Source organism: Eucalyptus grandis, chromosome 10 (genome assembly GCF_016545825.1).
Source record: "Eucalyptus grandis isolate ANBG69807.140 chromosome 10, ASM1654582v1, whole genome shotgun sequence".
Lineage (NCBI taxonomy): Eukaryota > Viridiplantae > Streptophyta > Magnoliopsida > Myrtales > Myrtaceae > Eucalyptus > Eucalyptus grandis.
Window position 1 is genome coordinate 25,220,002 of NC_052621.1, and position 144,179 is coordinate 25,364,180.

Genomic DNA, 144,179 nt, shown 5'->3' on the forward strand with positions numbered 1-144,179 from the left:
TTTGGACTTTTGCCTGGCCATATTTGGGGAGGGGCGCGACTCGCCTAGGGTCGGCGAGGTTCAGTTGGCCCTCACTTGTGGTTGGCAAAATTTAAAGGTTTTAAACTAAATTAGCAAAAGGGTAATATGTTTATGACTTTTTGGACAATATTCCCTACATGTTTGTTAATGAAGATTTCGGTACATAAAGGTAATCAACAATACCTAGATTTTTCCCCATAATGCCTAAAATAGGTGTAATGCCAACATGTAAATCTAGGTCTTAGCAACACAAATTTTGAATGAAGCAAAAAAGTTGGCACACCAAATAAACAATCATAAAGACGACCTGTATGACAATAGCAATTCCAACCTTTTTATACGCCGCATTCATTTTACCATGTGAGGTTAATACCAATATTGGTACTGACTAAGTCATTGCCATGAAAATTATAGCAACCCGGATGATTAATATTGTAAGTTTTGTAAATAGCAGCTGTGTTAACGACATGCCACTAATGAGAAGTAAAATTGCAGTAAATAACGATAGGAAACAAGTGGTATTGTATGACAAAAAAAATGTATGCTCATCATGATACTTGTAAACCATTATGGCGATGCCCGCGTTGTAATGTTTTTCGGCTACAAAATCCTCCTGCCATATGCCTCCAAGAGGACTCATCACCGCTTGAAAGGCCATGGTGGCAAGTAAGATTGCAACAACTATCACAAACTACATACCTTTCTGCCAATCTATGTTTTCTTGCCTCTTATTTGGTTGTGCTCCATGCGGACATATTCCCTCTCGGAGGTGGCCACATCCTCCATAAATAAAAATTACCTTTTCGTGAACTTCTAAAGAGGAATAACATTGCTTTATCATTTCACAAAAAAAGGTAACTTTTATTCGTGGAGAACATGACCACCTGTAGAGGGAATACTGTTCATGTGTCAAACAACCAAATGAGAGGCAAGAAAACAGTTGTCCATACAAAGGTATGTAGTCTTTAATGGTCATCGCAATATTACTTACCACCATAGCCTTTCAAGGAGCAATGTGTCCTCCAGGAAGAGTTTGGCAGGCGGACCTTGTGGCCAAAAAACATTACACAGCGCATATTGCCATAATGGCTACCAACCATCATGATGAGCATACATTTTTTGTGTCATGCAATACTATTTGTTTCCTATCGTCATTTACGACAATTCTACTTCTCATTAGCGGCATGTCATTAACGTAGCTGATATGTACAAAACTTGCATATTAATCATCTTGCTATAATTTTCGTGGCAGTGACTTATACAATACTAATATTGGTATTGACCTCGCATGGTAAAATGAATGTGACGTAGGAAAAAACTAGAACTATAGTTATGATATGAGTGGTCTTTATGATTATTCTTTTGGTTTGCCAACTTTTCTGCTTCATTTGGAAATTGTGTCGTTAAGACAAACATGTGGATGTTGGCATCACACCTATTTCTAACACATCCCCCTTTGCAATTCGCAGTCACAATGTAGAATGTCCGATGGATAGATACTACACACATCCGATGCATGACTTCTTTATATGGCGTTGAATGTTATGTTGATCTATTTCACGATATTACTAGTTTTCTCCATCTTCCTTTGCCTACTTATTAGGTCTGAATACCCCATATTGAAAGTCATTGGGCTGATTGTGTCCAATCTCATAGTCAATACATCCACCAAGGCCAATTGGAAAGCTGCCCTCTTGGTGGAAAAACTAGAGACTTACGAGAGCAACACTTAGCATTGGCATCAACAGAGCCATTCGTGCTATGGGCTGCTCGGAGGATTATGATAAAGGCAAATATGATGGAGAGGCCTGAGGAGGCAGTGTTTTAGGACATGGATTAAGAGTGGAGGTTTGTGAGGATGGTGGCTATCGAATTGGGTATGAGGATGCAAAGCATGTACGTGCTTAGGTCATGGTAAAAGAAGTACTATGGCCTCATTAAAGACATTACGACAACTTGAGGGTTGCTTTTGCGAAATTTAAAGAGGAGGAAAGCTTAGTCATCGGCGATAATCTTTCATCCAATAATTTTTCGTTGTGCTTCTATATCGACGTTGATTGGATCCATCCACAACCCCTACTCTTAGTTGTTGCTATTGATGTCAAGGTTTATGAGATCGCCGAGTACTATTTTTGCCCATAGAGATCCTTTTCTTTTCCATCTATATTTAGTGTTTATGATAGTTTTTTCACTTCTACATTATTGTTAAACGATTGTGTGGCATTTATAAAATGCAGTGAATATTCTAAGACAAAGTCCAATGTTATATGAAACTGTTATTTATGGAAGATGAGTATATGTTGCGTGAAGTGCATTATGCTTACTAAATAGAACATTTGTCTGATGTATATCAATGAATTAAGATTTGAAAAATTATTTAAATTGCTAGTATTTTGCTCAATATATAACTTAATTAATTTTTTAAAATTAAATTTAGTACTTGTGAATCTCAATAGATGAGATAGCTTGCAAGTTACAACCCGGCCCCATTTTGATATATTTAGTACTTGCGAGTTTCTTATATCATTCAAAAATCATGGATCACTAAATTATATGTAAAATAAAAGAATATTATGGCCAATAAGAGTTCAAGGCGGGCTCGTGAATGTTACTATCAATAGCAGCTCCTAAGCTGGGTCTGTGGATGGATTCAGTCAAAATTGTTATAAGAGCACGACGGAAGATTATAGCCAACGACTAAATTATCGCTAGAAATTAAAGCTTCACTCCCCCGTAACTTTGCAAAAACAACCTTCATGTCGTCACAATGAGCTTCAATGCCATCATAGCTCTTCTTTCACAGCCCAAACACGTATGTGCCTCGCATCCACAGACCCACCCTGACAACCACTATCCCCACTCATAATCCACCTCCGACACCACTACCTCCTTAGGCCTCTCTATTGTCATCTTCGCCTTTATCAAGGCCTGTTGGCCAACCGTAGCATGATTGGCTCTAATGCCAAGGATTGCACTGGATCTCGATGATATAAGATGAAACACTCGACTGCACGGAAGTACAGGTTTTCGTAAATCTTTGATTTCGCCACCAAGAGGGCGGCATTTCAATTAGTCCTGATGGATGCAATGACTATATTATTGAACAGAGTCAGCCCCACGACTTTCAATATCGGGTAATTAGGTCCATTAGGGAGGTAGAGGAAGATGGCAAAAACGAGTAACACTATGAACTAGATTAATATGACAATCAATGTGCAACAAAGAATGCATGCGTTGGATGCGTCTGGCATCATTTGTTGGACATTTTGCATCACGGCCACAGGTTGGAAGGGAGGCGTGGGTGGGCATAGTAACAATAGAACTTGAACTGTTCATTTTATTTTTCTTATGACTAGCACCTAGATACTTACTTCTTGTAGAAAGTAATTACTTTTGCGTGAGTGCAACATTTAAAGAAATAAACCCAACGACATTATTCAGAAAAATAAAGTTGTAGGATAATTCACTGCAAATTTTAGATGGTGAAATATTGGTTCTAAATAAAATAAAATAAAATTCAAGAGTCCATAACTAGAGAAAACTAAATATCCAATATGTAAATTATATACATATTTATATTAGACTTTTTTCAAAGTTTTTATTTTATTTTATTTTATTAGCAAGGTACACGGGAAACCCAAGTGTAATTGTCGTGACACTTTTTCCGTCGGGGAAAAGGATAGGTTCAAAGGTGATGTCGAGTTAGGACCAACAATCCCTATTCAACGCAAGTTCTCCCAAACTCTTGAGATATTCAATTTCCATTAACCCAAAGAGAATTTTATATTAGGAGTTGAGATCAACTAGAAACCAAGATAGGTATTGGAGTATACATCACTTTCTATATAACCATAATCTAAAGTCATACATACATACAGACACACAGACACACAGACACACAGACACACACACACACACACACACACACACACACACACACACACACACATATATATAAAAGAATCACAATCAATTCACTCAAAGATAGTAGTGAAAGGATAACTAACGAATTAAGTGCAAAGACTCGATAAGAATCGAGCAAAGAATTTAACATAGCCCTATTGTTATCATTATTATCAAGATGGTAACCCTCATGAGCTTAGTTCAAATTGAGTTCAATTTCTTTTCTAAAAAATTGACCTTCTAAAATTAAACTAGATCAAATGTGTCCACTAAAACCCTAAACCATGTGTACACTAACTAAATGAAATTAAGCTAATTTTAATACTAAAATCTAACTACCTCATCAATGCCTATTTTTTTCTAACTGTTTTCTTATTTTCTTTATTTTATAATTTATTCATTATTTATTTCTGTATATGGGCCACGGATACAAATTTGGGCTCTTATATCAAGCCCCCTCAATCTATTTAACCCATTTCCCCAAAATTCAAATTCAGCCCAAATATATTTTAATGAAGTTAAGCCCAAACTTTCCGACACTGTTCAAGCCCAAAATTCATTATTGAACCTTAATTGAGCTTATCTTGAAGGACGACTGCTCTAAGAACGCACTCTAATTCAGTTTTCCTCTTATTCTCCCCTTGTTTTTATTTAGGGTTTTATCATGCAGTTGTTATTATTATTATTTATTGTTTGTGTATCATTACAGAGAAACCTTGATGACTCACTTTTCAATCTCAGACAATTAAAATTTCAACAACAATTCATATCATATTGGAAATCGCACAATTTATCATTGGCCACTGCCAATCTCTGGAATATGATTATCAACCACCTCAATGTGTTGCCAGACACATACCCGCTTAAAAGAGATCGGAGCACAGAAATCGGACCGTAATGATCAAATCGTTTGCTCGGCACGCCCACCGCAGAACCACGACAGCAGGCAAACCGTCCGGAAATAAAAGAAAAGAATATGTCAGTTGCAGTTAACAGATAAAATCTCAGAAAATCGTATATGATGATTCATGAAGCAACCGATGACATACAAAACAACATCGGGCTGTCTTCGGATCGAACTAAAAATAGGCGTCATCTCGCTTATATTTCTCTGCGACATCTCCTCAGACGTAATCAATATCGAGCGAGGGTTCTGGATGGAACGTTATAGTAATGTTTGGATCTGACACCATCGCATCAACACGGATTTCAGGTCAAACCATGAACAAAAGATTCAATATCAATCAGATTTCCTGCGAACATTACCATGACGTTATTTTTTTATACTGTTTCAGATCAAAGATTGAACCGAGATGAGGAGTACTTGGATCTCACCTGCTCTTTTGCTCGCATCTTCATCTTCTTCGGACGCCAGCGAGAGAGCGAGAGGAAGCGAGAGTTAGCCACACAGAGAGAGAGAGAGAGAGAGAGAGAGAGAGCTCTTCCGTTTTTGAGGGGGCTTCAAGGACTCTGGTCATTTGAACTTTGATAAGATGGATTTCTCTGTTGAGATTTCGTGGGTTTGAATGGGCCAAAGAAGAGAAAATCTCGGATATGGCAGCGCTAACCGTCGCCGGCTGAAGACAAATCGGACTGACTTAACAACTCTATTTCTTCTTCTTCTTACTTCTTTTATTTATTTATTTTATTTTTTTATGAATGTTTAACTGATCGACACAAATTTATGTGCCAATGATAACTTATTGTGTAATAGTGTTGAGGCTAACATTGTGCAATTTTGGTGTAAGTTACAGGACTAGGAAACACTTGAGATGAGGGAGGAGTCTTTAATCTTTGAACTCGAAACTTTGAGGCTGATTCAGGTTTTTATTTTTATTTTTTATCCAAGACCTTGTACTTTAGTAAGTATCAAATACATTTCATAGTTGACTTAATAAGCGTCGGTTCAATTTGTGTAATTGACTAATCGTCGAAAAATAAACTAATGAACCAAAACTCATCAACTTAACATTATTTTTATCTTAAAAATATCCCCAATTCAAAAATACGTGGTTTTTTTTAGAAACCTTAGTTTCACTTTGGTTGTTTGCTAAATAAATTTTCTTTAAAGTATAAAAGCTAATTTTTTTTTTTTTTTTTGGGTTGAAAAGTACAAAAGCTAATTCAAAATTAGGAAATAAAACTAAGTGAAGGATAAGCATGTGCGTTTCGAATTAAAGTTTTCAGTCTTTTAATGTAGTGTCTAAAATTTAGTGAATATTAAGTGAAGCTTATTCAAGGAATAAATTAAGTTATCCTTGAAATTAACTTAATCTAATTTTGAGTTGAATTGAAAAATAATGCATTGATCACATTATTAACCGGAAGTTATATTTCAAAATCTGAGTATCATTCAAGTATTAGTATATATTTCTTGTTTTGACTTCATCACGAACTACATACATAAACCTATATATTTAAAGTTACTTTATTTTTAGAGAATAAAAACCCAAATTATACTCATCATAACATATTTACCGTAATTTTTTTTTTGTGTGGTACAATAAATCCTAAACTTATACCTATGGGATACATTTACCCCTCATCAAGATTTCGCAAGTAAACACCACTAAAATCCGCGTTGACATTGCACTCATGTGGCTTCACGACGTCTTTTTGGGTGAAAAATCAAATATGTCCTAAGGGCACAAGTTTGGAGTTTTTGATGTTACAAAATAAGTTTGGGGTAGATGTACTACATTGGGCATAGTCTGAGGTGTTTTCTGTTTTTTTTTTTTTCTCCTTATTTTTATATGATTTTTACAAATTTAAATCAATGAGATGAATTCAAAGATATAAGTGTTTTGGGAGGATTATAGAAATTTATTTCAAAATTTTTTATCCTGATCTTTATCAATATTATTGATCAAATCTTCACCAAAAAATATATATTATTGATCAGATACACTTAAAGATGATTTTCTTTATTTATTTTCAGATTTAAATTTAAATCTAAAAAGTGATAGATGTGTAAGCATGACAAGTCACTAAACTAATCATACTTGGTTGAATTTAGGCTACGTGCACATGACGAGCAAAGGAGCAGTTATGGCTTTATTGACTCTTAAATTTTACTCGACAAATTAAGCAATAAATTATTGTAAAAAGTTAAAAAAGAAAAAGTAAATAGTGCTAAAAAGAAATCAAAAAAGAATAATGAACAATAAATAAATAAAGATATGTAACGAATAACGAATAACAAATAACAAAAGGTCAATTCAATTTTGGTCCAATTCGCACAGTCGACATCTGCGTGCTTGAGGATATGATTTTCTATGCACAAAAACATAAGAATTGAGCAAAAATCCTCTCTCTGGTTCCCTCTCCTTTGCCGATCACCCCCGGCCACCACCTCCGACAGCCACAACCTTATCATCGGTCGTCGCTCACACAACGGAGAGAGACCCATTGAGACATTCCAGAGAGTATTTTTGAGTGACATCACCAAAATTTCTTTCAGAAGATTGACATCTAAAGAGTTCTTTCTCGTTTTGATTCATCTTCGTGCCCAAGGTGACTCAGCCATCATCGGACTGCTACTCTGGAGAAGCACCTGTTCTTCACTATTGACGAAGTCTCACAGGTTACGGTTGCTAATTCGTTCACCATTCGCGACCTGTGATCACATCTTAGCCATTGCGGATCAAATGGCTGAAAATCGTGAAATACTCAACTTGATTTTCAAAGTCTTTCACCACCGATTGTTGCCACCGACGTGTTTGGGACCTCCTCTTGTCAGTTCAACAGTCAATCGAGCTTGGCCGGGCGAGATCTGAATCCTAAGCACAAGGTTTGGAGTCCGAGTCTTACCCCAAAGATCCCAAGTTAGACTCGACGGATCTCGATTGTGACCTCGAAGTCTTGGTTCGAGCACTAGAGTGCTAGGTCCGCCCAGCAAAGTTCTAAGCTAGGTTCTAGGGCCCGTTCGTGCTCCGGACAATGACGATAATCATGTCGGTGGGGAGGTCAAGTTGGGATTTTAACTATTGAGAATTTCAATCCTTAAGATGCATAAATCCTATATGGTAATTTACGTCTTGTTATATTTTTTGTAGATTCAGAAATGAAAAAAAAATTTCCGGTCCATCTTTTTACTTTCAAAAGATATCAAAAAGAAAAAAAAATGGAGAAACATTTTTCGATAACCGGATTATATGAGACAAATAAAGTAAAATGACGTTTTTTAAAATATCATGTCACTACTACGGTGCTCAAAGCACTCGAGTCATCTCCTATACTTTGTCTGTAATTTTTCCATGATCAGCGCTTCTTGTTTTCTTCTTTCGTTTTGCCGCCACATCCAGTACGTTTCCGTGCCACCAAAGTTTTCTTTCTTCTCAAGCGTCAGTCATTCGATCCATGAAGCAACCCTTCAGATCTAAAGAGCCACTATCCTTGTCCCCCTAAAAAAAAAGGAGGAACGTGCCCCTTGCTTTGGCTTTTCAATTCAGAAAGGATAAGAATAAAGTATATCACGTTGTGTCTCTCCTGAATAAAGAAGTCTAAGTGAGCATTTGAAACACGCGTTGAGAATCTCATGAGTCATGAGTCATATGTCATCGATGACTACATGGCACTTTCCCAGAAGCTCCATCCAAAATATAGCTCAACCTATATAAAGCTCTCTCTCTCTCATGGTCTTTTCAATTTCACTGCTTCAGAAACCAAATCATCCCTTCAATCTTCCACATTCAGTGATCTCAAAGCTGCAAATTCTAGCCCAAAGCGAAAATGCTTCAGGAAATCTTCGGTCCCTTTGAGACCGATCCATGCGATTCTTTGAAATCCATCTGTCAGCATCTTCTTGAAGAAGATGATGATGATGATGCCGTCAACGCAGCATTTTCTACACAAACTCCAGCAAACATTTGCAGGAGGTGTTCAAGCTTCAGCAATCTTTTACTGTTGGAGAGTTGGAGCGAGCTGCCCCTAAAAGTCGATGACTCGGAGGACATGGTGGTGTACAGCGCTTTACGCGATGCGCTCAATTCCGGGTGGACAGTGCCTCTGGCTTCGAGCCAAGAACTGGATTTCGAAGTGACGACCATTGATTATAACAGCGTAGGTCTGGCGACAGAGGAGAAACAAGAGACAGTGGAGCGTGAGGTACAAGTGCCGGTCAAGAAGACGCATTATAGAGGAGTGAGGAGGCGGCCGTGGGGAGAATACGCAGCAGAAATGAGGGACCCCAAGAAAAACGGAGCAAGGATTTGGCTTGGCACTTATGAGACGCCCGAGGACGCGGCATTGGCCTATGACCAGGCAGCTTTTAAGATGAGGGGGTGCAAGGCCAAGCTCAACTTCCCACACCTCATCGGCTCCACTGACTACGAGCCCATCAGGGTCAGCCTGAAACGTCGGTCTGCCGAGCCTAGCTCGCCGTCCACGTCTAGTGGTGAAAGCTTTCTGACAGGGACGAAGATGAGAAAGAGAGAGGTTAATGTAGATGCTAAGGTGGATTTTCAAAGTCCAATCCCCTTTCACATTCTTGATGTGGGCTTGTTGTGTGTGGATGAACAATTTTTGTTTTGATTGTGGAAACTACAGTTTAGTGTTTTTATCCCATTCCATTAGGGTTTGTACACAGGAAAAGAGTAGGAAAAGGTTCTTTGCTATAGATTAATCGACAATTACCCTTTTTTTATTGGAGAAGTTCCAAACCCGGCTGTGGTTTAAGCCAAAATGATGTCATTTTAGACATTAATCCTCATTCAAGTTAAAATTAACAAACATTCGAGAGAAAAAGTAATAAAAATCCTATTAATATTTTCCCTTGATTAAATTGGATGGGTTAATAGAGATTTTTTTTACAAAAAAAATAGAGATTTACTCGTATCAACTGTAAGTTTTTAAAACTGAAAAAGAAAAAAAAACTGTAAGTTTACCCACCCCGTAGTGGGCGAGTTAGTTAGAGTACACACTTGCCACACGAAAGGCCAGGGTTCGATTCCCCTACTCGTCACGTTGCGCAACTTAAGTGGGGTGCCATGGGTGGTAGAACCCTGCGCTAATACTTCCACGGGTTTACGTCGCCGACTGCAGGTTGTACGGTGGTTCTGGATTGTGAAAAAAAAAAAAAATGTAAGTTTTAAAATTGAATTTGCACATTTCGAATGTTTAATAACTCAACCATATTTTTGATAATTTTTAAAATTTTTGGTACACTTATCCTTATATTTTTCAATAACCTTTGGACAGCCACTAACCCTTACTGAAACTTAATAGCACTTAAAAATAAATAAAAAAATCTGTACATGTGAAGACAGACTAATACGGCTCTACAGTTTTCTTTTTATCAAATGCGCATGTAATTGGACCTGTACGGCACGATACATCAGATCTAAAAATGTTACTTTATATACAAAAGCATGCGCACATTATTGTCCTTCCCCAATAAAATAAAAAGGAGCGCGCCCCATGCTTTGGTTTTTTAATTTAAAATGGATAATAAAAAATACTAATTCATGTCTTTCGCGATTAAAAAAGTCTTATTGAACATTTCAAACATGCCCATTTCCAGAAACTTGATCTAATATAAATGGGAGCTAAGAATTAATCATTTATGTTGAAATCACCACTAGCCAAGCAGTCGAGCTCAACCTACCTATAGCTCCCACTTTGCTGGTCTTTTCAACTCTTCACTTTTCCAAAACCAAAACATCCCTTCAATCTTCCAAAATCAGTGACCACAAAGCTACAAATTTTAGCCAAAACGAGAATGCTTCAAGAGGGATTAATCAATCTGATGTTTTGAAATCCATTTGTGAGTATCTTCTTGAAGATGATGATGATGATAGTGTCAATGCAACATCTTTTGCAGCAACTCCTACAGACGCGTACACACAAGGAGTTTGAGCTTCGACAATCTATTATTAATGGATAGTTGGAACGAATTACCCCTAAAAGTTGACGACTCAGAGGACATGATGGTGTACGGAGCTTTGTGCAATGTGCTTAATTCCAGGTGGACAATGCCTTTGGCTTGAAATCAAGAACTTGTTTTGGAAGTGACGACCATTGACTATAACAGCATTGGTCGGGCTTCAAACCAAGAACTTGATTTCAAAGTGATGATCATTCATTATAACAGCATTGGTCTAGCAACAGAGAAGAAACCACAGATGGTGGAGCATGAGGTACAAGCACTAGTTGAGAGAACCCGTTACAAGGGAGTGATGAGACGATCATGGGGAAGTTACGCGATGGAGATAAGGGACCGCAAGAAGAACGGGGTTAGGATTTGGCTTGGGACTTACTAGACGCCTGAGGATGCAGCATTGGCCTATAATCGGGCTGCTTTTAAGATGAGGGGGTCCAAGGCCAAAGCTCAACATCCCTCACCTCGTTGGCTTAGCCAAGTACAAGCCTATCAAGGTCAACTGGATGTTTGGTCCACCGAGCCTATCTCACCATCCACGTCCAGCAGTGATGAAGAGGAGAAAGAGAGGTGAATTTGGAAGTCCAATGCCCTTTCCCACATTGGATATGGTCTTGTTGAGTGTGGATGAACAATTTTTATCTTAATTGTGCAAATTGCAAAGACATTTAAAAGTCGATCCGCAATTCATCTTGCAAAAAGTAACAATTTGGTATTTTTATTCCATTTCCATAGAGTTTGTCAGAAAAAACCAAAGGCCTATTCGATCACTAACTCCATCGTAAAAAGACCCTTGTTTCCTACACATGAAGAGAGTGAAAAAAAAAAAGACCTTCACGTCGTATAAACCTCACTAATTACTGGCATGTACTTAACATGATGGATATTCTCACAGTGTTACCGGTTTTCTATACATTTGATGGACGTTGACGGATGCAATGATTGTGAGATTGAACATAGTTAGCCTTACGACTTTTAATATCGGGTAATTAGGCCAAATGAGGAGGTAAAGGAAAATGGAGAAAACCGGTAACACTCTGAAATAGATTAACATGACAATCAACGTCCATCAAAGAATACATGTGTCGAATGCGCCCAGCATCAATTTGTCGGACATTTTGCATTGTGGTTGTACGATGGAAGGGGGGCGTGAGACTCAGGCAGGGGGGCATAGTGAGCAAAGTCAGATGCGTGACACTCGGCCGATGTCCCTTCGGCAGAGGGTGTGAAGCAGGGTAGCCCACGATTGCTGTTTTCGGGTCGGAATGCGAAGGAAGAGATGCCATGGAAAAGACGAAGACGGCTTTCTATGGTTTTGGATGAAAGTGAGAAATGACTTTAACCATATGAGAAACCATTGCCAAAATTTGCAAATCAAATGTATAGAAAATGGACTTTGCTTGTGTAACAACACTGTTACTTTCAAGTAGTTCTTGGTTCTTTTGCACACCCCTATACATAATCTAAAAATTAAATATCCAATATGTAAATTAAATACATATTTATATTGGACTTTTTCAAAGTTTTTTTATTAGCTAAGATACACAAGAAACCCATAATATATAAATATAAATATATATATATATATATATATATATATATGTATGAATATATGTATGTATGTATGTGTGTGTGTGTGTAGGCAAATAAGAGTGAAATGAGAGAATGAGGTGTTAGCTATTAGAAGAGCTCTCATTTAGACGCAATTGTAGAGCTCCCTAGACAAGAAAGATTTGTGTAATTGTCGCGACACCTTTTTCCATCGATGAAAAGGACACGTTTAGAGGTAATGATAAGTTAGGATCAACGATCCCTATTCGGTGAGAGTTCTCTCAAATCTTTACCTCACACGATATTGGGATGTTCAATTTTGATTAATCGAATGAGAATTTTATATTAGAAAGTGGGATCGACTTGAAACCAAGTGAAGTATTAGAATATACATCACTTTCTACATAACCAGAAATCTAGAGTCTAAAACTTGATTATACTAGTTATCTAACTAGTACTATTCCAATATGTAAACTTTGATAATTTGTTAACTAAGTATCACATGCAGTTTTCTTATTCAATCATGACTCTTAAGTTTATGTTCTATAAGGCCTTGTTTGTTTGTGTTCTTTTTTTGTGTTCATGAACACAATTTCTATTTTTTGTTCCGAGGAACAAAAAAAGAAACGTATTTGTTTACATTTTTGTTTTAAATATTTTTTTTTATTCCTAGGAACAAATTTGGAACAGAAACAAAACAAAAAAAAAAACTTATTTCTTGTTCTCGGAACATTTCCGAGAAACGATTTTTCTCTCTCTTATTTTTGAATTCTCTTTATTTTCTTCTTCTTTTTTCTTTGGCCGGTCGTCGGCCTCGGCCATGGCCGGCGACCTTGCTGGAGCATCGTCAACCCTCGGCGAGGCCGAGCTCGCCCAGCCACAACGAGCCTTGGCCTTGCCAAGGTCAACAAGCCACGCCATGGCCGGGCGAGGCTGCCGGCCCTCATCGGCCGTTCGCCAGCCATGGCCGAGGTCGCGACCAGCCAAAAGGAAGAAAAATAAAAAATAAAAAAGGAAAAATAAAATAAAAATATTAAAAAATATAAAGAAACAAAAAAAATTATACAAGTTTTTTTTTTTTTTTTTGTCAATCCTACTCTATTTCTACTCTACACTCACTCTCAGACTTTTGCCCTGCCTCTTGCAGGGCGTGGGAGTCGAAACCCACTCCTAAAACTTACGCGTCCCCACCCCATCCCTCATGAGAATGTGGGAATTTGAACCCCTCACCTCCCCCTTTCATGTTGGAAGGGTGGCCACTGAAATTATACAAGTTTACCAAACATGTTTTTGTTCTTTTTCTATTCTAGGAACAAGTTTACGGACACCTTCTTTTGTTCAAAATTGTTCCCCGATTAGAAATAATTTTTTATATTTCTATTCTCTGAAACAATTTTTGAACAATCTTTACCAAAAAAAAAAATTGAACAGAAACATTACCAAACGCACCTAAGTGTCCATGCAATGTTTTTCTATTTATTGTGGTCCTAAAATGTAATATAACCATTCAATTAAAATATGAAAATCACAATTTTTTTTTTGATCGAAAATATAATATGCATTCGATTAAGGAGTCTTACAAGACAACGATGGATAATATTCGGAACATAAGATTTCCCGTAGAGGTAAAGGGGGGTTCTCCAACCAATTTAGAGGAAGCTTCTTGACTCTGTGATTCCGTGCCAACCAATCGGCTACTCTATTTGCGTCGCGAGGACAATATTCCACCGTAATGTTTTTGCATATGGATAGTTCTTCTCTGCACCGTTTGACTATTTATTTTAAGTTCCATGGGGCTCAGCCCGGCCCATCACGCTGTCCACGATCGGGGAGCTGTCACTTTCGCACTTCCATTGAACTACTTTACTTTCAGTTCTCTCCACGTGCCACATCTGCATCTCTTTTAAGTAAAAATCCCGTGCAAGACAGACTCGGCCTCCGCTTGTGGTGCCGAAGAAGCCCTAGATTCGGCGGCGAAGCCCTCAACGACTTGCCCTGCTGCATCGCGTACAATTCCGGCGATAGAACAAGTAAACGCACCTAGAACCCATGACGCATCAACGTTCATCTTGATCTCCCATCTGTTCGGTGGCTTCCAGCGAACCGGTAAGTTTCGATTTAGGGATTCTGCTTTCGGTTTCATCGTCCATCTGCTGAAAGTGATGCTTTGGTTTTGTGCTAGCTCCAGTAGATCCACTGGTTTTGGGGGCTGTGCTCTGAAAATCCAATCGTTCGAGCCTTCCGGATCCGCCATAGAACCAAGCCGATGAACTCCCGTGCAGGTACGTCCCTTCGTGAGTCAAATACCTCCATCAACCACTGATCAAAGCGCTTTATTTGTCGTGTGATATTTGCGCCCTGTAATCGGTGGTCCTCCCATATTTTTTTAGTCCATTTGCATAATAGAAACAGATGCTCTGTGGTTTCGGTTTTCGAGGAACACAGTGGGCATAACGGGTCGGTTGTGATTGTTCTTTTGTAGAGATTTTCTCTGGTGGGTATAGCATTCTGACAGAGACTCCAGAGAAAGGTTCTAATTTTCGGGGGTGCTGAGAGACTCCAGATCTGAGTCCATAGGGATCTTGGTGGCTTGAAAGAACATGACGCCCTGTTTTGGTTAGCGCTTATAGTTGATGGGTAAGCGCTGTTGTATCCACTCGTTACTGAATACTTCCCTGCTCTGTTTCCTGTCCAGACTAATGTGTCTGGTTTAGGGTCTTGACTCAAAAGGATTGCTAAGATCTCATTAGCGATGTTTGCATCAAAGAGCTGTTGAATTTTTTTCTGATCCCAAACTTGAGGGTTTGCTGTAATCAACCCTGAGACCATAGTAGGTTCTTGGTGATTTGCTTGTCCCCCAATAACTCCCTGTGCTAACCATTTGTCTTCCCTTATTTTAATAGATTTTCCATCCCCCACTGACCATTTTATATTTACTTCTATTGTGTCTCGTCCAAGCAGCAAACTTTGCCAGCCCCATGATGATCGTTGGCCCTTACGTGCTGTCCAGAGATCGCCATGTGGGAAATAGACGCCTTTCAGTACTTTTCTCCACAGGGCAGTTGGAGAATTGGATAATCTCCAAGCTTGTTTACCAAGCATTGCACGATTAAAGATAAGCAAATCTTTAAACCCCATCCCTCCTTCATCCTTTCAGGTTTTCAAAACTTCCCAATTTTTCCAATGCGTCCCTCGCTGAGCATCTCCTTTTTGCCACCAAAATGATGCTATGCATCTTTCTATTGCACGACAGATGGACACGGGTAACTTGAAGATGGACATTGCATAAGTTGGTATGGCCTGCACCACACTTTTGATCAAAACCTCCTTCCCCGCTTTGGTAAGTAGTTTTTCTTTCCAACCCCCCAGCTTTGAATTTACTCTGGCTAATATCCATGCGAACAGTTCTTTCTTTGATTGTCCCCATTCCGTAGGTATTCCTAAATATTTGCCCGTCTTTTCAAAAACAGGAACTCTCAGGGCTTGGGCCATGTTTCTTCTTAATGGTAAGGGACAATTGTTGCTAAAATATACCCCTGACTTGTTTAAATTGACAGCTTGTCCGGATGCATAGCAGTACTGGTTAAGTGTAAGTGACAAATTCTGACATTCCACTAAAGTTCCATCCAGAAAAAAGATAACATCGTCGGCAAAAAGTAAGTGAGATAGCTTAGGACAAAACCTGTTCAGCTGTATGCCTTTGATGCTGCCTTCTGCAATTGCTTTTTTCATCAGCCATGTTAATACATTTGAGATTAAGATGAATAAATATGGTGAAAGGGGGTCGCCTTGCCTGAGTCCTCTCGAGGGGTTGAAAAAAGGGGTGGGTTCTCCATTAATCTTCACACTGAATGTCACTGTTGATTTGCATTGCATGATAAGGGACACCCACTTGGCACAGAAACCCATTTTCAGCATACAATCCCGTACAAAATCCCATTCAATTCTGTCATATGCTTTATGCATGTCGAGTTTTAATAATGCCTGACATTTTTTCTTTCTCTTTATAATGCGTAGCTGATGCAACACTTCCTGCACTATAAAGATGTTGTCCTGTATCTGTCTGCCTTGAACAAATGCACTTTGCTCCGGTTCTATAATATCTGGCAGCCACTTCTTTAATCGGTTTGCTAATATCTTTGAGATAATTTTATAACTGAAATTGCATAAACTGATGGGTCTGAATTGTCCAATTGTCTCAGGATTTTTTACTTTGGGAATCAAGGAAATATGCGTTTGATTAATGAGAGGATCCAGAGTACCTGTGTTGAAAAAGTTTTGCACTAACTGGAACAGGTCAGGCTTTAGCATTTCCCATGATTTTTGATAGAAAAGCCCGTTGAAACCGTCAGGGCCAGGAGCTTTTAAAGCTCCTAATTGAAAGACTGCTGCATGTACTTCCTCCAACGTGGGATTAGCCACCAGATCTGCATTGATGTTCTCATCGACAGGGGATAGGCATTGGTTAAGGACAGGCTGGTAGTTTCTCGGCTCTTCTGTTTTATATAAATTTTTGTAAAATGATTGAATATGATTTTTGAGTGCGACAGAATCCCGACACCAACTGTTGTCTTCCATTTGCAGCATTGTTATGTTGTTTCTCTGCCTCCTCTGTATAGTTGTTGCATGAAAGAAGCGGGTATTTTTATCACCCCATTGCAGCCAATTTATACGTGACCTCATACCCCAAAATTGCTCTTCCTGTTTCCTCAGTGTGTCTATCTGGTGTATAATGCTTTGAATCTCCTTCCTGCTTGTAGACTGATCTGGTTGATTGGTTAGCTCTGTTAAAGTCTGAGTGAGCTTTTTTATCCTCCCATATGCATTGGCAAACTTCTCTTTGCTCCACTTTATCAATCCTGTTGAAGTCGCCTTTAGTTTCTCTGAGAAATTGGCTTGTTGAGAAGCTGTTTGGCTCCAGGTTTGATGAATAAATTCATGATACTCTACGTGTTCTGTCCAGAAAGCCTCCATCCTGAAATCTCTTTTCCTTTTCTTTTTTCCAGGGTATAGCCGAAGGACAAGGGGGCTGTGATTCGAGCCGATGGCTGGAAGAGCTTGGATTTCTGCTTCATGAAAGGTGATTCTCCATTCCAAAGAATATAAAGCCCTATCTAGTCGTTTTTTAACCAGATTCTCCCCTTCCCTGTTATTTGCCCATGTATAAGCACACCCATGACTATCAATTTCCATTAAAGATAACTCATTTAGCATATTTCTGAAGGCTGCTATTCTATTATTATCAGCTTCTCTCTTCCCCACCTTCTCCCATACATATAATATCTCATTAAAATCTCCCATGCATATCCAAGGAACAGAACTGCAAGGTTTAAGAGTCTTTAATTTTTGCCATAATGTCAGCCTCTCTTCAAAGTTTGTAGAGGCATGAACAAATGTTATCTGCATGATAGACCCTTTTCGGATCGGTGCATTCCACATTGATAAACCGCTTGGAACCTGTCTTTCACCTGCAATTTTACTCCCTCATTCCACATTAAAGCTAATCCCCTGCTATGCCTGTCGGATTCTCTAGGAATAAATGCTGGAATTGTAGTTTTTTGCACACACTTTCCACCATCGTTGCTTTGTTTTTTGTTTCCATAAGAAAAACTAGACTGGGCCTTTCAAGAGCGATTAAAGCTCGTAGTTCCTGGATTGTCAGGGGGTTGCCCAGCCCCTGACAATTCCAACTAATAATTTTCATGTTGTTGTTGGTGGCTTATTAGGGCTAGCCACCAAAGCCCATTCTGTTCCATCTTTAATCACCTTAACATGAGTCTCTAGAAGGTCCGTATCATCTATGAGCAGAGGAATTGGCTCAAGGACGCACTTCTGCTTCTTTGCTTTCTGCACCTTCATATTCTTTTTACTGCTTTTTCCAACTTTCAGGGAAGTCTGTTTGGGAGATTCAGGGCATATTATCTGTTTGCCATGATCTTTGTTTTCCTTCTTACTTGCTGCAATTTCTTCCATTGGCTCGTTCATTAAAACTTTCTGGTCTCTTTTTTGCTGCAGTCTGCAGTTCGCATATCGGGGCTTGCTCTCCAACTATGATTTCCTTTCCACTAGCTGTGGAAGATGAGATAGGTATAGTCTCTTCCACTATGAGTTCTTCTATTTTGCCATAAAAAGCTTCCCAATAAGGGCTGTGCTCGCTTGCTTCTGCTTTCAACCAGGGTCCATATGCGCCTATTTTGTTGACTGCCCATGGTGATTGCTCATAAGGAATTTCTGCACAGTCTGAGGCATAGTGACCAATTCTTCCACAGGAGTAGCAATAATGAGGTAAGCGCTCATATTTGAATTCCACCCATAGCCATTTATTACCGATATCCAAGATAGCCCCTGATTTCAAAGTGGATTATTCAGATCGATTTCCACTCTTACTCTTCCTCCTTTTTGCTGAAAATTCCCTGTTGATTCTAGTTGGATTTCCAAAACATGACCTAGTTTTCTTCCCAGATCTTGGAACACTGTATCTACCCTCCAACCAGGGGGAATACCTCCTATTCGCACCCAAAATGCTGATCTGGAAAAATCATAACAATGTTCTGGAATTTCAGGCTCGCACTGTTTTAGGACCAGCAAATTGCTGGCATAAGACCAAGGTGCAGTCTTCATAACTCTCTCTTTTTCCTCCTCCGATTGAAAGACAAAAGAAAAAAAGCCCTGGTTCTTTTTGTACACACGTGACAGCTTCAGTTTTCCATGCTTTCTTCATTGTAGAGATAAATGCTGGATAATTCACATTGGGCTTAGAGTATAATTTACCCAAAAGAGTACGTTTGCATTCATCCCTTTTTTGTGGAGATACCTTAGAACTTACTTCAACCACATCATCCTCGGACCATAGATGTCCAAGACTTTTACATAATGCTGCCACTCGCAGCTCATTTTCTTCCTTACTATCCATGCACTCTCTCGTAGGTATGGAGGTTTTCAAAAAGAACTTCAGAGATGCATGCCTAAGATGAGGGAGGGCTTGAAGGGAGCTCGATATAAGACAACTCAGTGAACATATTCAGAGAGATAGAGGTAATAGCAGATTTCTCATTTACAAGAACTACAAGACACATATCGGTGGTTCGCTTCTTTCGCAACTGCTGTTTGTTTAACCCCATTTCTAATAATAGCAGATTTCCACTACAAAATGAGACGCCCATGGAACCTTTTGGAGGATCGGGTAGGCGCAACTAAAAGTTCTCCCATACCCATAAAGCCAAAGTCACAATCCACAGCGACATCAAGTCGATACCCGAAGCGGAGCCAATAAACAAGACAAAACACCTAAACCGCTTGGATTCCACTCAAGATCTGCTAACATCCATAAGCCCAAGCAAGCGTTCTGGAAAAGGAAGTCGAAATCTGACCTTTCTCTGGCGTCATTTGCGAGATCTCCAAGTGTCGAAGCAGCCTTAACTCACCAGTGAAGCTTTTGTTCTATTAGGCAAGCGAGACAACGCAAAGCCCTGTATAACCAAGATCGGAGGAAACATTTTTTGGATTTTTCTATTTTTGGTTTCATAGTGTAAAGCAAGAGAGAAAGGAAAAGGGGTTGCAGAAGAACAAAGGGGATCTAGGGTTTGTAAAGGGGGGCGCTACCAAGGAGGTAGAGAGGAACTCGCATTAGCGAGAGAAAAACCGGCGACTTACTTGACATCACAATTAGAAAAATATAAAAGAATCACAATCGATTCACTCAAAGATAGTAGTGAAAGGATAATTAACGAATGGAGTACAATTAAAAAACCCAATAAGAATCGGGCAAAGAATAGGATAGTAACCCTCATGAGCTTAATTCAAATTGAGTTCAATTTCTTTTCTAAAAAATCGACCTTCTAAAACAAAACTAAATTAAATGTGTCCACTAAAACCCTATATCACGTGTACACTAACTAAATGAAACTAAGCTAATTTTAATACTAAAATCTAACTGCCTAATCAATGCCTATTTTTCTAACAGTTTTCTAATTTTATTTATTTTATTACTTGTTATTTATTTCTAGATATGGCCACGCGTACAAATTTGGGCTCTTGTATCAAGTCCCCCCAATCTATTTAACCCAATTCACTAAAATTCAAATTCAGCCCAAATATATTTGAATGACGTTAAGCCCAAACTTTCCAACCCTGTTCAAGCCCAAAATTCAGTGTTGAACCTTCGTTAAACCAATCTTGAAGGACGACTGCTCCACGAACCCACTCAAATTCTAGTTTCCAATATAAGACCCATCCTCTTATTCTCCCCCCCTTTTTTTTAAATTATTTATTGTTTTATCATTTTACCATTACTACTATTATTATTATTTATTGTCTCTTCTCATCAACTTTGTATCATTACCTATAAACTTTCAAAACTCATTCTTCAATCTTAGACAATCAAAGTTTCAATAATAATTTATATCATATTGAAAATCGCACAATTCATCATTGGCCATGGCCAATCTCTAGAATATGACTATCAACCACCCCCATGTGTTGCTAGATCATCACCGGACTCATTGGTCACCATCATCATCCGCCCATCTCGATTTCCTAGTAACTCAACGATATCTCATTCATAGAATTTGAAATGTACAGCTTGTGTATATAGAGACACACCAGTGCAAATAAGATTGGAGCTCAGCAATAGGACCGTAATTGTCGAATCTTTTCCTCACCGGCGCCCACCGCGAAACCACCGCTGCCGACAAACAAAATTCGGAAATAAAATAAAGGAAAATGCTTGTGTGACCGCCCACGGCAGAATGACGGTGGAACGGTCAAAGGCTAGCCACATATCTTTTTGGAGGAAACCCGCAGACTTCCTCAACCGGTTTAATAGTTGATTTCATATTTCCTTCTTTTTCATTTTCTTGACTTCTATGTTCCCTATTGGAACCTGAAATTTTAGAGACAAAATTAAAAGGCCACACTGAATCATTTTCTTGAAGATTATCACTTTAATTTGTTTCTTTAAATAAGAATTTTTTTTTTTTTCTTCTTATGACTTTTTAAGGGTAAGAACAGTATGATTGCTAAATTTTCGTACGATGCTCACTTGAGTACTAAGTTTTTTTTTTATTCTCTCACTCGAGTGCCACATTGAGGTAAAATTGATTATTTAAGTGCCAATTTCAAAAATCATCATATGTGAAATTTTTAATTTTAGATTTTTGAATTTTTAATTTTACTTCTATTTTTATTTTATTATTCTTTAGGGCCAATGATGGTCACCTGGCAGGCCGCAAAACCCTCATCCTCGGCTACGAAGGCCCTCGCGGCCTAGCCTATAGCCTGTGAGGTCGTGATGCCTTTGCCAGCTTTGGGTGGCATCGCCAATGGTCAGAGAGGCTGTGATGTCCTCACCCAAGGCCTTTGTGGCGAGGGCAAGGCAACCCTCACCCATATGGCTGTGAAGGCCCTTGCAGCCTTGCCTAGGTTCGTTGTGACTAATGAGAGTCGTCGGTGACCCTTGCTAACCCTAAAAAAAGAGCATAAAAATAAAAAAATTCAAAAAAATAATAATAAAATTAAAAATTGGCCATGTCGGTGTAGGTGAAATCATGTGGAACAAATAGTGTCCACGTCAGATTTTCTAACGAGATAAATCGGAATTGATACTCAAGTGATCAAGTTTTCAAATTTGTAGCATTCAAGTGAACTAAAAAATGTTTTAGCACTCCTATTATTCTTATCTCGGCTTTTTCATATGGCGAATGCATTTTTTACTCTACTTTTTTTTTCGAATTCTCTACTAGCTCATTCTTCTTATTTTGATTTTTCTTTGCTTCATTTGTTTTATGCATAATTGATATCAATTGTCTAAATTTTAGGTTATGGGAGAGTCCTTTAAGAGCAATTTGGTTTGAGCGAAAGGAATGATGAGCTATTTCATTGTCCAATGATTTTGTTATTAGTTGCAAAGCTAATGTTTCAAGTGCTTTTTAATCTGTTAATTTCAATAGATTTTTGTAATGACATTAACAATTATTTTAGTAAACTAAATATTTTTTATTTGTAATTATTTATATTTCATTATTTATTTATTTTTTTCTTTCCTCATATTTAAGAAAATTGATTTCGTGGGCCTTCTTTTGATGTTATCTCTAAATTTGAGCTTGTTGCTAGTATTTATTGATTTGTACTTTGGTATTTAAGGAACCATGGAAGTCAAAAAAAGAAAAAAGAAAGAAAGAAAAAGAAGGAAACATGGGATCACAAATTAAAACTGGTTATCGGTTTCCTTCAAAAGGATTAGTGGCTAGCCTTTGACCGTTCCACTGTTATTCTGCATTGGACGGTCATGCTAGCCAACCCTTAAGAAAGAATATGTCACTTGCAGTAACAGATAAAATCTCGGAAAATGATATTTGATGACTCATGAAGGAAGCAACCAATGACATACAAAAGGACACCGGGCTGTCTTCGGATCGAACAAAAAATAGGCGTCATCTCACCTATATTTCTCTGCGACATCTCGTCAGACGTGAGCAATATTGAGCGAGGGTTCTGTTTGCAACGTTAGAGTAATGTTTGGATCTGACACCATCTCATCGATGGGGAATTCAGGCAAAACCATGAACAAAAGCTTCAATATCAGTCAGATTTCCTGCGAACATTACGATGACGTTATTTATTTTATATTATTTAGATCAAAGATGAACCGAGATGACAAGTGTTTGGATCGCACCTGTTCTTTTGCTCGCATCTCCATCTTCTTCGGACGCCAGAGAGAGAGAGAGAGAGAGATGAGCTCTTCCGTTTTTGGGGAGGCTTCAAGTACTATGGTCATTTGAACTTGGATAAGATAGGTTTCTCTGTTGAGATTTCGTGGGTTTGAATGGGTCAAAGAAGAGAGAATCTCGGATATGGATGCGCCAACCGTCACGGGCTGAAGACTAATTGGACCGAACTAACGCTCCCCGCCCCCTTCTTTTTAATGTATGCTCTATTAATCTACAAAAATTCAGATGTTAATAGTAATTTTTTTTTTTTGGTCGAAAGATGTTAATAGTAATTTGTTGAGCACTAATGTTGAGGATAAATGCTGTGGGTTTAGGTGTAAGTTATAGGGCTGTGAAATACTTGATTGTGAGTGACCGTAACTCTGAGATTCTCCAATTTATCAATGGATTTTTTGTTGGTTTTCCCGTTGATGAAATCTTTTTGTTGATTTTCCCGTGAATTAGGTTTTGATGTTCGGCTTGAGACACATGTAAATTTCTTGTGTCCTTTTCATTATTCCTCATTTTCTTTTTATGTCAATTTCTATAGCTTCTGATTTAATTGCAGAGTTGCAATCACTGTGCCGCCAAATCACAACGCAAAGAAATAAGCAGCGATGTTGCCGGAGAGTTTAGAAAGAAAGAAAGAATAATTGTGTTGTTTCTTGATGATGCGTGGAAGCATTTTAGACTCCAGGATGTGGGAATTCGTGACGGAGCTGGACTCAAAGGTGGTCCTAACAACTCGTTTCTCTAAAGAATGCTCTCCAATGGATTGTGAAGAGATTAAAATCCAACCTTTAGATAATGAAAGAAGCGCGGAAATTACTCGTCGAGGAACTTGGGCCTAAACCGCTAGCCAATACACGAGCTGAAAAAGGTTGCACGAAAATCGCGAATAGATGTGGAGGTTCGCCACTGTAATTGACACAATGGAAAGGAGCATGAGGGGGAGAGAATGTTTTTGTGTGGCAAGACACATTGAATAAATTGGAGAGATTCCATAAAAAAAAAAAAAAAAATACAAAAGAGATGGGAGATAAAGTCTTGCTGGAATTAACACTCAACCTCGTCAAACCCTTAAGTTAAACACTGCTTATTAGTTTGTGTTCTAGTTCGAGGAGGTGGATGGATCCACCCAATGCAATTGGCAGATTAGTTTTTTTTTTTTTGATCAGCAAAACATCATCGCTTGATTTACTATTTAATGCTAGGGAAAATTACACTCAGAGCGTCAGTGCAAATAAGATCAAATAATGCAATTGGCAGATTAGTTTACTGATGAGGGATTGCTTGATGAATTGGATATAAGGGAGGAACAATGCTACGGGGTCTTGCCATAGCGCACATGCTTTTGAGATGCTATCTTGTTGGAAGTTGACTATATTTTATTACGTCAGGATGCGTGATTTGATTAGATAGATGAGATTACAAATCATGAGTACTGCATATATTGTAAAAACAGGGCTAGGTTTTGCAAAGGATTTACAAAAATAAAATAAAAATCATTAAGTACTCTTAGGAAAAATGAAGTAATCTCGGTTGGACTTTTCTAGGTAGAACTCTTTTTGTCTTTTCATTTAGATACTAGAAAACTTTAGACGGGCTTTTTGAACGATAAACCCTATTTAAATGCACAATGGCAAGAGCCTTTAGACTCGGACCGGTGCTTAGATTTAGAACAATGCCTAGATTTGGGATACCAAGGGTTGGGCCTAGGACTGAAGGTTGGATCTAGAGGCCCTAACCCTGGACCTTGGAAGTTTACTCAAGGATTTATGAGGGTTTGAAACGACCCAACACCTAGATCCAAGGCTTGAGATTACGACTTGAACATGGCACCTAAGTAGACCTTGATGCCAAAGTTGTAACCTCAGAGACTAGATGGACAACAGTGACCCCTTACAAAATCCACGTTTCGGGGGCTAGAATTCGATTCATAATCCTCATTGTCTCAAGTCGGTGTCAAAGTCTAGACCCACCGGAGGGTTATTGTTGCGACCTAATTTTCGGGTGAACCACTTAAGGTTTAGACTAATGGACTATAAGTTTTAGATTTAGCTCGGCTCTCATATAAACTAGAAACTTTGGGTACATGGATTTGGTTACACTAGTTATCTCTAATTTTCTTTCGATACTATTCTTTTTATTTTAAAAAATATTTTGCAGGCAGTTTGGATTTATTTTAATTTAAATCACGGGTGCTCAATCATCATTAAACATTCAATGAATCAAACGAATTGCATCAAAAGAATTAAATACACAAAGTAAACAATTTTTTTGTTTTTCTTTTATCTCGAAATTAAAACATGCATTTTAACTACATGACCTAATTTTACTAACAAGCAAATTCTAATTAAATGAACCTATTATGCGAACTATTTGACCACGCCTAACATTTTTGTACTTTTTTATTTGAAATTCGAAATTAATAAAAACCCTAATTAAACTATTTTAAATGAATGATTTTTAAATATGTTTTAGGGATTAATTTGACTTATACCCTATCCTATCTTAGAAAAATATTTTTTAGAAGAATGGGATTATTAAAATGTGCAAAGATTATCTAATATATATATATATATATATATATATATATATATATCAATCCTAATTTATTCTAGAAATTATCTAAAAGTGCAATCCTAAAAAATGAAATCTAATTTATTAAATCAACACACTCCAATGCAAAATTTGATTTTTGATTTTTATTTTTTAGTGTTTTTCAAAACAAACAATTATCAAGTAAATATTATATCTAAACTAATCAAGATATTCAACAAATAAAGGATTAAAATAATCAAAAAAATAATTTGTTGTCTCACGGATTAAATTAATGATTAATTTAACCCTAAACATCATAACATATAAGAAAGTTCAAAATAATTAGAAATTTGATCTGAAATTTTATGGACCAAATTAATAACTATAATGATTCAAGAATCGGAATACTATTAAAATGCCCAAAAGATTAATATAATTAAAAAATGATCAACGTCTTACGGATCAAATTAATAATTACAATAATTTTAGGCAAAACCCTATGGATAATGCTTACAATATTCATAAAATGAACATTGAGATCCAATGTTCCAATTCGAACAATAATAACTAAACTTGATAAAAAAATAATAATAAAAGAAAAAAATAAACTACCTTAACTTTTCTTTTTCCTAAAAAAAAAAGGCGCGGGATTTGTGAACGTCGGCGGTTACAATGCCGCAAAGCTCGGGGACCCACAACTCGGTTGCTCGGCAGTGGCTCAAAGTCAGGTCGCTGTGATGGTGGGTCGCCAAAGCTCCGGTGAGGACCGGCGGCGGGCAACTGGCGGCGAGCGGACCAGCGGGCAAATGGGCGGAGCAGCTTGGGTTGCAGCGCTCGGAGGGAAGCCCGAGCGGCGTGCAGGGATCGGCGGAGACAGGGCGACTTCGGATGGCTGTAGGGCGACAGTGGTGTCGAGTAGAGGCAGCGGCAGCAGCGGGCCGGCACCGAGCAGTAGCGAGTAGCAGGTGAGACCTGGCCCGATGCGGCGGCGCAGGAGCAGCGTCGGTCAGCACGAGAGACAGCAGGCGAAGGCGGAGCGGAGACCGGCGGGTCAGCTGACGTTGGGCAGATGTGGGAGCAGATGCAGATTCGCGGGCTTCACGGACGGCGACCAGCGGGGCAGAGCTTTGGACAGCTACAGGGCGGCGGTCGCGGGTCAGCAGCAGCTTCTGGCGTTACCGAGCAGTGCGTGCACAGTGGCGCGAGTGCGACGGCGCGGGCACGACGGTCGGCGCAGGTGTGCTTGCGAACGGAGGCCGGCGGTGGCGTCGACAGCTACGGAGGCGAGTGGCGCGGCGAAGAGGCAGGCGTGGTCGTCAGGCGTTGAGCGCGGTCGCTGGACGCCGGGCACGACGGTGCTCGCGAGGACGTGCAGCGGCGGAGGCTCGGTACCGGCGAGGGAAGTGCGAACGGGGACCTGTCCTCCTTCTTCTTCTCCTGTTTTTGTTTTTGTTTTTCCCTTTTCTCTCTTTCCCGTTACTCTCACGTCTTCTCCCTCTGTCAATCTCTGCTGACTTCTTTTATCTGCTGCTGCTTTTCTTTCTTTGCAGCTTGTCAGAGAGGAAGAGACAAGACTTCTCTTGGACGAGAAGAGGGGAGGGGGTTTCCTTTTTCCTTTTTTTCTTTTTCACGAAATTCTTCCTCTTTTCACTTTGTCCCTCGCAGATTTTCTTTTGCCAATTCTCCTCACGTTTTTTTTGCTCTGAATTTCTTTTTTGTTCTCCTCTCAAATTTTTCTCCCGAAACTTTTTTGGCTTTTCCCCCCGAAGATCGAACGGAAGAGCCCCTTTTTATACGCAACGAAATTGAGCTCCTATATGGAAGAAGCAAAATTTTCAGCTTCTTTCCGATTGCATCTCGTACGGCTAAAACGTAATCTTCATGATTTTATTTCATTTTTTTTCCTTTGTTCATGCCCATCAACGATTGAAAGATCTAATGTTTATTTTATTATGTCAAAAATGCATATTACGCGAAAGATTAACACCAAATATATATCCCGTCTGAAATATTCAATCGAAACCTTCTAATTTTCAGCGAAATATACCTCTTGGTATATATCGTTTGAATACATAAAAGATTTATTGAATATATCAAATCGTTATTTCTTATCATGACAAGATGTGCCTAAAATTATATGCATAGCATATAATTTTATTTTTTTGTGTTAAAATTAATGCCTAATTTTTATGTAACAAATTAATGACTCGGGTCGTCAAAATTTAGATGTACATAACTGTCCCACTTTGAATGTGAGCTCGGGTTGTTTTCAAAGACAAATTGAGAGCTAAATTTTAATTATGCACATGCATTAAATGATTTTTGTTGGAAAATGAATTACTTTTTTTTTAAAGACAATTTATGTGATGCATGGGAATGCTAATATAAATGGTAAAGGGAGCTACCTGTAATAACTTACATTTGAAGAGAATAGAGTAATTCAAGATAGTTTGTGTTACATGTTTAGATTTCGTACATTTCTATGTTTGTCCATAATAGTAACGAGGTTTTGTAAGGAGATTGCTTTCCTATGACTCGTACCTCTCTACAGTTGTCCAGTATGGTAGTTTTTGGTTGTCTAGGACCCGAACCTTTCTTTGGTCGCCTTGACGAAAAAATTGGTTTATTAGAATCTGTATCTTTCTACGATGGCCTGAATGGGAAATAGTTGTTATCTAGGACCCGTACCATTCTACAATCGCCTAAACGAGAACTCACTTTCTAGAACTTGTACCTTTCTACGATCGCCTCAATGGGAAATAGATGTTATCTAGAACTCGTAACATTCTACGATTGCCTAAACATGGATTCACTTTTCAGGACTCGTACATTTCTACGGTCGCCTAAATAGGAAACGGCTTTTCCAGGACCTATACATTTCTATGGTCGCTTGTTAGCGCCATAAACATTGTTTAGAACCCATACCTTTCTACGGTCGCCTAAACGGGAAATCACTTTTCAGGACTTGCACTAAACTACGGTCGCTTGAACGGGGAGATTACTTTTCCAAGACCCTTACCTTTCTACAATCGCCTATTAGAGCAACAAATATTGTTTAGGACCCATACTTTTCTACAGTCGCCTAAACAGGAAACAACTATTGTTTAGAACCCGTACCATTCTACAGTCACCTAAACGGGAAATCACTTTTCAAGGATCCGTACTTTTATATGATCGCCTGAATAAGAAGCAGCTTTTCCAAGACCCATACTTTTCTACGGTCGCCTGTTAGAGCTACAAATATAATGTCTAGAACCCGTACATTTCTATGGTCGCCTAAATGGGAAAACACTTGCTAAGACCCGTACCTTTTTACGGTCGCCTGAATGGGAAACATATATTGTCTAGAACTCGTACCATTTTACAGTCGCTTAAACAGCATATCATTTTTCCAGGATCCTGTACCTTTCTACAGTCGCCTGAATGAGATGTCAAAATTTTGGAATCCGAAATACCTAGATCAAGACTAAGATATAACAAGAAAGATCGAAAATCATTCACATTCAGAGTGAAATGTTTAGATAGAAATATTTTGTGACATTCAGATTCAAACTAAGATGTCAACAATTGATTGAAAGATTTTGGTGAAATCTATAAACTCTCAATTTCTGAAAAGGAACTCAGGTTATAGAAGCATGCCGAGTCGATGAAAAGAACTCTAGGCTACGGAAGCATACTAGGTCGATGAAAAGGACTTTGGGCTACAAAAGCACGTTAGGTCAATATAAAAGACACAGGGCTATGGAAGCATGTTAGGTCAATGAAAAGGACTCTAGGCTACAAAGGCACACCGGGTCAATATAAAGGACACTGGGCTACGGAAGCACACCAGATCGATGAAAGGGACTTTAGGCTACGAAAGCACGCGAGGTCAATATAAAGGACACTGAGTTACAAAAGCACGTCGAGTTGATGAAAAGGACTCTGGGCTACGAAAGCACGTCAAGTTAATATAAAGGACACTGGGCTACGGAAGCATGTCGGGTCGATGAAAAGGACTCTAAGTTATAAAAGCGCGCCAGGTCAATATAAAGGACACCAGGCTACGGAAGCATGCTGGGTCGATGAAAAGGATTTTGGGCTGTGAAAGCACGTTAGGTCAATATAAAGGACACCGAGCTATTAAAGCACGCCGAGTCGATGAAATGGACGCTGGGCCACAAAAGCACGCCAGGCCAATATAAAGGGATAGCTTGACCAAGTCAAGTGTCAATAATACCCGCGCAATGACAAGTATTTAGAATAAGGGTAGAGATATACTTACTTGGTGATATCTGTGATTCTTGAGGATATGTCTTCTGGAACTTAAATATCCTGTGGAGGCCTCTCACCTCTTGATAGAAATAAATTTTGGAACATCAAAAAAACACCTTAAATGTTCATGATGGATTCTCATCTCCTAATATCATGAGGCATTCTGAAAGGAACTTGAATGTTAGGAGCTCTTGGGTCTTTGAGAAAACATTACCTATTAGACATGATTTAGAGCAAAAATGCATTTACCAAAAAAATAAACAATTAAGGCTATTCTGGAATGCACACTTCAAAATCCACTAAAATTTATCAATTCAATCGGAGTTCATACATAATGACCTTTGCATCACCCAAATTTCCACTAGAGAGAATCATCGTTCAAGACAATTTTCACTCATGACATGGATTTCCTAAGAATACCAAATGAGAGACTTTTAGCTAGAAAGGATTTTCACTCTCTCATTCAAAAGGGCTATTTTAGAAGAATTATTCCATCTCATTATGTCGACAAGGGTCCGAGTATTCTCGCAAGAGGTACGACCTTACCAATCTAAGGGATCTTTAACAGGGACCGTAATGTGGGCTTGGTCAGTAGCTTAACAAATGGACTCTTTGAGTCAAGGCTATTGAAAGAACAACTCTGTAGTCATTTCCGGGTTTACAAGTCCAGAACCTTGTAAAATGAGAAAGAAATAATCTTTCCCGCACTTCTTCAAGCGATGCTTAAAACATGTGAATCCCTATGTTAATTTGAGTGCCCTAATTAGAAAAGACTTTGCAAGGGACGTAACATAGGCTGGGTTCTTGGGTTGAGAAACAAAAAGATCATTAGGCTCAAAATATGTGTAAATGGTGAAAGTTGATGATCATCTTGGCATTGCCACCAATTTTCTCTTTATTAAGGATTGTCATTAGGAATGCACTATAAATCTTGACTCTTTGAGTATTGCTCCATTAGGATACAATTTTTGCAACTGATAGTCATTTATTTGACATTCCTATGGGCATCAGCCTTGCTTGTACTAGGCGCACTGCTTTTTTCATGCCCTTTAGTTCTATTGAATGACCATATGGTGTTTTTTAACATTTGAACTTTTGGGTGGTCTTCGTCTTCTGTCAGTACTCTAGACCATATTGTTTGAATAATTACTAAATTTGATAACATGTGAGAGTTGACTAGTGTACTAATTTTGGATTTTACTCTCATTTTGTCACAGTTGTGTACTAATTTTTTGGTTTTTTAATGGTATTAATCTAATTTAAAGGAGAGTGGCGAGCAAAGTCGCGACTCTTGCTTGGCAAGGTGTGCGACTCACCCAAGTCTGGCGAGGGTTAGCTGGCTATTGCTTGTGTCGAAATGTGCCAAACTAGTATGTCTATAAAAAATTTATCAAAAAATTTATCAAAAATTAATTTTTTGACCATAAAAAATCCAAATTATTGCATCTTTGATGAATTTATCCCAAACTAATACATTTATGATAAATTTACCATCTTTTAGTTTTCGTTAAATTTTACTATCAAATTGATAAATTTGATGACACGTGAGAATTGATTGGTGATCCAATTGTGGATTTTACTCTTTTTTGTCATAGTTATACTAGTTTTGTGTTTTCTGGTGGCATAAATCTAATTTAAGTGAGGATATATTTGTCACAAATATATCGGTTTTGGTTTTGGTGGTCAAAAATTAGTTTTGGGGTAAATATGTCACAATTGTATCATTCTGAAGTTTTTTTTTTATAGTTATTTGTGGTAAATTATCAATGGTGTACCAATTTGGATTTTCTGTAGTTAAAATTAGTTTGAGGTACATTTACCATAGTTATATCAATTTTGGGATTTTCATAATATTGAACTTTTTTCTTTTTGGAATTTTTGGAGAGAGGGTGTGCGATTTCTTGCTTAGCAAGGGACAGGCTTGCCTAGGGCCAACAAGGGTTAGCCATCTCTCACCTATGTCAAAAGCCCAAAACTAGTATGCTTACAACAAATTTTCTATAAATTAATTTTTTTGATAACAAATTTGATTAATTTATCCTAAATAGATACACTTGTGACAAATTTACCTTCTATTAATTTTTGTTAAGTTTACCATCAAATTGTTGAGTTTATTGATACGTGAGAGTTGCCTAGTGTACAAATTTGGGAATGTATTCTCTCTTTATCATAGCTTTACTAATTTTATGATTTTTTGTAGTATTAATCCAATTTAAAATATGATAAAATTGTTACATATGTATCAATTTTGATTTTGACAGTAAAAAATTTAGTTTGTGGTAAATTTGTTATAAGTGTAGCAGTTGGGAGTTTTTATGGTTATTTAGGGTAAATCTATCAATAGTATACCAATTTAGAGTTTTTTATGGTTAAAAAATGAATTTGGGTAAATTTGATACATATATATTACTTTGGGGTTTTTCATAGTATTAACCTTTTTTTTTTTTTTTTTTTTTTTGGATTTTGGAGAGAGGGCAAGCGAAATAGCAACTCTTGCCTAGCAAGGGGTGCGACCCACCTAGGGTCGGCAAGGGTCAACTAGCCCTCGCCTGTGTCAAAAAGCTCTAAACTAGTACATTTGTAATAAATTTAAGATAAACTAATTTTGACAAAAAAAAAAAAACCCCTTGTTACATCATTGATAAATTTGGTGTATTTGTAATAAATTTATCCTCTATTAGTTTTTATTAAATTTTATTGTCAAATTGTTGAGTTTGATGACATGTAAGATTTGACTAGTGTACCAATTCGAGATTTTACTCTTCTTTTGTTGTAGTTGTGTTAGTTTTTTTATTTTTTTATATTAATCTAATTTAAAGGATGGTATATTTGTCACTAATATACCAATTTTGATTTTGGTAGTCAAAAAGTTACTTTGGAGTAAATTTGTTATAACTGTACTAGTTTATAGTTTTTTTTTTATAGTCATTTAGGTTAAATTTATCAAAGACGTATTAGTTTAGGATTTTTTGTGGTTAAAAAATTAATTTAGGGTAAATTTGTCAAAATGTATTAGTTTTGGGTTTTTTGTGATATTAATATTTTTTCTTTGGGTTTTTGGACTTTTGCCTGGCCATATTTGGAGAGGGGTGGGACTCGCCTAGGGTTGGCAAAGTTCAATTGGCCCTCACTTGTGGCTGGCAAAATTGAAAGGTTTTGAACTAAATTAACAAAATGGCAATTGGTTTATGACTTTTTGGACAATTTTCCCTACATGTTTGTCGATAAAGATTTCAGTACATAAAAATCATCAGCAATACCTGGATTTATCCTCGTAATGCCTAAAATAGGTGTAATGCCAACATGTAATTTTGGTCTTAGGAACACAATTTTTGAATGAAGCAAAAAGTTAGCACACCAAAAAAATCACAAAGACGACCCGTATGACAAATGCAATTCTAGCCTTTTCATATGTTGAATTCATTTTACCATGCGGGGTTAATACCAATATTGGTACTGCGTAAGTCGCTGCGGAGAAAATTATGGCTACCCATATGATTAATATTGCAAGTTTTGTACATATCAACTGCCTTAACGACATGCCGCTAATGAGAAGTAAAATTGCAGTAAATAACGATAGGATACAAATGGTATTGTATGACACAAAAGATGTATGCTCATCATGATACTTGTAAACCATTATGGCGATGCCCGCGTTGTAATGTTTTTCAGCTACGGAATCCCCCTGCCATACGCCTCCAAGAGGACTCATCGCCGCTTGAAAAGCCATGGTGGCAAGTAAGATTGCGACCACCATCACATACGACATACCTTTTTGCCAATCTATGTTTTCTTGCCTCTTATTTGGTTGTGCTACACGCGGACAATATTCCCTCTCGGAGGTAGCCATATCCTCCGTAAATAAAAATTACCATTTTGTGAACTTCTAAAGAGGAATAACCTTTCTTCACCATTTCACAAAAAAAAAAGTAACTTTTATTTGTAGAGAACATGGCCACCTCTAGAGGTCAAACAACCAAATGAGAGGCAAGAAAACAATTGTCCATAAAAAGGTACGTAGTCTTTGATGGTCGTCGCAATTTTACTAGACACCATAGCCTTTCAAGGAGCAGTGTGTCATCCAAGAAGAATTTGGTAAGCGGACCTCGTGGCCGAAAAGCATTACACAACGCATATTGCCATAATGGCTAACAAGCATCATGATAAGCATATATTTTTTTTGTCATGCAATACTATTTGTTTCCTATCGTCATTTACGACAATTCTGCTTCTCATTAGCGGCGTGTCGTGATGTGTACAAAACTTGCATATTAATTGGGTTAATATAATTTTCGCGGCAGTGACTTACATAGTACTTATATTGGTATTAACCCCGCATGGTAAAATGAATGTGACATATGAAAAAACTAGAATTGTAGTTTGCCTTGCCTTTATGATTATTCTTTTGGTTTGCCAACTTTTCAGCTTCATTTGAAAATTGTCGTTAAGACCAACATGTGGATGTTGGCATGACACCTATTTCTAACATGCCCCCTTTGCAATTCGCAGTCACAATGTAGAATGTCCAATGGATAGATACTACACACATTCAATGCATGACTTCTTTATATTGCGTTGACTGTTGTGTGTTGATATGTTTCACGATATTACTAGTTTTCGCCATCTTACTTTGCCTACTTATTAGGTTTGAATACCCCATATTGAAAATCGTCACGTTGATTGTGTCAAATCTCACAATCAATACATCCACCAAGGCCGATTGGAAAGCTGCCCTCTTGGTGGAAAAACTAGAGACCTACGAGAGCAACGCTTGGCATTGGCATCAACGGAGCCATTCGTGCTATGGGTTGCTGGTAGGATTATGATAAAGGCGAATATGATGGAGAGGCCTGAGGAGGCAGTGTTTTAGGACATGGATTAAGAGTGGAGGTTTGTGAGGATATTGGCTATCGAATTGGGTATGAGGATGCAAAGCATGTACGTGCTTGGGTCGTGGTGGAAGAAGTACTACGGCCTCATTAAAGCACACTATGACAACTTGAGGTATCCTTTTCTTTTCCATCTATAATTTAGTGTTTATGATTTTTTTTTTCACTTCTACATTATTGTTAAATGATTGTGTGGCATTTATAAAATGCAGTGAATATTCTAAGACAAAGTCCAATGTTATATGAAATTGTTATTTATGAAAGATGAGTGTACATTGCGTGAAGTGCATTACTCTTACTAAATAGAAGGTTTGTCTAATGTATATCGATGAATTAAGATTTGAAATATTATTTAAATCGCTAGTATTTTGCCCGATATATAACTTAATTAATTTTTTAAAATAAAATTTAGTACTTGTGAATCTCAACAGATGAGATAGCTTGCAAGTTACAACCCAGCCCCATTTTGATATATATTCAGTACTTGCGAATTTCTTATATCATTCAAAAATCACGGATCACTAAATTATATGGAAAATAAAAGAACATTATGGCCAATAAGAGTTCAAGGCGGGCTCGTGAATGTTACTATCAATAGCAGCTCCTAAGCTGGTTCTGTGGATGGATTTAGTCAAAATTGTTATAAGAGCACGACGGAAGATTATAGCCAACGACTAAATTATCGTTGGAAACTAAAGCTTCACTCCCCCGTAACTTTGCAAAAACAACTTTCATGTCATCACAATGAGCTTCAATGCCATCATAGCCCTTCTTTCACAGCCCAAACACGTATGTGCCTCGCATCCTCAGACCCACCCTAACAACCACTATCCCTATGGACCTCCACTCATAATCCACCTCCGACACCACTGCCTCCTTAGGCCTTTCTATTGTCATCTTCGCCTTTATCAAGGCCTGTTGGCCAACTGTAGCACGATTGGCTCTAATGCCAATGATTGCACTAGATCCCGATGATATAAGATGAAACACTCGACTGCACGGAGGTACATATTTTCGTAAATCTTTGATTCGCCACCAAGAGGGCGGCATTGCAATTAGTCCTAATGGATGCAATGACTGTAATATTGAACATAGTCAGCCCCACGACTTTCAATATGGGGTAATTAGGTCCATTAGGGAGGTAGAGGAAGATGGCAAACCGCAGGTTGGGAGGGAGGCGTGCGACTAAGACGGTTGGGCACAATGAGGAAAGTCAGATGCATGACACCCGGTCGATGTCCTTTCGAAGGAGAATGCGGAGTGAGGTAACTCATGACTACTGTTTTCCGGTCGGAATGCGGAGGAAGAGATGCAATGGAAAAGAGGAATAAGGCTTTCTAGGATTTGGATGAAAGTGAGAAATGACTTAAACCGTATAAGAAACCGTATAAGAAATGACTTTATTATTCAGAAAAATAAAGTTATAGGGTAATTAACTGCAAATTTTAGATGGTGAAATATAAGTTCTAAATAAAATAAATAAAATTTAAGAGTCCATAACTAGAGAAAGTTACATATCCAATATGTAAATTATCTACATATATATATATATATATCTATTAGACTTTATTTTCAAAGTTTTTTTTATATTAGGTAAGGTATACTAGAAACCCAAGTGTATTTGACACAACACCTTCTCCACTGAGGAAAGGGATAGATTTAGAGGTAATGTCAAGTTAGGACCAACAATCCTTGTTCAGTGCAAGTTCTCCCAAAGTCTTACCTCGCACAATGTTGAGATATTAAATTTTGATTTACCCAACTAAAATTTTATATTAGGAGGTTGAGATAAACTAGAAACCAAGTTAGATATTGGAGTACACATCACTTTCTACATAACTAGAAATCTAGAGTCTTAGACTTGATTTCACTTCTTTACTAACTAGTGCCATTCCAAAACTTGATTATTTGTTAACTAAGTATCACATGCAGTTTTTTTTTTTTGTTCAATCATTACTCTTAAAGTTTATGTCCAATAAGTGTCCTATGTAATGTTTTTATATTTATTATGGTCCTAAAATGTAATCTAACCATTCAATTAAAACAGGAAAATCACAATAAAAAAATAATATACAAGAATTACAATCGATTCACTCAAAGATAGTAGTGAAAGGATAGCCACCGAATGAAGTGCAATAAAAAAAAGCCCGACAAGAAATGGGCAAAGAATTTAACAGTCTTGTTATCATGAGCTTAGTTCGAATTGATTTCAATTTCTTTTCTAAAGGATTGACCTTCTAAAACTAAACTATATCAAATGTGTCTACTAAAACCCTGAACCATGTGTACACTAACTAAATGAAACTTCTAATTTTCTTTATTAATTTCTTTATTTTATTTTATTTTATTATTTATGATTTATTTCTAGATATGGGCCACGGATACAAGTTAGGGCTCTCATATCTAGCCCCCTCAATCTAATTAACCCATTTCCCTAAAATTCAAATTCAGCCCAAATATATTTTAATGAAGTTAAGCCCAAACTTTCCGACACTGTTCAAGCCCAAAATTCATTATTGAACCTTAATCGAGCCTATCTTATAAACCAATCCTCTTATTCTGCCCTTTTCTTATTTATGGTTTTATCATGCAGTTGTTGTTATTATTATTATTCGTCGTTTGCATATCATTACCGAGAAACCTTGATGACTCATTTTTCAATCTTAAACAATTAAAATTTCAACAATAATTCATATCAAATTGGAAATCACACAATTTATCATCGGCCACTGCCAATCTCTGGAACATGATTATCAACCACCTCAATGTGTTGCTAGATAATCGCCGCACTCGTTGGTCACCATCATCCACCCATCTCGATTTTCTATTAACTCAATGATATCTCATCCATAGAACTCGAAATGTACAGCTAATGTATATAGAGACATACCCGCGCAAACGAAATCGGAGCACAGAAATCGGACCGTGATGATCGAATCATTTCCTCCGGACGCCCACCGCAGAACCACGACAGCAGGCAAACCATCCGGAAATAAAAGAATATGTCAGTTGCAGTTAACAGATAAAATCTCAGAAAATCGTATTTGATGACTCATGAAGCAACCGATGACATACAAAACAACATCAGGCTGTCTTCGGATCGAACGAAAAATAGGCGTCATCTCGCTTGAGGGCTCTGGATGGAACGTTATGGTAATGTCTGGATCTGACACCATCGCATCAACGCGGATTTCAGGTCAAACCATGAACAAAAGATTCAACATCAGTCAGATTTCCTGCGAACATTACCATGACGTTATTTTTTTATATTGTTTCAGATCAAAGATTGAACCGAGATGAGGAGTACTTGGATCTCACCTGCTCTTTTGCTCGCATCTTCATCTTCTTCGGACGCCAGGGAGAGCGAGAGAAAGCGAGAGTTAGCCACAGAGAGAGAGAGAGAGAGAGAGAGAGAGAGAGAGAGAGAGAGATGAGATCTTCCGTTTTTGAGGGGGCTTCAAGGACTCTGGTCATTTGAACTCTGATAAGATGGATTTCTCTGTTGAGATTTTGTGGGTTTGAATGGGTCAAAGAAGCGAGAATCTCGGATATGGCAGCGCTAACCGTCGCCGGTTGAAGACTAATCGGACTGACTCAACAACTCTATTTCTTCTTCTTCTTACTTTTTAAAATTTTTTTTTTTTTTAATGAATGCTTAACTGATCGACACAAATTTAGATGCCAATGATAATTTATTGTATAATAGTGTTGAGGCTAAACATTGTGCAATTCGGGTATAAGTTACAGGACTAGGAAACACTTGAGATGAGGGAGGAGTCTTTAATCTTTGAACTCGAAACTTTTAGGCTGATTCAGGATTTTTTTTATCCCAGACCTTGTACTTAAGTAAGTATCAAATACATTTCATAGTTGACTTAATAAGTGTCGGTTCAATTTGTGTAATTGACTAATCGTCGAAAAATAAACTAATGAACCAAAACTCATCAACTTAACATTATTTTTATCTTAAAAATATCCCCAATTCAAAAATACGTGGTCTTTTAGAAACCTTAGTTTCACTTTGGTTGTTTGCTAAATAAATTTTCTTTAAAGTACAAAAGCTAATTCAAAATTAGGAAATAAAACTAAGTGAAGGATAAGCATGTGTGTTTCGAATTAAAGTTTTCATTCTTTTATTGTAGCGTCTAAAATTTAGTGAATATTAAGTGAAGCTTATTCAAGGCATAAATTAAGTTCTCCTTGAAATTATCTTGATCTAATTTTGAATTGAATTGAAAAATAATGCATTAATCACATTAGTAACCAGAAGTTATATTTCAAAATCTGGGTATCATTCATGTATTAATATATATTTCTTGTATTGACTTCATCACAAACTACACGGATAAACCAATATATTTAAAGTTACTTTATTTTTAGAGAATAAAACCCCAAATTAGACTCATTATAACATATTTACCGTAATTTTTTTTATGTGATACAATAAATCCTAAACTTATACCTATGGGATACATTTACCCCTCGCCAAGATTTCACCAATGAACACCACTAAAATCCACGTTGACATTGCACTCCTATGGCTTCACGATGTCTTTTTGGCTGAAAAATCAAATATGTACTAAGGGCACAAATGTGGAGTTTTTGATGTTACAAAATAAATTTGGGGGTAGATGTGCTACATTGGGCATAGTCCGAGGTGTTTTCTGTTTTTTTTTTTCTTATTTTTATATGGTTTTTACAAATTTAAAATCAATGAGATTAATTCAAAGATATAAGTGTTTTGGAAGGATTATAGAAATTTATTTCAAAATATTTTATCCAGATCTTTATCAATATTATTGATCAAATACATTTAAAGATGATTTTCTTTATTTATTTTCAGATTTAAATTTAAATCTAAAAAGTGATAGATGTGTAAGCATGACAAGTCACTAAACTAATCATACTTGGTTGAATTTAGGCTACATGCACATGACGAGCAAAGGAGCAGTTATGGCTTTGTTGACTCTTAAATTTTACTCGACAAATTAAGCAATAAATTATTGTAAAAAGTTAGAAAAGAAGAAGTAAATAGTGCTAAAAAGAACTCAAAAATAATAAATAATAAATAAATAAAGATATATAACGAATAACAAATAACAAAATGCCAATTCATTTTGGTCCAACTCGCGTAGTCGACATCCGCATGCTTGAGGATATGATTTTCTATGCACAAAAAACATAAGAATTGAGCAAAAATCCACTTTCTAATTCCCTCTCCTTTGCCGATCAGCCCCGGCCACCACCTCCGACAGCCACAACCTTATCATTGGTCGTTGCTCGCACAATGGAGAGAGACCCGTTGAGACATTCTAGAGAGTATTTTTTGAGTGACATCACCAAAAAATTCTTTCAGGGGATTGACATCCAAAAGAGTTCTTTCTTGTTTCTGATTCATCTTCGTGCCCAAGGTGACTCAGCCATCATCGGACTGCTGCTCCAGAGAAGCACCTCTTCTTCTCTGTCTTCTTTGTCAAGAATATCCGAAGAGCTTGGATTCGTGTCCAAAGCCTTTGTTTGGGCGCCAATCACTGTTGACGAAGTCTCACAGGTTACGGTTGCTAATTCGTTCACCATTCGCGACCTGTGATCGCATCTTAGCCATTGCGGATCAAATGGCTGATAATCGTGAAATGCTCAACTTGATTTTCAAAGTCTTTCACTGCCGATTGTTGCCACCGACGTCTTTGGGACCTCCTCTTGTCAGTTCAACAGTCAATCGAGCTTGGCCGGGCGAAGTCCGAATCATAAGCATAAGGTTTGGAGTCCAAGTCTTACCCCCAAAGATCCCAAGTTAGACTCCACGGATCTCGATTGTGAACTCGAAGTGTTGGTTCGAGCACTATAGTGCTAGGTCCGCCCAGCAAAGTCCTAAGCTAGGTTCTAGGGCCCTATGTTGATGCTCCGGACAATGACGATAATCATGTTGGTGGGGAGGTCAAGTTGGCATTTTAAATATTGAAATTAAGAGACATAAATCCTTTTTGGTAATTTATGTCTTGTTTTATTTTTTTTTGTTGATTCAGAAAGGAAAAAAATTTCCGGTCCATCTTTTACTTTCAAAAGATATCAAAAAGAAAAAAAAATGGAGAAACATTTTTCGATAATCGGAATATATGAGACAAACAAAGAAAAATGGCGTTCCTTAAAATATCATGTCACTACTACAATGTTCAAAGAACTCGAGTCATCTCCTATACTTCGTCTGTAATTTTTCCATGATCAGTGCTTCTCGTTTTCTTCTTTCGTTTTTCCGCCACATCCTGTACGTTTCCGTGCCACCAAGTTTTCTTTCTTCTCAAGCGTCAGTCATTGGATCCATGAAGCAACCCTTCAGATCTAAAGAGCCACTATCCTTGCCCCCTAAAAAAAGGAGGAACGTGCCCCTTGCTTTGGCTTTTCAATTCAGAAAGGATAAGAATAAAGTATATCACGTTGTGTCTCTCCTGAATAAAGAAGTCTAAGTGAGCATTTGAAACACGTGTTGAGAATCTCATGAGTCATCAGTCATATGTCATCGATGACTACATGGCACTTTCCCAGAAGCTCCATCCAAAATGTAGCTCAACCTATATAAAGCTCTCTCTCTCATGGTCTTTTCAATTTCACTCCTTCAGAAACCAAATCATCCCTTCAATCTTCCACATTCAGTGATCTCAAAGCTGCAAATTCTAGCCCAAAGCGAAAATGCTTCAGGAAATCTTCGGTCCCTTTGAGACCGATCCATGCGATGCTTTGAAATCCATCTGTCAACATCTTTTGAAGAAGATGATGATGATGATGATGCCGTCAACGCAGCATTTTCTACACAAACTCCAGCAAACATTTGCAGGAGGTGTTCAAGCTTCAGCAATCTTTTACTGTTGGAGAGTTGGAGCGAGCTGCCCCTAAAAGTCGATGACTCGGAGGACATGGTGGTGTACAGCGCTTTACGCGATGCGCTCAATTTCGGGTGGACAGTGCCTCTGGCTTCGAGCCAAGAACTGGATTTCGAAGTGACGACCATTGATTATAACAGCGTAGGTCTGGCGACAGAGGAGAAACAAGAGACAGTGGAGCGTGAGGTACAAGTGCCGGTCAAGAAGACGCATTATAGAGGAGTGAGGACGCGGCCGTGGGGAGAATACGCAGCAGAAATGAGGGACCCCAAGAAAACGGAGCAAGGATTTGGCTTGGCACTTATGAGACGCCCGAGGACGCGGCATTGGCCTATGACCAGGCAGCTTTTAAGATGAGGGGTGCAAGGCCAAGCTCAACTTCCCACACCTCATCGGCTCCACTGACTACGAGCCCATCAGGGTCAGCCTGAAACGTCGGTCTGCCGAGCCTAGCTCGCCGTCCACGTCTAGTGGTGAAAGCTTTCTGACAGGGACGAAGATGAGAAAGAGAGAGGTTAATGTAGATGCTAAGGTGGATTTTCAAAGTCCAATCCCCTTTCACATTCTTGATGTGGGCTTGTTGTGTGTGGATGAACAATTTTTGTTTTGATTGTGGAAACTACAGTTTAGTGTTTTTATCCCATTCCATTAGGGTTTGTACACAGGAAAAGAGTAGGAAAAGGTTCTTTGCTATAGATTAATCGACAATTACCCTTTTTTTATTGGAGAAGTTCCAAACCCGGCTGTGGTTTAAGCCAAAATGATGTCATTTTAGACATTAATCCTCATTCAAGTTAAAATTAACAAACATTCGAGAGAAAAAGTAATAAAAATCCCTATTAATATTTTCCCTTGATTAAATTGGATGGGTTAATAGAGATTTTTTTACAAAAAATAGAGATTTACTCGTATCAACTGTAAGTTTTTAAAACTGAAAAAGAAAAAAAAACTGTAAGTTTACCCACCCCGTAGTGGGCGAGTTAGTTAGAGTACACACTTGCCACACGAAAGGCCAGGGTTCGATTCCCCTACTCGTCACGTTGCGCAACTTAAGTGGGGTGCCATGGGTGGTAGAACCCTGCGCTAATACTTCCACGGGTTTACGTCGCCAACTGCGGACGGTGGTTCTGGATTGTCAAAAAAAAAATGTAAGTTTTAAAATTGAATTTGCACATTTCGAATGTTTAATAACTCAACCATATTTTTGATAATTTTTAAAATTTTTGGTACACTTATCCTTATATTTTTCAATAACCTTTGGACAGCCCCTAACCCTTACTGAAACTTAATAGCACTTAAAAAAAAAAAAAAAATCTGTACATGTGAAGACAGACTAATACGGCTCTACAGTTTTCTTTTTATCAAATGCGCATGTAATTGGACCTGTACGGCACGATACATCAGATCTAAAAATGTTACTTTATATACAAAAGCATGCGCACATTATTGTCCTTCCCCAATAAAATAAAAAGGAGCGCGCCCCATGCTTTGGTTTTTTAATTTAAAATGGATAATAAAAAATATTAATTCATGTCTTTCGCGATTAAAAAAGTCTTATTGAACATTTCAAACATGCCCATTTCCAGAAACTTGATCTAATATAAATGGGAGCTAAGAATTAAATCATTTATGTTGAAATCACCACTAGCCAAGCAGTCGAGCTCAACCTACCTATAGCTCCCACTTTGCTGGTCTTTTCAACTCTTCACTTTTCCAAAACCAAAACATCCCTTCAATCTTCCAAAATCAGTGACCACAAAGCTACAAATTTTAGCCAAAACGAGAATGCTTCAAGAGGGACTAATCAATCCGATGTTTTGAAATCCATTTGTGAGTATCTTCTTGAAGATGATGATGATGATAGTGTCAATGCAACATCTTTTGCAGCAACTCCTACAGACGCGTACACACAAGGAGTTTGAGCTTCGACAATCTATTATTAATGGATAGTTGGAACGAATTACCCCTAAAAGTTGACGACTCAGAGGACATGATGGTGTACGGAGCTTTGTGCAACGTGCTTAATTCCAGGTGGACAATGCCTTTGGCTTGAAATCAAGAACTTGTTTTGGAAGTGACGACCGTTGACTATAACAGCATTGGTCGGGCTTCAAACCAAGAACTTGATTTCAAAGTGGTGATCATTCATTATAACAGCATTGGTCTAGCAACAGAGAAGAAACCACAGATGGTGGAGCATGAGGTACAAGCACTAGTTGAGAGAACCCGTTACAAGGGAGTGATGAGACGATCATGGGGAAGTTACGCGATGGAGATAAGGGACCGCAAGAAGAACGGGGTTAGGATTTGGCTTGGGACTTACTAGACGCCTGAGGATGCAGCATTGGCCTATAGTCGGGCTGCTTTTAAGATGAGGGGGTCCAAGGCCAAAGCTCAACGTCCCTCGCCTCGTTGGCTTAGCCAAGTACAAGCCTATCAAGGTCAGTTGGATGTTTGGTCCACCGAGCCTAGCTCACCATCCACGTCCGGCAGTGATGAAGAGGAGAAAGAGAGGTGAATTTGGAAGTCCAATGCCCTTTCCCACATTGGATATGGTCTTGTTGAGTGTGGATGAACAATTTTTATCTTAATTGTGCAAATTGCAAAGACATTTAAAAGTCAATCTGCAATTCATCTCGCAAAAAGTAACAATTTGGTATTTTTATTCCATTTCCATAGAGTTTGTCAGAAAAAACCAAAGGCCTATTCGATCACTAACTCCATCGTAAAAAGACCCTTGTTTCCTACACATGAAGAGAGTGAAAAAAAAAAGAAGACCTTCACGTCGTATAAACCTCACTAATTACCGGCATGTACTTAACATGACGGATATCCTCACAGTGTTACCGGTTTTCTATACATTTGATGGACGTTGACGGATGCAATGATTGTGAGATTGAACATAGTTAGCCTTACGACTTTTAATATCGGGTAATTAGGCCAAATGAGGAGGTAAAGGAAAATGGAGAAAACCGGTAACACTCTAAAATAGATTAACATGACAATCAACGTCCATCAAAGAATACATGTGTCGAATGCGCCCAGCATCAATTTGTCGGACATTTTGCATTGTGGTTGTACGATGGAAGGGGGGCGTGAGACTCGGGCAGGGGGCATAGTGAGCAAAGTCAGATGCGTGACACTCGGCCGATGTCCCTTCGGCAGAGGGTGTGAAGTAGGGTAGCCCACGATTGCTGTTTTCGGGTCGGAATGCGAAGGAAGAGATGCCATGGAAAAGACGAAGAGGGCTTTCTATGGTTTTGGATGAAAGTGAGAAATGACTTTAACCATATGAGAAACCATTGCCAAAATTTGCAAATCAAATGTATAGAAAATGGACTTTGCTTGTGTAACAACACTGTTAGATCTCGACAATCATGGGTAATATTTTTTATTTTCTTTTGTTCTTTTTGTTCCTTCTGCCTCCCCCACTTGCAATGATCGATAAGGGTTGCCCTCCTTGGCCTTAGGTGAAGTTGCCCTCCTTGGGATCTTGTCCAAGGGTAGTAAGGTTGCCCTTTGTTAGATCTCGACAAGGTCAAACCTCGCTCGTAGGTAGTGAGGCCGACCCATGCCAGCCTCTATTGAGGGCAATCGTCGCTTGAAGTCAGCAAGGTCACCTCTTCTAGATCCCAATAAGGTCGAGCCTTGCCCTTGCTAGCCTCTGGTGAGGGCAAGCATCGTCGAGGCAAACAAAGGTCACCCTCGCCAAAATTCAGCGAGGGTGGGTGACCTTGCTGGTCATCATCGAGGCCCAGCAAATAGTGAAGAAAGAATGAAAGAAAAAAGAAAGAAAATAAGATAAATATATAAAAAAAAAGTCAGAAAAAAATTACAACAAATTGTCAATGTTAAGGTTGACTATTCACGTAAGCAATTTCCGTCTAAAATTGATTAAATTGATTATTTTGACAAACTGTCAAAAATTTTAGAACTCAATTAATCAAATTAAAAGATTTATAATTGAATTGGTACGAATATAAAAATTGAAGGTTTTTTTGGTTATTTTTTCAAGTTAAGTCTGTCGGCCCACTTCAACGACCTATAAAGAAAAGAGATGACACATGGAGCCTACAACTGATTTTTGAGCTCAAGGCCCTCGCATCCAAACTTGACAACCTCACCTTGGGGCCGCGTTCCCCTTCAACCCGCCGACCGGACACGGCGATGAACTCGAGCGCAGACGTAATCGAACGTTCAGCAGATGGAAGATGTGTGTGGAGTTCGCGTGCAGAGTCGGTCCAAGCCCGTACTTATCGGCGTTTCCGCCATACCCGTCGGCACAGAAAGCTTAGTCAACCCAAAACAGAATGTCCACGAGGCAAAAAGTCAAACAGTTCCGAAGCATCGAACATGATTACGAAAGAGCGACAAATTGCATTCCCATTCAACGAATTTCCTCGATTTGACTATAATAGAGTTCATAAATTTTTAGTTTTTAAGAAAAGGGAACGAGCACACGATTTAATTTGTTGAAACCGACCATATGTTATTCAATTCATTAATCCATGTTATTATGCATTAATCATTTATTTTGTGTAAATTGCGTGTAATTTTACATTTTTCTTGTAGATGCGAGATATGCGGAAGAGAGAAATGCAGAATTTCAGTATATTTCAATGTTGAGCTACCTAGGCTTTATTAGTTGATTATCTGAGATAACATATCATCATTGAAGGATGTGCACAATCCAATGAAGATGTATGGGCAATTTTGGGAGATATGAAAAATTAAAAGAATTATTCTAGTTACCTCCAAGAGGAGAATACCTTATAGAAATATCTCTGACATGATGTATAAAAAATTTCAATATGAGTTTGCATAAAAGATCTGAAAAATGCTCGAGTGGATTGCCGGCTTGATGTGGTGAAGAGTGAATCAGTTGAGTTAACATGGTTGCTTGTGTGTCGAATGTAGCTGTTGTGCAATCTAGCTGCCAAGACACCGTTGATCTGGCTCATCACGAGCCATGAGTTTGTTAGTGTTTGTTCATAGATAAAAACATGGTTAGTGTGACTAGCATTGTTATGAAACAAGCTCGATGGGCGCTTCCTTAGATAATAGTGTTTCGTAGATTATGCGACAACGGAACGGGGTGACGTTGGTTAGCAATGTTGAGAATTGACATTGAGAGAGGTTATTGAAAAAGAAGATGACGTGAATTATGAGAATTGCACCACACCCACGTGCACCTAAGGATTGAATGACATTGATGCCAAAATAAGAGATATGCAAAAGTGAGAATTGCGGTACTTTTGTATATTTCAATGTGAACAATGAAGTACGTTAATAAGCTTTATTACATGATTATTTAAGGTATCATATCAATTAAGGATATGCACAATCAAAGATAGAACTTTTGAGAAATACGGTGAGTTTAGATAAATATTCTAATTATCTTTAATGAAGAAAAATATTCTTGAGAAATATCTCCGACATTAGTGACTTTACTCCTTTCTTGAAGCGAAAAGCAAACTCATCTCCGATATCCACGTAAGTAAATTTGCCCAGCAGATGGAAGTTGTGTGGAGTGCGCGTGCAGAGTGGGTCCGCGCCCATACTTTCCGGCGTTTTCGCCATACCCGCCGGCGCATGAAGCTTAGTCAAACCAAAACAAAATGTCTAGGAGGCAAAAAGTCAAATAGTTCCGACATCGACATGGTTGAGAAAGCGACAATTTGCTTTCCCATTGAACGATTTGACCATGACCTTGTGACATCCTTAGGTCCCATTACTTTTCTCAAATCCAAAATAGAGTACGTAAATTTTTGGTTTTCAAGAAAAGGGAATGAGCACACTACATGGTTATTTTGAGAATTGTTGAAATTGACCGTATGTTGTTCAATTCGTTAATCCATGTTATTATGTCTTAATCATTTATTTTGCCTGAATTACCTATAATTTTACCTTTTTTCTTCAATAGACGTGAGGTTTGTGGAAGAGAGAAATGTGGAATTTCTATTTATTTCAATATTGAACGATGAAGAGTTTGATTATCTTTAGGTAACATATTGGTTAATGATATAGATGATAAAGAGAGAGATACGCACAATTTTAAGAATTACGGAGAATCCAAATAATGTTTCAATTATCTCTCAATAGAGAGAAATATCCTAGAGAAATATCTCTATTATTAATTATTTTACTCATTTCTCAAAGTGAAAAGCAAGCTCTATCTCCAATATCCACGTTAGTAAATTGGCCCTTTAATCTAGAGCACACGCAGACAAAATGGTCAAACCTCTTGCCTCATCCATTGACCGTGCCAATGTATTCACTCCTCGTGATACTCATTCAATTATTTTATCCACGATTACACGTGCTAATTTACGTTTTAGATATATATTTCTCATTCGCATTTAAAGACACAATATATGAAAAATAGATATATTCGTCATTCCCCCATGAATTCTTTGTTTGTTTCTCTCTTTTGTTGGTGCCACGTTCCACATTTTGTCTCCCCACCGACCGAAATTGCCCTTTTTTTTTAAATTCATACGCGACTGGATTTATACGGCACCCTATCGAGAGATGAGAATCTTGCTGATGTATATTATTGCTATAATATAGTCATTGCCACTATAATAATAAACAAAGAAACGTGCATCGAGACAAGGCAAAAGCACATTATTCCATGAAGACTGTCGGTTAAATAAATGTGAATTCAAACATTTAAAACGTGTAGAATATCACCGTCAATGCATGGGCACCTTCTCAGCAAATGCAACATGGGAGCTAATAATGTGAAAAATAGATTGGATGATTGAAAATAATGGTTGTTTAAGCTAGCTCAACCTATATATATATGAATCTTCCACTATGGCCATCCTCTCAACTAATCCGCTCTAGCCCTTCAATCATCAACGATACAAACTGTACACAAGTGAATAGCTGCTCGATCGCCATCAGAAAATGCTTCCAGAATTCATGAGTCCCTTTGAGACCCATCAATGCGATCTTTTGAAATCGATTTGTGATCATCTTTTTCACGATGATGATGATATTGTTGAGAATGATGCAGTATTTGCGCCGAGGAGTTCGAGCTTCAGCGATCTTTTGCTGATGGAAAGTTGGAGCGAACTACCTCTGAGAGTCGACGACTCGGAGGATATGTTGGTGTACGGTGCTTTGAGCGATGCACTCAGTTCTGGGTGGGTGATGCCTTCGGCTTCGAGTCAAGAACTTGATTTCGAAACGAGGACTGTTGATAACGACGGCATTGGTCTGGAGGTGCAGACGAGAGCGGAGATGGTGAAGCGCGAGATGAAAGCGCCAGCCAGGATGACGCATTACAGAGGAGTGAGGAGGCGGCCATGGGGAAAATATGCAGCAGAGATAAGAGACCCCAAGAAGAACGGCGCGAGGATTTGGCTCGGGACTTACGAGATGCCCGAGGACGCGGCATTGGCCTATGACCGGGCCGCTTTCAAGATGAGAGGGTCGCAGGCCAAGCTCAACTTCCCTCACCTCATCGGCTCAGTCGAGTACGAGCCTGTGAGGGTCAGCTCCAAGCGTCGGTCCGCCGAGCCTAGCTCGCCGTCCAGCGATGACGGGTCGACTGGGACGAAGAGGCGAAAGAGAGAGGTCGATTCAGATGCTGAGGTGGAGTTTGGAACTCCAATCCCTTATCCCATTCTGGATCTGGGCTTGTTAGGTGTGGACGAACGATTTTTATTTTGACTGTACATACTGTCAAGACATTATTTTCTTCATCAGTGGGAGAAAGATATCCTGAACTTGAAGCCATAAAAGATAGCCATGACATAACAATCTCGAACACTAGTTTTCGGCACCATCGTTTCGCTGATTAATCTCTCCCGGCCGCCGTCTGTTTCTTCCCTTTCCTTGGTGATTTCGCTTACGCTGTCTCGTCATGCTTGAATAGACCGTGTGAACCAGTCATCCGACTCTGTGGGTCCGTAATATACGCTTTGGCTTTGTCTTTCCCGGATTGAATTTGCATGCTGGGTGCTTATAACGACCGGTATCCCTCCATCGATCATCATCGTGTAGATTACTGTCGGTGAACTCATTGATTCGGCAAACTTGAACTGTGTACTTCTTGCTGCTCCACTTCACCATCAGCGTCAGCTCTTCCTCCGTTGCCGGCGACGCCACAGCTCCTGACGAAGAAGAAGGTGACGCCATTCTCTCTCTATCTCTCCTTGGAGGAGGATGGTCAGGCATTCGTCGAGATGTCAAGACGGATTTGGGTCGGACGCACACGTTCAAAGGCCACAAGAGTCGATCCATCCAATAAACCGATCCAACACAATCCGAGATAGATTAAGAAACCTTAAAAATTCATATTTGGTTTGGCTCAATCCCAAGAATCCAATTAATCTAATTGTCTGAACATCTGAACGGTGTGTACAATATTATTTAGCTTCAGAACTAATGGATGAACGAAAGCACATGTGGAATTGTGCCGCTGACCTCTACATCGGCTCGGTCGAGTATGAGCCCGTGAGGGTCAACCCCAAGCGTCGGTTCACCGAGCCTAGCTCGCCGTCCAGCGATGACGGGTTGACTGGGACGAAGAGGAGAAAGAGAGAGGTCGATTCAGATGCTGAGGTGTAGTTTGGAACTTCAATCCCTTTTCTCATTCTGGATCTGGGCTTGTTAGGTGTAGACGAGCAATTTTTATTTTGATTGTACACACTGTCTAGACATTGTCTTCATCAATGAAAAGTCAATCGGGCGATTCTTACGTTGTGCAAAGACTGCTAATTTGGTTTTTCCTATTCCCATTTCCTTAAGAGTTTTGTCAGAAAAACCAAAACCGTTTCCCATTATAGATCTACCAATATACTAGTGAGTAACAAAGGCAAAGAATTCTTAGCGTAAGTGTTGCCGCCTAAATTTCCCTTTTTTAATTAAAAGGATTTTTATTTTATTTTATTTTTCCTTTTTCGGATAAATAGATAATAAAAAGAAAAAAACAGCAAGAAAAGCGAAAAAAGAGAAAACAGAAAAGAAGCAAAGAAGCAGCCCCCGCATGGGCCTTCGGCCCATCATCGCCTCAAGCCCGGCCCCTCCGCGTCATCTTCTTCCTCACGCCACTAAAGAGCACGCGCGGGCAGCGCGACGCCGGAGAAGCATGAGCGGACGACGGTCGCGTGCGGAGAAGAGGGGCAGGTGGCGTCGACGGGACGTGATCGGAGGAAGCGATGATGGCGGATGGGACGGCGGTCCAACCGGCGGGTCGAAGCCTCGCCGACCGGCCGCTCCCGCGCCTATAAATAGAGGGGAGCCACCGTCGACGAAGGGGGGTGGAGACAGAGGAGACACGAGGGAGGAGAGAGAGAGAGAGAGGCCAGCCGAGGCTTGGGGTCCCGAGAGACTTCGGGAGCTCGAGTTCGGGCTGGCCGTGGTGTGGTGAGCTCGGAGGGGTCCTCGAGAGACTTCGGGAGCTCGAAGGGCGAGCCCGAGGGAGAGAGAGAGAGCGTTCCGGCCAAATTTGACCGGGACTAGGTCTCGCCGTCGCCGTCGCTGTTCGCCGTAGCCTTCGCCGTCACAGATCAAGCTCACCAGCTTCGCCGTTGCTTGCCGTGGCCCCTGCCGTTCATCGCAACCCTTGCTGTCGCCGTCATCGCCCGCGATAAAAAAGGTAACGAAAGCCCGTCGCCGTCGTCCCTGCCGTTCATCACAACCCCATTCCGTCACGTCGCCGCCATAGTCGCTGTCGTCCTTGCTGCCGCTGCCGTAGCCATTGTCGCCTCCGCACCTAGGCATTCCGTCCCGGCGCTGGATTTGCAAACCCTAGGGTTTGCGATTTTCTAGGTCGCGAAGCTTGATCCGGACCGGAAAATCGGGTAGGGTTCGCATTCGCGGGCGGCGGGGTCGGGTCTTTGGGCGGAGCCGGTCGGGTAGGTTTTCGCCGAGGAGGGAGTCGGGCCGGGTCGTCGGGCCGGGCCGGGCGTCCCCAAACACCCGGCCACGGCGTCATTTTTAATTTTAATTTTTTTATAAAAAGGCGAAAAATCCGTGTCGGGCCCGCGTTTGGAGTCGCCGGCTCGGTCGGACCCAACCTGCGGATCCGACCCAGTCGGTTTTATTTTGTTTTATTATTTTTATATAAAATAATATTCCAATAAATAATTAATAAATAATTTATTTTCAAAAAATCCAAAATGTTTTAATTTCTAGAAAATCGAAAAATATTTAAAAATGATGAAAATGTTTTATTTTCTAAAAAATCGAGAAAAAATCAAAAATAATTTATTTTCCAAAAATATTTTGAAAAATATTAAAAATATTTTATTTTCAAAAAAAAAAAAAAAATAAAAATATTCCATATTTTCCAAAAATGCCAAAATCCAAAAAAAAGCCAAAAATTCATGAAAAAGCAAAAAAATTCAGAAAAAGCCAAAAAGACTTGTATTTTCCCAAAAATACCAAAAAAATCTGAAAAATCCATTTTATGTCCAAAATTAGAAAAAGACTCAAAAATGTTTTTCCTCCCGAAAATGCATGGAAAATCCCTCGAACATCCAAAAGCCTTAGGGTTTAAACAAGATTAGGTACCGAAAGGGCATTAGTGATTAACTAGTGTAATCAAGTCCCGATCCTAATTTCTCAAGTTCTGCGCAGAGTGAGTATTTCTCCCGATACTCGCTTGGGTTTCTAATCAACCCACCCCAAATCATTAGTGGCGACTCCATTTTAAAAATTGATTTACAAGGTTAAAAACTTGAACCATTAAGTCGTGAATTGGTGGACTTGGGAGAGTGGCTTAATAAATTCAGCCGAGCCATTAGCCTTCTTAGGCGCTCCTACCCGACTGCGGACGCCGAAAAAAAGAGGTCGCGACAGCTTGGCGACTCCGCTGGAGATTTTGAGGACTTAGGCCATTTTATCTTTGTTTAAATGCTTTGCGACTTGGGTTTTTTTCTTTTGTGCTGTGATAATAGCTTAGAGTTTTTATTCTGTTAAAATAAAATGTTTTGTGATTATAAACTGTTGTGCATCCTTAAATGTTTTAGCACTAGACATGGCACACACAACCCGGCCGCCGGACCTGGGCCACCATAGGATTTCTAGGATGGTGTTAAGAAAGATACGACCTCGAACGCAAGACTGTGATGTAGAGGTTGCTTTTCTTTTCCCCGAATTTCTTAGCCGAGGTTAGGAGGGTATGCTGCTAACGCGAGATTGCGACGGGTGGATATCCTTTTAATCTCAACAATCCTTCTCAGTTAGAAATCGAGTCGCACATCTCACTCGCATGTCTTTGTGCTTGCCATTTTTCTTTAAAAATCAAAAGTAATTTCTTTACTTTCACTTAGTCTTTTTATTTGGCCCATGGCAATTTAGGATAAGCTTTTCAAGTCCCAGTTTATATGCGATGGGGAAAAACGATATCCAGTTCATTCCTACTCCCAAGGCAGAGCTCTTCATATGGTGGGGTCAATTAGATCAATTTGCCCAAGAGCGTGTGAAAGCCAAAGTCGGTCATCTCCTATCGTTGATCCAAATCACTATTCGTCCTGAAGTCATACAAGCCATGGCACATTTCTGGTGCCCAAAGACGGTTACTTTTATATTCGGTAGGTTTGAGCTAACCCCAACCCTAGAAGAATACAAAGATCATCACTGGAATGCCTCTTGAGAAAAGCTTGTCGGGCCATCGATGTGCATCATCCCGATACGTGGGTTAGCGTGGCTTTTAAGAATCAAGTCCATACTATGATACAAATTCTTGAAGATAACCATAAAACCCGCCCACCGGAATTTATGAATGCATGTTTTCAAAATCAGCCTATGACCTAGAAAAGTGAGATTTTCCTCTTGGCCTTTTTCGGGCTCATCATCTTCCCCCATCAAAGAAATGCCATAACTCCCAAGATAGCATGGATAGTTGATCAGATCTTAAAAGGGGGGAATTATGTCAACATGATCTTAATTGAAACATTCTTGTTCTTTAATCGTTTTAAAGACAACTCAGAGAAAATCATGCGAGCCTCTCCTGAAATTTTACAAGTCTGGTTTTTTTCTCACCTAAGCGAATTTCGAGACTTCATGCGATCATCTGAAACGAGTGCTTTTGAAAATCCATTACAAAAAATTATGGTTTTAGGACCGTATATTCCCAATCAAAGCTGTTTAAATTGGGTAAACTTCCTAAGAGACCCAACTCCTGAGGCATTCCAATGGTGTGCTGGTTGGTTCCATGAAAAGAGAGCTCGCTTCGCTTATAAGCGTGATCTCCCAATTCTGTTGCTTGGCCTCACCGGCGCCATTCTCTATCACCCTTATCGGGTGGCACGACAATATGGAGCCCTTCAGGAGATCCCATCGTCTTCCATCAGGAAGGTCTCTTTAGTTCTTTTTTATACAAGCCGTGACTACGCATTCGAAGTTTCTACCACTTAGGAAACCTGGGACAAGTGCCATCGCAAAAAGATCGTGGTACCTGAAGGGCTTGAGGGAGAAGAAAAAGCCCACCACACCTCCATGTCCTACATCCACAACCATCGTATTCCGACAAAATGGAAGCCATCAGTCCCTCACTCAATCAGAGAGAGCAGCCCGCACGAGCAAGCAGAGCTCATGGAGAGGGATTTGGGAATGGACTGGATGCACACCTCAGAACCGACCCAAGAAAGCAAGCATCTGCGCAAGCGCAAGACTCCCCGTCGCATATAAATTTGCAATCATGTGCCCCTTAGTGTTAATAGTGTGAAAGTTTTGTCCCATTGTTTAGAGACTTTTGTTTAATATCTAGTATTTCATCTCGTCATTTCAATTTCAAGTCAGGAGTTTGCAGTTTATAAATCCTCTTTTGATAAATAAAAAAGCAGTTAGATCATTGCTATGGGTCAATCTTTGTTTACTTTTGTGCTCATTCATTGTTTTCGCAACGAACAGGTAATTATGAATTGACGACCACCAATCACTCGTGAATGGCCTCATGCAATAGGACCCGATCAGAATGATGTACAAAATCGCCTTATTAACATTGAAGACGGCGTAGGACAGATGTCCATTGTCCTTCAACAACTCTTGAGACAAATGGAATCCACTCAAGTCAAAGCCAACTTTGTAGTTGCCTTAAGCACCGTCATGACACCCGCAAATTTGCCGAAAAATAGCCGTACTATAGACAGGTTTGAAAGGATCATGAAAAAGTTAAGCCGCTGAGTTGCAGGAGTGTAATCCCATGGACCTGTCCAATTACGCCGGCATTGAGATCCTTGAAAAACTCAAAGCACCTGAATGCGAAAGATATGCCGATACCTTCCGCCCAGAGACCTACTTGCAGGCCTACTTGGTCCGAAGGATGATTCAATCGTACCAATCGAGCTTGACTGGCCTTGCCTTGCGATGGTACATTATCAGGAAGATTAGTCCCCTTAAAACCTGGAGGGAACTAATTCATGTTTTTCACCAAGAGTATAATCTTGACATCACCCTGCCCTACGAAGAGCCGATGATCGCGGAGCACGAGGAACCGTTAGTCGCTGAGATAGGAGAAGAGCATGTCAATGAAGCCTTGCATGATAAATGGGCAGCTGAACAACACCTTGTTACTGGAAAATTTCCCACTAGGAAAGGTAAGGAGCCTTTGTACGAGATCAAAGACACAGAGCATGTTCAAGACCGGGGCACGACTGGACAACTCCCCAAGCTTACTCCAAGAGCTAGGGTCCAAAGAATACCAACCCCTATCAACCCGAAAGTGAATCGCACGCTGAAACTCTAATGTCTCTCACTTCCTTAGAATCAAGCCGGCAAAACGAAGGGCCTTACTCAAAAGGTCCTGGACCAAGCCAAGAAAAGAAAGCCTAAGGCAGATCAATGCAAAGATTCGCCGACGAGCCACCGCACCAAAGCTTCGAGCATTCCCTAGAGTACAACCCTGAAGACTTCCCGGCCCTAGAATACAATCCAAAGGACTTCCAGTGTTATTTTGACAATGAAACTGACGATTCATCGTATAACTGTTTCATACTCTCATCCGGGGATGAAGGTTCGTCAGAAGAGGAAGCGTACGTCTTTATCCGCTACGATCCTAATGAAGTACTAAGCTTGTCCTCTGACCATGAGGATAGCTTCAATACTTCATCCTCATTCGAAAATTTTGACCAAGAAGAAAGCAATGGGGTAATCTCGGTAGAATCCAACTTTCCGAAACAGAAAACTCACCACTACAATGAATATGCAAAGTGGGAAAACCAAAGGGGTCTAACCAAGATACATCAAGCCCGTCCTGCGCTCATAGGATCACGACCCCTAGAGAAATGTGGATACCTAATCTCCACAAGTATAATGACACGACTTGCCCCGTGGCCCACTTACAGTACCTCCATGCTGAAATGAGTCGGTACTATGACCCGGTGTCATTCACAACTCAGGCCTTCCAAGAAAGTCTTACGGGACCTGCATTACAATGGTTCATCAAAGGTATCTACCTCATGAGAGATTGGAATGAGCTGTCTTCTTCGCATTCCCGCTTCAAAGATCAAAGCGATTGGAACCGAACCGCTTTGCAGAGCTTGGTTCACTTTAGAAGAAGACCAATGGAGGATTTTCGAACATATGCGAGGAGGTGGGAGGCTTTTATGATGCAAACTTACCCTCAACTGGCCGAAGAAGAAATGATAAAGCTATTCATAGGGACTTTACCTCACGAGCATCGTTGTTGGTTGCGTGGGTTGTACTTCCATAGCTTCAATGAAGTGGTCCTCTCATGCGAATACTTCGAGTCTACTGGAGGTCTCAGAAGATCATTCCCACCCCCTTTGACTTAGTGTGACAGGGGGCATTTGAAGCTGGCACATCATGTGAACTCGCCGAATTCAAAGACACTATTCTAGCAAGGCAGTGGGGCAAATAGAAAAGACCATCCCACTTCAAAGAAGGTAAGTTTTATTCTCTGAATATAATTTTGGAAATAATGTCCTCTCTCTTCTATTTACAGGAAACGAAAGATAGGACGTAATAGGTACAGGCATACGATTGAAATCAAGCCGTCCCCAGAGCTTTGTGCACTCCACCTTGCTCTTGCCCAACTCTTTCTCAAGCCGAGCAATATCTTTCCAACAACGTGCCCGAGCAACTAGTTGTTGTGGTTTCATCAATGGGATTTCCAGCTTTAACAAGCCAAGAAGTGCATAAAAGGAATTTCTTCTCTTCCTTTGAATTGACCATTGTCACGGGGAGGAAATCTAGACAGTGAGATGCAGGTCTCTAGCCCCTTATTTCAAATGATGACTAAGGGCTTAGAAACCTCACTTCGTGCTCCAGACGCATGCTCTCCCAAGAAGTAATTGTCATAAGAGAATTGAGATTTTGATTGTTCATCTCGCATTCCATAGAAGCTTGAGATACATGACTTTGCCCAATGGCCATATAGTCAAAGACAAAAGAAAAATTCCACGTAAGGAAAGCATTGAAGATAAATCGACAACCATCAATCATGCATACATGGCCATGAGTGAGGAAGGCCAATCGAAAGAAATGTCAAACGTGCCAAGACGAAAAGGCTGTCATCGACATTCAAATATCCTTAGAGTCAGCAAATACAAACTTTGGAGAAGAGTAATTTGGTATCGTTTCCAATACTCCCCGCTCTTTGAATTCGCTTTTTGACGTATTTTCCCTATTGACAGAAACATTGGGAATCAAAACCAAACTTGATGGTCAATATTGGCCAAGTGAGGTTCATGAGAATGACCCGTATCGAATTCACCCGACTTCGTGTAAAGAAGGACGTGTCATCCAGAGCTAATTCGAGAGAATAATTGACTTAACAAAGCAAGGGACATAGGACTTCGTGTCCCCATCTCACTTCAAAGTTCACCCAATCATCCGCAAACTAATGAAGGGTAAAGTTGTATCGCTTCCAGTTATTCAACTCTTGAAAGAGTTCATGACTAACACATTCCCTCTTGTTTGTTGCAGGATCACATGACTGTCAAAAGCAAGGATAACGAATCAATGAGAAGCATGTATTGTTTGTTATGATATTGCTAGTATAAACACCTAGAGGGGGGTGAATAGGCGCACAAACAATTTGTCGATATACGGAAGCAATTCTTAACAAATTGAAATACGATCAAGGTAGGAAGAGAGAAATTGGAACACAGATTTATAGTGGTTCGGCTTTTCCAAGCCTACGTCCACTCTTCCGCACCGACAGCCCACCACGGCTGGATTTCAATATGATCAAAAGAGTAGTTACAGACACAGCTTTGCCTTGATTCCACAAAGTGTAGATGTACTTGCCACACCTCCTCAAGGTCTCTCACAAATATAGACTCTCTTTTGTATACAAGTATTCGCTCAAAGGATTTATCTAAACAAATAGAGCTTCAAACTTTGGAATTTTTCTATCGCGCACTTCCTCGAACAACTAAGGACGTCTTCCTTATATACTCCTTTATGCCATCATACCCGTTGGCACTTACCAAAGGAATTCCTCCAATCTACCCGTTGGACGGAATCATTAGGAAGATCATTCGAGCTATTAAAGGAACGTGTTGATAGCCCATCAATCATGTTCGCCCATACAATCAGGATCTCGGTTTCCATAAGTAGAACCTTCCAATAATATTTAGACAATCATCGAATCTTCAGTCATTGAATCAATCTTGATCAATCAAAGGATTCTCGATACGTCTTCTCCGGCCATGAGATCTTCTCCAGATGATAAGGTTAAATCTGAACAAAACATTCAGTTCGGGATAACCTTTCTTCAACGGATCGCTTGACTCAATGAGGATAGACTTTGAGTCTTGAGTCTCGGCTGTCCGGAAGTCTTCGACTTTAACCAACGAGTCCGCCGACCTTCGGACTAGGGATCGATGGAAACGTTTTGTCAACTTCAAAACTCTTCACGAGGATTTCTCCAACATGTTACAGGATCACCCGACTGTCAAAAACAAAGATAACAAATCAATGAGAGGCATGACAAACTCTCCCAAGCAAAATGACGTCTCAAGTAGCGCCAAAGCAAATGACAGAGATCCTTCAGGCCTCAATTCACCTTTAATTTTGGCCTTGTTGATTGATCCATTTTCATCTTTTCTTCGCGGGGCAAAAACGAGATGCCCGATCAAATCCCCAACCCCGATCGATCCTTCATGTGTCATATCCCTAATCAATAGGGACAACCATTGACATCCATTTGCGAATAACCCTTTTGATGTTCAAAATTTAACATATTTGGAAACACCATTATGTTAACTCCTAAAGTTGTCAACAAGGTCTTTTTGAGCAAAAACCATTCATTTGTTTTGAGAGTACAAACTCTCTCATGTTTAAAATGTTGCATGCCTTTTCCAAATGGATTTTTGCATGATGATTTTGTTTGTCTAGATCATTGATTCTGTTGAGGATAATTAGAATAGGCAGCTAAGTGAAGAATACAATATTGATTGAGCATGCTGGATGAGATGCGTCAGAATGATGACAGGCAAGCTATATCCTACACACAGTCCCCCATCTATACACTTGTGAGATGAGTGCGTAAGATTCCATGACTACGGGGTAAAGAGTTCTCTCGCGAATGGTACGATAACCAAAATAATGAGAGGCATTTCATTGCTCACCCCATTAAGCCCATACACCGGGTGAAGCTTCTCTCCTATCCCCGTCAAAGAACCACCCCACACTGGGGCAAGTCGAAAACAAGTCAGCATCACAAGGTGAGAAAGGGGATAGAAATTTTCTTGCTTGCACTTGCATCAATCTTCGAGTGTCTTTATTGCATATGAACACTCTCGTTAATTTAAGTGCCCTAGAGTCATGAAGAGCAATTCTTTCTTTACGCACTTGTATTCATTGTACAATCCAAGTGAGTTTGTAATTTTACCCTCACATCAAGACAAAGCAGAAGTTATTATAGCCTGAGCGCCAGTTAAAGATGAAGACTCAAGAGTCTAATAACGGTGCTTCGATTAAGCTTGTCAAGATCAGCTCTCAAGCAACAAGAATGAAAAAAAAGCAGGGGCATAAAAAACAGTGTACCCGGTAAAAGCAAGGTCAATGCCCATATTTGAAGAATCGGAATAAAAATAAGGGCATGAAAAAGCGGTGTGCCCGGTAAAAGCAATGCCAATGCCCCCCAAAGAAAAATACAGCCAAGAAAAAGTTGTTGTTGTGGTCCACGTAACCTCCATATGACAAGAAAGACTAGTGACAAATGCCAAGACAAGCCACCAACTCTCACCTCTTACATGTGAGCCAAGTCTACATCACATTCCCATTGTAAAAGTCTCTTCGGACTAGGGGCACTTCAATTAACGTGGGATTTCATATGTTTATAAGCATCGCTCGAAGAAGTACGAGCAAGATTACTCTATCTCTTTTCATAAGATTCTTGACTTGTAAACCCAGAGATGATCATGCAACATTTCGTTTAGGAGCCTTAACCTCGACGGTCCCATTTGATGAGCCGTTAACCAAGTCTTCATCACAATTTCAACAAAGACCTCTCACATTGGTAAAGTCGTACTATTTGCGAGAATACTCGGACCCCTGTTGACATGATGACAGTGAGATAGTGTGGTCCTTATAAATCCTGCATCAATGGTCATGATAGCCTTTTCCATGAGAGTGAGCAAAAAGTCCTTTATTGATCGAAAGTCCCTCATCCGGCATGCTCAAGACATCTACATTCTAAATGAAGGTTGTCTTTCAAAATCTTCCCTGGAAATCAAAAGATGCAGAACTGACAAAATTATCATGCATGAATCTCATTTAAACTCATGAATTTACAGCATATACAATCATGTGTGCATATTGTGCAAATAGCAGACATACTCTTCGAGATCAGAGATATTGCCAAGTAAGCATATATCTATCCTCATTTGTCTTAAGGTACCTATCACTGTCTAGGTACTCTCTTATTGACACTCAACCTATTTGAGTCGTCATTTGAGTTTGGGTGCTTACTGCTGTCTAGGTATCCCCATTGTCTTTAAGTACCGGCTACTGTTCGGATACTCCATTTTTCTGACACTCGATCTGTTCGAGTTGTCCCCAGAGTATTGATACTTGTGACCGACCAAGTATCTCTTGGAATACCTACTGCTGTCTAGGTACCCCCATATCGTCAAGTACCCACCGTTGTCCAGGTACTTCCTTTTCATGACACTCATCTTGCCCAAGTTGTCTCCAAATAATAACAGCTGTTTAAGCATTCCACTGCTTTGTGTGCCTACGCCTACCCAAGTATGCTTTCTTACACTTGGACCAACTGAGTGGTCCTAGGTTGTATCATTAAATACTTGTGTTCATCCAAGTATTTCAGTACTTTGTACACACGTGGCTATCCAGGTGTTCCACCCCTTTTAAGTGCCTGCGGCCATCCAGTAAGCCTCATGCTACATTCAAGTTTATGTTACTAGGAGGTGAGAAACCTTCATGAATATGCGGGGCACGTCCTCGATATTCCCATTACCAGGAGGTGAAAGACCTTCACGAATATCCAAGGTACGTCCTCGATATTCCAACTACCAGGAGGTGAGAGACCTTTACGAATATTTGAGGTACGTCCTCCATATTCCCAATTACCAGGAGGTGAGAGACCTTCACGAATATCTCAGGTACGCCCTCGATATTCCCAATTACCAAGAGGTGAGAGACATTCATGAATATCCTAGGTATGTCCTCGATATTCCCAATTACCAGGAGGTGAGAGACCTTCATGAATATGCGAGGCACGTCCTCAATATTCCCACTACTAGGAGGTGAGAGACCTTCATGAATATCCGAGGTACGTTCTCGATATTCCCAATTACCAGGAGGTGAGAGACCTTCACGAATATGTGGGGTACGCCCTCGATATTCCCATTTACCAGGAGGTGAGAGACCTTCATGAATATGCGAGGCACATCCTCGATATTCCAACTACCGGGAGGTGAGAGACCTTCACGAATATCCTGTGCACACCTCGATATTTCCCAATTGCCGGAAGGTGGGACACCTTCACAAATATCCAAGATATGTTCTCAATATTTCCAATTATCAAGTACCCCTTCGATACTTGTGAATGACCAAGTATCCCCCAAGAATTCATACTTGTGATCATCCAAGTACCCCTTCAATGCCTATGGTCAGCCAAATACCCATTTCGACGCCTGCAAAGGTCCAAATACCCTTCAGGTTGGTACTTGTGAATATCCAGGTACTCTTTAATATGCTTGTGAATGTCCAGGTATCTTCCAAAATTGATGCTCTAAGAAGGTCGGCGCATCCTCCCGAGAAAGGTCGGGTACCAACTGGTGTCCTCGATACAAATCAGGCACCCACAAATGAGATGCCCCGAGAAAGGTCGGTGCATCTCCCGTCAAGGCAACCGAAAAAAGGTTCGGGTCCTAGACAAACCATTGATTGTTTTAACAGCGATCAAGAATGGTTCGGGTCCGGAGAAGCAATTTCTGTCACGGCGACCGAAGAATGGTTCGGGTCCGAGACAAACCACTGACACTCCGATAGGCGACCGAAGAATGGTTCGGGTCCCGGAGGAGCAATTTCCCGTCAAGGCGACCGAAGAAAGGTTCGGGTCCTAAACAAACCATTGATTGTTTTAACAGCGATCGAAGAATGGTTCGGGTCCGGAGAAGCAATTTCCCGTCACGGCGACCGAAGAATGGTTTGGGTCCGAGACAAACCATTGATTACTCCAATAGGCGACCGAAGAATGGTTTGGGTCCTGGAAGAGCAATCTCTCGTCAAGGCGACCGAAGAAAGGTTCGGATCCTAGACAAACCATTGATTGTTTTAACGGGCGACCGAAGAATGGTTCGAGTCCGAGACAAACCACCGATTACTCCAATAAGCGATCGAAGAATGGTTCGGGTCCCGGAGGAGCAATTTCTGTCAAGGCGACCGAAGAAAGGTTCGGGTCCTAGACAAATCATTGATTGTTTTAACAGGCGACCGAAGAATGGTTCGAGCCTTGGAAAAGCAACCTCCTCATATCACCAAGTAAGATGACGCTTTGATACTTGCCAAACTCGGGGTTCACACCCTATCTCACTCACTCTCGATAAGTAACTATAGGTATCTTCCTATCTATCTTAGTATATGTAATGTTATATTGCTCTTTTTTGCATAGAACAATAGGTTCCAAATAAAATATAATCGCTATGCATCCATGCATAAAATTTAGGCTTGACCGTTCTTTGAATGCAACCTCTCGTGAACTCACCTTCAAAGAGGGGCAGCTGTTGCCGCCTAAATTTTCCTTTTTTAATTAATAGGGTTTTTATTTTATTTTATTTTTCCTTTTCGGATAAATAGATAATAAAAAGAAAAAACAACAAGAAAAGCGAAAAAGCGAAAAAATGTAAAAGAAGCAAAGAAGTAGCCCCCGCATGGGCCTTCGGCTCATCATCGCCTCAAGCTCGGCCCCTCCGCGTCGTCTTCTTCCTCGCGCCACTAAAGAGCACGCGCGGGCAGGCGCGACGCCGGAGAAGCATGAGCGGACGACGGTCGTGTGCGGAGCAGAGGGGCAGGTGGCGTCGACGGGACGTGACCGGAGGAAGCAATGATAGCGGATGGGATGGCGGTCCAACCGGCAGGTCGAAGCCTCGCTGACCGGCCGCTCCCGCGCCTATAAATAGAGGGGAGCCACCATCGACGAAGGGGGGTGGAGACAGAGGGAGACACAGAGGGAGACAAAGAGAGAGAGAGAGAGGCCAACCGAGGCTTGGGGTCCCCTGAGAGACTTCGGGGAGCTCGAGTTCAGGCCGGCCGTGGTGTGGTGAGCTCGGAGGGGTCCCTGAGAGACTTCGGGGAGCTCGAAGGGCGAGCCCGAGAGAGAGAGAGAGAGAGAGAGAGAGCGTTTCGACCAAATTTGATCGGGACTAGGTCTCGCCGTTGCCGTAGCTGTTCGCCGTAGCCTTCGCCATCACGAGATCAAGCTCACCGCCTTGCCGTTGCTTGCCGTGGCCCCGCCGTTCATCGCAACCCTTGTTTGCCGCCGTCATCGCCCGCGATAAAAAAGGTAACGAAAGCCCGTCGCCGTCCCCGCCATTCATCACAACCCCATTCCGTCACCGTCGCCGTCGCGTAGTCGCCGTCGTCCTTGATGCCGCCGCCCGTAGCCGTCGTCACCTCCGCGCCTAGGCATTTCATCCCCGGCGCCGCGGATTCGCAAACCCTAGGTTTGCGATTTTCTAGGTCGCGGCGAATCCGACCCGGAAAATCGGGTAGGGTTCGCAATCCGCGAGCGGTGGGGGTCGGGTGCCGGGTAGGTTTTCGCGAAGGGAGCGGGTTGTCGGGCGGGCGTCCCCAAACGCCCGCCACGGCGTCGTTTTTAATTTTTTTTTTTTTTTTGAAAAAAAGGCAAAAAATCAGTCCGGCCCGCAACGCGGGCCCGTCCGCGTTTGGGTCGCTGTCCGGTCGACCCAACCCGCATCCGACCTGGGTCGGCTTTTATTTTCTTTTTATTATTTTATATTAAAATAATATTCTAATAAATAATAAATAAATAATTTATTTTCAAAAAATCCAAAATGTTTTAATTTCTAGAAAATCGAAAAATATTTAAAAAATGCTGAAAAATGTTTTATTTTCTAAAAAAATCGACAAAAATAAAAAATAATTTATTTTCCAAAATATTTTGAAAAATATTTAAAATATTTTATTTTCTGAAAAATAAAAAAAATAAAAAAATATTCCATATTTTCCAAAAATGCCAAAAATCCAAAAAAAAAGCCAAAAATTCATGAAAAAGCAAAAAAATTCAGAAAAAGCAAAAAAGACTTGTATTTTTCCAAAAAATACCAAAAAAATCCGAAAAAATCCATTTTATGTCCAAAAAATTAGAAAAAGACTCAAAAAATGTTTTTCCTCCCGAAAATGCATGGAAAATCCCTCGAACATCCAAAAAGCCTTAGGGTTTAAACAAGATTAGGTACCGAAAGGGCATTAGTGATTAACTAGTGTAATCAAGTCCCCGATCCTAATTTCTCTGGTTGCGCAGAAGTGAGTATTTCTCCCGATACTTCGCTTGGGTTTCTAATCAACCCACCCCAAATCGATTAGTGGCGACTCCATTTTAAAAATTGATTTACAGGTTTAAAACTTGAACCATTAATTCGTGAATTGGTGGACTTGGGAGAGTTCGGGCTTAATAAATTCAGCCGAGCCATTAGCCTCCTTAGGCGCTCGTACCCGACTGCGGACGCCGAAAAAAAGAGGTCGAAGTAACCTTAATTTCCGGGAAATAGCAGGCTTTGAATTAGACGTAAAGAGAAATTTACATGGTCTTGAGATAGAGTTCCCACTTTGTCGAGGTTTTAGAAACATAGCATCGGGAGGAAGTTCAAACGAAATCCGAGAATCGTTCTTTCAAGATCCTTCCTCTCCAAGCAAGCTTTATTAGTCAAAAGAGAATCAAAAACAGATTATTCCATAAATTTGATGGGAGTGTCGATCCAGATTTTAGAGTATCTAACTCCACCTGCTGTGTCGTTTATACTTTCTATTGATAGGATGGAACAAGAGTCTCGTTGCCCAAAGTAAGTGGGCGGGGGTTTGGGGCGCACTGGCGAGGGTTGTAGGAGTAGTGTCTCCGGTCACGAGAATGTTTTTATAGTTTGAATTCATATTTTATTGATAGTTTGGACTTGAGCCTATGTCATTATCTCTCTTATGTAATTGGAAAATGTAACAGAAATGTGCGATGTGCTAATTATAGGGAAATTATTTGCTGGATATAGCCCTAATTTAAGGGAGAATCGGGATAAAGTCTTGTGTCTTGACCATTTCTCACTTTTACTCTTTATTTCCTTGTGATTGTGCGTTGAATCCTAACACCATATTGGAATAAGTGATGTGGAGGTCCTTAGCAAGTTTCGGACCATCTCCAATGGCCCAAAGTCCGCCGCGAAACCGGACTTGTGGTATGGTCAATGTAGCGAGTGAAACCAGAAACCCAATTGGCAATTGCCATTTGCGTCCCAAATTAAACCTCCCCAGCCTGCAATATGAGGGTTACTAAGAGTCGAGCCATCGAATTTAGCTCGAACAAGTTCTAGGCCGGGGAGTCCCTTGCACGAGACGGCTTCCCTCGCGGGGTGGTGCTTCCTTTTGCGAAACACCATAATGTTGCAAAGGCTCTTACAAGACAAAGTCCCTTTAAGTCATGAAACCTGGTTTTTGTCATCAAAAGATTTTGCTCTTTAACGTCACGGCCGAAGTTACCATTGAGCAAAGGGGAAAATGACCTTCTCGGACTGTCCACATATCATCAGTCGAATAAAGTTTATCATCGTTAGCAACATTCGCAAATCCCCCTAAGAAGACCTCATCGGCGGCAAAGGAAGGTGATGGATGATTGATGGGTTCGCTTCAAAGTCGGTCCTTCATGAATCGGTACCATGTTTTCTTCTTTGGAATCGCATGCCTTGATGAATCAGTATGTGTCACGCCCCGATCCTCGGGCACGCACACATCCTTCTCACTTGGTCGATTTTATAATGCGATATCCCAGGACAAGTATCGCCGACCCTTTAGTTTATTAAGCACATGCGGAAGCAGTTAAAATCCCCAGACAATAAAACGATGGGATAGAAAAGCAGGGCCATATTTTTCATATTGAAATTTATAACCAAACTTTTATATAAAACACAAACCAATTCATAACTATTCACTTCAAAAGAAATTCTCAAAAGAAGATAGATTTTCAGCCCATCCAGGCCATACTCAAGGCCCCTCTCGGGATTATCTTCTTCTTCCAAAATCCTTCTACTCAGGTTTCACCTCCGAGTTCTCTTTCTCGATTCCTCCTCATCGGCTCCTCATCGGGGTCCCGAAATGTTTTCCCAACCGGGATGAGACTACGTCTCAGCGAGTTCTACCCCACTAAGCCCGATTAGTAAACTACTATACTAAAGGCTGCCTAAACACGCACAGGTGAGGGGACTTACCTTGGCCTCAGATCCCACCTGCAAGTTAGTACAATTCACATACCTTACGTATAGAATCGATACATCCAGCAATTGAAACGCATCACTCAACTCAATAAATCACAAGGGTCAGGATTAGGGCCAAATCGTTATGACACGTCCCATTCCATGTCACACAATTTTGTCTCATAATGGGCGTATCAAACTCAACCATCATGCGTTCCAATTGTTAATTACACCCTCAAGGGTACGGCCAACTCTATTGGCGGTCTTCTGGCATTGCCATGCATCGCCTCCCCCCATGGAGCGCGGCTTCGTCATTACGTCGACGGCATTCCCGAAGGAGCATAGGGTCCAGAATCAACTGCGACCGGCTTCCCGTTGTCCAGGGGGTATCCCACATAAGGATAACGTCCAGCTCAACAGCCCGGGACGATTTCTCATAACCATCACACGATCACTCAAATATGGCCGGGCACCGTGCATTGCACTCAAATCTTCAATTAAAATGGTGAGCTGGCCTTTTTCTTCGTATTAAAATTCACCGAAATTACTCGTGCGTGGGTACACGGTCAACTTGATCCAGAAAAATTGATATTCATCCTTTTTGAAATCCCACTATTTCATATAGTACCAAAAACTATTTTGGTGTCAAAACCCGACACACAGGATTTTCGAATAAATATCAAAATCCACAAATTTTGGAATTAAATACCAAGAATCCAATCAGCACTCAATTTGCATAATTTAACACTCAATTGCAGAATTTAACCACGCCATTTACTAATCCATAATTCGGTCTCAATCAATTCCAATCAATTTAGAGTAAATATCTAAAATATCACAATTTATTTAGTTCCATGCAACGTGGAGCTCAAATAAATAAACGGACTGTGCCTTGACGATCAGCACGAGATTTCGGTCGTCGGCCATTAAAATCTTAATTTCCGAAAAATAAATAATTATTTAATTAATATTAAAAATTCAATTTAGACAAAATAAAAGCCCAATTAAATAAACGGACTTCACCACGGTCATCAGCACAATATTCCGGTTCCGGACCATCTCAGTTGAATTTTCGGAAAATAAATAATTAATTAATGAAATTCCGAAATTTAATAATTAAATACTAAAAATCCACTTAGGCCCGAAAAAGCCTAATTGGAGCCCACTAAGGGTCGGGGAAAATCCCAAGGCACTTCCAATAATTAGTAGACCACGTCTACTTGCTAATTACACAATCAATTTATCTAAATCACATCACAATTGACTAATAATTGCTAATTTATTCTAATCTAACAACCTAAACATAATTAATTAAATCTAAACCAACCATAAGCATAATTAGCCAACTAATCCAAGATTAGTGAGATTACTCACCAAATCGCGCGCAAATCGGATCAATCCGACGGTGGCGACGCGAGGAACGATTGTCCCCAAAGCACGGCTCGGGTTCGGGGCCGGAAACGGCCCAAAACGGCCCACGAACAGCTGGATACCCACTCCGTGGGTTTGCTGGTTCGCCCACAAAACAGCAAGAAAAGAGAGGGTTGGGGGCGGCAAGAGGTCGGGAGAGCGGGCGGGGCTCCGGTGAGGCTGGACGGCGGCTCCGGCGGCCTGCTCAGCCGCTCACGGTGGCTGAACAGAGACCGAACGGGAACTGGGTCGCGCAGGCGACGCACGGGCGGTGAACGGCGGACGTGCGACGTGCGCGGGCGATTCGGCTCCGGTGCGGCGGCGGGACGGGCGACGGTGGTCCTCGACGAGCTGCTGCTCTTCTTTGCTGGTTTTGGTCTGGTTCGCACAAAGAAGAACGAAGAAGAAGAAGAAGGTCACGTGGGATGAGGGAGAAGAGAGAGGAGAGAGAAGAAGAGATAAGAGAGAGAAGTTTTGACTAGTCAAAGAGGGAAGAGAAAGCAAAGTAGGAAACGGCAAAGGAAAAGGAGAGAGAGTCGGCGTGGGGAGGGGGCTGTCCGCACGGAAGAAAAGGGGAGAGAAGAGAGAGAGAAAGAGAGAAAAAGAAAAAGAAAGAAAAGAAGAGATAGGGAGAGAAAAGAAATGCTAATATAACACCACATGGTATTATTTTTCTTTTCTTTTCTTTTCTTTTCTTTTCTCTTTCCCTTTCTATTTTCTTTTTGGGCTTCAACTGAACGAAAACGGCCATATTTATCCAGTCAAAATAAAACCCGAAAATCTGGATGTCATTAAAGACAGTATGTTTCTTAAGAAAAGCGAGGTGTAAGCGATGACTTAACAAAGCATCAATTACTCTAAAAAAAATTCTCAATAAACAACAAAAGAATGTAAATGACAGCACTAAAGGAAAAAGACAGAATCTTTTTTATAATTAGAACAAAAATACATTAAATTGATGATAGTTTGAGTTCTTGATACTTTCTAGCAATTAGAAATACTATCCAGAATTTCAGAAATTACTTAGGGCCCATCTGTTTTGGGATTATTAGGCAAGATTGTAAAATATATTCCGAGGGAGTGATTCTTAGAAAAAGGAAATATTTTTGTTGGACTTTTTAAATGAGGCGAACCGATATTTCCATTCTAGGTACTAAAAATCTAAATAGATCCGATTACAGAACATGATCTCGAGTAACCTTAGACTCCGAATGCAATGGTTGGACTCAAGGCACAAGGCATCGAGCCCACAAACCAAGGGTCGAATCCAAGCACTTGGACCTTAGAAGTTGGAAGATGAAAACCCAAGATTCAAAAGGGCTAGACATGACACCGAGGACCATGAAAGGGATATTTGTACATATATAGGGATTTCCTCGGACTCGAGACATCTAATTAAGGTCGAAATCCAACCTCGATGCCCACAAACTTGGGACCTCGAAGCTCGGACCTAGACTTGGGTGCTCGAGTCGAACCTAAGACCTTGATGCGAACTTGGAACCTTGGTACTCCTAGGTTACTAACTTCATTCCCATGTTAATCATTTTTATTATGCCTAGCTATATTATTGTTGACCATAAAAAAATTTCTGTCCATTTTTTAATTTCGAGCAATGTCAAAAAGTAAAAATTGGGAAATATCTTGTCTTCTTTTGTTTTCTTTTTGCTTTTCCGCCACATTGGGCGTGTTTGGTAACATTTTTGTTTAAAAATTGTTCTAGGAAACGAAATAGAAAAAAAGTTTTTGTTCGGGGAACAATTTTGAATAAAAAAATGCGTTTGGTAAACTTGTTTCGGGAATAAAAAATAAACAGAAACACATTTGGTAAATTTGTATAATTTTTTATTTCTTTTATTTTTAAATATTTTTATTTTATTTTTCTATTTTCTTTCTTATTTTTCTTATTTATTTTTTCTTTCTTTTTTTTTTTCTTTTTCCTTTTTTTCTTTTTTTCTTCTTTTGGCGGTCGCCAGCCTCGGCCATGGCCGGCGACCGGCCAAAGAAAAAAAGAAAGAAAAAAAGAAGAAGAAAAAGAGAGAAGAAAAGAAGAAGAAAAAGAAAAAAGTGTTTCTAAATTTTGTTTCAGAAACAAAAAATAACTTTTTTTTTCTTGTTTTACATTTCAGATGTGTTTCGGGAACAAAAAAATAATTTTGGAACAAAAACACACCCAAACGCGTTTATGTTCCTTTTTGTTCCCAAAAATAAAAAAACAAAAAAAGTGTTTAAAAACAGAAAAAGAAGTGAAAACAAACGCAGCCATTATGTACGTTTCCATGCCACCAATTTTTTTTTTTTTTTTTTTTTCAAGCAATCAGTCACTGGATCCATTAACACCTTCAGATCTAAGGTCTTCAGATCTAAGGACCATCATCGTCCTTACCCAATAAAAATAAGACGAGCGTGCCCCATGCTTTTTAAATAAGATTAAGAAATACATCACTTCGTGTCTCCTTATGATTAAAGAAGTCCATTCGAGCATTTGAAACATGTGCTGAGAAGCTCTTTGATCATCACCAGATGCACCTTCGTGGAATCTACAGATTGTCTTGGGAGTTGGAGCTAAATACTTTATGAATAAATTATCGAAATGATGATCACTACAAACCAAGCTCAACTTATATATATAGCTCCCAGTTAGACGATGTTCTCAGCTGTTCGGTCTTACTTCAGAAACCAAATCATCCCCTTCGATCTTCCACGATCAGTGATCCTCAAAGCTACATATTCTCGCCAGAAACGAAAATGCTTCAAGAAATCGTCAGTCCCTTTGAGACCCATCAACGCGATGCTTTGAGATCCATTTGGGAACATCTTCTTGGAGATGACTTCGATGATGGAATCAATGCAACATTCTATGCACCGACTCCTGCTCACATGTACTCGAGGAGTTCGAGCTTCAGCGATCTTTTACTGGCACAGAGTTGGACCCAACCGCCCCTCGAAGTCGACTGCTCTGAGGACATGTTGGAGTATGGCGCTTTGCGCGACGCGCTCCATTCCGGGTGGACGATGCCTTCGGCTTCGAATCAAGAACTGGATTTTGAAGTGTCGACCATTGGTTATAATAGCATTGGTCTGGCTTCAAATCAAGAACTTGATTTCAAAGCAACGACCATCGATTATAACAGCATTGGTGTGGCGATGGAGGAGAAACCGGAGGTGGTGGAGCATGAGGTACAAGCACCGGTCGAGAAGACAAGTTACAGAGGAGTGAGGAGGCGGCCGTGGGGAAAATACGCAGCTGAGATGAGGGACCCCAAGAAGAGAGGGGCAAGAATTTGGCTCGGTACTTATGAGACACCTCAGGACGCGGCACTCGCCTATGACCGCGCAGCTTTTAAGATGAGGGGGTCCAAGGCCAAGCTCAACTTCCCTCACCTCATCAGCTCCTCCGACTACGAGCCCATCAGGGTCAGCACCAAGCGTCGGTCCGCTGAGCCTAGCTCGCCATCCAGTGATGACGGGTCGACCGGGACGAAGAGGAGAAAGAGGGAGGTCGATTCAGATGCTGAGGCAGAGTTCGGAACTTCAATCCCCTTTCCCATTTTGGATACGGGGTTGTTAGGTGTGTGACGAACAATTTTTAATTTGATTGTACTCGAGACATTATTGTCTTCATCAATGAGAAGTCAATCAGGCAATTTTATGTTGTGCAAAGACTGTCAATTTGGCTTTTCCTACTCCATTTCCTTAGAGTTTTGTTCTACTTAAAGAATAGCCAATATAAAAGTGAGTAACGAAGTCAAAGAATTCTTAGTGTATTAACCTTATTTTCCAGGAAATAGCAGGCTTTAAATTAAACGTAAAGAGAAATTTACAGCGTCTATGTCTTGAGATAGAGTTCCCAGGTTGTTTCAGCATCCTTCCTTTCCGAGCAAGCTTATCTGCACATCGGCTTCCTTACCTGTAAGCGTGCCTGGTTTTAGCCCTCTCGAGAGCTTTCAGTAGAGTCCTACGATCATTCAAATGGGAAGTGAAAACGAGAATTTTCAACAAATTTGATGGGAGTGTCGATACAGTTACCGAAGCATCCAACTTGTTGGATTTTGCGGAAGCGTGTGTGTGCAAGTGTGTGTGAAAGCACGGAGAATGTATTTCTCAAGTGCGTGGTACAAAAGTTTAGGAGTTCTCTTAGTTTCCAGTTGATGTGTACATAGGCCGACAACTTAATGTCTATAAACTTCGTTCACAGCCTTTTCTGCCGACTTTCAGTAAGAGAAAAAACAATACGTATTTAACTTTTAGAATTTCAGCTTGCAGTTGCAAGCTGTTCTCTTGCATGTTACAGCTGGACGTTCCCTAGCTCCAGTTTGTTGCAGCTCCTGCTTGTTGCCAACTCCGACAATTGTTGCCGCCACTTTTCCTTCAGAATTAAGTATACTTCATTCTCAAGCATGCGTGGGCTAGTGTGTTCTAGAGCTTTTCAAAAATAGATCACTTTTTAACACAACTCCGCCTCCAGATAATTGATGTGGAGTTCCTTAGCAAGTCTCGGATCATCTCCAACGGCCCAAAGTTCGGCCGCAGAACTAGCAAGGTGGTCAATGCGGCAATTAAAAACAGAAACCCAATTGCCATTTGCATCCGGGGAAACCAGGGTTGCTATTAGTCGAGCCATCAAATTTAACTTGAACCAGTTTGAGGCCGGGCGAGTCCATTGCACGAAGACGGTTTCCCAGGCAGGGTGGCGTTTCCTTTTCTGCAGAAACAGCATGGTGTTGCAGCAGCTCCCACAAGACAAAGTTCCTTCAAGTCTTGAAACTTGGCTTTGTCACCAAAAGACTTTGTTATTGCGTCACGGCCAAAGCAACCAGAGAGCAAAGGGGAAAATGGCCTTCTCAGAATGTCCAGGTATCAGTCCAGAATAAAGAATTCTTACCATCATCAGCAACATTCTAACTCTCCCTAAGAAGACCTCATCAGCACCTAGGAAGGTGATGATTCAGTACGCTTGGTTCGAAGTTGGTCTTTAATGAATCGGTACCGTGTTTTCTTCTTTGGAATCGCATGCCCTGATGATTCAGTATGTTTGCTTAAAGAAGAGCAAAAGGTTAAGCGACGAGTTAACAGCATAAATCACTCCAAACAATATATCCCAATAAACACTAATTCTGGAGAGTTTTTTTAGGCTTTTTCGTAATATAATGTGCCCGTCCGTGTGCCCGCCCAAACCAAGTTGGCATGCGATGATTAATGAGTATAAATTTTTATCTCAGGCAATACTGTTCGTTTCCTATTGTCACTACTATAATTTTGATTCTCATTAGTAAAATGTCGTTAATGCGACGGATATGCACAAAACTTACTATGTTAATCAGCTAGGTCACTATAATTTTGGCGATGGTGACTTACGCAATACCAATATTGGTATTGATCCCGCATGGCAAATGTGACGTACGAAAAGAGTTGGAATTGCAGTTATGATATGAGTCACCTTTATGATTATTCTTTTGGTCTGCCAACTTTTTGCTTCATTCACAAATTGTGTCGCTAAGATCACCATGTGCATGTTGGCATCACACCTATTTCTAGCATGCCCCCTTTTCCAATTCACAGTCATGATGTAGAATGTTGAACGAATAGATACTAGACTCATCCGACTCATGACTTCTTTATCTCTCATTGACTGTCATGTTGATGTGTTTCACAATATTACTAGTTTTCACTATCTTCCTTTGCCTCTTTGGATACCCCATATTGAAAGTCGTCAGGCTGATCGTGTCCAATCTCACAGTCACTACATCCACTGATGCCAATTGGAAAGCTGCCCTCTTGGTGGAAAAAGCCTAAAGATCTACAACAATTTGTTCTTCCATAAAGTCAACTGCTTCCTCTACTAACATTGGTTCATATAGCAACACTTGGGATTGGCATCAACGGAGCCATTCGTGCTGTGGGCTACCGGTAGGATTATGATAAAGGCGAATATAAGAAAAGGCCTGAGGGGGCGGTGGTTTAGGATAGGATCGAGAGTGGAGGTCTGTGAGCATAGTGGCTGTCGAATTGGGTATGAAGATGCAAAGCATGTACGTGCTTGGGTCGTGGTGAAAGAAAAACTACGGCCACATTAAAGCACACCGTGACAACTTGAGGGTAGCTTTGGCGAATTTAGAGGGGAGGAAAGCTTAGTCATCGGCGATAATCTTTTGTCCAATAATTTTTCATCACGCTTCTATATTGATGTTAACTAAATCCATCCAGGATCCCAATCTTAGGTGTTGCTATTGATATTAAGGTTCATGAGCTTGCCTTGTATTATTTTGCCCGATATATAACTCAATTAATTTTTTAAAGTAAAAATCAGTACTTGCGAATCTCGATAGATGAGATGGCCTGCAAGTTACAACCCAACCCCATTTTTATATATATTTAGTACTTGCAAATTTCATGTACCGTTCAAAAATCATGGATCACTAAATTATATGGAAAAGAAAACGAACATTATGGCCAACAAGAGTTCAAGGCGGGCTTGTAAATCTTACTATCAATAGCAGCTCTTAAGCGTGGGTTTGTGGATGGATTCAGTCAAAATTGTTATAGAAGCCCGGTGGAAGATTATTGGACTAAATTATCTCTGAAACCTAAAGCTTCACTCCCCCCATAGACTTTGCAAAAACAACCTTCATGTCGTCACAATGAGCTTCAATGTGGGAATAGTCATTCTTTCACAGCCCAAACACGTACGTGCCTCACATCGTCGGACCCACCATGACAACCACTGTCCCTACGGACCTCCGCTCTTAATCCATGTCCTCCACCACTGCCTCCTTGGGCCTCTCCATTGTCATATTTACCTTTATTATAGTTCCGTCAGCCAATCGTAGCACGAATGGCTCTAATGACGCCAATGCCATGGATTGCATTGTGTCCCAATGATAGTCGATGAAGCATTCGACTTCATGAAAGTACAAATTTTCGTAAATCTTTGATTTCGCCACCCAGAGGGCAGCATTTCAATTGGTCCCGATGGATATGATGACTGTGATACTCAACACAGTCAGCCCCGCGACTTTAAATATGGTAATTAGGTCCATTGTGGAGGTAAAGGAAGATGGCGAAAATGAGTAACGCTGTGAAATAGATTAATACGACAATCAACGTGCAACAAAGAACCATGTGTAGTGTCTGGCATCCATTTGTTGGACATTTTGCATTGCGGCTATAGGTTGGAAGGGAGGCATGTGCGGAGAGAGGTAACTCGTGACTGCTGTTTTCAGGTCGAAATGCGGTGGAAGAGATGCCATGGAAAAGAGGAATAGGGTATTCTAGGGTTTTGGATGAAAGTGAGAAATGACTTTGACTGTGTAAGAAACCAATGCCAAAATATGCAAATCAAATATATAGAAAACGGACTTTACTTGTGTAACAGTACTCTTACTTTCGTCAGTGACAATAGAACTTGAATTGTTCGTTTTTTTTTTTTTTTTTTTAATGACTAGCACCCAGATACTTACTTGTAGTAGAAAATGATTACTTTTGCATGTGTGCAATAGTTAAGAAATAAACCTGACGACATTATTCAGAAAATTAAAGTTGTAGGATAATTAACTACAAATTTTAGATGGTGAAATATTGGTTCTAAATAAAAAAATTAAATTCAAGAGTCCATAATTAGAGAAAATTAAATATCCAATATGTAAATTATATACATATTTATATTAGACCTTTTTTCAAAGTTTTTTATTTTATTAGCAAAGGTACACGGGAAACCCAAGTGTAATTGCCGCGACACTTTTTCCGTCGGGGAAAAGGATAGGTTCAGAGGTGATGTCGAGTTAGGACCAACAATCCCTATTCAATGCGAGTTCTCCCAAACTCTTATCTCACGCAATCTTAAGATATTCAATTTTGATTAACCCAAAGAGAATTTTGTATTAGGAGTTGAGATCAACTAGAAACCAAGATAGGTATTGGAGTATACATCACTTTCTATATAACCAGAAATCTAGAGTTTGAGATTTGATTACACTAGTTATCTAACTAGTGCCATCTCAGTATCATAACTTGATTATTTGTTAACTAAGTATCACATGCGGTTTTTTTTTTTCTTTTCAATCACGACTCTTATAATTTATGTCCAATAGGTGTCCTATGCAATGCTTTTATAGTTATTGTGGTCCTAAATTGTAATCTAACCATTCAATTAAAACAGAAAAATCACAATAAAAAAACAATATAAAAGAATCACAATCGATTCACTCAAAGATAGTAGTGAAAGGATAACTAACGAATAAAGTGCAGTAAAAAGACTTGATAAGAATCGAGCAAAGAATTTAACATAGCCCTATTATTATCATTATTATCAAGATGGTAACCCTCATGAGCTTAGTTCAAATTCAGTTCAATTTCTTTTCTAAAAATTGACCTTCTAAAACTAAACTAGATCAAATGTGTCCACTAAAACCCTAAACCGTGTGTGCACTAACTAAATGAAATTAAGCTAATTTTAATACTAAAATCTAACTACATCATCAATGCCTATTTTTTTCTAACTGTTTTCTAATTGTCTTTATTTTATAATTTATTTTATAATTTGTTTATTAGTTATTTCTATATATGGGCCACGGATACAAATATGGGCTCTTATATCAAGCCCCCTCAATCTATTTAACCCATTTCCCCAAAATTCAAATTCAGCCCAAATATATTTTAATGAAGTTAAGCCCAAACTTTCCGACACCGTTCAAGCCCAAAATTCATTATTGAACCTTAATCGACCCTATCTTGAAGGACGACTGCTCCAAGAACGCACTCTAATTCTGTTTTCCAATATAGAACCCATCCTCTTATTCACCCCCTTTATGGTTTTATCATGCAGTTGTTATTATTATTGTCCATCGTTTTAGTATCATTACCAAGAAACCTTGATGACTCATTTTCAATCTCAGACAATTAAAATTTCAACAATACTTCATATCGGACTGGAAATCGTACAATTTATCATTGGCCACTGCCAATCTCTGAAACATGATTATCAACTACCCTCATGTGTTGCCAAATAATCGCCGCACTCGTTGGTCACCATCATCCACCCATCTCGATTTTCTACTAACTCAATGATATCTCATTCATAGAACTCGAAATGTACAGCTAATGTATATAGAGACATACCCGCGCAAACGAGATCGGAGCACAGAAATCGGACCGTAATGATTGAATCGTTTCCTCCGGACGCCCACCGCAGAACCACGACAGCAGGCAAACCATCCGGAAATAAAAGAAAAGAATATGTCAGTTGCAGTTAACAGATAAAATCTCAGAAAATCGTATTTGATGACTCATGAAGCAACCGATGACATACAAAACAACATCGGGCTGTCTTCGGATGGAACGAAAAATAGGCGTCATCTCGCTTGAGGGCTCTGGATGGAACGTTATGGTAATGTCTGGATCTGACACCATCGCATCAACGCGGATTTCAGGTCAAACCATGAACAAAAGATTCAATATCAGTCAGATTTCCTGCGAACATTACCATGACGTTATTTTTTTATATTGTTTCAGATCAAAGATTGAACCGAGATGAGAGTACTTGGATCTCACCTGCTCTTTTGCTCGCATCTTCATCTTCTTCGGACGCCAGCGAAAGCGAGAGAAAGCGAGAGTTAGCCACAGAGAGAGAGAGAGAGAGAGAGAGATGAGCTCTTCCGTTTTTGAGGGGGCTTCAAGGACTCTGGTCATTTGAACTTTGATAAGATGGGATTTCTCTGTTGAGATTTCGTGGGTTTGAATGGGCCAAAGAAGAGAGAATCTCGGATATGGCAGCGCTAACCGTCGCCGGCTGAAGACTAATCGGATTGACTTAACAACTCTATTTCTTCTTCTTCTTATTATTATTGTTGACACCTAAATTTCATTTTTTAAATTAATTAGGTTTTTTTTACATTTATTTGCCTTTTTCGGATAGTAAATAATAAATAATAAATAAAAACCAAAAAAAAAATAACAAAAACAAGAAAAGCAAAAAGCAAAAAAAAAAAAAAAAAAGCAGCAGCCCCCTTTTTTTCTTCACGTGGGCTCGTGCGACTTGGCCCCACCCCCTTTTTCTCCTTCTTCTTCCTTCTTCTTCTTCCCTCTTCTTCTTCCTCGCTCCTTCTTTCTCCGCCCTCGTAGTTCACGCGCAGAAGACGACGACGCGCAAAGGACGGCCTACGGCCGAGGAGAGTAGGCCGACGTCGGCCGGAGAAGATAAGATCGCGAAGCGCCATCAATGCCAAGCATGCTTCGCTGGATGAGTTCGGATGGGACACCGGTTCAGCCGAGGAGAACCGCCCGGCGCGCGAAGGGGACCGGCGGTCGAAGCTCCGTTGACCGGATTCCCTCGCCTATAAAAGGGCACCACCTTCGTCGATGAACGGGAGGAGCGAGCTCCGAGATCTTCCCACCGAGAGACTTCGGGGGAAGAATCGAAGAGCGAGCTTGAGAGGACTCGGGTCGCGAGCTCGGCTGACCTCCCACCGAGAGACTTCGGGGGAGGCCGCCGCGAGCGAGTCCGAGAAGGTCAGATCCGGCCGGTGGAGGCTCGGATCGGCTGAGTGTGAGAGATTCGAGCGGGTGAAGGGGCTGAGCGAGAGAGGAATCGAGGGAGAGAAGGTCGGATTCGAGGAGAAAGGAGGTGCCGTCGACGCTGCCCGACGCCATCCTTGCGCCAAGCCGAAAGCTCCCGACCACCTTGACACCGTCACCGCACCGGATCGCCACGCTTTCGACACCCCACTTGCCGTTGCAGTCCTCCCGACGCCCGCGAGCCGTGCCTCGACGCCGTCCAGATCGAGTGAGTGGAGGGCGGAGGAAGAAAGGTCGAGATCCGGGGCGCGATCTGGAAATCGCGTGAAAGTCGCCGTCGCCGCTGCCGTTGCCTCGCCGAGGCACGCCGTCGACCGTCGCGGTGCTATCCACACCTCGATGCCATCCCGTGACCTACCCCGGCCGGCAGCGGACTTGAAACGGTTGACGCCGTCTCGCTGACCAGCAACGCCGCCGTGCCACACTCTCGCCGTCGGCGAGTAATGACAGTTGCCGCCCTCACACCTCATCGCGCACCATATCTCGCCCCAAGCCGGGCCACTTTGCCATCCCGAAAACCCCGTAGTCACCCATCGTCATTGCTGCCATTGTTTTTGAGGACCCATCGGCCGCCCGTCGTTGTCACCGGAACCCTAGCTGCCATCCATCGTCGAGTCACCACTTGGTGACATTCCACCACCCTTCCGGCGCCGCGGATCGCTAGATCTCGAGGGTTCCGAGCCGGGTCGGCGGGAAGAAGATGGATCGTCAAGTGGGTTGGATCCGAGTAGGGTTTCGCGAATTTGGGGCCGGAAGTCGGGTCGTCGGGTCGGGCGGATGACCCGGTTCCTCTAGGGTTTAGTCGCGCGGGCCAAATTTGTGCGGGCCTAAGAGAAGTGGGCCTATTTCGCTTTTGGGCTGCGATTTGCTTTAAAAAATAAAAAAAAAAAAAAAAACTGAGTCGGGCCCGCTTTGCGGGCTCGTCCGCCTTGGGTTGTCGACCCGGGTCGAACCCAACCCGCGGATCCGACCCGGGTCGGCTTTTCATTATTTTATGTAATACTTTAATAATAAAAAAAGAAAAATTTTAAAAATAATAATATTATTAAAAATGTTTTAATTTCAGAAAATCGAAAAATAATAAAAAATGATAAAAATATTTTATTTTTTCGAAAAATCAAAAAAATATTTCAAAAATATTTTGAAAAATATTTAAAAATATTTTCCAAAAAAAAAAAGCCAAAAAATTCAGAAAAAGCTAAAAATTCAGAAAAACTTGCCAAAAATACCAAAAAATCCCTTTTATGTCTAAAAAAGAAAAATACTCAAAAAAAATGTTTTTCCTCCCAAAAATGCATGGAAAATCTCTCAAAAATCCAAAAAGCCTTAGGGTTTAAACAAGATTAGGTACCGAAAGGGCATTAGTGATTAACTAGTGTAATCAAGTCCCCGATCCTAATTTCTCTGGTTGCGTAGGAGTGAGTATTTCTCCCGATACTTCACTTGGGTTTCTAATCAACCCACCCCAAATCGATTAGTGGCGACTCCAATTTAAAAATTGATTTACAGGTTAAAAACTCAGACCATTAAGTCGTGAATTGGTGGACTTGGGAGAGTCCGGGCTTAACTAATAAATTCAGCCGAGCCATTAGCCTCCTTAGGCGCTCGTACCCGATTGCGGGCGCAAAAAAAAAAAAGAGGTCGCGACAGCTTGGCGACTCCGCTGGGGACTTTGAGGACTTAGGCCATTTTTATCTTTGTTTAAATACTTTGATGACTTGGTTTTTTTCTTTTATGCAGGGTAATAGCTTAAAGTTTTTTTTATTCTGTTAAAATAAAATGTTTTTGTGATTATAAACTCGTTGTGCATGCTTTCTTGTTTTAAACACTACACATGGCACACACAACCCGGCCGCTGGACTTGGGCCGCCATATGATTTCTAGGATGGTGTTAAGAAAGATACGACCTCGAACGCGAGACTGCGATGTAGAGGTTGCCTTTCTTTTCCCCAAATTTCTTAGCCGAGGTTAGGGGTATGCTGCTAACGCGAGGCGCGACGGGCGGATATCCTTTTAATTTCACCAAGCCTTCGAGTTAGAAATCGAGCCGCACGTCCCACGCGCATGTCTTTGTGCTTGCCATTTTTCTTTAAAAAGCAAAAGTAATTTCTTTACTTTTACTCAGTCTTTTTATTTGGCCCATGGCAATTTAGGATAAACTTTTCAAGTCCCAGTTTATATGCGATGGGGAAAGACGATATCCAGTTCATTCCTACTCCCAAGGCGGAGCTCTTCAGATGGTGGGGTCAATTAGATCAGTTTGCCCAAGAGCGCGTGAAGGCCAAAGTCGGTCATCTCCTATCGTTGATTCAAATCACTGTTCGCCCTGAAGTCATACAAGCCATGGCACATTTTTGGTGCCCGAAGACAATTACTTTTATATTCGGTAGGTTTGAGCTAACCCCAACCCCGGAAGAATACATCATCATCCGGAATGCCCTCGAGAAAAAGCTCGTCAAACCATCAACGAGGCCTCATCCCGTGGCGCGGGTTGGCGCGGCTTTTAGAATCGAAGTCCACGTCATGAGGCAAATTCTTGAAGATAACCATAATACCTGCCCACCGGAATTTATGAATGCATGTTTCCAAAATCAGCCTATGACCCGAGAAAAGTGAGATTTTCCTCCTAGCCTTTTTTGGGCTCATCATCTTCCCCCATCAAAGAAATGCCATAACTCCCAAGATGGCATGGATAGTTGATCAGATCTTAAGAGGGGGAAATTATGTCAACATGATTTTAACTGAAACATTCTTGTCCTTTAATCGTTTTAAAGAAACTCGGAGAAAATCATGCGAGCCTCCCTGAAATTTTACAAGTCTGGTTCTTTTCTCATCTAAGCGAATTTTGAGACTTCATGTGATCGTCTAAAACAAATGCTTTCGAAAATCCGTTACAAAAATTTATGGTTCTAGGACCATACATTCCCAATCAAAGTTGTTTAAATTGGGTAAACTTCCTAAGAGACCCAGCTCCTGAGGCATTCCAATGGTGTGCTGGTTGGTTCCATGAAAAGAGGCCACTTTGCTTTCATACGCACCCGCCCAATTCCATTGCTCGGCCTCACCGGCACCATTCCCTATTACCCGTATCGGGTAGCACGACAATATGGAGCCCTTCGGGAGATCCCACCGCCTTTCAAGAGGATGATCCCTCCAGTTCTTTTCAACACAAGCCGTGACTATGCATTGAAATTTCTATCGCTAAGGAAACCCGGGAACAAGTGCCATCGCAAAAGGATTGTGGTACCCGAAGGGCTTGAGGGAGAAGAAAAAGCCCAACATGCCTCCATGTCCTACATCCACAACCATCGCATCCCGAAAAGATGGAAGCCATTAGTCCCTCACTCAATCAGCGAGAGTAGCCAACACGAGCAAACAGAGCTCATGGAGAGGGATTTGGGAATGGACTGGATGAACACCTCAGAGCCAGTTCAAGGAAGTAGGCGTTCTTGCAAGAACAAGGCTCCCCGTCGCATATAAATTGGCAATCATGTGCCCCTTAGTGTTAATCTTGTGAAAGTTGTCCCATTGTTTAGGGACTTTTGTTTAATGTCTAGTATTTCATTCTGTCTTTTCAATTTCAAGCTCTAGATGTTGGAAGTCTGTGTTCTATAAAATCCTCTTTTGATAAATAAAAAAGCAGTTAGACCATTGCCATGGGTCAATCTTTGTTTACTTTCGTGCTCATTCATTGTTTTCACCACGAACAGGTAATTATGAATCGCCGACCACCAATTGCTCATGAATGGCCTCATGCAATAGGACCCGATCGAATGATGTACAAAATCGCCTTATTAACATTGAAGATGGCGGTGTAGGACAGATGTCCATTGTCCTTCAACAACTCTCAAGACAAATGAAATCCACTCAAGCCGAGCCCAACTCTATAGTTGCCTCAAACACCGTCATGACACCCGCAAATTTGCCGTAAAATAGCCGAGCACCATAGACAGTTTGAAAAGATCATGAAAAAGTTAAGTCACCGTTGCGGGAGCGTAATCCCATGGACTTGTCCAATTACACTAGCATTGAGATCCCCGAAAACTCAAAGCACCCGAATGCGAAAGGTATGCGTTGATATCCCCCGCCCGAGACCTACTTGCAGGCCTACCTCGGGTTCCGAAGGATGATTCAATCGTACCAATCGAGCTTGACCGCCCCGCCTTGCGATGGTACATTGTCGGAAGATTAGTCTCCTTAAAACCCGGAGGGAACTAATTCATGTTTTTCACCAAGAATATAATATTGACATCAGCCCCGACATAGCCTTGCCCTACGAAGAGCCGATGATCGCGGAGCACAAGGAACCGTTAGTCGCTGAGATAGGAGAAGAGCACGTCAATAAAGCCTTGCATGATAAATGGGCAATTGAACAACACCTTGTTACTGGAAAATTTCCCACTAGGAAAGGCAAGGAGCCTTTGTACGAGATCAAAGACACAGAGCCTGTTCAAGACCGGGGCACGACAGGACAACTCCCCAAGCTTACTCCAAGAGCTAGGGTCCAAAGAATACCAACCCCTATCAACCTGGAAAGTGAATCAGACAGTGAAGCTCTAATGTCTTTCACTCCCCTTGACAGAATCGAGTTGGCGAAACGCAAGGGCCTCACTCAAAAGGTCCGGACCGGGGCCAAGAAAAGAAAGCCTAAGCGAGATCAATTCAAAGCATCTGCGACGAGCCACCGCACCAAAGCTTCGAGCGTTCCCAAGAATACAACTTTGAAGGCTACCATCCCCAAGAGTATAACTCTGAAGACTTCCCGGCCCTAGAATACAACCCCAAGGACTTCCAACGTTATTTTGACAATGGCGACGATTCATCGTATAACAAGTTTCCTACTCTCATCCGGGGATGAAGGCCCATCAGGAGAGGAAGCATACGTCTTTATCCGCCATGATCCTAATGAAGTATTGAGCTCATCCTCGACCATGAGGATAGCTTCAATACTTCATCCTCATTCGGAAATTTTGACCAAGAAGAAAGCAATGGGATAATCTTGGTAGAATCCAACTCTCCCGAAATCAGAAAATTCACCACTACAATAGATATGCGGTGGGAAAACCATTGGCCTAACCAAGATACATCAAGCCCGTCTTGCCCTCATAGGATCATGAACCCCATAGAAATGTGGATACCCAATCTCCGTAAGTATAATAGCACAGCTTGTCCCGTGGCCCACTTGCAGTATCTCCATGCGGAAATGAGTCGGTACTATGGCCCGATGTCGTTCACAACTCAGGCATTCCAAGAAACTCTTACGGGGTCTGCATTGCAATGGTTTATCACAGCAAACATTTATCTTCTAAAGGATTGGAATGAGTTGTCTTCCACATTCTTACATCGTATCAAAGCCGATGGGAACCGAAGTGCCTTGTCGAGCTTGGTTCACTTCACAAGAAAACCAATGGAAGATTTTCGATCGTATGCAAGGAGGTGGAGGGCTTTATGATGCAATCCCACCCTCAATTGGCCGAAGAAGAAATGATAAAGCTGTTCATAGGGGCTTTACCTTGCAAGTAGCGTTGTTGGTTGCATGGGTTGCATCTCCGTAGCCTCAACGAGGTAGTCATTTCATGTGAATACTTCGAGTCTATTGAAGGCGAAGAATTCAAAGACGCTTAGCTTCAAGACCAGCACTATCAAAGCACTCCTTTACACAAGGGTTTTCATGGGTTTTACTTGTTTTTATAATTTCATGTTTCTTATCTTATCTAGTGTGCTACTGTTGTATTTTCCATGCCAAGTACTCTATTGTGCAGTTATAATATTTTGTTTTAAGAGCATGAGGCGGTACTCCAAACCAGCCCGGTGATGCTATCCAACCATGAAAAAATATACCATCCAAGGAGAATACTGAGGGCTGGGCTTCCTCATGCTTTTTCTCCCCAAACATGCATTTTGAAAATAAAAAACTTCATCACCCAAAATCTTTTTCAAAAAAAAAAATGATAAATTTAATCATGTTTGTCTTTATGACTCTCTCACTTTATGTTTCAGAACATCATCGTCTTTGATTTAGTGTGACAAAAGGTATTTGAAACCGGCACATTATGTGAACTCACCAAATTCAAAAATACCCTTTCAAGAAGACAATGGGGGCAGAAAATATCATCCCACTTCAAAAGGTTTTATTCACGAATATAATTTTAGAAAATGTCCTTTCTCTTCTATTTATAGGAAACAAAGAATGTCCGTAAGTTCATTGGCATACGGTTGGAATCAAGCCGTTCCCAAGAGCTCTGTACACTCCACCTTGCTCCCCTGTCCAACTCCTTCAGCCAAGAAGCAATATCAAAAGAAGGATTTGCTTCTCTTCCTTTAAAGTGACTTCCAGCTTCGACAAGCCCCGGAAGAAAATCTTTTCTCTTTAAATTGGCTCTTGTCAAAAGAAATCTATAGCCCCACATCCGGTCGGACAATGATGTCAAAATGAGAATCTAGAAACTTCACCATGCTCTCGCAAGTAATTGCCATCGAAAGAATTGAGGTTTTGACTTTCCATCTCGATTCCATAGAAGCTTGAGGTACATGACCTTTGCCCAATGATGCTATAGAAGGAGAAATTCCACAGAAGGAAGGCGTTGAAGATGAATCAATGACCAGCAATCATGCATACATGGTCACAAGTGAGGAAGGCCAATCGAAAGAAATGTCAAACTATGCCAAGACGAAAAGGCTGTCATCGACATTCAAACATCATCAGGAGTCAGCAAATACAAACTTTGGGGAAGAGTAATTTGGTATCGTTTCCAATACTCCCCCCTCTTTGAATTCACTTTTGACATATTCCCCCTATTGGCAGGAAGCACTAGGATTCAAGAGCCAAATTTGATGGTTAGGCAAACCAATATTGGCCAAGCTAGTACATGGAAATGACCTCATCAAATTCACCGGCTTCGTGTAAAAAGACATGTCATCCAGAGCCAATTCAAAGAATAATTGACTTAACAAAGCAAGGGACATAGGACTTCGTGTCCCCCTCTCATTTCAGGTTCAACCAATCATCTGCAAACCAGTGAAGGGTAAAGTTGTATCGATTCCAGTTATTCGACTCTTGAAAGAGTTCATGACTAACACATTCCCTCTTGTTTGTTGCAGGATCACTTGACTGTCAAAAGCAAGGATAACGAATCAATGAGAAGCATGTCTTGTTTGTTGTAGGATTGTCAAAAACAAGGATAACAAATCAATGAGAGGCATGACAAACTCTCCTAAGCAAGATGGCGTCTCAAGTACTACCAAAACAAATGACAGAGATCCTTCGGGCCTCAACTCACATTTGATTTTGGCCAGACTAATTGATCTACTTGTACATCTTCTCTTCTGCAGGGCAAAAGCGAGAGATGCCCGATCGAGATCCCCAACCCCGCGATCATTCATATGTCATATCCCTAATCAATAGGGACAACCATCAACACCCATTTGCAAATAACCATTTTGATGTTCAAAATCTAATATATTTGGAAACACCATCATGTTAGCCCCTAAAGTTGTCAATAGGGTCTTCTTTGAGTCAAAACCATTCACTTGTTTTGAAAAGTTCAAACTCCATCATATTCAAAATGTTGCATGTCATTTCTAGATGAATTCTGCATGATGATTTTGTTTGTCTAAATCACTGATTCCATTGAGAATTATTAGAATAGACAGCTAAGTGAAGAATACAAGATTAATTGAGCATGCTGGATGAGGCACGTCAGAATGATGAAAGGCAAGCCATATCCTACACACAGTCCCCCATCTATACACTTGTGAGATGAGTGCAGAAGATTCCATGGCTGCAGGGTAAAGAGTTCTCTCGCGAATGGTACGATAACCAAAACAGTGAGAGGCATTTCATTGCTCACCCCATTGAGCCCCATACACTGGTGAAGCTTATCTCATATCCCCCGTCAAAGAACCACCCCACACCGGGGCAAGTCGAAAACAAGTCGGCATCACAAAGTGAGAAAGAGATAGAAATTTTCTTGCTCGCACTTGCATCAATCTTCGAGTGTCTTTATTGCATATGAACACTCACGTTAATTTAAGTGCCCTAGAGTCGAAGAGCAATTCTTTCTTTACGCACTTGTATTCATTGTACAACTCAAGTGAGTTTGTAATTTTACCCTCACATCAAGACAAAGCGAGTTTATTTATAGCTCGGAGCGCTAGTTGAAGATGAAGACTCAAGAGTCTAATAACGGTGCTTCGTGATTGAGCTTGCCAAGCTAGCTCCTCTAACGACAAAGAATGAAAAAAGTAAGGGCATAAAAAAGCAGTGTACCTGGCAAAGCAAGGTCAATGCCCATAAAAGAAGAACTGGAATAAAAATAAGGGCATGAAAAAAAGCAATGTGCCCGGTAAAAGCAAGGTCAATGCCCCCAGAAAAAAAATGCAGCCAAGAAAATGTTGATGTTGTGGTCCATAGAACCTCCATTTGAAGGTGAGAAGAAAGACGGTGACAAATGCCAAGGCAATCACCAGCTCTACCTTTTACACATGAATCAAGCCTACGTTGCATCCCATTGTAAAAGTCTCTTCAGACGAGGGGCACTTCAATTAACGTAGGATTTCATATGTCTATAAGCATCGCTCGAAGAAGTACGAGCAAGATTACTCTATCTCTTTTCACAGGGTTCTTGACTTGTAAACCCGGAGATGATCGTACAACATTTTCGTCCATTAGCTTCAACCTTGATGGTCCCCTTTGATGAGCCACTGACCAAGACTTCATCACAGTTTCAACAAAGACCTCTCACATTGGTAAAGTCGTACCGTTTGTGAGAATACTCAGACCCCTGTTGACATGATGATAGTGAGATAGTGTGGTCCTTATAAATCCTGCATCAATGGTCAGGATAGCCTTCTCCATGAGAGTGAGTGAAAAGTCTTTTCAGACCGAAAGTCCCTCATCCGGCATGCTCAAGACATCTACATTCTAAATAAAGGTTGTCTTTCAAAATCTTCCCTGGAAATCAAAAGATGCGAACCGACAAAATTATCATGCATGAATCTCATTTGAACTCATGAATTTACAGCATATATAATCATGTGTGCATATTGTGCAAATAGCACACATACTCTTAGAGATCGGAGATATTGCCAGTAAACATATCTCTATCCCCATTTGTCTTAAGGTACCTATCTTTGTCCAGGTACTCTCTTCTTGACACTCGACCTATTCGAGTTGTCCCTTGAGTTTGTGCTTGCAATTGTCTCGGTATCCCATTGTCTTTGAGTACCCCCACTTGCCTAGGTACTCCCTCTTCTCGACACTCGATTCGAGTTGTCCTCGAGTATTGATGCTTACATTTGTCTTAGCATCCCATTGTCTTAAAGTACCTACCACCGTCCGATACTCCTTCTTTGACACTCGACCTATTTGAGTTGTCCCAAGAGTTTGTGATTAACCAAGTGCCTTTATCGTTGAATACCTACTATCTAGGTATCCGTATTGTCCTTGAGTATCGGCCACCGTCCGGATACTCCTTTTTCCTAACACTCGACCTATTCAAGTTGTCCCTTTATTGATACTTGTGACTGACCAAGTATCCCTTTATCATTGAATACCTACTGCTGTCTAAGTACCCCCATATCGTCAAGTACCCACCATTGTCTAGGTACTTCCTTTTCATGACACTTAGCTTGCCCGAGTTGTCCCCAAATGATATAATAGCTGTTCAAGCATTCCACTTTGTTTTGTGTGCCTGCGATTACCTAGGTATGCTCTCTTATCATCATGACACTTGGACCAACCGAGTGGTCCTGAGATCATAGCATTAAATACTTGTGTTCATCCAAGTATCCCAGACTTTGTACACCTATGGCTATCAGGTGTTCCACCCTTTTAAGTGCTGCGGCAATCCAGGTAAGCCTCGTGCTACATTCAAAATTCTCATTACCAGGAGGTGAGAAACCTTCATGAATATGCGAGGCACGCCCTCGATATTCCCATTACCAGGAGGTGAGAAACCTTCACGAATATCCCAGGTACATCCTCGATATTCCCATTACCAAGAGGTGAGAGACCTTCACGAATATCCCAGGTACATCCTCGATATTCCCATTACCAGGAGGTGAGAGACCTTCACGAATATGCGGGGCACGCCCTCGATATTCCCATTACCAGGAGGTGAGAGACCTTCACGAATATGCGGGGCACGCCCTCGATATTCCCATTACCAGGAGGTGAGAGACCTTCACGAATATCCCAGGTACGTCCTCGATATTTCCCTTTACCAGGAGGTGAGAGACCTTCACGAATATCTCGAGACCCATCCTCGATATTCCCCATTACCAGAGGTGAGAGACCTTCATGAATATGTGAGGCACGCCCTCAATATTCTCAATTACCAGGAGGTGAGAGACCTTCATGAATATCCAAGTACGCCCTCGATATTCCCGATTACCGGAGGTGAGAAAGCTTCATGAATATATGTGAGGCACGCCCTCAATATTCCCATTTACCAGAGGTGAGAGAGAGATCTTCATCGATACCCTTTACCAAGGTGAGAGACCTTCATGAATATGCGAGGCACGTCCTCGATATTCCCACTACCAGGAGGTGAGAAACCTTCACGTATATGCAAGACCCATCCTCGATATTTCCACACAAATATCTCAGGTATGCCTTGATTCTTCCTTCGAGTTTGTACCGTGATTGTCCAGTACCCATCCGATGTTTGTAATCATCCAGATATTCCCAAGAGTTTGTACTGTGATCATCCAGTACCCCTTTGATACTTGTGATGTCCAAATATCCCCAAGAATTCATAATTGTGATCATCCAAATACCCATTCAACGTGATCATCAGGTATCCCCAAATGGTACAAATATCCTTCATGAGTACTTGTGAATATCCGGTACTCTTTGATATGCTTGTGAATGTCCGGTATCTTCTTTGATGCCTAAGAAAGGTTGGCGCATCCTCCAAGAGTTCGCACTTGTGATCATCCGGAGGTCGACACCCGTCCATTGCCTATGATCAGCGAGAAATACCCATTTCGACGCCCGCAAAGGCATCCTCTCGAGAAAAGATCGGGAATATCCGGTGTCATTGATATGCTCGTGAACACATCCCAACAAATCGATGCCCCGAGAAAGGTCGGCGCATCCTCCCGAGAAAGGTCGGGTTCCAACGGGTGTCTCGAGGTACAAATCAGGACACCCACAAATCGATGCCTTGAGAAAGGTCGGTGCATCCTCCCGAGAAAGGTCGGGTTCCAACCAGTGTCTTTGACAGAGGTCAAACACCCCACAAAATCGATGCCCCGAGAAAGGTCGGCGCATCCTCCCGAGAAAGGTCGGGTTCCAACTGGTGTCTTCAACAAAAGTCAGACACCCCACAAATCGATGCCCTGAGAAAGGTCGGCGCATCCTCCCGAGAAAGGTCGGGTTCCAACTGGTGTCTTCGACAGAAGTCAGACACCCCACAAATCGATGCCCTGAGAAAGGTCGGTGCATCCTCCCGAGAAAGGTCGGGTTCCAACTGGTGTCTTCGACAGAAGTCAGGCACCCCACAAATCGATGCCCTGAGAAAGGTCGGGTTCCAACCGGTGTCCTTGATACAAATCAGGCACCCACAAATGATGATGCCCCGAGAAAGGTCGGCGCATCTCTCGAGAAAGGTCCACCGGTGTCCTCATACAAATCAGGCACCCACAAATGAGATGTCCTAGACAAATTATTGCATCTGTTTTAATAGGTGACCGAAGAATGGTTCGGGTCCCTGAAGGAGCAATCTCCCGTCAAGGCGACCGAAGAAAGGTTGGGTCCTAGACAAATTATTGATTGTTTTAACAGGCGACCGAAGAATGGTTCGGGTCCTGGAGAAGCAACTTCCCGTCACGGCGACCGAAGAATGGTTCGGGTCCGAGACAAACCACCAATTACTCCAACAGGCGACTGAAGAATGGTTCGGGTCCTGGAAGAGCAGTCTCCCGTCAAGGCGATCGAAAAAAGGTTCGGGTCCTAGACAAATCATTGATTGTTTTAACAAGTGACCGAAGAATGGTTCGAGCCTTGGAAAAGCAACCTCTTCATATCACCGGGTAAGATGACGCCTTGATACTTGCCAAAACTCGGGGTTCACACCCTATCTCACTCACTCCGGTAAGTAACTACATGTATCTTCTTATCTGTCTTAGTATATATAATGTTATATTGCTCTTTTTCTGCATAGAACAATAGGTTCCAAATGAAATATAATCTACTACGCGTGCATGAAAAAAATTTAGGCATCAATTTGTCTTTGAATGCGACCTCTGCGAACTCACCTTCAAAGAGGGCGGCATTTGTTGACACCTAAATTTCATTTTTTAAATTAATTAGGTTTTTTTTTTACATTTATTTTCCTTTTTCGGATAGTAAATAATAAATAATAAATAAATAACCAAAAAAAAAAACAAAAACAAGAAAAGCAAAAAGCAAAAAAAAAAAGCAGCCCTCTTTTTTTCTTCACGTGGGCTCGTGGACTTGGCCCCACCCCCTTTTTCTCCTTCTTCTTCCTTCTTCTTCTTCCCTCTTCTTCTTCCTTGCTCCTTCTTTCTCCGCCTCGTAGTTCACGCGTAGAAGACGACGACGCGCGCAAAGGACGACCTACGGCCGAGGAGAGTAGGCCGACGTCGGCCGGAGAAGATAAGATCGCGAAGCACCATCAATGCCAAGCATGCTTCGCTGGATGAGCTCGGATGGGACACCGGTTCAGCCGAGGAGAACCGCCCGGCGTGCGAAGGGGACCGGCGGTCGAAGCTCCGTCGACCGGGTTCCCTCGCCTATAAAAGGGCACCACCTTCGTCGATGAACGGGAGGAGTGAGCTCCGAGATCTTCCCACTGAGAGACTTCGGGGGAAGAATCGAAGAGCGAGCTTGAGAGGACTCGGGTCGCGAGCTCGGTTGACCTCCCACCGAGAGACTTCGGGGGAGGCCGCCGGCGAGCGAGTCCGGGAAGGTCGATCCGGCCGGTGGAGGCTCGGATCTGGCCTAAGTGAGAGAGATTCGAGCGGGTGAAGGGGCGAGCGAGAGAGGAATCGGAGGAGAGAAGGTCGGATTCGAGGAGAAAGGAGGTGCCGTCGACGCTGCCCGACGCCATCCTTGCGCCAAGCCGAAAGCTCCCGACCACCCCGACATCGTCACCGCACCGGATCGCCACTGCTTTCGACACCCCACCGCCGTTGCAGTCCTCCCCGACGCCCCGCGAGCCGTGCCCGACGCCGTCCGGATCCGAGTGAGTGGAGGGCGGAGGAAGAAAGGTCGAGATCCGGGCGCAGATTTGGAAATCCGCGTGAAAGTCGCCGTCGCTCGCCGCCGTTGCCTCGCCGAGGCACGCCGTTGACCGCCGTGCTGTCCACACCCCGATGCCATCGCTGTGACCTACCCCCAGCCGGCGAGACTTGAAACAGTTGATCGCCGTCTCGCCGACTAGCAACGCCGCCGTGCCACACTCTCGCCGTTGGTAGGTAATGACAGTTGCCGCCCTCACACCTCATCGCCGCACCAAATCTCGCCCTAAGCCGGGCCATTGCCATCCCCGAAAACCCCGTAGTCACTTGTCGTCGTTGCCGCCGTTGTTTTTGAGGACCCGGCCCGCCCGTCGTTGTCGCCGAACCCTAGCCGCCATCCGTTGTCGAGTCACCACTCGGTGACATTCCAACCACCCTTCCCGGCGCCGCGGATCACCGAGTCTCGAGGGTTCCGGAGTCGGGTCGGGGAAGAAGACGGGTCGTCAAGTGGGTTGGATCCGGGTAGGGTTTCGCGATTTGGGGGGCCGGAAGTCGGGTCGTCGGGTCGGGCGGATGACCCGGTTCCTCTAGGGTTTAGTCGCGCGGGCCAAATTTGTGCGGGCCTAAGAGAAGTGGGCCTATTTCGCTTTTGGGCTGCGATTTGCTTAAAAAAAAAAAAAAAAAAAAAAAAAAAAAAAACTGAGTCGGGCCCAAGCGTTGCGGCCCGTCCGCCCCAGGTTGTCGACCGGTCGGACCCAACTTGCGAATCCAACCCGGGTCGGCTTTTTATATTATTTTATGTAATATTTTAATAAAAAAATCAAACATATTTTATTTATAAAAATTATTAAAAATGTTTTAATAAAAATCGAAAAATATAAAAATGTCGAAAAATGTTTTATTTTCTAAAAAATCGAGAAAAATCAAAAATAATTTATTTTCCAAAAATATTTTGAAAAATATTTAAAAATATTTTATTTTTGACAAAAATCAAAAAAAGCCAAAAATTCATAAAAAGCCCAAAAATTCAGAAAAAGCCTAAAATTTTTCAGAAAAAAAATATTCAAAAAATCCCTTTATGTCCAAAAAATGAGAAAAATACTCAAAAAATGTTTTTCCTCCCAAAAATGCATGGAAAATCTCTCAAAATCCAAAAAGCCTTAGGGTTTAAACAAGATTAGGTACCGAAAGGGCATTAGTGATTAACTTAACTAGTGTAATCAAGTCCCCGATCCTAATTTCTCTGGTTACGCATGAGTGAGTATTTCTCTCGATACTTCACTTGGGTTTCTAATCAACCCACCCCAAATCGATTAGTGGCGACTCCAATTTAAAAATTAATTTGCAGGTTAAAAACTCAGACCATTAAGTCATGAATTGGTGGACTTGGGAGAGTCCGGGCTTAATTAATTCAGCCGAGCCATTAGTCTCCTTAGGCGTTCGTACCCGATTGCGGGCGCCAAAAAAAAAAGAGGTCGCGACAATTATTATTTTTTATATGAATGTTTCAGCGATCGACACAAATTTAGGTGCCAATGATAATTTATTGTGTAATAGTGTTGAGGCTAAACATTGTGCAATTCGGGTATAAGTTCAGGACTAGGAAACACTTGAGATGAGGGAGGAGGCTTTAATCTTTGAACTCGAAACTTTTAGGCTGATTCAGGATTTTTTTATCCATGACCTTGTACTTAAGTAAGTATCAAATACATTTCATAGTTGATTACATTTCATGGTTGACTTAATAAGTGTTGGTTCAATTTGTGTTATTGACAAATCGTCGAAAAATAAACTAATGAACCAAAACTCATCAACTTAGCATTATTTTTACCTTAAAAATATCCCCAATTAAAAAATACGTGGTTTTTTAGAAACCTTAGTTTCACTTTGGTTGTTTGCTAAATAAATTTTCTTTAAAGTACAAAAGCTAATTCAAAATTAGGAAATAAAACTAAGCGAAGGATAAGCATGTGTGCTTAGATTAAAGTTTTCGTTCTTTTACTGTAGTGTCTAAAATTTAGTGAATATTAAGTGAAGCTTATTCAATGAATAAATTAAGTTATCCTTGAAATTATCTTGATCTAATTTTGAATTGAATTGAAAAATAATGCATTAATCACATTATTAACTAGAACTTATATTTCAAAGTCTGAGTATCGTTCATGTATTAATATATATTTCTTGTTTTGACTTCATCACAAACTACATGGATAAACCAATATATTTAAAGTTACTTTATTTTTAGAGAATAAAACCCCAAATTATACCCATTATAACATATTTACCGTATTTTTTTTTTTTTGTGATACAATAAATCCTAAACTTATATCTATGGGATACATTTACCCCTCGTCAAGATTTCGCCAATGAACACCACTAAAATCCGCGTTGACATTACACTCATGTGGCTTCTCGACGTCTTTTTGGCTGAAAAATCAAATATGTCCTAAGGGCACAAGTTTGGAGTTTTGATGTTACAAAATAAATTTGGGGTAGATGTGCTACATTGGGCATAGTCCGAGGTGTTTTCTGTTTTTTTTTCTTCCTTATTTTTATATGGTTTTTACAAATTTAAAATCAATGAGATGAATTCAAAGATATAAGTGTTTTGGAATGATTATAGAAATTTATTTCAAAATATTTTATCCTGATCTTTATCAATATTATTGATCAAATACATTTAAAGATGATTTTCTTTATTTATTTTCAGATTTAAATTTAAATCTAACAAGTGATAGATGTGTAAGCATGACAAGTCACTAAACTAATCATACTTGGTTGAATTTAGGCTACGTGCACATGACGAGCAAAGGAGCAGTTATGGCTTTGTTGACTCTTAAATTTTACTCGACAAATTAAGCAATAAGTTATTGTAAAAATTTTAAAAAGAAGAAGAAGTAAATAGTGCTAAAAAGAACTCAAAAAAGAATCATGAATAATAAATAAATAAAGATATATAATGAATAACAAACGACAAAAGGCCAATTCAATCTTGGTCCAACTCGCGCAGTCGACATCCGCGTGCTTGAAGATATGATTTTCTATGCAAAAAACATAACAATTGAGCAAAAATCCTCTTCCGGTTCCCCCTCCTTTGCCGATCACCCACGGCCACCACCTCCGACAGCCACAACCTTATCATCGGTCATCGCTCACACAACGGAGAGAGACCCATTGAGACATTCCAGAGAGTATTTTTTGAGTGACATCACCAATTTTTTTTTTCAAAGGATTGACATCCAAAAGAGTTCTTTCTTGTTTCTAATTCATCTTCATGCCCAAGATGACTCAGCCATCATCGGACTGTTGCTCCGGCGAAGCATCTGTTCTTCTCTGTCTTTTTGTCATGAATATCCAAAGAGCTTGAATTCGTGTCCAAAGCCTTTGTTTGGGCACCAATAACTGTTGACGAAGTCTCACAGGTTACGGTTGCTAATTCGTTCACCATTCGCGACCTGTGATCGCATCTTAGCCATTGCGGATCAAATGGCTGATAATCGTGAAATGCTCAACTTGATTTATAAAGTGTTTCACCGCCGATTGTTGCCACCGACGTGTTTGGGACCTCCTTTTGTCAGTACAACAGTCAATCGAGCTTGGCCAGGCGAGGTCCGAATCCTAAGCATAAGGTTTGAAGTCCGAGTCTTACCCCAAAGTGCTAAGCTAGGTTCTCGGGCCCTATATTCGTGCTCCAGATAATGATGATAATCACGTTGGTGGGGAGGTCAAGTCCGGATTTTAAATATTGAAAATTTCAATTCTTAAGAGACATAAATCCTTTATGGTAATTTACGCCTTGTTATATTTTTTGGTAGATTCAGAAAGGAAAAAATTTCCGGTCCATCTTTTACTTTCAAAAGATATAAAATAAAAATAAAAATGGAGAAACATTTTTCGATGAACAAAGGAAAATGACATTTCTTACAATATCATGTCACCATTACAATGCTCAAAGCACTCGAGTCATCTCCTATACTTCATCTGTAATTTTTCCATGATCAGCGCTTCTCGTTTTCTTCTTTCGTTTTTCCGCCACATCCTGTACGTTTCCGTGCCACCAAAGTTTTCTTTCTTCTCAAGCGTCAGTCATTGGATCCATGAAGCAACCCTTCAGATCTAAAGAGCCACTATCCTTGCCCCCTAAAAAAGGAGGAACGTGCCCCTTGCTTTGGCTTTTCAATTCAGAAAAGGATAAGAATAAAGTATATCAGTTTCTGTCTCTCCTGAATAAAGAAGTCTAAGTGAGCATTTGAAACACGTGTTGAGAATCTCATCAGTCATCAGTCATATGTCATCGATGACTACCTGGCACTTTTCCCAGAAGCTCCATCCAAAATGTAGCTCAACCTATATAACGCTCTCTCTCATGGTCTTTTCAATTTCACTCCTTCAGAAACCAAATCATCCTTCAATCTTCCACATTCAGTGATCTCAAAGCTGCAAATTCTAGCCCAAAGCGAAAATGCTTCAGGAAATCTTCGGTCCCTTTGAGACCGATCCATGCGATGTTTTGAAGTCCATCTGTCAGCATCTTCTTGAAGAAGATGATGATGATGATGCTGTCAACGCAGCATTTTCTACACAAACTCCAGCAAACATGTGCAGGAGGTGTTCAAGCTTCAGCAATCTTTTACTGATGGAGAGTTGGAGCGAGCTGCCCCTAAAAGTCGATGACTCGGAGGACATGGTGGTGTACAGCACTTTACAAGATGCGCTCAATTCGGGGTGGACAGTGCCTCTGGCTTCAAGCCTAGAACTGGATTTCGAAGTGACGACCATTGATTATAACAGCGTTGGTCTGGCGACAAAGGAGAAACAAGAGACAGTGGAGCGTGAGGTACAAGTGCCGGTCAAGAAGACGCATTATAGAGGAGTGAGGAGGCGGCCGTGGGGAAAATACGCAGCAGAAATGAGGGACCCCAAGAAAAACGGAGCAAGGGTTTGGCATGGCACTTATGAGACGCCCGAGGACGCGGCATTGGCCTATGACCAGGCAGCTTTTAAGATGAGGGGGGTGCAAGGCCAAGCTCAACTTCCCACACCTCATCGGCTCCACTGACTACGAGCCCATCAGGGTCAGCCTGAAACGTCGGTCTGCCGAGCCTAGCTCGCCGTCCACGTCTAGTGGTGAAAGCTTTCTGACAGGGACGAAGAGGAGAAAAGAGAGAGGTTAATGTAGATGCTAAGGTGGATTTTCAAAGTCCAATCCCCTTTCACATTCTTGATGTGTGCTTGTTGAGTGTGGATGAACAATTTTTGTTTTGACTGTGGAAACTACAGTTTAGTGTTTTATCCCATTCCATTAGGGTTTGTACACAGGAAAAGAGTACAAAAAGTTCTTTGCTATAGATTAATCGACAATTACCCTTTTTTTATTGGAGAAGTTCCAAACCCGGCTATGGTTTAAGTCAAAATGATGTCATTTTAGACATTAATCCTCATTCAAGTTAAAATTAACAAACATTCGAGAGAAAAAGTAATAAAAATTCCTATTAATATTTTCCCTTGATTAAATTGGATGGGGTTAATAGAGATTTTTTTTTACAAAAAAAATAGAGATTTACTCGTATCAACTGTAAGTTTTTAAAACTGAAAAAGAAAAAAAACTGTAAGTTTACCCACCTCGTAGTGGGCGAGTTAGTTAGAGTACACACTAGCCACACGAAAGGCCAAGGTTTGATTCCCCTACTTGTCACGTTGCACAACTTAAGTGGGGTGCCATGGGTGGTAGAACCCTACGCTAATACTTCCACGGGTTTATGTTGCTGACTGCCGATTGTATGGTGGTTCTGGATTGCCAAAAAAAAAAAAAAAATGTAAGTTTTAAAATTGAATTTGCACATTTCGAACGTTTAATAACTCAACCATATTTTTGATAATTTTTAAAAATTTTGGTACACTTATCCTTATATTTTTCAATAACCTTTGGACAGCCACTAACCCTTACTGAAACTTAATAGCACTTAAAAAAAAAAAATCTGTACATTTGAAGACAGAATAATACGGCTCTACAGTTTTCTTTTTATCAAATGCGCATGTAATTGGACCTGTACGGCACGATACATCAGATCTAAAAATGTTACTTTATATACAAAAGCATGCGCACATTATTGTCCTTCCCCAATAAAATAAAAAGGAGCGCGCCCCATGCTTTGGTTTTTTAATTTAAAATGGATAATAAAAAATATTAATTCATGTCTTTCGCGATTAAAAAGTCTTATTGAACATTTCAAACATGCCCATTTCCAGAAACTTGATCTAATATAAATGGGAGCTAAGAATTAAATCATTTATGTTGAAATCACCACTAGCCAAGCAGTCGAGCTCAACCTACCTATAGCTCCCACTTTGCTGGTCTTTTCAACTCTTCACTTTTCCAAAACCAAAACATCCCTTCAATCTTCCAAAATCAGTGACCACAAAGCTACAAATTTTAGCCAAAACGAGAATGCTTCAAGAGGGACTAATCAATCTGATGTTTTGAAATCCATTTGTGAGTATCTTCTTGAAGATGATGATGATAGTGTCAATGCAACATCTTTTGCAGCAACTCCTACAGACGCGTACACAAGGAGTTTGAGCTTTGACAATCTATTATTAATGGATAGTTGGAACGAATTACCCTAAAAGTTGACGACTAGAGGACATGATGGTGTACGGAGCTTTGTGCAACGTGCTTAATTCCAGGTGGACAATGCCTTTGGCTTGAAATCAAGAACTTGTTTTGGACGTGACGACCGTTGACTATAACAGCATTGGTCGGGCTTCAAACCAAGAACTTGATTTCAAAGTGATGATCATTGGTTATAACAGCATTGGTCTAGCCACAGAGAAGAAACCACAGATGGTGGAGCATGAGGTACAAGCACTAGCTGAGAGAACCCGTTACAGGGAGTGATGAGACGATCATGGGGAAGTTACACGATGGAGATAAGGGACCGCAAGAAGAACGGGGTTAGGATTTGGCTTGGGACTTACTAGACGCCTGAGGATGCAGCATTGGCCTATAGTCGGGCTGCTTTTAAGATGAGGGGGTCCAAGGCCAAAGCTCAACATCCCTCGCCTCGTTGGCTTAGCCAAGTACAAGCCTATCAAGGTCAGTTGGATGTTTGGTCCACCGAGCCTAGCTCACCATCCACGTCCGGTAGTGATGAAGAGGAGAAAGAGAGGTGAATTTGGAAGTCCAATGCCCTTTCCCACATTGGATATGGTCTTGTTGAGTGTGGATGAACAATTTTTATCTTAATTGTGCAAATTGCAAAGACATTTAAAAGTCAATCCGCAATTCATCTAAAAAAAGTAACAATTTGGTATTTTTATTCCATTTCCATAGAGTTTGTCAGAAAAAACCAAAGGCCTATTCGATCACTAACTCCATCGTAAAAAGACCCTTGTTTCCTACACATGAAGAGAGTGAAAAAACAAATACCTTCACGTCGTATAAACCTCACTAATTACCGGCATGTACTTAACATGACGGATATCCTCACAGTGTTACCGGTTTTCTATACATTTGATGGACGTTGACGGATGCAATGATTGTGAGATTGAACATAGTTAGCCTTACGACTTTTAATATCGGGTAATTAGGCCAAATGAGGAGGTAAAGGAAAATGGAGAAAACCGGTAACACTCTAAAATAGATTAACATGACAATCGACGTCCATCAAAGAATACATGTGTCGAATGCGCCCAGTCATCCGACTCTGTGGGTCCGTAATATACGCTTTGGCTTTGTCTTTCCCGGATTGAATTTGCATGCTGGGGTGCTTATAACGACCGGTATCCCTCCATCGATCATCATCGTGTAGATTACTGTCGGTGAACTCATTGATTCGGCTCGTCCACCGTCTCGTTGCCGCAAACTTGAACTGTGTACTTCTTGCTGCTCCACTTCACCATCAGCGTCAGCTCTTCCTCCGTTGCCAGCGACGCCGCAGCTCCTGACGAAGAAGAAGGTGACGCCATTCTCTCTCTATCTCTCCTTGGAGGAGGATGGTCAGGCATTCGTGGAGATGTCGACGGATTTGGGTCGGACGCACACGTTCAAAGGCCACAAGAGTCGATCCATCCAATAAACCGATCCAACACAATCCGAGATAGATTAAGAAACCTTAAAAATTCATATTTGGTTTGGCTCAATCCCAAGAATCCAATTTAATCTAATTGTCTGAACATCTGAACGGTGTGTACAATATTATTTAGCTTCAGAACTAATGGATGAACGAAAGCACATGTGGAATTGTGCCGCTGACCTCTACATCGGCTAGGTCGAGTATGAGCCCGTGAGGGTCAACCCCAAGCGTCGGTCCACCGAGCCTAGCTCGCCGTCCAGCGATGACGGGTTGACTGGGACGAAGAGGAGAAAGAGAGAGGTCGATTCAGATGCTGAGGTGTAGTTTGGAACTTCAATCCCTTTTCCCATTCTGGATCTGGGCTTGTTAGGTGTAGACGAGCAATTTTTATTTTGATTGTACACACTGTCTAGACATTGTCTTCATCAATGAAAAGTCAATCGTGCGATTCTTACGTTGTGCAAAGACTGCTAATTTGGTTTTTCCTATTCCCATTTCCTTAAGAGTTTTGTCAGAAAAACCAAAACCATTTCCCATTATAGATCTACCAATATACTAGTGAGTAACAAAGGCAAAGAATTCTTAGCGTAAGTGTTGCCGCCTAAATTTCCCTTTTTTAATTAATAGGATTTTTATTTTATTTTATTTTTCCTTTTTCGGATAAATAGATAATAAAAAGAAAAAAAACAGCAAGAAAAGCGAAAAAAGCGAAAACAGAAAAGAAGCAAAGAAGCAGCCCTCGCATGGGCCTTCGGCCCATCATCGCCTCAAGCCCGGCCCCTCCGCGTTGTCTTCTTCCTCGCGCCACTAAAGAGCACGCGGGCAGGCGCGACGTCGGAGAAGCATGAGCGGACGACGGTCGCGTGCAGAGCAGAGGGGCAAGTGGCGTCGACGGGACGTGACCGAAGGAAGCGATGATGGTGGATGGGACGGCGGTCCAACCGGCGGGTCGAAGCCTCGCCAACCGGTCGCTCCCGCGCCTATAAATAGAGGGGAGCCGCCGTCGACGAAGGGGGGCAGAGACAGAGGGAGACACAGAGGGAGACAGACAGAGAGAGAGAGGCCAGCCGAGGCTTGGGGTCCCCTAAGAGACTTCGGGGAGCTCGAGTTCAGGCCGGCCGTGGTGTGGTGAGCTCGGAGGGGTCCCCGAGAGACTTCGGGGAGCTCGAAGGGCGAGCCCGAGAGAGAGAGAGAGCGTTCCGGCCAAATTTGACCGGGACTAGGTCTCGCCGTCGTCGTTGCTGTTCGCTGTAGCCTTCGCCGTCACAGATCAAGCTCACCAGCTTCGCAATTGCTTGCCGTGGCCCCTGCCGTTCATCGCAACCCTTGCTTTTGTCGTCGTCATCGCCCGCGATAAAAAAGGTAATGAAAGCCCGTCGCCGTCGCCCCCTGCCGTTCATCACAACCCCATTCCGTCACCGTCGCTGTCGCTGTAGTCGCCGTCATCCTTGCTGCCGCCGCCGTAGCCGTCGTCGCCTCCGTGCCTAGGCATTCCGTCCGGTGCCGCGGATTCGCAAACCCTAGGGTTTGCGATTTTCCGGTCGCGAATCGGATCCGGACCCGAAAATCGGGTAGGGTTCGCAATCCGCGAGCGGCGGGGGTCGGGTAGGGTCTTTGGAGCCAGGTCGGGTAGGTTTTCGCCGGAGGGAGCGGGTTGACGGGCCGGGCGTCCCCAAATGCCCGGCCACGGGCGTTTTAATTTTAATTTTTTTTTTAAAAAAAAGGTGAAAAATCCGAGTTGGGCCCGCGTTTGGGTCGCCGGCCCAGTCGGACTCCAACCCGCGAGATCAGGCCGGATCGGTTTTATTTTGTTTTATTATTTTAATATAAAATAATATTCTAATAAATAATTAATAAATAATTTATTTTCAAAAAAATCCAAAATGTTTTAATTTCTAGAAAATCGAAAAATATTTAAAAATACTGAAAAATGTTTTATTTTCTAAAAATCGAGAAAAATAAAAAATAATTTATTTTCCAAAATATTTTGAAAAATATTAAAAAATATTTTATTTTCCGAAAAAATAAAAAAATAAAAAATATTCCATATTTTCCAAAATGCCAAAAATCCAAAAAAAAAAAGCCAAAATTTCATGAAAAAGCAAAAAAATTCAGAAAAAGCCAAAAGACTTGTATTTTTCCAAAAAATACCAAAAAAATCCGAAAAAATCTATTTTATGTCCAAAAATTAGAAAATGACTCAAAAATGTTTTTCCTCCCGAAAATGCATGGAAAATCCCTCGAACATCCAAAAAGCCTTAGGGTTTAAACAAGATTAGGTACCGAAAGGGCATTAGTGATTAACTAGTGTAATCAAGTCCCCGATCCTAATTTCTCCGGTTTACAGAGTGAGTATTTCTCTCGATACTTCGCTTGAGTTTCTAATCAACCCACCCCAAATCGATTAGTGGCGAATCCATTTTAAAAATTGATTTTTAGGTTAAAAACTTGAACCATTAAGTCGTGAATTGGTGGACTTGGGAGAGTCCGGGCTTAATAAATTCAGCCGAGCCATTAGCCTCCTTAGGCGCTTGTACCCGACTGCGGACACCGAAAAAAAGAGGTCGCGATAGCTTGGCGACTCCGCTGGGGATTTTGAGGACTTAGGCCATTTTATCTTTGTTTAAATGCTTTGCGACTTGGTTTTTTTTTTTCTTTTGTGCAGGGTAATAAGTTTTTTTATTCTGTTAAAATAAAATGTTTTGTGATTATAAACGTTGTGCATCCTTAAATGTTTTAGCACTACACATGGCACACACAACCCGGCCGCCGGACCTGGGCCGCCATAGGATTTCTAGGATGGTGTTAAGAAAGATACGACCTCGAACGCGAGACTGCGATGTAGAGGTTGCCTTTCTTTTCCCCAAATTTCTTAGCCGAGGTTAGGAGGGTATGCTGCTAACGCGAGACTGCGACGGGCGGATATCCTTTTAATCTCAACAATCCTTCTCAGTTAGAAATCGAGTCGCACGTCTCACGTGCATGTCTTTGTGCTTGCCATTTTTCTTTAAAAAACAAAAGTAATTTATTTACTTTCACTCAGTCTTTTATTTGGCCCATGGCAATTTAGGATAAGCTTTTCAAGTCCCGGTTTATATGCGATGGGAAAGACGATATCCAGTTCATTCCTACTCCCAAGGCGAGCTCTTCGAGATGGTGGGGTCAATTAGATCAATTTGCCCAAGAGCGTGTGAAGGACAAAGTCGGTCATCTCCTATCGTTGATCCAAATCACTGTTCGTCCTGAAGTCATACAAGCCATGGCACATTTCTGGTGCCCGAAGACGGTTACTTTTATATTCGGTAGGTTTGAGCTAACCCCAACCCTGGAAGAATACAGCATCATCACTGGAATGCCTCTTGAGAAAAAGCTTGTCAGGCCATCGATAGGCATCATCCCAATAAGTGGGTTAGCGCGGCTTTTAAGAACTGAAGTCCATACTATGATACAAATTCTTGAAGATAACCATAAAACCTGCCCACTGGAATTTATGAATGCATGTTTTCAAAATCAGCCTATGACCCAAAAAAGTGAGATTTCCCTCCTGGCCTTTTTCGGGCTCATCATCTTCCCCCATCAAAGAAATGCCATAACTCCCAAGATAGCATGGATAGTTGATCAGATCTTAAGAGGGGGGGAATTATGTTAACATGATCTTAACTGAAACATTCTTGTCCTTTAATCGTTTTAAAGACAACTCAGAGAAAATCATGCGAGCATCTCTTGAAATTTTACAAGTCTGGTTTTTTTCTCACCTAAGTGAATTTCGAGACTTCATGCGATCATCTAAAACGAGTGCTTTTGAAAATCCATTACAAAAATTTATGGTTTTAGGACCGTATATTCCCAATCAAAGCTATTTAAATTGGGTAAACTTCCTAAGAGACCCAGCTCCTGAGGCATTCCAATGGTGTGCTGGTTGGTTCCATGAAAAGAGAGCTCGCTTCGCTTATAAGCGTGATCTCCCAATTCCGTTGCTTGGCCTCACCGGCGCCATTCTCTATCACCCTTATCGGGTGGCACGACAATATGAAGCCCTTCAGGAGATCCCATCGTCTTCCATCAGGAAGGTCTCTTTAGTTCTTTTCAATACAAACCGTGACTACGCATTCGAAGTTTCTACCGCTCGGGAAACCACGGGACAAGTGCCATCGCAAAAGGATCGTGGTACCTGAAGGGCTTGAGGGAGAAGAAAAAGCCCACCACGCCTCCATGTCCTACATCCACAACCATCGTATTCCGACAAAATGGAAGCCATCAATCCCTCACTCAATCAGAGAGAGCAGCTCGCACGAGCAAGCAGAGCTCATGGAGAGGGATTTGGGAATGGACTGGATGCACACCTCAGAGCCGGCCCAAGAAAGCAAGCTCAAGACTCCCCGTCGCATATAAATTGGCAATCATGTGCCCCTTAGTGTTAATAGTATGAAAGTTTTGTCCCATTGTTTACGGACTTTTGTTTAATATCTAGTATTTCATCTCGTCATTTCAATTTCAAGTCAGGAGTTTGCAGTTTATAAATCCTCTTTTGATATATAAAAAAGCAGTTAAATCATTGCCATGGGTCAATCTTTGTTTACTTTTGTGCTCATTCATTGTTTTCGCAACGAACAGGTAATTATGAATCGACGGCCACCAATCGCTTGTGAATGGCCTCATGCAATAGGACCCGATCAGAATGATGTACAAAATCGCCTTATTAACATTGAAGACGGCGTAGGACAGATGTCCATTGTCCTTCAACAACTCTCGAGACAAATGGAATCCACTCAAGTCAAAGCCAACTCTGTAGTTGCCTTAAGCACCGTCATGACACCCGCAAATTTGCCAGAAAATAGCCAGTACTATAGACAGTTTGAAAGGATCATGAAAAAGTTAAGCCAGTTGCAGGAGCAGAATCCCATGGACCTGTCCAATTACGCCGGCATTGAGATCCCTGAAAAACTCAAAGCACCTGAATGCGAAAGGTATGCCGATACCTTCTGCCCAGAGACCTACTTGCAGGCCTACTTGGTCCGAAGGATAATTCAATCGTACCAATTGAGCTTGACTGGCCCTGCCTTGCGATGGTACATTATCAGGAAGATTTGTCCCCTTAAAACCTGGAGGGAACTAATTCATGTTTTTCACCAAGAGTATAATCTTGACATCACCCTGCCCTACGAAGAGCCGATGATCGCGGAGCACGAGGAACCGTTAGTCGCTGAGATAGGAGAAGAGCATGTCAATGAAGCCTTGCATGATAAATGGGCAGCTGAACAACACCCTGTTACTGGAAAATTTCCCACTAGGAAAGGCAATGAGCCTTTGTACGAGATCAAAGACACAGAGCATGTTTAAGACCGAGGCACGACTGGACAACTCCCCAAGCTTACTCCAAGAGCTAGGGTCCAAAGAATACCAACCCCTATCAACCTGGAAAGTGATACAGACAGTGAAACTCTAATGTCTCTCACTTCCCTTGACAGAATTAAGCTGGCAAAACGAATGGCCTTACTTAAAAGGTCTGGATCAGAAGCCAAGAAAAGAAAGCCTAAGCAGATCAATGCAGCATCTGCCGACGAGCCACCGCACCAAAGCTTCGAGCATTCCCTAGAGTACAACCCTGAAGACTTCCCGGCCCTAGAATACAATCCAAAGGACTTCCAGCGTTATTTTGACAATGAAACTGACGATTCATCGTATAACTGTTTCATACTCTCATCCGGGGATGAAGGTCCGTCAGAAGAGGAAGCATACGTCTTTATCCGCTACGATCCTAATGAAGTACTAAGCTTGTCCTCTAACCATGAGGATAGCTTCAATACTTCATCCTCATTCAAAAATTTTGACCAAGAAGAAAGCAATGGGGTAATCTCGGTAGAATCCAACTTTCCTGAAACAGAAAAACTCACCACTACAATGAATATGCAGTGGGAAAACCAGTGGTCTAACCAAGATACATCAAGCCCGTCCTGCGCTCATAGGATCACGACCCCTGGAGAAATGTGGATACCTAATCTCCACAAGTATAACGGCACGACTTGCCCCGTGGCCCACTTACAGTACCTCCATGCTGAAATGAGTCGGTACTATGACCCGATGTCATTCACAACTCAGGCCTTCCAAGAAAGTCTTATGGGACCTGCATTACAATGGTTCATCACAGCAGGTATCTACCTCATGAGAGATTGGAATGAGTTGTCTTTTGCATTCCTGCTTCAGTATCAAAGCCAGATTGGAACTGAACTGCCTTGCGAGAGCTTGGTTCACTTTAGAAGAAGACCAATGGAGGATTTCTGAACATATGCGAGGAGGTGGGAGGTTTTTATGATGCAAACTTACCCTCAACTAGCCGAAGAAGAAATGATAAAGCTGTTCATAGGGACTTTACCTCACGAGCATCGTTGTTGGTTGCGTGGGTTGTACTTCCATAACTTCAATGAAGTGGTCCTCTCATGCGAATACTTCGAGTCTACTAGAGGTCTCAGAAGATCATTCCCACCCCTTTGACTTAGTGTGACAGGGGGCATTTGAAGCTGGCACATCATGTGATCTCACCGAATTCAAAGACACTATTCTAGCAAGGCAGTGGGGCAAATAGAAAAGACCATCCCACTTCAAAGAAGGTAAGTTTTATTCTCTGAATATAATTTTGGAAATAATGTCCTCTCTCTTCTATTTACAGGAAACAAAAGATAGGACATAATAGTTACAGGCATACGGTTGAAATCAAGCCATCCCCAGGAGCTTTGTGCACTCCACCTTACTCTTGCCCAACTCATTCTCAAGCCGGAGCAATATCTTTTCCAACAATGTGCCTGAGCAACTAGTTGTTGTGGTTTCATCAATGGGAGTTCCAGCTTTAACAAGCCAAGAAGTGCATAAAAGGAATTTCTTCTCTTCCTTTGAATTGACCATTGTCAACAGGGAGGAAATCTAGACAGCTGAGACAGTCTCTAGCCCCTTATTTCAAATGATGACTAAGGGCTTAGAAACCTCACTTCGTGCTCCAGACGCATGCTCTCCCAAGAAGTAATTGCCATAAGAGAATTGGAGATTTTGATTGTTCATCTCAGATTCCATAGAAGCTTGAGATACATGACTTTGCCCAATGGCCATATAGTCAAAGACAAAAGAAAATTCCATAGAAGGAAGGCGTTGAAGATAAATCGACAACCATCAATCATGCATACATGGCCATGAGTGAGGAAGGCCAATCGAAAGAAATGTCAAACGTGCCAAGACGAAAAGGCTGTCATCGACATTCAAATATCCTTAGAGTCAGCAAATACAAACTTTGGAGAAGAGTAATTTGGTATCGTTTCCAATACTCCCCGCTCTTTGAATTCGCTTTTGACGTATTTTCCTATTGAAAAACATTGGGAATCAAAACCAAACTTGATGGTCAATATTGGCCAAGTGAGGTTCATGAGAATAACCCGTATCGAATTCACCGACTTCGTGTAAAGAAGGACATGTCATCCAGAGCCAATTCGAGAGAATAATTGACTTAACAAAGCAAGGGACATAGGACTTCGTGTCCCCATCTCACTTCAGGTTCACCCAATCATCTGCAAACCAATGAAGGGTAAAGTTGTATCGCTTCCAGTTATTCAACTCTTGAAAGAGTTCATGACTAACACATTCCCTCTTGTTTGTTGCGGGGATCACCCGACCGTCAAAAGCAAGGATAACGAATCAATGAGAAGCATGTCTTGTTTGTTACAGGATCACCTGACTGTCAAAAACAAAGATAACAAATCAATGAGAGGCATGACAAACTCTCCCAAGCAAAATGGCGTCTCAAGTAGTGCTAAAGCAAATGACAGAGATCCATCAAGCCTCAATTCACCTTTAATTTTGGCCCCGTTGATTGATCCATTTTCATCTTTTCTTCGGGGGCAAAAACGAGAGATGCCCGATCGGATCCCCAACCCCGATCGATCCTTCATGTGTCATATCCCTAATCAATAGGGACAACCATCGACACCCATTTGCGAATAACCTTTTGATGTTCAAAATTTAACATATTTGGAAACACCATTATGTTAACTCCTAAAGTTGTCAACAAGGTCTTTTGAGCAAAAACCATTCATTTGTTTTGAGAGTACAAACTCTCTCATGTTTAAAATGTTGCATGCCTTTTCCAAATGGATTTTTGCATGATGATTTTGTCTGTCTAGATCATTGATTCCACTGAGGATTATTAGAATAGATAGCTAAGTGAAGAATACAATATCGATTGAGCATGCTGGATGAGATGCGTCAGAATGATGACAGGCAAGCTATATCCTACACACAGTCCCCCATCTATACACTTGTGAGATGAGTGCAGAAGATTCCATGACTACAGGGTAAAGAGTTCTCTCGCGAATGGTACGATAACCAAAATAGTGAGAGGCATTTCATTGCTCACCCCATTAAGCCCCATACACTGGTGAAGCTTCTCTCCTATCCCCGTCAAAGAACCACCCCACACTGGGGCAAGTCGAAAACAAGTCAGCATCACAAGGTGAGAAAGGGGATAGAAATTTTCTTACTTGCACTTGCATCAATCTTCGAGTGTCTTTATTGCATATGAACACTCGCGTTAATTTAAGTGCCCTAGAGTCATGAAGAGCAATTCTTTCTTTACGCACTTGTATTCATTGTACAACCCAAGTGAGTCTGTAATTTTACCCTCACATCAAGACAAAGCAGAAGTTATTATAGCCTGAGCGCCAGTTGAAGATGAAGACTCAAGAGTCTAATAACGGTGCTTCGATTAAGCTTGTCAAGATCAGCTCTCAAGCAACAATAATGAAAAAAAAGCAGTGTACCCGGTAAAAGCAAGGTCAATGCCCATATTTGAAGAACTGGAATAAAAAATAAGGGCATGAAAAAGCAGTGTGCCTGGTAAAAGCAAGGCCAATGCCCCCCAGTCAAAAATACAGCCAAGAAAAAGTTGTTGTTGTGGTCCACAGAACCTCCATATGACAAGAAAGACTAGTGACAAATGCCGAGACAGTCACCAACTCTCACCCTCTTACATGTGAGCCAAGTCTACATCACATTCCCATTGTAAAAGTCTCTTCAGACTAGGGGCACTTCAATTAACGTGGGATTTCATATGTTTATAAGCATCGCTCGAAGAAGTACGAGCAAGATTACTCTATCTCTTTTCATAGGGTTCTTGACTTGTAAACCCAGAGATGATCATGCAACATTTCGTTCAGGAGCCTTGACCTCGAAGGTCCCATTTGATGAGCCGTTAACCAAGTCTTCATCACAATTTCAACAAAGACCTCTCACATTGGTAAAGTCGTACCATTTGCGAGAATACTCGGACCCCTGTTGACATGATGACAGTGAGATAGTGTGGTCCTTATAAATCCTGCATCAATGGTCAGGATAGCCTTTTCCATGAGAGTGAGCAAAAAGTCCTTTCAAACTGAAAGTCCCTCATCTGGCATGCTCAAGACATCTACATTCTAAATGAAGGTTGTCTTTCAAAATCTTCCCCAGTGGAAATCAAAAGATGCAGAACTAACAAAATTATCATGCATGAATCTCATTTGAACTCATGAATTTACAGCATATACAATCATGTGTGCATATTGTGCAAATAGCAGACATACTCTTAGAGATTAGAGATATTGCTAGGTAAGCATATCTCTATCCTCATTTGTCTTAAGGTACCTATCACTGTCTAGGTACTCTCTTATTGACACTCAACCTATTTGAGTCGTCATTTGAGTTTGGGTGCTTACTGCTGTCTAGGTATCCCCATTGTCTTTGAGTACCGGCTACCGTTCGGATACTCCCTTTTTTTTGACACTCGATCTGTTCGAGTTGTCCCCAGAGTATTGATACTTGTGACTGACCAAGTATCTCTTGGAATACCTACTGCTGTCTAGGTACCGCCATATCGTCAAGTACCCATCGTTGTCCAGGTACTTCCTTTTCATGACACTCATCTTGCCCAAGTTGTCCCCAAATAATAGCAGTTGTTTAAGCATTCCACTGCTTTGTGTGCCTGCACCTACCTAAGTATGCTTTCTTACACTTGGACCAACTGAGTGGTCCCAGGTTGTATCATTAAATACTTGTGTTCATCCAAGTATTTCAGTACTTTGTACACTGTGGCTATCAGTGTTCCACCCTTTTAAGTGCCTGCGGCCATCCAGGTAAGCCTCATGCTACATTCAAGTTTATGTTACTAGGAGGTGAGAAACCTTCATGAATATGCGGGGCACGTCCTCGATATTCCCATTACCATGAGGTGAAAGACCTTCACGAATATCCAAGGTACGTCCTCGATATTCCAACTACCAGGAGGTGAGAGACCTTCACGAATATTTGAGGTACGTCCTCTATATTCCCAATTACCAGGAGGTGAGAGACCTTCATGAATATCCTAGGTACGTCCTCGATATTCCCAATTACCAGGAGGTGAGAGACCTTCACGAATATCCCAGGTACGTCATTGATATTCCCAATTACCAGGAGGTGAGAGACCTTCATGAATATTTGAGGTACGTCCTCCATATTCCCAATTACCAGGAGGTGAGAAACCTTCACGAATATGTCAGGTACGCCCTCGATATTCCCAATTACTAGGAGGTGAGAGACCTTCATGAATATCCCAGGTACGTCCTCGATATTCCCAATTACCAGGAGGTGAGAGACCTTCATGAATATTTGAGGTATGTCCTCCATATTCCCAATTACTAGGAGGTGAGAGACCTTCATGAATATCTCAGGTACGCCCTCGATATTCCCAATTACCAGGAGGTGAGAGACCTTCACGAATATCTCAGGTACGTCCTCGATATTCCCAATTACCAGGAGGTGAGAGACCTTCATGAATATCCCAGGTACGTCCTCGATATTCCTAATTACCAGGAGGTGAGAGACCTTCATGAATATGCGAGGCACGTCCTCAATATTCCCACTACTAGGAGGTGAGAGACCTTCATGAATATCCGAGGTACATTCTCGATATTCCCAATTACCAGGAGGTGAGAGACCTTCACGAATATGCGGGGCACACCCTCGATATTCCCATTTACCAGGAGGTGAGAGACCTTCATGAATATGCGAGGCACATCCTCGAAATTCCAACTACCAGGAGGTGAGAGACCTTCACGAATATCCTAGGTACACCCTCGATATTTCCCAATTGCCGGAAGGTGGGACACCTTCACAAATATCCAAGGTATGTTCTCAATATTTCCAATTATCAAGTACCCCTTCGATACTTGTGAATGACCAAGTATCCCCCAAGAATTCATACTTGTGATCATCCAAGTACCCCTTCAATGCCTATGGTCAGCCAAATACCCATTTCGACGCCTGCAAAGGTCCAAATACCCTTCAGGTTGGTACTTGTGAATATCCAGGTACTCTTTAATATGTTTGTGAATGTCCAGGTATATTTCAGAATCGATGCTCTGAGAAGGTCGGTGCATCCTCCCGAGAAAGGTCGGGTACCAACTGGTGTCCTCGATACAAATCAGGGACCCACAAATGAGATGCCTTGAGAAAGGTCGGTGCATCTCCCGTCAAGGCGACCGAAGAAAGGTTCGGGTCCTAGACAAACCATTGATTGTTTTAACAAGCGACCGAAGAATGGTTCGGGTTCTGGAGAAGCAATTTCCCGTCACGGCGACCAAAGAATGGTTCGGGTTCGAGACAAACCACTGATTACTCCAATAGGCGACCGAAGAATGGTTCGGGTCCTAAACAAACCATTGATTATTTTAACAGGCGACCGAAGAATGGTTCGGGTCCTGGAGAAGCAATTTCCCGTCACGGCGACCAAAGAATGGTTTGGGTCCGAGACAAACCACTGATTACTCCAATAGGCGACCGAAGAATGGTTCGGGTCCTGGAGGAGCAATCTCTCGTCAAGGCAACCGAAGAAAGATTCGGGTCCTAGACAAACCATTGATTGTTTTAACAGGCGACCGAAGAATGGTTCGGGTCCGAGACAAACCACTGATTACTCCAATAGGCGACCGAAGAATGGTTCGGGTCCTGGAGGAGCAATTTCCCGTCAAGGCGACCGAAGAAAGGTTCGGGTCCTAGACAAATCATTGATTGTTTTAACAGGCGACCGAAGAATGGTTTGAGCCTTGGAAAAGCAACCTCCTCATATCACTAGGTAAGATGACGCCTTGATACTTGCCAAACTCGGGGTTCACACCCTATCTCACTCACTCCCGGTAAGTAACTACAGGTATCTTCTGATCTATCTTAGTACATGTAATGTTATATTGCTCTTTTTATGCATAGAACAATAGGTTCCAAATAAAATATAATCTGCTATGCATCCATGGATAAAATTTAGGCTTCAGTTTGTCTTTAAATGCAACCTCTGCGAACTCACCTTCAAAGAGGGGCAGCTGTTACCGCATAAATTTCCCTTTTTTAATTAATAGGGTTTTTATTTTATTTTATTTTTCCTTTTTCAGATAAATAGATAATAAAAAGAAAAAAAACAGCAAGAAAAGCGAAAAAGCGAAAACAGAAAAGAAGCAAAGAAGCAGCCCCCGCATGGGTCTTGACCCATCATCGCCTCAAGCTGGCCCCTCCGTCGTCTTCTTCCTCGCGCCACTAAAGAGCACGCGTGGGCAGGCGCGATGTCGGAGAAGCATGAGCGGACGATGGTCGCGTGCGGAGCAGAGGGGCAAGTGGCGTCGACGGGACGTGACCGGAGGAAGCGATGATGGTGGATGGGACGGCGGTCCAACCGGCGGGTCGAAGCCTCGCCGACCGGCCGCTCCCGCGCCTATAAATAGAGGGGAGCCGCCGTCAACGAAGGGGGCAAAGACAGAGGGAGACACGAGGGAGACGGACGGATAGAGAGAGGCCGGCCGAGGCTTGGGGTCCCCTAAGAGACTTCGGGAGCTCGAGTTCGGGCCGGCCGTGGTGTGGTGAGCTCGGAGGGTCCCAGAGACTTCGGGGGAGCTCGAAGGGCGAGAGAGAGAGAGAGAGAGAGAGAGAGAGAGAGAGAGAGAGCGTTCCGACCAAATTTGATCGGGACTAGGTCTCGCCGTCGCCGTAGCTGTTTGCCATAGCCTTCGCCGTCACAGATCAAGCTCACTAGCTTCGCCGTTGCTTGCCATGGCCCCTGCCGTTCATCGCAACCCTTGCTGTCGCCGTCATCGCCCGCGATCAAAAAGGTAACGAAAGCCCGTCGCCGTCGTCCCTGCCGTTCATCACAACCCCATTTCGTCACCGTCGCCGTCGCTGTAGTCGCCGTCGTCCTTGCTGCCACCGTCGTAGCCATCGTCACCTCCGCGCCTAGGCATTCCGTCCCCGGCGCCGCGGATTCGCAAACCCTAGGGTTTGCGATTTTCCGGGTCGCGAAGCGGATCCGGACCCGGAAAATCGGGTAGGGTTCGCAATCTGCGGGCGGCGGGGGTCGGGTCGGGTCTTTGGAGCCGGTTGGGTAGGTTTCGCCGAAGGGAGCGGGTTGTCGGGCTAGGCGTCCCCAAACGCCCGACCACGACGTCGTTTTTAATTTTTAATTTTTTTTTTTTTAAAAGAAGGCGAAAAATCCAGTCGGCCCGCAACGGCCCGTCCCGTTTGGGTCACCGGCCCGAGTCGAACCCAACCCGCGGATCCGACTGGGTCGGTTTTATTTTTTATTATTATTTTATATTAAAATAATATTCTAAGAAATAATAAATAAATAATTTATTTTCAAAAAAATCCAAAATGTTTTAATTTCTAGAAAATCGAAAAATATTTAAAAAGTGCTGAAAAATGTTTTATTTTCTAAAAAATCGAGAAAAATAAAAAAATTATTTTCCAAAAATATTTTGAAAAATATTAAAAAATATTTTATTTTCCGAAAAATAAAAAAATAAAAAATATTCCATATTTTCCAAAAATGCCAAAAATACAAAAAAAGCCAAAAATTCATGAAAAGGCAAAAAAATTCAGAAAAAACCAAAAAGACTTGTATTTTTCCAAAAAATACCAAAAAAATCCGAAAAAAATCCATTTTATATCCAAAAATTAGAAAAAGACTCAAAAAATGTTTTTCTTCCCGAAAATGCATGGAAAATCCCTCGAACATCCAAAAGCCTTAGGGTTTAAACAAGATTAGGTACCGAAAGGGCATTAGTGATTAACTAGTGTAATCAAGTCCCCGATCCTAATTTCTTTGGTTGCGCGGGAGTGAGTATTTCTCCTGATACTTCGCTTGGGTTTCTAATCAACCCACCCCAAATCGATTAATGGCGACTCCATTTTAAAAATTGATTTACAAGTTAAAAACTTGAACCATTAAGTCGTGAATTGGTGGACTTGGGAGAGTCTGGGCTTAGTAAATTCAGCCGAGCCATTAGCCTCCTTAGGCGCTCGTAACCGACTGCGGACGCTGAAAAAAAGAGGTCGCGACAGTAAGTAACCTTAATTTCCGGGAAATAGCAGGCTTTGAATTAGACGTAAAGAGAAATTTACATGGTCAGTCTTGAGATAGAGTTCCCAGCTTTGTCGAGGTTTTAGAAACATAGCATCAGGAGGAAGTTCAAACGAAATCCACAATCGTTCTTTCAGCATCCTTCCTCTCCAAGCAAGCTTTATTAGTCAAAAGAGAATCAAAAACATATTATTCCATAAATTTGATGGGAGTGTCGATCCAGATTTTAGAGTATCTAACTCCACCTGCTATGTCGTTTATACTCTCTATTGATAGGATGGAACAAGAGTCTCGTTGCCCAGTAAGTGGGCAGGGGTTTGGGGCAGCCTGGCGAGGGTTGTAGGAGCAGTGTCTCCAGTCACCAAAATGTTTTTATAGTTTGAATTCATATTTTATTGATAGTTTGGACTTGAGCCTATGTCATTATCTCTCTTATGTAATTGGAAAATGTAACAAAAATGTGCGATGTGCTAATTATAGGGAAATTATTTGCTGGATATAGCCTAATTTAAGGGAGAATCGGGATAAAGTCTTGTGTCTTGACCGTTTCTCACTTTTACTCTTTATTTCCTTGTGATTGTGCGTTGAATCCTAACACCATATTGGAATAAGTGATGTGGAGGTCCTTAGCAAGTTTCAGACCATCTCCAATGGCCCAAAGTCTGGCCGCAGAACTAGTGGTATGGTCAATGTAGCGAGTGAAACCAGAAACCCAATTGGCAATTGCCATTTGCATCCCAAATTAAACCTCCCCAGCCAGCAATATCAGGGTTACTAAGAGTCGAGCCATCGAATTTAGCTCGAACAAGTTCTAGGCCAGGGGAGTCCCTTGCACAGAGACGGCTTCCCTCGCAGGGTGGTGCTTCCTTTTTGCAGAAACACCATAATGTTGCAGCAGCTCTTACAAGACAAAGTCCCTTTAAGTCATGAAACCTGGTCTTGTCATCAAAAGATTTTGCTACTGCGTCACGGCCGAAGTTACCATTGAGCAAAGGGGAAAATGACCTTCTCAGACTGTCCACATATCATCAGTCCAGAATAAAGTTTATCATCGTTAGCAACATTCGCAAATCCCCCTAAGAAGACCTCATCAGCAGCAAGGAAGGTGATGGATGATTCAGTAGGTTTGCTTCAAAGTCGGTCCTTCATGAATCGGTACCATGTTTTCTTCTTTGGAATCGCATGCCTTGATGAATCAGTATGTTTGCTTAAAGAAAAGCAGGTGTAAGCGATGACTTAACAGCATCAACTACTCTAAAAAAAAATTCCCAATAAACAACAAAAGAATGTAAATGACAGCACTAAAGGAAAAAAGACAGAATCTTTTTATAATTAGAACAAAAATACATTAAATTGATGATAGTTTGAGTTCTTGATACTTTCTAGCAATTAGAAATACTATCCAGAATTTCAGAAATTACTTAGGGCCCATCTGTTTTGGGATTATTAGGCAAGATTGTAAAATATATTCCGAGGGAGTGATTCTTAGAAAAAGGAAATATTTTTGTTGGACTTTTTAAATGAGGCAGAACTGATATTTCCATTCTTGGTACTAAAAAATCTAAATAGATCTGATTACAGAACATGATCTCAGAACCTTAGACTCCGAATGCAATGGTTGGACTCAAGGCACAAGGCATCGAGCCCACAAACCAAGGGTTGAATCCAAGCACTTGGACCTTAGAAGTTGGAAGATGAAAACCCAAGATTCAAAAGGGCTAGACATGACACCGAGGACCATGAAAGGGATATTTGTACATATCTAGGGATTTCCTGGGACTCGAGACATCTAATTAAGGTCGAGACATCTAATTAAGGTCGAAATCCAACCTCGATGCCCACAAACTTGGGACCTCGAAGCTCGGACCTAGACTTGGGTGCTCAGTCGAACCTAAGACCTTGATGCGAACTTGGAACCTTGGTACTCCTAGGTTACTAACTTCATTCCCATGTTAATCATTTTTATTATGCCTAGCTATGTTATTGTTGACCATAAAAAATTTCTGTCCATTTTTAATTTCGAGCAATGTTAAAAAGTAAAAATTGGGAAATATCTTGTCTTCTTTTGTTTTCTTTTCGCTTTTCGCCACATTGGGCGCGTTTGGTAACATTTTTGTTTAAAAATTGTTCTAGGAAACAGAAATAGAAAAAAGTTTTTGTTCCAGGGAACAATTTTTTAACAAAAAAATGCGTTTGGTAAACTTGTTCGGGAATAAAAATAAACAGAAACACATTTGGTAAATTTGTATAATTTTTATTTCTTTTATTTTTTAATTTTTTAATTTTATTTTTTCTATTTTCTTTCTTATTTTTCTTATTTATTTTTTCTTTTCTTTTTTTCTTTTTCCTTTTTTCTTTTTCTTTTTTTTTTTTTCTTCTTTTGGCGGTCGCCGGCCTTGGCCATGGCCGGCGACCGGGCAAAGAAAAAGAAAGAAAAAGAAGAAGAAAAAAAGAGAAGAAAAAGAAGAAGAAAAGAAAAAAAGTGTTTCTAAATTTTGTTTGAAACAAAAAATAACTTTTTTTCTTGTTTCTGTTCCAGATGTGTTTCTCGGAACAAAAAATAATTTTGGAACAAAACGCACCCAAACGCGTTTTGTTCCTTTTTGTTCCCAGAAATAAAAAAAAAAAAAGTGTTTAAAAACAGAAAAAATAAGTGAAAACAAACGCAGCCATTATTTACGTTTCCATGCCACCAATTTTTTTTTTTTTTTTTTTTCAAGCAATCAGTCACTGGATCCATTAACACCTTCAGATCTAAGGTCTTCAGATCTAAGGACCATCATCGTCCTTACCCAATAAAAATAAGACGAGCGTGCCCCATGCTTTTTAAATAAGATTAAGAAATACATCACTTCGTGTCTCCTTATGATTAAAGAAGTCCATTCGAGCATTTGAAGCATGTGCTGAGAAGCTCTTTGATCATCACCAGATGCACCTTCGTGGAATCTACAGATTGTCTTGGGAGTTGGAGCTAAATACTTTATGAATAAACTATCGAAATGATGATCACTACAAACCAAGCTCAACTTATATATATAGCTCCCAGTTAGACGATGTTCTCAGCTGTTCGGTCTTACTTCAGAAACCAAATCATCCCCTTCGATCTTCCACGATCAGTGATCCTCAAAGCTACATATTCTCGCCAGAAACGAAAATGCTTCAAGAAATCGTCAGTCCCTTTGAGACCCATCAACGCGATGCTTTGAGATCCATTTGGGAACATCTTCTTGGAGATGACTTCGATGATGGAATCAATGCAACATTCTATGCACCGACTCCTGCGCACATGTACTCGAGGAGTTCGAGCTTCAGCGATCTTTTACTGGCACAGAGTTGGACCCAACCGCCCCTCGAAGTCGACTGCTCTGAGGACATGTTGGAGTATGGCGCTTTGCGCGACGCGCTCCATTCCGGGTGGACGATGCCTTCGGCTTCGAATCAAGAACTGGATTTTGAAGTGTCGACCATTGGTTATAATAGCATTGGTCTGGCTTCAAATCAAGAACTTGATTTCGAAGCAACGACCATCGATTATAACAGCATTGGTGTGACGATGGAGGAGAAACCGGAGGTGGTGGAGCATGAGGTACAAGCACCGGTCGAGAAGACAAGTTACAGAGGAGTGAGGAGGCGGCCGTGGGGAAAATACGCAGCTGAGATGAGGGACCCCAAGAAGAAAGGGGCAAGAATTTGGCTCGGTACTTATGAGACACCTCAGGACGCGGCACTCGCCTATGACCGCGCAGCTTTTAAGATGAGGGGGTCCAAGGCCAAGCTCAACTTCCCTCACCTCATCGGCTCCTCCGACTACGAGCCCATCAGGGTCAGCACCAAGCGTCGGTCCGCTGAGCCTAGCTCGCCATCCAGTGATGACGGGTCGACCAGGACGAAGAGGAGAAAGAGGGAGGTCGATTCAGATGCTGAGGCAGAGTTCGGAACTTCAATCCTTTCCCATTTTGGATACGGGGTTGTTAGGTGTGTGACGAACAATTTTTAATTTGATTGTACTCGAGACATTATTGTCTTCATCAATGAGAAGTCAATCAGGCAATTTTATGTTGTGCAAAGACTGTCAATTTGGCTTTTCCTACTCCATTTCCTTAGAGTTTTGTTCTACTTAAAGAATAGCCAATATAAAAGTGAGTAACGAAGTCAAAGAATTCTTAGTGTATTAACCTTATTTTCCAGGAAATAGCAGGCTTTAAATTAAACGTAAAGAGAAATTTACAGCGTCTATGTCTTGAGATAGAGTTCCCAGGTTGTTTCAGCATCCTTCCTTTCCGAGCAAGCTTATCTGCACATCGGCTTCGTTACCTGTAAGCGTGCCTGGTTTTAGCCCTCTCGAGAGCTTTCAGTAGAGTCCTACGATCATTCAAATGGGAAGTGAAAACGAGAATTTTCAACAAATTTGATGGGAGTGTCGATACAGTTACCGAAGCATCCAACTTGTTGGATTTTGCGGAAGCGTGTGTGTGCAAGTGTGTGTGAAAGCACGGAGAATGTATTTCTCAAGTGCGTGGTACAAAAGTTTAGGAGTTCTCTTAGTTTCCAGTTGATGTGTACATAGGCCGACAACTTAATGTCTATAAACTTCGTTCACAGCCTTTTCTGCCGACTTTCAGTAAGAAAAAACAATACGTATTTAACTTTTAGAATTTCAGCTTGCAGTTGCAAGCTGTTCTCTTGCATGTTACAGCTGGACGTTCCCTAGCTCCAGTTTGTTGCAGCTCCTGCTTGTTGCCAACTCCGACAATTGTTGCCGCCACTTTTCCTTCAGAATTAAGTATACTTCATTCTCAAGCATGCGTGGGCTAGTGTGTTCTAGAGCTTTTCAAAAATAGATCACTTTTTAACACAACTCCGCCTCCAGATAATTGATGTGGAGTTCCTTAGCAAGTCTCGGATCATCTCCAACGGCCCAAAGTTCGGCCGCAGAACTAGCAAGGTGGTCAATGCGGCAATTAAAAACAGAAACCCAATTGCCATTTGCATCCGGGGAAACCAGGGTTGCTATTAGTCGAGCCATCAAATTTAACTTGAACCAGTTTGAGGCCGGGCGAGTCCATTGCACGAAGACGGTTTCCCAGGCAGGGTGGCGTTTCCTTTTCTGCAGAAACAGCATGGTGTTGCAGCAGCTCCCACAAGACAAAGTTCCTTCAAGTCTTGAAACTTGGCTTTGTCACCAAAAGACTTTGTTATTGCGTCACGGCCAAAGCAACCAGAGAGCAAAGGGAAAATGGCCTTCTCAGAATGTCCAGGTATCAGTCCAGAATAAAGAATTCTTACCATCATCAGCAACATTCTAACTCTCCCTAAGAAGACCTCATCAGCACCTAGGAAGGTGATGATTCAGTACGCTTGGTTCGAAGTTGGTCTTTAATGAATCGGTACCGTGTTTTCTTCTTTGGAATCGCATGCCCTGATGATTCAGTATGTTTGCTTAAAGAAGAGCAAAGGTTAAGCGACGAGTTAACAGCATAAATCACTCCAAACAATATATCCCAATAAACACTAATTCTGGAGAGTTTTTTTAGGCTTTTTCGTAATATAATGTGCCCGTCCGTGTGCCCGCCCAAACCAAGTTGGCATGCGATGATTAATGAGTATAAATTTTTTATCTCAGGCAATACTGTTCGTTTCCTATTGTCACTACTATAATTTTGATTCTCATTAGTAAAATGTCGTTAATGCGACGGATATGCACAAAACTTACTATGTTAATCAGCTAGGTCACTATAATTTTGGCGATGGTGACTTACGCAATACCAATATTGGTATTGATCCCGCATGGCAAAATGTGACGTACGAAAGAGTTGGAATTGCAGTTATGATATGAGTCACCTTTATGATTATTCTTTTGGTCTGCCAACTTTTTTGCTTCATTCACAAATTGTGTCGCTAAGACCACCATGTGCATGTTGGCATCACACCTATTTCTAGCATGCCCCCTTTTCCAATTCACAGTCATGATGTAGAATGTCGAACGAATAGATACTAAACTCATCCGACTCATGACTTCTTTATCTCGCATTGACTGTCATGTTGATGTGTTTCACAATATTACTAGTTTTCACTATCTTCCTTTGCCTCTTTGGATACCCCATATTGAAAGTCGTCAGGCTGATCGTGTCCAATCTCACAGTCACTACATCCACTGATGCCAATTGGAAAGCTGCCCTCTTGGTGGAAAAAGCCTAAAGATCTACAACAATTTGTTCTTCCATAAAGTCAACTGCTTCTCTACTAACATTGGTTCATATAGCAACACTTGGGATTGGCATCAACGGAGCCATTCGTGCTGTGGGCTACCGGTAGGATTATGATAAAGGCGAATATGACGAAAAGGCCCGAGGGGGCGGTGGTTTAGGATAGGATCGAGAGTGGAGGTCGTGAGCATAGTGGCTGTCGAATTGGGTATGAAGATGCAAAGCATGTACGTGCTTGGGTCGTGGTGAAAGAAAAACTACGGCCACATTAAAGCACACTGTGACAACTTGAGGGTAGCTTTGGCGAATTTAGAGGGGAGGAAAGCTTAGTCATCGGCGATAATCTTTTGTCCAATAATTTTTCATCACCCTTCTATATTGATGTTAACTAAATCCATCCACGGCCCCAATCTTAGGTGTTGCTATTGATATTAAGGTTCATGAGCTTGCCTTGTATTATTTTGCCCGATATATAACTCAATTAATTTTTTAAAGTAAAAATCAGTACTTGCGAATCTCGATAGATGAGATGGCCTGCAAGTTACAACCCAACCCCATTTTTATATATATTTAGTACTTGCAAAATTTCATGTACCATTCAAAAATCATGGATCACTAAATTTATGGAAAAGAAAACGAACATTATGGCCAATAAGAGTTCAAGGCGGGCTTGTAAATCTTACTATCAATAGCAACTCTTAAGCGTGGGTTTGTGGATGGATTCAGTCAAAATTGTTATAGAAGCCCGGTGGAAGATTATTGGACTAAATTATCGCTGAAACCTAAAGCTTCACTCCCCCCATAGACTTTGCAAAAACAACCTTCATGTCGTCACAATGAGCTTCAATGTGGGAATAGTCATTCTTTCACAGCCCAAACACGTACGTGCCTCACATCGTCAGACCCACCCTGACAACCACTGTCCCTACGGACCTCCGTTCTTAATCCATGTCCTCCACCACTGCCTCCTTGGGCCTCTCCATTGTCATATTTACCTTTATTATAGTTTCGTCAGCCAATCGTAGCACGAATGGCTCTAATGACGCCAATGCCATGGATTGCATTGTGTCCCAATGATAGTCGATGAAGCATTCGACTTCATGAAAGTACAAATTTTCGTAAATCTTTGATTTCGCCACCAAGAGGGCGGCATTTCAATTGGTCCCGATGGATATGATGACTGTGATACTCAACACAGTCAGCCCCGCGACTTTAAATATGGTAATTAGGTCCATTGTGGAGGTAAAGGAAGATGGCGAAAATGAGTAACGCTGTGAAATAGATTAATACGACAATCAACGTGCAACAAAGAACCATGCGTAGTGTCTGGCATCCATTTGTTGGACATTTTGCATTGCGGCTATAGGTTGGAAGGAGGCATGTGCGGAGTGAGGCAACTCGTGACTGCTGTTTTCAGGTCGAAATGCAGTGGAAGAGATGCCATGGAAAAGAGGAATAGGGTTTTCTAGGGTTTTGGATGAAAGTGAGAAATGACTTTGACTGTGTAAGAAACCAATGCCAAAATATGCAAATCAAATATATAGAAAACGGACTTTACTTGTGTAACAGTACTCTTACTTTCGTCGAGTGACAATAGAACTTGAATTGTTCGTTTTTTTTTTTTTTTAATGACTAGCACCCAGATACTTACTTGTCGTAGAAAATGATTACATTTGCATGTGTGCAATAGTTAAAGAAATAAACCTGACGACATTATTCAGAAAAATAAAGTTGTAGAATAATTAAATACAAATTTTAGATGGTGAAATATTGGTTCTAAATAAATAAATTAAATTAAATTCAAGAGTCCATAATTAGAGAAAATTAAATATCCAATATGTAAATTATATACATATTTATATTAGACTTTTTTTCAAAGTTTTTTATTTTATTAGCAAAGGTACACGGGAATCCCAAGTGTAATTTTCGCGACACTTTTCCGTTGGGGAAAAGGATAGGTTCAGAGGTGATGTCGAGTTAGGACCAACATTCCCTATTCGACGCGAGTTCTCCCAAACTCTTATCTTGGGCAATCTTGAGATATTCAATTTCGAATAACCCAAAGAGAATTTTGTATTAGGAGTTGAGATCAACTAAAAACCAAGATAGGTATTGGAGTATACATCACTTTCTATATAACCAGAAATCTAGAGTTTGAGACTTGATTACACTAGTTATCTAACTAGTGCCATTTTAGTATCATAACTTGATTATTTGTAAACTAAGATCACATGCGGTTTTTTCATTCAAACATGACTTATAATTTATGCCCAATAGGTGTCCTATGCAATGTTTTTAAATTTATTATGGTCCTAAATTGTAATCTAACCATTCAATTAAAACAGAAAAATCACAATGAAAAAACAATATAAAAGAAGCACAATCAATTCACTCAAAGATAGTAGTGAAAGGATAACTAACGAATGAAGTGCAGTAAAAGACTCGATAAGAATCGAGCAAAGAATTTAACATAGCCCTATTATTATCATTATTATCAGGATGGTAACCCTCATGAGCTTAGTTCAAATTGAGTTCAATTTCTTTTCTAAAAAATTGACCTTCTAAAACTAAACTAGATCAAATGTGTCTACTAAAACCCAAAACCATGTGTACACTAACTAAATGAAATTAAGCTTATTTTAATATTAAAATCTAACTACCTCATCAATGCCTATTTTCTTTATAACTATTTTCTAATTTTCTTTATTTTATAATTTCTTTTATTAGTATTTATTTCTATATATGGGCCACGGATACAAATGTGGGCTCTTATATCAAGCCCCCTCAATCTATTTAACCCATTTCCCCAAAATTCAAATTCAGCCCAAATATATTTTAATGAAGTTAAGCCCAAACTTTCCGACACTGTTCAAGCCCAAAATTCATTATTGAACCTTAATTGAGCCTATCTTGAAGGACGACTGCTCCAAGAACGTACACTCTAATTCTGTTTTCCAATATAAAACCCATCCTCTTATTCTCCCCTTTTCTTAGTTATAGTTTTATCATGCAGTTGTTATTATTATTATTCATCATTTGTGTATCGTTACAAAGAAACCTTGATGACTTATTTTTCAATCTTAGACAATTAAAATTTCAACAACAATTCATATCGGATTGGAAATCGAACAACTTATCATTAGCCACTGCCAATTTCTGGAACATGATTATCAACCACCTCTGTGTTGCCAGATAATCACCGCACTCGTTGGTCAGCATCATCCACCCATCTCGATTTTCTATTAACTCAATGATATCTCATTCATAGAACTCGAAATGTAGAGCTAATGTATATAGAGACATACCCGCGGAAACGAGATCGGAGCACAGAAATCGGACCGTAATGATCGAGTCGTTTCCTCGGGACGCCCACCGCAGAACCACGACAGCAGGCAAACCATCCGGAAATAAAAGAAAAGAATATGTCAGTTGCAGTTAACAGATAAAATCTCAGAAAATCGTATTTGATGACTCATGAAACAACCGATGACATACAAAACAACACCGGGCTGTCTTCGGATCGAACGAAAAATAGGCGTCATCTCGCTTATATTTCTCTGCGACATCTCCTCAGACGTAATCAATATCGAGCGATGGTTCTGGATGGCACGTTATAGTAATGTTTGGATCTGACGCCATCGCATCAACGCGGATTTCAGGTCAAACCACGAACAAAAGCTTCAATATCAGTCAGATTTCCTGCGAACATTACCATGACGTTATTTTTTTATATTGTTTCAGATCAAAGATTGAATCGAGATGAGGAGTACTTGGATCTCACCTGCACTTTTGCTCGCATCTTCATCTTCTTCGGACGCCAGCGAGAGCGAGAGAAAGCGAGAGTTAGCCACAGAGAGAGAGAGAGAGAGATGAGCTCTTCCGTTTTTGAGGGGGCTTCAAGGACTCTGGTCATTTGAACTTTGATAAGATGGGATTTCTCTGTTGAGATTTCGTGGGTTTGAATGGGCCAAAGAAAGAGAATCTCGGATATGGCAGCGCTAACCGTCGCCGGCTGAAGACTAATCGGATTGACTTAACAACTCTATTTCTTCTTCTTCTTATTATTATTATTTTTTTATATGAATGTTTCACTGATCGACACAAATTTAGGTGCTAATGATAATTTATTGTGTAATAGTATTGAGGCTAAACATTGTGCAATTCGGGTATAAGTTACAGGACTAGGAAACACTTGAGATGAGGGAGGAGTCTTTAATCTTTGAACTCGAAACTTTTAGGCTGATTCAGGATTTTTTTTATCCATGACCTTGTACTTAAGTAAGTATCAAATACATTTCATAGTTGATTACATTTCATAGTTGACTTAATAAGTGTTGGTTCAATTTGTGTTATTGACAAATCGTCAAAAAATAAACTAATGAACCAAAACTCATCAACTTAGCATTATTTTTACCTTAAAAATATCCCCAATTAAAAGATAAGTGGTTTTTTAGAAACCTTAGTTTCACTTTGGTTGTTTGCTAAATAAATTTTCTTTAAAGTACAAAAGCTAATTCAAAATTAGGAAATAAAACTAAGCGAAGGATAAGCATGTGTGCTTAGATTAAAGTTTTCGTTCTTTTACTGTGGTGTCTAAAATTTAGTGAATATTAAGTGAAGCTTATTCAAGGAATAAATTAAGTTATCCTTGAAATTATCTTGATCTAATTTTGAATTGAATTGAAAAATAATGCATTAATCACATTATTAACCAGAAGTTATATTTCAAAGTCTGAGTATCATTCATGTATTAATATATATTTCTTGTTTTGACTTCATCACAAACTACATGGATAAACCAATATATTTAAAGTTACTTTATTTTTAGAGAATAAAACCCCAAATTATACCCATTATAACATATTTACCGTTTTTTTTTTGTGATACAATAAATCCTAAACTTATATCTATGGGATACATTTACCCCTCGTCAAGATTTCGCCAATGAACACCACTAAAATCCGCGTTGACATTGCACTCATGTGGCTTCTCGACGTCTTTTGGCTGAAAAATCAATATGTCCTAAGGGCACAAGTTTGGAGTTTTTGATGTTACAAAATAAATTTGGGGTAGATGTGCTACATTGGGCATAGTCCGAGGTGTTTTCTGTTTTTTTTCTTCCTTATTTTTATATGGTTTTTACAAATTTAAAACCAATGAGATGAATTCAAAGATATAAGTGTTTTGGAATGATTATAGAAATTTATTTCAAAATATTTTATCCTGATCTTTATCAATATTATTGATCAAATACATTTAAAGATGATTTTCTTTATTTATTTTCAGATTTAAATTTAAATCTAAAAAGTGATAGATGTGTAAGCATGACAAGTCACTAAACTAATCATACTTGGTTGAATTTAGGCTACGTGCACATGACGAGCAAAGGAGCAGTTATGGCTTTGTTGACTCTTAAATTTTACTCGACAAATTAAGCAATAAGTTATTGTAAAAATTTTAAAAAGAAGAAGAAGTAAATAGTGTTAAAAAGAACTCAAAAAGAATCATGAATAATAAATAAATAAAGATATATAATGAATAACAAACGACAAAAGGCCAATTCAATCTTGGTCCAACTCGCGCAGTCGACATCCGCGTGCTTGAAGATATGATTTTCTATGCACAAAAAACATAACAATTGAGCAAAAATCCTCTTTCCGGTTCCCCCCTCCTTTGCCGATCACCCACGGCCACCACCTCCGACAGCCACAACCTTATCATCGGTCATCGCTCACACAACGGAGAGAGACCCATTGAGACATTCCAGAGAGTATTTTTTGAGTGACATCACCAATTTTTTTTTTCAAAGGATTGACATCCAAAAGAGTTCTTTCTTGTTTCTAATTCATCTTCATGCCCAAGATGACTCAGCCATCATCGGACTGTTGCTCCGGCGAAGCATCTGTTCTTCTCTGTCTTTTTTGTCATGAATATCCAAAGAGCTTGAATTCGTGTCCAAAGCCTTTGTTTGGGCACCAATAACTGTTGACGAAGTCTCACAGGTTACGGTTGCTAATTCGTTCACCATTCGCGACCTGTGATCGCATCTTAGCCATTGCGGATCAAATGGCTGATAATCGTGAAATGCTCAACTTGATTTATAAAGTGTTTCACCGCCGATTGTTGCCACCGACGTGTTTGGGACCTCCTTTTGTCAGTACAACAGTCAATCGAGCTTGGCCAGGCGAGGTCCGAATCCTAAGCATAAGGTTTGAAGTCCGAGTCTTACCCCAAAGTGCTAAGCTAGGTTCTCGGGCCCTATATTCGTGCTCCAGATAATGATGATAATCACGTTGGTGGGGAGGTCAAGTCCGGATTTTAAATATTGAAAATTTCAATTCTTAAGAGACATAAATCCTTTATGGTAATTTACGCCTTGTTATATTTTTGGTAGATTCAGAAAGGAAAAAAATTTCCGGTCCATCTTTTTACTTTCAAAAGATATAAAATAAAAATAAAAATGGAGAAACATTTTCGATGAACAAAGGAAAATGACATTTCTTACAATATCATGTCACCATTACAATGCTCAAAGCACTCGAGTCATCTCCTATACTTCATCTGTAATTTTTCCATGATCAGCGCTTCTCGTTTTCTTCTTTCGTTTTTCCGCCACATCCTGTACGTTTCCGTGCCACCAAAGTTTTCTTTCTTCTCAAGCGTCAGTCATTGGATCCATGAAGCAACCCTTCAGATCTAAAGAGCCACTATCCTTGCCCCCTAAAAAAGGAGGAACGTGCCCCTTGCTTTGGCTTTTCAATTCAGAAAAGGATAAGAATAAAGTATATCAGTTTCTGTCTCTCCTGAATAAAGAAGTCTAAGTGAGCATTTGAAACACGTGTTGAGAATCTCATCAGTCATCAGTCATATGTCATCGATGACTACATGGCACTTTCCCAGAAGCTCCATCCAAAATGTAGCTCAACCTATATAAAGCTTTCTCTCTCATGGTCTTTTCAATTTCACTCCTTCAGAAACCAAATCATCCCTTCAATCTTCCACATTCAGTGATCTCAAAGCTGCAAATTCTAGCCCAAAGCGAAAATGCTTCAGGAAATCTTCGGTCCCTTTGAGACCGATCCATGCGATGCTTTGAAATCCATCTGTCAGCATCTTCTTGAAGAAGATGATGATGATGATGCTGTCAACGCAGCATTTTCTACACAAACTCCAGCAAACATGTGCAGGAGGTGTTCAAGCTTCAGCAATCTTTTACTGATGGAGAGTTGGAGCGAGCTGCCCCTAAAAGTCGATGACTCGGAGGACATGGTGGTGTACAGCGCTTTACAAGATGCGCTCAATTCAGGGTGGACAGTGCCTCTGGCTTCAAGCCTAGAACTGGATTTCGAAGTGACGACCATTGATTATAACAGCGTTGGTCTGGCGACAAAGGAGAAACAAGAGACAGTGGAGCGTGAGGTACAAGTGCCGGTCAAGAAGACGCATTATAGAGGAGTGAGGAGGCGGCCGTGGGGAAAATACGCAGCAGAAATGAGGGACCCCAAGAAAAACGGAGCAAGGGTTTGGCTTGGCACTTATGAGACGCCCGAGGACGCGGCATTGGCCTATGACCAGGCAGCTTTTAAGATGAGGGGGTGCAAGGCCAAGCTCAACTTCCCACACCTCATCGGCTCCACTGACTACGAGCCCATCAGGGTCAGCCTGAAACGTCGGTCTGCCGAGCCTAGCTCGCCGTCCACGTCTAGTGGTGAAAGCTTTCTGACAGGGACGAAGAGGAGAAAAGAGAGGTTAATGTAGATGCTAAGGTGGATTTTCAAAGTCCAATCCCCTTTCACATTCTTGATGTGGGCTTGTTGAGTGTGGATGAACAATTTTTGTTTTGACTGTGGAAACTACAGTTTAGTGTTTTTATCCCATTCCATCAGGGTTTGTACACAGGAAAAGAGTACAAAAAAGTTCTTTGCTATAGATTAATCGACAATTACCCTTTTTTTTTATTGGAGAAGTTCCAAACCCAGCCAAAATGATGTCATTTTAGACATTAATCCTCATTCAAGTTAAAATTAACAAACATTCGAGAGAAAAAGTAATAAAAATCCCTATTAATATTTTCCCTTGATTAAATTGGATGGAGTTAAGAGAGATTTTTTTACAAAAAAAATAGAGATTTACTCGTATCAACTATAAGTTTTTAAAACTGAAAAAGAAAAAAAACTGTAAGTTTACACACCCTGTAGTGGGCGAGTTAGTTAGAGTACACACTAGCCACACGAAAGGCCAGGGTTCGATTCCCCTACTCGTCACGTTGCGCAACTTAAGTGGGATGCCATGGGTGGTAGAACCCTGCGCTAATACTTCTACGGGTTTACGTCGCCGATTGCTGGTTGTACGGTGGTTCTGGATTGCCAAAAAAAAAAATTGTAAGTTTTAAAATTGAATTTGCACATTTCGAACGTTTAATAACTCAACCATATTTTTGATAATTTTTAAAAATTTTGGTACACTTATCCTTATATTTTTCAATAACCTTTGGACAGCCACTAACCCTTACTGAAACTTAATAGCACTTAAAAAAAAAAATGTACATTTGAAGACAGAATAATACAGCTCTACAGTTTTCTTTTTATCACATGCGCATGTGATTGGACCTGTACGGCACGACACATCAGATCTAAAAATGTTACTTTATATACACATGCATGCGCACATTATTGTCCTTCCCCAATAAAATAAAAAGGAGCGCGTCCCATGCTTTGGTTTTTTTAATTTAAAATGGATAATAAAAAATATTAATTCATATCTTTCGTGATTAAAAAAGTCTTATTGAGCATTTCAAACATGCCCTTTCTCAGAAACTTGATCTAACATAAATTGGAGCTAAGAATTAAATCATTTATGTTGAAATCACCACCAGCCAAGCAGTCAAGCTCAACCTACCTATAGCTCCCACTTTGCTGGTCTTTTCAACTCTTCACTTTTCCGAAACCAAAACATCCCTTCAATCTTCCAAAATCAGTGACCACAAAGCTACAAATTTTAGCCAAAACGAGAATGCTTCAAGAGGGACTAATCAATCCGATGTTTTGAAATCCATTTGTGAGTATCTTCTTGAAGATGATGATGATAGTGTCAATGCAACATCTTCTGCAGCAACTCCTACAGACGCGTACACAAGGAGTTTGAGCTTCGACAATCTATTATTAATGGAGAGTTGGAACGAACTACCCCTAAAAGTTGACGACTCAGAGGACATGATGGTGTACAGAGTTTTATGCAACGTGCTTGATTCCGGGTGGACAATGCCTTTGGCTTGAAATCAAGAACTTGTTTTGGAAGTGACGACCATTGACTATAACAGCATTGGTCGGGCTTCAAACCAAGAACTTGATTTCAAAGTGATGATCATTGATTATAACAGCATTGGTCTAGCAACAGAGAAGAAACCACAGATGGTGGAGCATGAGGTACAAGCACTAGTTGAGAGAACCCGTTACAAGGGAGGGATGAGACGATCATGGGGAAGTTACGCGATGGAGATAAGGGACCGCAAGAAGAACGGGGTTAGGATTTGGCTTGGGACTTACTAGACGCCTGAGGATGCAGCATTGGCCTATAGTCGGGCTGCTTTTAAGATGAGGGGGTCCAAGGCCAAAGCTCAACATCCCTCGCCTCGTTGGCTTAGCCAAGTACAAGCCTATCAAGGTCAGCTGGATGTTCGGTCCATCGAGCCTAGCTCACCATCCACGTCCAGCGGTGATGAAGAGGAGAAAGAGAGGTGAATTTGGAAGTCCAATGCCCTTTCCCACATTGGATATGGTCTTGTTGAGTGTGGACGAACAATTTTTATCTTAATTGTGCAAATTGCAAAGACATTTAAAAGTCAATCCGCATTCATCTCGCAAAAAGTAACAATTTGGTATTTTTATTCCATTTCCATAGAGTTTGTCAGAAAAAACCAAAGGCCTATTCGATCACTAACTCCATCGTAAAAAGACCCTTGTTTTCTACACATGAAGAGAGTGAAAAAAAAAAGACCTTCACGTCGTATAAACCTCACTAATTACCGGCATGTACTTAACGTGAATGATATCCTCACAGTGTTACCGGTTTTCTATACATTTGATGGACGTTGACAGATGCAATGATTGTGAGATTGAACATAGTTAGCCTTACGACTTTTAATATCGGGTAATTAGGCCAAATGAGGAGGTAAAGGAAAATGAGAAAACCGGTAACACTCTGAAATAGATTAACATGACAATCAACGTCCATCAAAGAATACATGTGTCGAATGCGCCCGGCATCAATTTGTCGGACATTTTGCATTGTGGTTGTACGATGGAAGGGGGGCATGAGACTCAGGCAAGGGGGCATAGTGAGCAAAGTCAGATGCGTGACACTCGGCCGATGTCCCTTCGGCAGAGGGTGTGAAGCGAGTGGTAGCCCACGATTGCTGTTTTCGGGTCGGAATGCGAAGGAAGAGATGGCATGGAAAAGACGAAGACGGCTTTCTATGGTTTTGGATGAAAGTGAGAAATGACTTTAACCATATGAGAAACCATTGCCAAAATTTGCAAATCTAATGTATAGAAAATGGACTTTGCTTGTGTAACAACACTGTTACTTTCAAGTAGTTCTTGGTTCTTTTGCACACCCCTATACATAATCTAGAAATTAAATATCCAATATGTAAATTAAATACATATTTATATTGGACTTTTTTCAAAGTTTTTTATTAGCTAAGATACACAAGAAACCCATAATATATAAATATATATGTATGAATGTATGTATGTATGTATGTGTGTGTGTGTAGGCAAATAAGAGTGAAATGAGAGAATGAGGTGTTAGCTATTAGAAGAGCTCTCATTTAGACACAATTGTAGAGCTCCCTAAACAAGAAAGATTTGTGTAATTGTCGCGACACCTTTTTTCCATCGATGAAAAGGACATGTTTAGAGGTAATGATAAGTTAGGATCAACGATCCCTATTCGGTGAGAGTTCTCTCAAATCTTTACCTCACACGATATTGGGATGTTCAATTTTGATTAATCGAATGAGAATTTTATATTAGGAATTGGGATCGACTTGAAACCAAGTGAAGTATTAGAATATACATCACTTTCTACATAACCAGAAATCTAGAGTCTAAAACTTGATTATACTAGTTATCTAACTAGTACTATTCCAATATGTAAACTTTGATCATTTGTTAACTAAGTATCATATGCAGTTTTCTTATTCAATCATGACTCTTAAATTTATGTTCTATAAGGCCTTGTTTGTTTGTGTTCATGAACACAATTTCTATTTTTTTGTTCCGGGGAACAAAAAGAACAGAAACGTGTTTGTTTACATTTTTGTTTTAAATATATATATTTTTGTTCCTAGGAACAAATTTTGAACAGAAAAAAAAAAAACTTATTTCTTGTTCCCGGAACATTTTCGAGAAACGATTTTTCTCTCTCCTATTTTTTCATTCTCTTTATTTTCTTCTTCTTTTTTCTTGGCCGGTCGTCGGCCTCGGCCATGGCCAGCGACCTTGTTGGAGCATCGTCGGCCCTCGGTGAGGCCGAGCTCGCCCAGCCACAACGAGCCTTGGCCTTGCCAAGGGTCAACAAGTCACACCATGGCTGGGCGAGGCTGCTGGCCCTCATCGGTCGTTCGCTGGCCATGGCCGAGGTCCGCGACCGGCCAAAATGAAGAAAAAAAAAAAATAAAAAATAAAAAAGGAAAAATAAAATAAAAATATTAAAAAATAAAAAGAAACAAAAAAAATTATACAAGTTTACCAAACGTGTTTTTGTTCTTTTTCTATTCTAGGAAAAAATTTACTAGACACCTTCTTCTGTTCAAAAATTGTTCCCCGGATTAGAAATAGTTCTTTCTATTTCTATTCTCAAACAATTTTTGAACAATATTTAAAAAAAAAAAAAAAAAATGAACAGAAACATTACCAAACGCACCCTAAGTGTCCATGCAATGTTTTTCTATTTATTGTGGTCCTAAATGTAATATAACCATTCAATTAAAATATGAAAATCACAATTAGAAAAATATAAAAGAATCACAATCGATTCACTCAAAGATAGCAGTGAAAGGATAATTAATGAATGGAGTACAATTAAAAAACCCAATAAGAATCGAGGCAAAGAATAGGATAGTAACCCTCATGAGCTTAATTCAAATTGAGTTCAATTTCTTTTCTAAAAAATCGACCTTCTAAAACAAAACTAAATTAAATGTGTCCACTAAAACCCTATATCACGTGTACACTAACTAAATGAAACTAAGCTAATTTTAATACTAAAATCTAACTGCCTAATCAATGCCTATTTTTCTAACAGTTTTCTAATTTTATTTATTTTATTACTTGTTATTTATTTCTAGATATGGCCACGCGTACAAATTTGGGCTCTTGTATCAAGTCCCCCAATCTATTTAACCCAATTCACTAAAATTCAAATTCAGCCCAAATATATATGAATGACGTTAAGCCCAAACTTTCCAACCCTGTTCAAGCCCAAAATTCATTGCTGAACCTTCATTAAACCAATCTTGAAGGACGACTGCTCCACGAACCTGCTCAAATTCTAGTTTCCAATATAAGACCCATCCTCTTATTCTCCTTTTTTCTTTTTTATTATTATTTTTTATCATTTTATCATTACTACTATTATTATTATTTATCGTCTCTTCTCATCAACTTTGTATCATTACCTATAAACTTTAAAAACTCATTCTTCAATCTTAGACAATCAAAATTTCAACAATGATTTATATCATATTGAAAGTTGCACAATTCATCATTGGCCATGGCCAATATCTATAATATGACTATCAACCACCCCCATGTGTTGCCGGAACATCACCGGACTCATTGGTCACCATCATCATCCACCCATCTCGATTTCCTAGTAACTCAACAATATCTCATTCATAGAACTCGAAATGTACAGCTTGTGTATATAGAGACACACCAGTGCAAATAAGATCGGAGCTCAGCAATAGGACCGTAATTGTCGAATCTTTTCCTCACCGGCGCCCACCGCGAAACCACCGCTGCCGGCTAACAAAATCCGGAAATAAAATAAAGGAAAATGCTTGTGTGACCGCCCACTGCAGAATGACGGTGGAACGGTCAAAGGCCAGCCACATATCTTTTTGGAGGAAACCCGCAGACTTCCTCAACCGGTTTAATCGTTGATTTCATACTTCTTTCTTTTTCATTTTCTTGACTTCTATGTTCCCTATTGCAACCTCAAATTTTAGAGACAAAATTAAAAGGCCACACTGAATCATTTCTCTTGAAGATTATCACTTTAATTTGTTTTATAAAATAAGAAAAAAAATCGTTTTCTTCTTATGACTTTTTAAGGGTAAGAACAGTATGAATGCTAAAATTTTCGTACAATGCTCACTTGAGTACTAATTTTTTTTTCTCTCACTCAAGTGCCACATTGAGATAAAATTGATTACTTAAGTGCCAATTCCGACAAATCATCATATGTGAAATTTTTAATTTTTAATTTTGAAATTTTGAAATTTTTATTTTGCTTCTATTTTTCTTTTATTCTTTAGGGCCGGCGATGGTCACCCTTGCAGGCTGCAAAACCCTCATCCTCGGCTATGAAAGCCCTCATGGCCTAGCCTATAGCCTATGAGGTCATGATGCCTTTGCCAGCTTTGGGTGGCATTGCCGGTCAAATAGGCTGTGATGTCCTCACCCAAGGCCTTCGTGGCGAGGGCTAGGCAACCCTCACCCATATGGTTGTGAAGGCCCTTTGTGACTAATGAGAGTCGTCGGTGATCTTTGCTTGCCCTAAAAAAAAAGCATAAAAATTAAAAATTAAAAAAAAAAAATTGGCCATGTCGGTGTAGGCGAAATCATGTGGAACAAATGGTGTCCACGTTAGATTTTCTAGCGAGATAAATAAGAATTGATACTCAAGTGATTGAGTTTTCAAATTTGTAGCATTCAAGTGAACTAAAAAAGTTTTAGCACTCCTACTATTCTTATCTCGACTTTTTATATGGCGAATGCATTTTTACTCTACTATTATTATTTTTTTTTTGAATTCTCTACTAACTCATTATTCTTATTTTGATTTTTTCTTTGCTTCATTTGTTTTATGCATAATTGATATCAATTTTCTAAATTTTAGGTTATCGGAGAGTCCTTTAAGAGCAATTTGGTTTGAGCGAAAGGAATGATGAGCTATTTCATTGTACAATGATTTTGTTATTAGTTGCAAAGCTAAAGTTTCAAGTGCTTTTTAATCTTTTAAATTCAATAGATTTTTGTAATGACATTAACAATTATTTTAGTAAGCTATAATAATTTTTTTATTTGTAATTATCTATATTTTGTTTTTTTTTGGGTAAAAGGTAAGAAATATATTGAGGAAAGGCCAGATGTACAAAAGATTTCGTCACGTAACTTACACTCCAAATGCAGGAACAAAAGGAGTGGAAGGGTGACGAGATGAAAAAGCCGCAAAATGCGGCACAAACACTACAACACCTAGACCAAAAAGAAGCACAGCATGGTCAACCGGCTACAAAAGACGCCACAGGCGAGGAGGAGGTCACCGTCGGAACGAACTACCTACGGGTCCCCAGTGAAAATAATTGGGTCTAGGCCCCAACTGCTCTGCAACCTTCTGTTTCTAAAATTATCTTTGACGTTCCTGAAGGTGATAGCCTTGTCTTGGACCACTTTGAAAAGGTGGTTCTTCATGGCCGAGACCATCAGGGGCTGATCTCTAAAGATGATGTTATTCTTTTTTCCAAATGATATGACAAAGTGTGCCAAAGGAAAAACGGGCAATACACTTATAGAAATCTTTACCCATCGAATAAGTAGCGGCCCAACGGAGGTTCTCCCTCCAAGTTCTGTTGTGCTAAGGAAAATTGCATTTGGAAGCCCAAAAGTAAGAAATGCCAGCCATGACACATCAATAAAAAAATAGGTGATCAATAGAGTTGGGCATACTCTTGCAAAACGCACAGGCAGCACTTCCAATTCTACCATAGGACAGAAGGAGAGCTTGGGTTGGAAGTTTGCACTTGGCAATGAACGAAAGATTAAGCTAATAGCGAGGCACTATGGCGTTGTCCCACACAAAAGAGTGCCAATGGACCTGCGATCTCTTCTTCCTGATGGAGTTCCACACTGTTGCTACCATGAACTGGCTCGAAGAGCTTTCTCACTAGCAAAAATGATTCTAATCACCTAACAGGACCGGGAGAGGATGACCCCACGATTCAAGCATCGTCTTGAGAGCTTGGCCAGCATCTAAGAAAAGGTCAGCAACATAGGCCTGCTTAGAGAACCTTGAGTTGTAGATAAGTGAATCTAAGAAGAGTAGGTTCAGGGGCCCCCTAGGGTGCCAATTATCAAACCAAAGAGGGGTTATTTGGCCATCGCCAATTTTCCAGTAGAAGGCCATCCGAAAATCATTCCTTAGGTTTAACAAGCTCTTCCAAGCCCAAGAGCCACAGGTTAGCTTCCTCGCAACCCAAAAGTTTTTGTTCCTTTTTTTTTTTGGTGACCTATTTATTTATTTTTTTCTTTCCTCATATTTAAGAAAATTGATTTCGTGGGCCTTCTTTTGATGTTATCTCTAAATTCGAGCTTGTTGCTAGTATTTATTTATTTGTACTTTGGTATTTAAGGAAATATGGAAGTCAAAAAAAGAAAAAAGAAAGAAAGAAAGAAAAAAAGAAAGAAAGAAAGAAAGAAAGAAAAAAAAGAAACATGGGATCACAAATTAAAACTGGTTATCGGTTTCCTTCAAAAGGATTAGTGGCTAGCCTTTGACCGTTCCACTGTTATTCTGCATTGGACGGTCATGCTAGCCAACCCCAAGAAAGAATATGTCACTTGCAGTAACAGATAAAATCTCGGAAAATGATATTTGATGACTCATGAAGGAAGCAACCAATGACATACAAAAGGACACCGGGCTGTCTTCGGATCGAACAAAAAATAGGCGTCATCTCACCTATATTTCTCTGCGACATCTCGTCAGACGTGAGCAATATTGAGCGAGGGTTCTGTTTACAACGTTATAGTAATGTTTGGATCTGACACCATCTCATCGATGGGGAATTGAGGCAAAACCATGAACAAAAGCTTCAATATCAGTCAGATTTCCTGCGAACATTATGATGACGTTATTTTATTTTTTCTAGATCAAAGATGAACCGAGATAACAAGTGTTTGGATCGCACCTGTTCTTTTGCTCGCATCTCCATCTTCTTCGGACGCCAGAGAGAGAGAGAGAGAGAGAGAGAGAGAGAGAGAGAGAGAGAGAGAGAGAGATGAGCTCTTCCGTTTTTGTGGAGGCTTCAAGGACTATGGTCATTTGAACTTGGATAAGATAGGTTTCTCTGTTGAGATTTCGTGGGTTTGAATGTGTCAAAGAAGAGAGAATCTCGGATATGGCTGCGCCAACCGTCACGGGCTGAAGACTAATTGGACCGAACTAACGCCCCCGCCCCCTTCTTTTTAATGTGTGCTCTATTAATCTACAAAAATTCAGATGTTAATAGTAATTTTTTTTTTTGGTCGAAAGATGTTAATAGTAATTTGTTGATCACTAATGTTGAGGATAAATGCTGTGGGTTTAGGTGTAAGTTATAGGGCTGTGAAATACTTGATCATGAGTGACCGTAACTCTGAGATTCTCCAATTTATCAATGGATTTTTTGTTGGTTTTTCCGTGGATGAAACCTTTTTTGTTGATTTTGCTGTGAATATAGGTTTCGATGTTCGGACTAAGGCACAAGTAAATTTCTCATGTCCTTTTCATGATTCCTCATTTTATTTTTATGTCAATTTCTATAGCTTCTGATTTGAATGCAGAGTTGCGATCGCTGTGTTGCCAAATCACAATGGAAAGAAATAAGTAGCGATGTTGCCGGAGAGTTTAGAAAGAAAGAAAGAATAATTGTGTTGTTTCTTGATGATGCGTGGAAGCATTTTAGACTCCAGGATGTGGGAATTCGTGACGGAGCTGGACTCAAAGGTGGTCCTAACAACTCGTTTCTCTAAAGAATGCTCTCCAATGGATCGTGAAGAGATTAAAATCCAACCTTTAGATAATGAAAGAAGCGCGGAAATTACTCGTCGAGGAACTTGGGCCTAAACCACTAGCCAATACACGAGCTGAAAAAGGTTGCACGAAAATCGCGAATAGATGTGGAGGTTCGCCACTCGTAATTGACACAATGGAAAGGAGCATGGGAGAGAGAATGTTTTGTGTGGCAAGACACATTGAATAAATTGGAGAGATTCCAAAAAAAAAAAAAAAAAAAAAATACAAAAGAGATGGGAGATAAAGTCTTGCTGGCATTAACACTCAACCTCGTCAAACCCTTAAGTTAAACACTGCTTATTAGTTTGTGTTCTAGTTCGAGGAGGTGGATGGATCCACCCAATGCAATTGGCAGATTAGTTTACTGATGAGGGATTGCTTGATGAATTGGATATAAGGGAGGAACAATGCTACGGGGTCTTGCCATAGCGCACATGCTTTTGAGATGCTATCTTGTTGGAAGTTGACTATATTTTATTACGTCAGGATGCGTGATTTGATTAGATAGATGAGATTACAAATCATGAGTACTGCATATATTGTAAAAACAGGGCTAGGTTTTGCAAAGGATTTACAAAAAATAAAATAAAAAATCATTAAGTACTCTTAGGAAAAATGAAGTAATCTCGGTTGGACTTTTCTAGGTAGAACTCTTTTTGTCTTTTCATTTAGATACTAGAAAACTTTAGCCGGGCTTTTTGAACGATAAACCCTATTTAAATGCACAATGGCAAGAGCCTTTAGACACGGGACCGGTGCTTAGATTTAGAACAATGCCTAGATTTGGGATACCAAGGGTTGGGCCTAGGACTGAAGGTTGGATCTAGAGGCCCTAACCCTGGACCTTGGAAGTTTACTCAAGGATTTATGAGGGTTTGAAACGACCCAACACCTAGATCCAAGGCTTGAGATTACGACTTGAACATGGCACCTAAGCAGACCTTGATGCCAAAGTTGTAACCTCGAGACTAGATGGACAAAGTGATCCCTTACAAAATCCACGTTTAAGGGGCTAGAATTCAATTCATAATCCTCATTGTCTCAAGTCAGGTGTCAAAGTCTAGACCCACTGGAGGGTTGTTGTTGCGACCTAATTTTTGGGTGAACTACTTACGATTTAGACTAATGGACTATAAGTTTTAGATTTAGCTCGGCTCTCCTAAGCCCATACCAATTTGCGACTTATGTTCAAAATTTTAACATGCAAATAGATTTTATTTAAGAGTCACCACTAATCAGTTTATAATAGGTCGATTAGACATCTAAGCAAAATAATGGGAGAATTATTTTACTCCTACAAACAAGAAACTTTGGGTATAGGGACTTGGTTACACTAGATTTCTCTAATTTTCTTTCGGTATTATTCTTTTTATTTTAAAAATATTTTTGCAGGCAGTTTGGATTTATTTTAATTTAAATCACGGGTGCTCAATCATCATTAAACATTCAATGAATCAAGTAAACAATTTTTTTTGTTTTTCTTTTATCTCGAAATTAAAACATGCATTTTAACTACATGACCTAATTTTACTCACAAGCAAATTCTAATTAAATGAATCTATTATGCGAACTATTTGACACGCGCCTAACATTTTTGTACTTTTTTATTTGAAATTCGAAATTAATAAAAACCCTAATTAAACTATTTTAAATGAATGATTTTTAAATATGTTTTAGGGATTAATTTGACTTATACCCTATCCTATCTTAGAAAATATTTTTTAGAAGAATGAGATTATTAAAATGTGCAAAGATTATCTAAGCCCTTATCTATATATATAAATCAATCCTAATTTATTCTAAAAATTATCTAAAAGTGCAATCCTAAAAAAATAAAATCCTAATTTATTAAATCAACACACTCCAATGCAAAATTTGATTTTTGATTTTTATTTTTTTAGTGTTTTTCAAAACAAACAATTATCAAGTAAATATTATATCTAAACTAATCAAGATATTCAACAAATAAAGGATTAAAATAATCAAAAAATAATCCGTTGTCTCACGGATTAAATTAACGATTAATTTAATCCTAAACATCACAACATATAAGAAAGTTCAAAACAATTAGAAATTTGATCTGAAATTTTATGGACCAAATTAATAACTATAATGATTCAAGAATCGGAATACTATTAAAATGCCCAAAAGATTAATATAATTAAAAAATGATCCGACGTCTTACGAGATCAAATTAATAATTACAATAATTTTAGGCAAAACCCTACGGATAATGCTTACAATATTCATAAAATGAACATTGAGATCCAATGTTCCAATTCGAACAATAATAACTACACTTGATAAAAAAAATAATAAAATAATAAAAGAAAAAAATAAACTACCTTAACTTTTCTTTTTGCCTAAAAAAAAGGCGCGGGATTTGTGAACGTCGGCGGTTACGTAGCCGCAAAGCTCGGGGACCCACAACTCGGTTGCTCGGCAGTGGCTCAAAGTCAGGTCGCTGTGATGGTGGGTCGCCGAAGCTCCGGTGAGGACCGGCGGTGGGCAACTGGCGGCGAGCGGACCAGCGGGCAAATGGGCGGAGCAGCTTGGGTTGCAGCGCTCGGAGGGGAAGCCCGAGCGGCGTGCAGGGATCGGCGGAGACAGGGCGACTTCGGATGGCTGTAGGGCGACAGTGGTGTCGAGTAGAGGCAGCGGCAGCAGCGGGCCGGCACCGAGCAGTAGCGAGTAGCAGGTGAAACCTGGCCCGATGCGGCGGCGCAGGAGCAGCGTCGGTCAGCACGAGAGACAGCAGGCGAAGGCGGAGCGGAGATGCCGGGTGATGGGCTGGGCAGATCGCGACCAGGGAAGGGGGTCGCTCGGGCGTGCGGTGCTGGGTCGTGGCTGCAGAAGCGGCGGAGACCGGCGGGTCAGCTGACGTTGGGCAGATGTGGGAGCAGATGCAGCTTCGCGGGCTTCACGGACGGCGACCAGCGGGGCAGAGCTTTGGACAGCTACAGGGCGGCGGTCGCGGGTCAGCAGCAGCTTCTGGCGTTACCGAGCAGTGCGTGCACAGTGGCGAGAGTGCGACGGCGCGGGCACTACGGTCGGCGCAGGTGTGCTTGAGAACGGAGGCCGGCGGTGGCGTCGACAGCTACGGAGGCGAGTGGCGCGGCGAAGAGGCAGGCGTGGTCGTCAGGCGTTGAGCGCGGTCGCTGGACGCCGGGCACGACGGTGCTCGCGAGGACGTGCAGCGGCGGAGGCTCGGTACCGGCGAGGGAAGTGCGAACGGGGACCTGTCCTCCTTCTTCTTCTCCTGTTTTTGTTTTTGTTTTTTCCTTTTCTCTCTTTCCCGTTACTCTCACGTCTTCTCCCTCTGTCAATCTCTGCTGACTTCTTTTATCTGCTGCTGCTTTTCTTTCTTTGCAGCTTGTCAGAGAGGAAGAGACAAGACTTCTCTTGGACGAGAAGAGGGGAGGGGGTTTCCTTTTCCTTTTTTTCTTTTTCACGAAATTCTTCCTCTTTTCACTTTGTCCCTCACAGATTTTCTTTTGCCAATTCTCCTCACGTTTTTTTTGCTCTGAATTTCTTTTTTGTTCTCCTCTCAAATTTTTCTCCCGAAACTTTTTGGCTTCCCCCGAAGATCGAACGGAAGAGCCCCTTTTTATACGCAACGAAATTGAGCTCCTATATGGAAGAAGCAAAATTTTCAGCTTCTTTCCGATTGCATCTCGTACGGCTAAAACGTAATCTTCATGATTTTATTTCATTTTCTTTCCTTTGTTCATGCCCATCAACGATTGAAAGATCTAATGTTTATTTTATTATGTCAAAAATGCATATTACCCGAAAGATTAACACCAAATATATATGCCGTATGAAATATTCCATCGAAACCTTCTAATTTTCAGCGAAATATACCTCTTGGTATATATCGTTTGAATACATAAAAGATTTATTGAATATATCAAATCGTTATTTCTTATCATGACAAGATGTGCCTAAAATTATATGCTATGCATATAATTTTATTTTTTTGGGTTAAAATTAATGCCTAATTTTTATGCAAAAAATTAATGACTGGGTTGTCAAAATTTAGATGTACATAACTGTCCCACTTTGAATGTGAGCTCGGGTTGTTTTCAAAGACAAATTGAGAGCTAAATTTTAATTATGCACATGCATTAAATGATTTTTGTTGGAAAATGAATTCTTTTTTTTTTTTAAAGACAATTTATGTGATGCATGGGAATGCTAATATAAATGGTAAAGGGAGCTACCTGTAATAACTTACATTTGAAGAGAATAGAGTAATTCAAGATAGTTTGTGTTACATGTTTAGATTTCGTACATTTCTACGTTTGTCCAGAATAGTAATGAGGTTTTGTAAAGAGACTGCTTTCCTATGACTCGTACCTCTCTACAGTTGCCCAGTATGGTAGTTTTTGGTTGTCTAGGACCCAAACCTTTCTTTGGTCGCCTTGACGGAAAAATTGGTTTCTCAGAATCTGTATCTTTCTACGATCGCCTGAATGGGAAATAGTTGTTATCTAGGACCCGTACCATTCTACGATCGCCTAAACGAGAACTCACTTTCTAGATTTCGTACCTTTCTACGATCGCCTCAATGGGAAATAGATGTTATCTAGAACTCGTAACATTCTACGATTGCCTAAACAGGGATTCACTTTTTAGGACTCGTACATTTCTATGGTCACTTAAATAGGAAACGGCTTTTCCAGGACCTGTACATTTCTATGGTCACTTGTTAGAGCCATAAACATTGTTTAGAACTCATACCTTTCTACGGTCGCCTAAACGGGAAATCACTTTTCAGGACCTGCACTAAACTACGATCGCTTGAACGGGGAGATTGCTTTTCCAAGACCCTTACCTTTCTATAATCGCTTATTAGAGCAACAAATATTGTTTAGGACCCGTACTTTTCTACAGTCGCCTAAACAGGAAACAACTATTGTTTAGAACCCGTACCATTCTACAGTCACCTAAACGGGAAATCACTTTTCAAGGATCTGTACCTTTATATGATCGCCTGAATAAGAAACAGCTTTTCCAAGACCCATACTTTTCTACGGTTGCCTGTTAGAGCTACAAATATAATGTCTAGGACCCATACATTTCTATGGTCGCCTAAACGGGAAAACACTTGCTAAGACCCGTACCTTTTTACGGTCGCCTGAATGGGAAACATATATTGTCTAGAACTCGTACCATTTTACAGTCGCTTAAACAAGATATCATTTTTCCAGGATCCCGTACCTTTCTACAGTCGCCTGAATGAGATGTCAAAATTTTGGAATCCGAAATACCTAGATCAAGACTAAGATATAACAAGAAAGATCGAAAAGCATTCACATTAAGAGTGAAATGTTTAGATAGAAATATTTTGTGACATTCAGATTCAAACTAAGATGTCAACAATTGATTGAAAGATTTTGGTGAAATCTATAAACTCTCAATTTCTGAAAAGGAACTCAGGTTATAGAAGCATGCCGAGTCGATGAAAAGAACTCTAGGCTACGGAAGCATACTAGGTCAATGAAAAGGACTTTGGGCTATGAAAGCACGCTAGGTCAATATAAAAGACACGGGGCTATGGAAGCATGTTAGGTCGATGAAAAGGACTCTAGGCTACAAAGGCACACTAGGTCAATATAAAAGACACTAGGCTACGGAAGCACACTGGATCGATGAAAGGGACTTTAGGCTACGAAAGCACGCGAGGTCAATATAAAGGACACTGAGTTATGAAAGCACGTCGAGTCGATGAAAGGGACTCTAGGCTACGAAAGCACATCAAGTTAATATAAAGGACACTGGGCTACGGAAGCATGTCGGGTCGATGAAAAGGACTCTAAGTTATAAAAGCGCGCCAAGTCAATATAAAGGACACTAGGCTACGGAAGCATGCTGGGTCGATGAAAAGGACTTTGGGCTGTGAAAGCACATTAGGTCAATATAAAGGACACCGAGCTACTAAAGCACGCCGAGTCGATGAAATGGACGCTGGGCCACAAAAGCACGCCAGGCCAATATAAAGGGACAGCTTGACCAAGTCAAGTGTCAATAATACCCACGCAATGACAAGTATTTAGAATAAGGGTAGAGATATACTTACTTGGTGATATTTCTGATTCTTGAGGATATGTCTTCTGGAACTTAAATATCCTGTGGAGGCCTCTCACCTCTTGGTAGAAATAAATTTTGGAACATAAAAAAAAAAAAACACCTTAAATGTTCATGATGGATTCTCATCTCCTAATATCATGAGGCATTCTGAAAGGAACCTGAATGTTAGGAGATCTTGGGTCTTTGAGAAAACATTACCTATTAGACATGATTTAGAGCAAAAATGCATTTACCAAAAAAATAAACAATTAAGGCTATTCTGGAATGCACACTTCAAAATCCACTAAAATTTATCAATTCAATCGGAGTTCATACATAATGACCTTTGCATCACCCAAATTTCCACTAGAGAGAATCATCGTTCAAGACAATTTTCAATCATGACATGGATTTCCTAAGAATACTAAATGAGAGACTTTTAGCTAGAAAGGATTTTCACTCTCTCATTCAAAAGGGCTATTTTAGAAGAATTATTCCATCTCATTATGTCGACAAGGGTCCGAGTATTCTCGCAAGCGGTACGATCTTACCAATCTTAGGGATCTTTAACAGGGACCGTAATGTGGGCTTGGTCAGTAGCTTAACAAATGGACTCTTTGAGTCAAGGCTATTGAAAGAACAACTCTGTAGTCATTTCCGGGTTTACAAGTCAAGAACCTTGTAAAA

The 144,179-nt window shown here is 40.7% G+C and overlaps 5 protein-coding genes, 1 long non-coding RNA gene and 2 pseudogenes across 11 annotated transcripts; all 8 read left to right on the forward strand.

Moving 5' to 3' along the window:
• The first annotated feature begins 8,655 nt into the window (after positions 1-8,655).
• On the forward strand, positions 8,656-9,456 carry LOC120288780 (ethylene-responsive transcription factor 13-like). The gene has a single exon (XM_039302933.1). It carries the CDS (start codon positions 8,656-8,658, stop codon positions 9,454-9,456), a length of 801 nt encoding a protein of 266 aa, XP_039158867.1.
• Positions 9,457-14,574: 5,118 nt separating this feature from the next.
• Positions 14,575-19,616, forward strand: LOC108958393. 6 transcript variants are annotated; one of them, XR_005546900.1, is made up of 12 exons: positions 14,575-14,634; positions 14,835-14,989; positions 15,314-15,692; positions 15,823-15,858; positions 16,555-17,273; positions 17,359-17,432; positions 18,368-18,439; positions 18,529-18,637; positions 18,815-18,960; positions 19,079-19,131; positions 19,280-19,387; positions 19,489-19,616. It is a non-coding gene; the product is annotated as an uncharacterized LOC108958393 (long non-coding RNA). The 6 variants fall into 6 exon arrangements; XR_005546901.1 differs by having other exon boundaries at positions 16,555-16,831; positions 16,937-17,432; XR_005546902.1 differs by having other exon boundaries at positions 16,555-16,831.
• A 21,854-nt stretch (positions 19,617-41,470) lies between these two features.
• LOC120288781 lies at positions 41,471-42,233 on the forward strand (annotated as a pseudogene).
• Positions 42,234-48,490: 6,257 nt separating this feature from the next.
• On the forward strand, positions 48,491-49,332 carry LOC104454907 (ethylene-responsive transcription factor 13). The gene has a single exon (XM_010069779.3). The coding sequence runs from the start codon at positions 48,536-48,538 to the stop codon at positions 49,301-49,303; it is 768 nt and encodes a 255-aa protein (XP_010068081.2). The 5' UTR covers positions 48,491-48,535; the 3' UTR covers positions 49,304-49,332.
• Positions 49,333-70,650: 21,318 nt separating this feature from the next.
• On the forward strand, positions 70,651-71,481 carry LOC120288782 (ethylene-responsive transcription factor 13-like). Its single transcript, XM_039302934.1, has 2 exons — positions 70,651-70,981; positions 71,090-71,481. The coding sequence occupies exons 1-2, from the start codon at positions 70,651-70,653 to the stop codon at positions 71,479-71,481; spliced, it is 723 nt and encodes a 240-aa protein (XP_039158868.1).
• A 24,661-nt stretch (positions 71,482-96,142) lies between these two features.
• On the forward strand, positions 96,143-96,854 carry LOC120288783 (annotated as a pseudogene).
• A 20,450-nt stretch (positions 96,855-117,304) lies between these two features.
• LOC120288784 (ethylene-responsive transcription factor 13-like) lies at positions 117,305-118,147 on the forward strand. Its single transcript, XM_039302935.1, has 2 exons — positions 117,305-117,573; positions 117,631-118,147. Exons 1-2 carry the CDS (start codon positions 117,305-117,307, stop codon positions 118,145-118,147), a joined length of 786 nt encoding a protein of 261 aa, XP_039158869.1.
• Positions 118,148-127,470: 9,323 nt separating this feature from the next.
• Positions 127,471-128,114, forward strand: LOC120288785 (ethylene-responsive transcription factor 13-like). The gene has a single exon (XM_039302936.1). The coding sequence runs from the start codon at positions 127,536-127,538 to the stop codon at positions 128,112-128,114; it is 579 nt and encodes a 192-aa protein (XP_039158870.1). The 5' UTR covers positions 127,471-127,535.
• The last annotated feature ends 16,065 nt before the right edge of the window (positions 128,115-144,179 follow it).

Bases quoted from the DNA above. Each gene is read 5' to 3' on its own strand.
- LOC120288785 (XM_039302936.1), top strand. From the start codon at position 127,536: ATGTGCAGGAGGTGTTCAAGCTTCAGCAATCTTTTACTGATGGAGAGT.
- LOC120288780 (XM_039302933.1), top strand. From the start codon at position 8,656: ATGCTTCAGGAAATCTTCGGTCCCTTTGAGACCGATCCATGCGATTCT.
- LOC120288784 (XM_039302935.1), top strand. From the start codon at position 117,305: ATGCTTCAAGAAATCGTCAGTCCCTTTGAGACCCATCAACGCGATGCT. The intron at 117,574-117,630 runs GCCTTCGGCTTC...TGGTTATAATAG, and splicing joins CTCCATTCCGGGTGGACGAT to CATTGGTCTGGCTTCAAATC.
- LOC120288782 (XM_039302934.1), top strand. From the start codon at position 70,651: ATGCTTCAAGAAATCGTCAGTCCCTTTGAGACCCATCAACGCGATGCT. The intron at 70,982-71,089 runs GTCTGGCTTCAA...ATGAGGTACAAG, and splicing joins CATTGGTTATAATAGCATTG to CACCGGTCGAGAAGACAAGT.
- LOC104454907 (XM_010069779.3), top strand. From the start codon at position 48,536: ATGCTTCCAGAATTCATGAGTCCCTTTGAGACCCATCAATGCGATCTT.